At 41.5% G+C, this 129011-nt stretch overlaps 2 protein-coding genes, 1 long non-coding RNA gene, 2 other non-coding genes and 2 pseudogenes across 8 annotated transcripts; 2 read left to right on the forward strand and 5 right to left on the reverse strand.

Annotated features, from left to right (window-relative positions):
- Positions 1-5323: 5323 nt before the first annotated feature.
- LOC136397842 (large ribosomal subunit protein uL23 pseudogene) lies at positions 5324-5801 on the reverse strand (annotated as a pseudogene).
- Positions 5802-14392: 8591 nt separating this feature from the next.
- On the forward strand, positions 14393-14488 carry LOC136402032 (U6 spliceosomal RNA; annotated as a pseudogene).
- A 2620-nt stretch (positions 14489-17108) lies between these two features.
- CD8B (CD8 subunit beta) lies at positions 17109-34645 on the reverse strand. Its single transcript, XM_066372334.1, has 6 exons — positions 34551-34645; positions 31291-31650; positions 27553-27642; positions 21714-21803; positions 19968-20004; positions 17109-17906 (listed from the first exon to the last, which is right to left on the reverse strand). The coding sequence occupies exons 1-6, from the start codon at positions 34594-34596 to the stop codon at positions 17894-17896; spliced, it is 636 nt and encodes a 211-aa protein (XP_066228431.1). The 5' UTR covers positions 34597-34645; the 3' UTR covers positions 17109-17893.
- Positions 34646-34779: 134 nt separating this feature from the next.
- LOC136400681 (uncharacterized) lies at positions 34780-53175 on the forward strand. 2 transcript variants are annotated; one of them, XR_010750352.1, is made up of 4 exons: positions 34780-34817; positions 35855-36087; positions 51158-51365; positions 52471-53175. It is a non-coding gene; the product is annotated as an uncharacterized lncRNA (long non-coding RNA). The 2 variants fall into 2 exon arrangements; XR_010750353.1 differs by lacking the exons at positions 34780-34817; positions 35855-36087 and adding an exon at positions 42054-42207.
- Positions 35934-36095, reverse strand: LOC136401716 (U1 spliceosomal RNA). The gene has a single exon (XR_010750722.1). It is a non-coding gene; the product is annotated as a U1 spliceosomal RNA (small nuclear RNA).
- Positions 45364-116679, reverse strand: KDM3A (lysine demethylase 3A). Of its 3 annotated transcripts, none has more exons than XM_066377759.1 (26): positions 116555-116679; positions 115847-116062; positions 109453-109608; positions 106500-106610; positions 102746-102848; positions 101734-101858; positions 101410-101482; positions 101218-101306; positions 94416-94579; positions 92136-92653; positions 88573-88777; positions 83780-83994; positions 78966-79118; positions 78733-78828; positions 78279-78406; positions 76021-76216; positions 74616-74788; positions 74015-74251; positions 72668-72839; positions 70206-70293; positions 69430-69560; positions 50804-50923; positions 50586-50725; positions 47408-47584; positions 47190-47324; positions 45365-46497 (listed from the first exon to the last, which is right to left on the reverse strand). In XM_066377759.1, the coding sequence occupies exons 2-26, from the start codon at positions 116030-116032 to the stop codon at positions 46417-46419; spliced, it is 3972 nt and encodes a 1323-aa protein (XP_066233856.1). In that variant the 5' UTR covers positions 116033-116062; positions 116555-116679; the 3' UTR covers positions 45365-46416. The 3 variants fall into 3 exon arrangements, with proteins under 3 accessions (XP_066233859.1, XP_066233856.1, XP_066233858.1); XM_066377761.1 differs by lacking the exon at positions 116555-116679 and adding an exon at positions 116386-116548; XM_066377762.1 differs by lacking the exon at positions 47408-47584 and having other exon boundaries at positions 45364-46497.
- LOC136401747 (U1 spliceosomal RNA) lies at positions 84856-85019 on the reverse strand. Its single transcript, XR_010750748.1, has one exon. It is a non-coding gene; the product is annotated as a U1 spliceosomal RNA (small nuclear RNA).
- Positions 116680-129011: the final 12332 nt, after the last annotated feature.

Raw genomic sequence — 129011 nt, forward strand, 5'->3', positions numbered from 1 at the left:
CCATCTTGAAGGTTCTCTGAGGACAAGGACCAAGCCCGTGATCTGTTTTCATTTTAAATGTTATGTGTATTTGCTCATTTCTGTAATATTTTTTGTGCTAGCAGAAGACTAAGCAAGACCTAAGAAGCACGTGTGGATTCCGAGGCTGATGCTGTGGTGGGACAATGATAATGGGGAAAAGCACCAAGAAGAAAGGACAGAATGTGATAGGTGTGGTGACAGACAACTCGGTGGGGCCTTCTTGAAATTCTGAATGTTCATAGGATGAACTAGGGAGCGTTCCCTGAGGTGGGGACGGAGAAACCCTGCAGGTGTCCAGGCAGAGGGGCCCACTGAGTGGACGCACTGGTGGGAGTGTGGGGGGGAGTCTGTGTTAGGGGTCCATGGAGATGGCAGCCTGCGAGGAGAAGGGAGGGCCCTGGGCTTGGCCAAGGGCACAGCCTAGATGAAGAGCAAATGCCGGTAGCTTGTGCTGGGCTCCGAGGCCAGCACACTCTGCACCCACGTGACATCGTGGGTGCCCAGCCAACGGCCTCTCTGGTGTGTTCAGCCTCTGGTGCTCAGCAGGGAGGCGAGTGTTATTTCCAGATTGTAAGAGTGAAAACTGAGGCTTGGGGACGAGAAGCCAGCTGCCCAAGGTGGAGGAACAGTGAGTAAACAGGGACTGTGTGGTTGGAAGAAGGAGCAAACAAAAAGAGAAAAGGCCTAACCCCATCTCCCTGGCCATTCCCTCCCCGAGTCCTGGGGAAGGGGGTTTTCATTGCTCCACAGGCGGGAGAGGAGGGAGGGAGGCCTGTGGGTGGAGGAGGGTGGAGAGGGCAGGCCCCACCACAGCGGATGAAAAGAATTCTCATCTGTCCCCAGCGCAGAGAGTCTTCCGGTGCTTCTTTCCTGAAGCCTGGCCTGGACGTACTTACTGTAAGTGCAATGTCATGTCCCATTGTCGCTTAGTTATTTGCACACACATTCTCTGAGTCTCTTACAAACCCTTCATGATCACAGTTGTTTAACTTTGAATAACATCGACCAAGTAAATGGACCACATTTATTACAATTCCTTCTTATTATTGATCACTTAGGGTTTTTTTTTTGATATTTCTAAAACACATAAACAATGCCATTAAGTAATGCTAAGGATACTGAGAGTGCTATTTCCTGAGGGTTGGTTTTCAGACTGGGTTTCAAAGGTCTGAGCAGTTTCTCTGGGTGCCGTGGGTTCTGACCCTCCACAGGGCCTTCGACAGCTGTGGATGTGTTGAGGAGGCCAGGACCAAACCCCGATGACATTGCATCTGCTTTTCTAAATGAACATGTTCCTTTTGTCCCAAGCAGGTGGGTAGGGGTAGGAGGGTACTGCTGAAGGGGGAAGGGCTGCCCTACATAACAGCCTCACATAAAAGGGGCAGGTGCGCAGGTGGGACCGGGCTGGTGGCAGCTCTGCCTGACACCCTGAACTCATGGGGGCAATTACCTGCCTCAAGTGTCCCCCACCCTTCCTTGGGCCATTCCCTTAGTTAAGAAAACAGTCTTCCTATAGAAAAAAGTTCAGGGTGCAGGGATTCCCATACATTTTCATCCGACCCTGTTTGAAGTGTAGCCCCAGAGTCTGTAACTGTCACAGCAAACCCCAAGCACACAGAGACAGAAGCTTGTGGCTAGCTTTTGGTCGCTGTGATCTGGAATCAGAGAGCAGCTGCCTTGACACATGCCACCCTGCACATCCCAGGTGGGGAAGGCCTGACAATAGGTGGATGTTCTGAGGCTCTGAGAGAGATCCCAGCTCTGTGGGCTTGGGCTCCAGACAGTTCATCCTTCTATTGGCGGATTGATGCCCATGAGCCAGACTCCTCGGGGAAGAAACCAACAGAAAATGTATGCAGAAGCAACGAAAGAGAAGGAAAGCACTGTGATTGTTCTTGGCTGCCACCTCCAAGTCAGAATGGTCAGCAGACCATAGCCAGACGTGTGGGAGCTACCTAGAAAAGGCCATTTCCTTGCCACGCTCCTCTCCTCCTGCCACCACCCCTGCCTTTTATTGCCATTACCTGACTGTACCAGGTTGCATGACTCAGCATGTGGCTGTCAACCACTCCCAAAGACACACCGTGGATAGCAGCCACAGACCCAGTCCTCAAGAAGGTGACACGAGGCACATCAGTCAGGAGCCAGAACACATACCTGAATATGTGGATGTCGATGGCTGGAGCTCTTAGAGGAAAAGATCCGACGGCTCCCCCAAACTCTGATAAACTCGTACACCAAGCAGGCTGAGGCACTCATGTTTTTAGGTGGTTTTTAAGAAAGTCTCATTTATCTTATCAAGAGATGTGCCCTTGAAAACCTGGGAGGAAATGTGGTCTTGTGGGGAAGCGCTGTGCCGGCAACACAAGGGCCCGTGTTGTCTTCTTAGCTCTGCCACTTGTTGTCAGAGCTTTGCTTCTGGGCCACTGGAGTTAAGAGGAGGTCACACCTGCCCTCTCATTAGCCCAGGACACCTCTCCAGTTGTGTATCAGGGTGATGGAGTCCTAAAGCCAATGTGCTCCTCCCAATAAACCAAAACAAAGAGTAACTCTAAAAGGTGAGTTTCTTGCAAACAATGGAATATTCTGAGAATCTGTGACATGAGTTTGTAAATGAGTAAGAAACAAGAACCACTGATGAACTAACTCATAATGATACCGCTGAAAGCTAGAGTGGTTCTGGGCCAGGGGAGCACCAACACACTGTGCTGGAAGTAGGTTCATTGCCTGAGTCCTGTCATGTGGAAAGAACTCACCTTCTTAACCTTCTCTGTATGGGTCTCTGCTTGGGTATGAAATGTGGCAATTAAAAACACTTCTTTAATGAAGGGAGAGCGGGTTCAAGATTATTCCTATAAAATATAGCATCATTGTCTACCTTGAGTGAGCTAGAAAGTGTGGAGTGTCAGCTGGCACATTGGGAACTGGCTATAGAAATGGTCACATGGCCCTAGCCAGCTAGCTTAGTGGTAGAGCATGGCCTGGCGTGTATGTAGAAATACTGGGTTCAATTCCAAGTCAGGGCACACAGGAGAAGCACCCATCTGCTTCTCCACTCCTTCTCTCTCTCTCTCTCTCTCTCTCCCTCTCTTCTCCTTTCACAGCCATGTCTCTAATGGTTCCAGCAAGTTGGCCCCGGGCACTGAGGATGGCTCCATGGCCTCACCTCAGGCACTAACATAGCTTGCTTGGTTGCTGAGCAATGGAGCAGTGGCCCCAGATGGGCAGAACATCAGCCCCAGATGGGCTTGCCAGGCGGATTCCGGTCGGGGCGCATGCACGAGTCTGTCTTTCTGCCTCCCTGTCTCTCACAGGAAAGGAAAGGAAAGGAAAGGAAAGGAAAGGAAAGGAAAGGAAAGGAAAGGAAAGGAAAGGGAAGGAGGAAAGGAAAGGAAAGAAAGGAAAGGAAAGGAAAAGTCACACATGAACACCACTGTGAATTCTGTGGCATCATAAAGGTCATTTTGGTGATTTGAATCTGCAGGCAAGCATAAGTCATTGAATAGTCTTGCTTTTGTGGAGTTCTTGGAAGCTTGCATAGGCTTCCTCTGAGAAAAACACTTCCTGGTAGAACTAGTTAAATGTGAAGTGGGTTTCCCAGAGAATGTGAGTTCCATGTCACAGGAGGTGTTTAAATGCAGGGTGGACAAGCACGTGGCAGGGTTATCATAAAGACTATGCAAGTATTACTTTGGAAGCTGAATTAGATAGACTTTAAATTCCTTTCCCAATATTGATGCCTGTAACTCTAAAGGATCAGATTTTACTGGTCACAAAGAGTTTTGAATTTTAGTTTCAGTTTGCTGCTGCTTTAGCCATAAGTAGAGTAGAGAAAGAGCCCATAGGAATGGCTTATATGCAGGGATCATGAACTCTGGAACTTCATATAGTGACAAGATTAGGTAAAATTGTGCAAGACTTTAGATTAAATAGTTCCTGCTCTTGTCCCCGTGGGTCAGGGTAGAGGAATAGGACATCTCACTAGGCATCGTTGAGTGGTTGTATTTGGGTAAAAGGCTATCTTCACCATTTACTCTCTAGCCTGGTGACTTGCAACTTTACAACTGTGTGTAAAGTTGCAACTTTACAACTGTGTGTAAAGTTGCAAGAGTGCATACATGCATAAGGGGTTAGCTGAGAATACAGGTAAAACAGTATGGTACCAAGCACATCACAGGTGCTTAGTAAATATAGATGATGGCTGGGAAGTGAGAACGAATGTCAATAAATAGTGTGAAGATCAGATCATCTGGTCTTTTTAAACTTTTAGTGAGATTGCATGTGGTCAACTTTTCTTCGAAAACAAGTAGAAATGTGTGTTTCTGTGTATATGGGTGTGGTCAGACTGATGACAACTTTTAAAAAGAAATGTATAATGTAGATAATCTCATTTATATTTTGGAATTTAAAATTTTATTTTTATTGTTTGTTGCTTGATGATGATTATTTTTTCCTCTCCAGAGAGATTCGCAGCTACAGGAAGTGCTATAGCTGAACCCACTTTTGAAGGTAAGGTGACTTTTGAATGACCCTGGGCACAGAGAAGAGTGAAAAAAAACCTCAGGGCAGTGGTGAGTGTGATATTTGGAGCCAAAGTGTAAAAGTGAAGTTCTGTTTAAGTATGTTTTAAATAGTTACAGCCCTAAAAACATTATTTTTAAATCACAATTTTGCTTATTTTTAGAGAAATTCTAGGATAAGCAAGGCAAAAAGGAGAAAATATTCGTATAGTTCTATTCCCAAAGATAAAACTGGCAACCTCTGTTCTGCTACCTTCCAGATTCTTTTTTTTTTTTTTACTATTTATTTTTTACATTTTATTTATTCATTTTTTTAGAGAGAGGAGACACAGAGAGAGGAGATAGAAGGAACAGAGGGAGGAGCAGGAAGCATCAACTCCCATATGTGCCTTAACCAGGCAAGCCTGGGGTTTCGAACCAGCGACCTCAGTGTTCCAGGTCAATGCTTTTACCCACTGCACCACCACAGGTCAGGCTACCTTCCAGATTCTTTTACTCTTAAAAATGAGGTTGCTCTAATAATATTTTATATTTAATTTTTAAAATTTATTGACTGATATTTTAGAGAGAGAAGAAGAGAGAAAGAAAGAAACATTGATTTGTCGTTTCACTTATTAATGTTTTCATTGATTGACTCTTGCGTGTGTCCTGACCAAATGGAACCTGCAACCTTGTAGATTGGGTCAGTGCTCTAACCAACTGAGCTACCCGGCCAGGACCTAATAACATTATATATATGTATGCAAAACTATTATATTTATAATTAGCCAGCTGGACTCAGCTTAGACGATCCCAATTTTGTTGGCAACATACAAAGCATCATAGTCAGGAGCCAGTCGAACACATGCCTTCTTCTCTTCATCAGGTCAGAGCAGGGTGTTAACCTTGGCCACACCAATGTCATAGAGCATCTTCACAGCCTGTTTGATCTGGTGCTTGTTGATCTTGACATTCACAATGAACACAGGTGTACTCTTGTCTTTTGTCTTCATGGCTGACCCGGCAGTCAGAGGACCTTGATGGAACAGTGGTCAAGCCTGTTTCTCCTGGGGTGTTCTTCCGAGAATATTTAGTCTGCCTTCAAAGCCACAGTGTCTTCGTCTGTGAAAAGGTGGGTGATGTGCAGATCTTTTTTTTGTGGCTGTGGATGCCTTTCAGCACTGCTTTCTTTGCCTTCAAAGCCTTTGCTTTGGCTTTGGCTTTGGCTTTGGCTTTGGGAGGGGCAGGGGCTTCCTTCTTCGCTTTTGGCGCCATCTTCATGCAAAGACAATATTTTATGTTTTTAAACAATAACTTTTCTTGTCATTAAACATTTCCCCCATATACAGAGGTGGGAAAAAGTTAGCTTACAGATGTGAGTACATGAGACACAGAGTGTATTCTTTTTTACTGTAATCATAACCTGTATGACTTTCTCCATATGAACAACTATAAACCTACATTTGCCTACAGTCGTATATTTTTTCAAAATTGAACTTGCTTTATTGTTTTCCTGGCTATAAATGTAACACAGAGATAGAAATAGCATGATTAATATGAAGGTAAAAATTACCTGTGACCTGCCACCTCCCCCTACCCTTGATAATCAGAGTTAACATTTTGGTATATATCTTTCAGACTGTTTTTTCTAATGCATGTTTCTTACACACAGATAATTCCCCCTCCTCCAAGATTGAGTTCATATAACATCTGATGTTTTATAACCTGATTTTTAAACTTAAAAATACATTGTGATTATTTTTCCAGTTATGAAGCATCTTGCATGGCTTTATGTTAATGGCTCCCATTATAAATTATGGATGGATTATCATTTATTTCATTGGTGGCTTTTAGTTAATTCTCTGTGTGCTCACAATAATGTGATGCATGTCTTTGCTATTAATAATCCTGTGCATAAACATAATGACCTTTTCATGATAAGTTTGTAGAAGTGGAATTGCTGAATCAAAGAAATACACACAACTTTAAGGTTCTTAATACACATTACCAAATTGCTCTTGACAATGGTGGTACCAGTCTGCACTCCCAGCAATGGCATACAAATGGGCACTCTCATTACTGAATTTTACCAGAATATAATCTATCTGAAGTATTATATTCTGGTAAAATTCAGTAAAATGCATTACTTTTTTTTGTGTGTGTATTTTTCTGAAGCTGGAAATGGGGAGGCAGTCATACAGACTCCCGCATGCGCCTGACCGGGATCCACCCGGCACGCCCACCAGGGGGCGATGCTCTGCCCATCTTGGGCGTTGCTCTGTTGCGACCAGAGCCACTCTAGCGCATGAGGCAGAGGCCACGGAGCCATCCCCAGCGCCCGGGCCATCTTTGCTCCAATGGAGCCTTGGCTGCAGGAGGGGAAGAGAGAGACAGAGAGGAAGGAGAGGGGGCGGGGTGGAGAAGCAGATGGGCACTTCTCCTGTGTGCGCTGGCCGGGAATCGAACCCAGGACTTCTGCACGCCAGGCCGACGCTCTACCACTGAGCCAACCGGCCAGGGCTGTTTGTTGTTTAAACAGCTCAAATCTATACATATTAGATACAAGTTTATATTTAATTTAAAAAGTGTTTTTTTAATTACAATTTACACTCAATATTATTTTGTATTAGTTTCAGGTGTACAGCATAGCAGTTAGACAATCATATACTTTATAAAGTGTTCCTCTTAATATTTCTAGTCCCACCTAGCACAGTACATAGTTATTACAATATTTGTATTTACTTTCTTTTTTTTTTGACAGAGACAGAGAGAATCAGAGAGAGGGACAGATAGGGACAGACAGACAGGAAGGGAGAGAGATGAAAAGCATCAATTCTTTGTTGCTATACCTTAGATGTTCATTGATTATTTTCTCATATGTGCCTTGACTGGGGGACCACAGCAGAGTGAGTGACCCCTTGCTCAAACCAGTGACCTTGGGCTCAAGCCAGTGGCCATGGGGTTATGTCTATAATTCCACACTCAATCCAGTGACCCCGTGCTCAAGCTGGTGAGCCCCCGCTCAAGCCGGTGACCTTGCGGTTTTGAACCTGGGTCTTCCGTGTCCCAGTCCAATGCTCTATCAACTCTGCCACCTCCTGGTCAGGCTGTATTTACTTTTTATTAGAATTTATTATTTGTTAAATTACTGACCTTCTGGTTTCTCTCTTTCAGTATATTTTAAAAACATTTATTTATGTAAACCACTTGGAATTTCTTTTGATGTAAAATTGTAAGTGACTAAACCTTAATTTGTCTCTGCACCCTTTATTTATATAATCCATTCTTTCCCCATGGTGTGAATGCCGCTTGTATCGTGTAATCCATCTATGCTACTGGGGTCTATTTTATATCCCACTATTTTAAACATTGGAATCAGTCATTCTAAATTGACCAGTATGTATCCAGTAGCTGACAATCTCGTGGGAGGGAGAGGCTCTTGCTTTTGAGAAAGAAAACTTTCTTGATTCTAAAAAGATGGGTGAGACACATTCATTCATCTCAGCAATGTTTCTCTCACTGGGCCCTAAGGATGGAAAACAGAATGTCACGGCGGGGAAGCAGGAATCCAGAATGCAGAGCATGACCGACCAGTAATGATACTGGTGGGGAAAGCTTGAGGGAAAACCCCTCCTGCAGAGGTCCCCGCAGAAACTGAAGGTTTGCCTCAGGGACTCTGACACTGAGCAGTCACCCAAGTTCTGGGACCCTGATGAGAAATTGAAAGCAAAGAGATTGTGGGAGGTGAAGGTGGTATTTTTCTCAAGTTTTTAGAGAAAAAACAAAACCAAATCAAAAGATCCATAGAGTCACGCCTCAGTAAATCAGTAACTTCCATTGGATCTATGCTTAAAATGCCACCATTTTAAACGTAAATACTGTACTACTAATAAGTTGAGCTACTGTAATAGCAAGTTATACATTTATGAAACAAAAACATAAGTGGGTGGAAATGGTGTCCTCTGATCTAACTGTACCTCTGGACAACCTGGATATTCATTCACACCACGAACCTTCAGCCAGAGCGGCAGAGGATACTGGGGTGGTGAATTGTAAGTGCAGGCAGATATAGAGGAGGAGATAAATTACCTTGAGTGATGAAAAACTAAGAATAGAAAGTAAGAGGAGATATGTAAAATAAGATGAAAGGCACAGTAACACCATGTCATCCCAAATGAAGTGGCTCGAGTGGGAGGTGAATGTTGGACACTGATATGTGGTGTGCCATTACGACACCACCACCTCTTCCATGGTGTGTTTGCCCTTATTTAAAGTTCCCTTTGCGTGTAAGTTTGGTAAGCTACCCAGATCCCATTCAGAACTAGGCAGCGCAAGAATAAATAAATATATTGATTTAAATTTTTTAAAATTTATTTTTAATTACAGTATACATTCAATATTATTTGGTATAGTTTCAGGTGTACAACATACTTTACAAAGTGTTCCCCCAAATATTTCCAGTACCCACCTGGTACCATACATAGTTACTACAATATTATCAACTATATTCCCTAATTATATTGATTCTTAGGTGCTTTCTGATGTATTGTAAAATTGAGTTTTAACAATCAATCAGAATAAAAGGAGGAATACTTTTGTTTTGATCACTCCTTACTTAAGTGAAACTAATTTTTTTTCCCAGGAGAACTTCTACTTTTTAACATTCATGCCCAATGCTGGCAGTCAGGTGAGTGTTCTACTGTGGTATTTGCCTGTACGCTCAGCTATAGACATGTGTAGGATTTTCTGCCAGTGAAGATTTGCTTTACAAAAATAGAATCACATTTTAAATACCTTCTGGCATCCTACTCTTCCTCCCTAAACATTCCTGGCAATCTCACCACATCATTCCTTTTAGTCATTCTTTTGATGGCTGGTGATATGTTAGGGCAGTGGTTCTCAAAGTGTGTGCCGGGGTGCACTGGTGCACCCTAGAAGATTTCCAGCTCTGCCCTATGGTATTCCAGAGAAATGTGTGCCTGTTGGGGACCAAAAAACCAACAGGGTTTTTGGAGTTTAGATTTTTGGGGGACAGAGGTGTGGGGAATTGGCTGTAAGCTGACAGTCTGCCCAACCCCCCCACCTCACTTGTCTGATTAGGTTGCAAAAGGCTGTTAAGCTGTGGTGCTGGATTGTTTACACTACCTGCCATGTTCCCCAGAAAGACTGGAGGCAAGTTTCTTCTATCCTTCGTTTGGTGTAAAGTTAAAATGATATGTATGCTGGGGGTTTTCTGCACTCAATATGAATAAGAGTAAAAAGAGATGAATTCTTCAATGTATTGATGAAGAAATGAGAGTTTGCCTTTCAAATAGATGCCCAAACTTGAAGAAATCATTAGGACACATCAGGCTCATGTTTCTCATAAACACAAGAATGAAATACTTAACACACTCGCGCTGGGACCTGCCAAATTTACTAAATCTTACTAAGAATGTATCTATATATATTTATATATATATATATATATATATATATATATATATATATATATATAAATAACTTTTTTGTCTTTTTAAAATTTTTTAACCCCTCTTTTTTATGAATTCTAAAAAGCATAACTCAAAAAATGTAACATAAAAATATTTTTTAATGTCAGAATAAATTTAATTTGACATATTTATTTCATTTAATTACCATAAAAGAATGCTTGGACTTTATATTTTTTTCTTTAATATTTGACTTAATTATTATAACATATTTCTCAAAAATTTGATATAGTGTGCCTATAATTATTTGTAGGATTTTAAGTGTGCCTTGACTTCAAAAAGTTTGAGAACCACTGTGTTAGGGTGTTGATATGTTAGAGTGTTGATATGTTAGGCTGGGGGTTGTTTCTACTTTTTGTTTTGCCCAAATAATATGGAATTGAAATAGTCATCCTTTTTTATTTATTCTTATGTAACAATGCTTTTGCTTTCTAGGAGACAGTCTCCAGGAGTGCTAAGCTAGAATACGCAATATACTTTTGATGTTGCTAGAGGTTGCCAACTGCTTTCCAGAAGGTTGTCTCATAACATCGGCAGCAACCCCCATGGCTGCCCTTGTCCATATCCTCTTCAGTGGTGAAAAGGATCATTTCTTCACATTTTTCACCTACCCCGTGACATTTCTGTGTAAGTGAAATTTTTCCACTTTCTGGAAAATGTATTCTTAATCTTGACCAAGTCACAACGCATTCTATGAAGATGAAATTTTGGTGTAGAGACCATGGTTAAGACAGTGAGAACACGTGAATCAACCTTCTTCTCTACCATATGCAGACACACTCAAAGGTCTTAATTTAGTTTGCATACAAAAGAAGGGCAGGGAAAAGGGTGAATGATTTTGAATTAACATCAGCAGCGTCTAACCAGGTTCAACTAGGGTTAATGGACAAGCAGTCCATTCAAAGACCTTGTATGTCACAATAATCAGGAGTGGTTTACAAGGCAAACGTCCCAGCTCCCACCTGACATGGCACACACACAGGCGCACAGTCTGAAATGACATAGATAAAATCGCAATAGTACTATTTTTCATTCCACTGATAAGCTCCCTGTGTACTGGGAAGGCTGGCAGAGTCTTGAGAGCAGATGATGTGAGAAACCATTAATCAGAGCAAGGACTGGCTTCCATCTGAACCCCAGCACAACTTTCTTCTCACCTCCATCCCCCCACCCCCACCGCCCAACACACACATCACAGGGCTGGCTGCCAGAGATGTGATCCATTTCTGGGCAGGTGGGCTTGGAGTGAGACCCAGGAAAAGACCTCCACAGAAGACTGTTTCTCTTGTAGAATTCACTCTTCTTCCCCTTCCTGACACCAGAGCAGCCTCATGGCTGTAGGGAAGACGATGGGGCATGAGGGACAACTCAAAGTCCACCTTGTCCTGCCCTGCCCTGAAGCTTGGTGATCTCCAGCCAGTCCCGTGTTTTGTGCTGGCTGAGTCTGCCATTTCTCTTCGCTCCCCAGCCCCCCCACCCAGGCGTGGCTGAGGCCTGGAGTTGGGTGAGGATGGAGGGACAGGAGTCCTGGCCTCCCTTTTGCTTGGCCTGGCATTACCCAGCCAGCAAGTCTTGCCAAGCAGCCAGCTTTCGGCCCACAGGATGCTGAAGGGGCAGCGAGGAGGGGGGGCGTGTTGGGGAAGGTGGGCCTCCGTCTCCCCGCCAACACTTCAATCTTCCCCTCCTAACTTTGTGTCCACCCAACCACAGAGACCTCCACAGAATCTCCTGTGAGAGGCTGCAAACGCTTCTATCAGCAGAACACAACTTTTTTTGAGGAGGCAGCTCATGCCTTCAGATTGTGAAACATTATCTGGATATTCACTTATTCTTTTATTTATCATCTGTCTGTGACTGGCGGGCACCAGGGTGGGCAAGTGAGGTGCCGAGGGCACTCTCAGGGTCACACAAGTGCTAGTCTCATGTCTATGCCCTCCAAGGTGATGTAAACCCATGGGATTAGAGACAATGTCTGCATATGTTCACGTGTTAGTTCCAAGAACACAATATGTGCTCAATTAATAATATCTAATTGGTTGAGCTTGTGTTCTCCAAGGTATTTGTTGACTGTACTTGGCAGAATAAACATTCAAAAGTGTGGGGAATTCAAGTCCTCACAACCTGGAGGAGCCCGGAGAGGCTGGGTCAGGATGCCAGTGGGGAGGGCACTAAGAGGGGCACTGAGGAGGGTAGTACTCCCAGCTCGATGACAACGGGAGCCTGCAAACCTCCTAGAGGAACCTCCTGATCCCTTATTTATTCACTTATTTAGATTCTGGGAGTGCTGACCATTTGTACAGGTGGTAAGACAGCCCCCTCACCCCTGGCCCTTGGTCTCCCCAGGAGTTGAGAAACTGGCGAGTAAGGAGGGGAATGAAGCCTAGAAGCCTCTTTGCTAAGTGTGATGAGCAAGAAGTGAGCCCTGGAAGCTGCATCTACCCTGGCCAACCCAGTCCTGGCACAAGGTAGGCTGGGCACACAGAAGGTGCCCTAAATAATTATATTTCAACTGGTAGCAAGAAGCCCAAGGAATAGGAGCACTAACTGCAGAGGGAGGGGCAGGGTGGATTGTTCACTCATAAATGACAGAATGGGAGACTATCCGCAATGATAAATATATGAAAAAAGTGTAGGCCCTGGCTGGTTGGCTTAGTGGATAGAGCATCGGCCCAGTGTATGGACATCCCAGGTTCGATTCCTGGTCAGGGCACATAAGAGAAGTGACCATCTGCTTCTCTTCCCCTCCCTCTCTCACGTCTCTCCCTCTTTCCCTTCCCACAGCCAGTGGCTCCATTGGTTTAAGCCAGGGGTACCCAAACTACAGCCCTGGGGCTACATGCGGCCCCCTGAGGCCATTTATCCGGCCCCTGCCACACTTCCGGAAGGGGCACCTCTTTCATTGGTGGTTAATGAGAGGAGCACAGGATGCATCCTGGAGTACTGTATGTGGTGGCACTGCAAAGCGCAGCATCGCTCATGTACAGTACTACTTCCGGTGACGCGGGACGCATGCGTCACAGCTCCAGAAGTGCATCATATCACTTGTTACGGCTAGCAGTGACAAATATGGAACTGGACATTGACCATCTCATTAGCCAAAAGCAGGCCCATAGTTCCCATTGAAATACTGGTCAGTTTGTTGATTTAAATTTACTTGTTCTTTATTTTAAATATTGTATTTGTTCCCGTTTTGTTTTTTTACTTTAAAATAAGATATGTGCAGTGTGCATAGGGATTTGTTCATAGTTTTTTTATAGTCCGGCCCTCCAACGGTCTGAGGGACAGTGAACTGGCCCCCTGTGTAAAAAGTTTGGGGACCCCTGGTTAAAGCATTAGCCCCAGGCACTGAGGATAGCTCAGGTGATTCACGCATCGGCCCCAGACAGGTTGTTGGGTGGATCCCAGTGGGGCGCATGTGGGATTCTGCCTCACTATGTCCTCTCCTTTCACCTATAAAATAGAAAAGAAATGTGGGTGGTTTCCATTCAAGTTCAGAAGCTAAAGCCAAGCTCTAAAATGGGTACTTGCATGTAAAAGTCAGTAATTTAATAAAAAAACATTGAATCCTAGATAGCCGATGATACTGGGGCGGGATTACAAAAGTACCTTCTCAGCACGCCTGCGCTTACTGCCACTCATATTTCTGTCAATCCCCAACTGACATGGTATTGGGGAATGCAGTTTCCGTCTGTTTGAGTCAGTACACTGAGTTATGTAGCCAGGAGGAGCCAGTGACTCATGGTCACTGAAAAGTGACGCATCTGAGGAGGTTTCCCAAGAAGTGACAGAGGCAGTCTCTTTCACCTGGAAAGGCCTGTGAAGACGGGGCTCTTTCTCTCTTTCCCTTTGACTGGGTGGTAGATTCAGATCAGCTTTGCAGCCCACACAGGGCTAGGGTTCACTTTCTGAAAACAAATTGCCCACTTCCTACAGGTAGAGACACAAGCTGCTGGGGTGGGGTGGGGATGAGTAAGGATGAAAGGAAGGAGCCCCCTTCTTCCTTTGAAAGCTGCCCTGCTGGGCGCCACAGCTGCAGGCTGCTGCCCAGAATTCTCTACCCTTAGAGAGGAAGGGAGGGGAGAAGACCAGTCCTGCTGCCAGACCTTTCTATCTATAATCATTCAAGACCCACTGCAATACGGAGAGATGTTACTGGTACTCCTATTTCGGTGGGGAGAACCGAGACTCACGTGGGTTACTAGCTTGCCCAAGCTCAGACAGCTGTAGAGTTAGGTAGGCCCTGCTGTCTGGCCACGCCAGCATGCGCCACGATGATGCCCATGTCCATAAAGTTTAAATCTCATTGATGGATATTTAAGCTGATTCCAATTTTTTAGTAGTACAATGACCAGAGAGAGCCTCTTTAGAAGGAGGCTATTTCGTGCTCCCTCTGGCAACACATACTAAAATGGGAATGATAAAGAGAAGATTAGCATGGCCCCTGTGAGTTGCATATTTTAAAATAAAATAAAAAATAAAAGAGGCTATTTCTTTGAAAAAAAATTTTTTTTGTTTTTTTCTACAATTGCAAAACTAATACATGATGGTTGTAAAAAATTTATACAACACCAAAATGAACAGCTCAGAAATGAAAGTTCTCTAGAGTAACTGCCATTAACAACTCGGAGTATATTTTTTCTGACTTCCTTCTGCACATATACAAACAACTATGTCCACAGACCTTGATATATTTTTAGAAAAAGTTAAATTCACAGACCATATTATGATTCAATCTTTTATTATATATCTTATATATTATATATTATATATCATAAGATTGCAATTTTCTGTTTTAAAAAGTATATGCAGAAAAAATATGGACGAGCAAGAAACTCTTAAATACTGATTTTACATATTTCTGTACTGTTCTGTACTTGAATCTTATTTTATTGATTGATTTTAGGGAGAAGGAGGAAGGAATAGAGAGAAAGAGAGAGAAGCATTCATTTGTTGTTCCACTTGGTTGTGCATTCACTGGTTGCTTCCCCATGTGTGCCCTGACCTGGGATGGAACCTGCAACATTGGTGCTTTGGGACGAAGCTCTAACCGGCCAGGGCCTGTGCTTGAATTTTAAAATATCTTTATTAAAGTATAATCTATATCTATATTCATATCTATATTTGAAAGTCGACATATCATGAGTGTATAGCTCAATAACTTTTCAAAGGTGAATACATATATCCTATGACCAACTCCCAGATGGAGAAACAGAATGTGCCAACCCCCAAACCTTATAATGATCACCTACACCAAGGGTAACCATATCTTGATGTCTAAATATATATATATATATTACCCATTTTTATCTGTGCTTAAATTTTAAGCATGCATTCGGATTAAAATGAGAATAATCAATACAGGTGTTATTAGCATATATGCAGATACAGTGGCCATCATTGGCTGCCAGCATGAATGTCTGGCTCATTCCTTAACAGCTCACATGGACTCTTCTTATAAGGCCGTTATCACAATTAATCTGGCTCCTTCTGATGGACATTTACCAACTATAAGAAACAATCTCCTATATTTCTCTGTACATGTAACTTTGAGATGTGTGGGGGGTTTTATTGTTTGTTTTATTTTGTTTTAAAGATAAATGCTACAAGTGGAATTGATAGTCAAAAGACAGCTAGATTAAAAACAAATTTTTTTAAATATATTATATATATTTTGCCGTAATAGCTCTCCAGAAAGAAGTAACAGCTTAGTTTCTTCTTCAAAACAAAAGCCAGGTGCTGGATGCAGACCACCCCACCACAGCCCCTGTGGCGGGCAGCCAGCCAAGCCCTCTCCCTGGGCAGGCCTGCCTCCTCAGCAGGTGTCTGTGGCTCCGCAAACAGACCAAGGAGCATACCCCACCCTCTACCCCCACAATCTTGCTCAACCCGTCCGCAAACTTGCAAAGAACTAAACAAAATCCCAAAGGCAGCAGCAGCGAGACCCTGTTAGATAGCAGAGCCTGCAGTGAGATGAGGGCCCTTGTGGCCTATTCTTACTTCCGCTGTGGACTGTGTGTGAGCCCTCAGGGAAGGCAGTCTGCCCCTCTGGGCCTTAGTCTCTTACATTTAAATGGGACATCTCCTAGCAACATGAACCCTGGCAAAGTCTGGCCCTTTCCCCCTCTTCTCAGCCTTGAGAGGTAGCCTGTTCTTTTGCCCTTGAAAGTGACAGGCAGAAAGCATTACTTCTCTGAGCACCCTCATCATCCACACTCTGCTACCTCCAACCACCACACCTAGTTCTGCTGGACCCTCAACCCCATGGGCAGCAAGCATAGCAGATAACGATAGATGGCTACACCATCCCTTCCTCACATTCTGAGGCTGCCAGAAGCCTCTGAATAGAACCTGGTTTGCTAACGCCCTTCTTAAAATGTACCTCCTAGTCCAGAGTTGGGCTGGACAAGCTGGTGGGATTCTCTTCTCTTCTGACCTGGGCATCATGATTCTGTAAATGCAGACTAAAGCTGCTTGTTCTCTCTTTCTCTTTTTCTCTTTTTCTCTTTCTTTCTTTCTTTCTTTCTTTCTTTCTTTCTTTCTTTCTTTCTTTCTTTCTCTCTCTCTCTTTCTCTCTCTCTCTCTCTCTCTCTCCCCTCCCTCCCTCCCTCCTTCCCTTCTTTCTCTCTCTCTCTCTTTCTTTCTTTCTTTCTTTCTTTCTTTCTCTCTCTCTCTCTCTCTCTCTCTCTCTCTCTCTCTCCCCTCCCTCCCTCCCTCCCTCCTTCCCTTCTTTCTCTCTTTCTCTCTTTCTTTCTTTCTTTCTTTCTTTCTTTCTTTCTTTCTTTCTTTCTTTCTTTCTTTCTTTCTTTCTTTCTTTTCATCAAAGCTGTGAGATAGTAAAAAAAAAAACTAATGAGCATGTGATAGGGACCTTGATGCCTCACACCTTCTCTTTGGTGCAAGATCACTGGCCTTGAGTCCAGGGGTCCCTGGGGTTCTACCCTCCACAGAAATGAACAGATGCTAGTGAGGTCAGCTTGGGAGTGGGCTGGAGGACCTCGACCCCTGCGGCACCTGCTGCCTAGTGCTCTGTGCCCTGGTGCTTCCCAGCCTCTCAGGCCTTCTCTACACCTTCAACACAACAGCACACTGTGGGCACAAATGAGGACATACACACTTTATTCTTATTTCTTTTCAACTAAGAATCAACATCTTTGCCATACAGATGAGCTTCTGTGCCTTTATAGCATGTGAGCCACTGGCACTTTTTACTCAGGACTTTATTTTTACAACCAAGAAATTTTTTAAAAAAGAAAAGAAACTGAGAGAAGAAATATACAAGCCATTAGAAGGCAGAATTGAAAGCCATGAGTGGGAGAAGTGATCTCCTGCACCCAAAACCACAAGTTTTCAGCCCCAGAGGAGGCTGACGCGATGGTAGGAGCCAGGTCAACCCCTCCTGGAAGCTTTCTTTTCAAGCTGGGTCTGGTCTCTGAGGCTCTTTGTGAGGACAGCTAGCCACAGCCTGGGAAGAACCAGGGGACCATTCCAACACTATCCCATGACTCACAACTCAGTGTACTGCCCTATCAGGGCAAAACAACTTGCAGATGGTGGCTGGACAGCCAAAACCAAAGGTCCAGCCCAGCCTTGGGTGAGTCCAGGAGCAGACAGTGGCATTTCTTACTCAGTTCTCCTGTGTGTCCCCAAGTCGCAGGAGGTGCCCAGGGGCTCTGAAGCCTTCTTTCTAAGACTTCAGATGACCAACTAACCAGTTGCTCCCATGCAGGAGGCCCATAGAAAGAACTCACAGTAGTTAAAAGCAGGCAGCTTCAGCAGGTCATTGAAATTTCCATTCAACTTGTCCCTTCTCTCTCATTTTTCCAGATCTTGCTCATTATGGACCAATGTATTTTTATAGCAGGACACCAAAAGCGTCTTCTCTGCTCATTTATAAAACCTAAAAACAACAGCAGGTTGTGAAACCACTTATTTTCTGGCAAATGTTATTGAATATCCTGTAAGAGACTAATGGCAAATGAGGAGCAGGGCTCCACTCCAAGTTAGTAGCTTGGGGCCAGGAGTTTTTTGTTGTACATTTTTAGGGCTCATCTTAGTTATTAACAATTATTTTTAATACTAAAAATAAAATAAAATAAAATCAGGCAGCCCGAAAGACTCTAGCTTTGAATACTGTTACTTCCTGCAGTGCCTTCTAAGATAAGCTAGTCACAGAGGCACCAAGGGCCCAGCGGAAGCTGGCCTGCTATGGGATGGCTTTCAAAGGCTAGTGAGAGGCCGTGGAACACCTGCTCCAAGTCGCAGCTTGAGTTTGGAACAGCTTATTGTGAGGCCCATGGATGATTTTGTCCAAATCTGGATCATGAGAGCAAAGCCAGAGGTGCTTTTCAAACTTTTTTAGCCACAAACCCTTTTGTTCAAATGATGTCTCACAGTAAGTGTAATGACAGGCAACAGATGAGAGCAGAGCTGGGAGCAGAAGGTGAGGGGTGCTCAGGGCCCACCCGGGACCACCCTCAGCTCCTTCTCTGCCTCAGCTGACCTGCAAACCCTTGGGTATGCCAAAGCATGAGGCCCTGCATCCCACCCCCCACAGACTGGCGTCACATCCCCGGGGAGTTAAAGTGAAAGGGTGGGGAGGGGCAGAACCACAGGAGGTTTCCGAGGGGAGCTCATTCTCTGTAAAAGAACATTCTGGAGGTCTAGGTTTAGACAAACACACTCATGTTACTGTCTCTTAGGTAGCGAGTAGTTTCTAAATCTAATACGTTAGTTGAAAATTGCACACAATCAAAATTATCATTGAAAATAGCCCATAAAAAATAGCAAGCATGTTAAGTAACTATATATACAAATATGGTATATATGATAATATGGAGCACATCCATGCAGAGCTTATATGGAAATCATAATTTTAGAGTATTTAAAAATATATTTTGTTTCTTGGTTGTAAGGCTCACAGAGTAGCCTTTCCTAAGTGACATGAGCTAGCATTTGGACTCCATGGGACCAAGGGCGAGGATGTAAGTCCTCACAGTAGCCGTGAGGTTGGTGCTGTTATCCCATTTTGTAGTTGAGGAATTAGAGGTTCAGAGAGGTGAAGTGACTCACCTACAGTCATGTGGTTGATGAGTGACAGATGGGATTCAAATCCAGATCTGCCTCCTCCTGGAGCCAGAGCCTTTGAGCACAAGGCCCTGCTGGCTTCTTTAATCTAGAGGTATGGGCTTTCTCTTTTTTTGTGTTTTTTTCCCCCCAAACAATGCTGTGGAGAGGTTTGCAATTAATAAGATGGGTAGATGTGAGCCATTCTCTATCTTGAGGAAGAAAAATCAATCCAAGAACACTGCCCAAGGCCCAACTGGGGTCTGGAAGTCCTTGAGGCTGGGAGTACCCGACAGCCTCTGGCCTCTCAGTGTCGGCTTCTGCCAGTGCCCTCATAGCTCAGTGGGACCAGCGCCCAAGGTCTTTAGTCTCTGTGTCTCTGGGAGTTCGCTGGTGGTTTGCCAACTCCTGGGGCCCAGGTGGGGTCCAGGGCAGAAGATGGAACTCAGGCCACACAACACCCAACACCAGCAGGGAGGTCACTGGCCCTGAAAAGAACCCGCTGCTCCTGCTTTCAACTCAATTCTGCTCTTTACGATCCCTCATGTTTGAGCAAGTCTTTCAGCTGGTCTGTGAAAATAACCCTCCATGTCATGCAGTACCACGTCGAATAAAATAATGGGCAGAATTTGGGATCTCTGCCGTGTTCCATGCCTGCCAGAGCTGAAGCTTACCGTACTTGAAATACACTTAAATAACTAACTGGCACTTTTGTTTAAGTTATCTCTTTTTCTGAGCTCTATCACCCCATGGATTTACACAGTCTAATTTTCTGAAGGCGGCACCTGGCTTTGGCACCTTCAGCTGGAGACTGTGAGCAGCAGCAGGGGTTGAGGAAGCCAGGCCTACACCCAGGACCACGTCATGGGCACTTTTCAAGGTCGCAAGCACTTACTGTTTCATGAAGCGAAGCCGGGCTCTCCTCTGCAGGCCTAAAAGAAGAACCAGGAACACCAGTCAGTACAACTGGGGCCGTGACACCAAGCCCAGAGAGCAGGGATTATGATGAGAGGAACAGCCGTGATGAGAGGGAGGGCTAACGCCTTCACCCCTTCCACTGGGCCAAGTTCTGCTTCAGCTTTATATATTTTAGTTCCCTTAGTGCTCACAACACACCTGTGGTCAGAGGCGGATTGAACAGTGGGCGCACCAGGTGCGCACCCTGGGCCCTGACTTCTGAAGGGCCCCACAAAACCAAAACTGTACACTTTTTCTAATGACATCAAGTTTGGTTTCATTTGTGCAATTTTAACATTAATAGTACATACTATTTTTACTTATTTAAAAATATAGTAAACATGTATTTTTATTTTCCCTCTCTCTTTTTTAAGACACCCAATATTTTCTTCTATGCCCGGGGCCTCAACTGAACTTAACCCGCCTCTGCCTGTGGGCTGCATACCACTCTTTTCATCTCCAGTTTGCGTTTGAGGAAACTAAGGCACGAAGCAAGTGTGTCCCTGAGTAACCTGCCCAAAGTCACGCAGCTAGTAAGTGGTAAAACCCAGAATTCGAACTTAGTTCATCTACTCAGGCCTGCGTAGCCTTGAACATGCTGCCTCACCCGTCCCAGCAGGTCAGGAATGAGGGGTTGTACAGACCGGTGGTTTAGAACCAGAACACATGTATCTGGGACATGTGCAAGCTTTCCTTGTGGAATATGAGTGTGGTTATTTATGAGTTTATCTTACCTTTTATTACTTCTTATTTTTGAAGCACATTTAAAAACATACATAATATGTTAAATAAATAAATACAGCTCATTGAAGTTAGTGTTCATTATTTTTAAGTTTTTTACTAATGAGATCCTTGATGAAAAAGGTTTGCAGACCACTGAACTTTAATGGAGTTCTTAGAACGAGGTAAATGGATGCCTCTGTGGGTGGCAACTGTGTGCACAAATACGCCCGTAACTGTCATCACGTACATGTTCAGAGCAGTCTGTGACTTATAAAGAGCCACTAACCTAGTCTGTACCCTTGCAGGCCACCCTCTCCCATTTCATAGAAGCCCAGAAAGGGTGACTTGTTCTAGGCAGTACGAGTAAGCCTGGGGTTCTGGGGGGTCAGGCAGCTGTGCCAGCCTCCCCTGCAGCTGCGGGGAGGTGGCCCATAGGAGAAGATTCTGTGTCCGGAGTGGCCGAGAGCAGCAGCCATCTCTGAGTCTCCCTACAGCCAACGAGCGGGAGGATTTCTAGCTTCTGGGAACATAACCCAAACCCCACTTCAATCTCCTTGTACTGCTTCCATCCCAACCACCCACACAAGCCCCACTTACTAAGCGCCTACCCCATCTGAGCACCTGGGCAGCACTTTACAAACAGCAACCCTGGGAGGTAGGTAATAGTGCCCCTGCGTGCCCGTGGGAGGCCCAGAGAGACCAAGGCACGCATGCAAAGTCACTAAGTCAGGAAGTAGAGAGTTAGATTCAAACCCAGGTTTGTGACTCCAGAGACAAGAGTCTCGAACCCCTGCAGCGTGGCCTCAGGCCAACGATAACCTCTGGAACCACCTCGGGTTCCCAAGGGACAACATCCGCCACGCTGGCACCTGCCCTGTTCCCCTAGAGAAGGAAGGACCCTCGGGGATACCCCCAAATGCAAAAAGGGGTTGCCAGGACTGCCCCAAAGGGGAAAACTTACAGTATAGGTGAATGGCCACACCCAAAGACACCAGCAGAATCAGGACACCGGTTACCAGCAGGCCAAGGGTAAGGGGGCCACAAGGTGGACCTGAAGACACACATTGAACATGTAAGACACAGATAAATACAAAGAGGGAAAATCAACTGAAAGCTGACATCCCAGAGAATACCACCACGGGCACTTTTTCTTACAGTCTTTTTTTTCTAGGTACTTTAAACACATTGAGATGATTTTATATGTAAAATGTCATGCCCCACATCCAAATGAAAAAAAAAAATTAAACTAAGGACTATTTATATACAAAGGAAATAGACAATTTGAATAACTGATAATGGGATTTTCTACTTATTTTTAAAACTTTTAGTTTCCCAAGAAACATCCAAATATATTTTCACTGTAAGAGATCCAGGTATACGGTGCCCCTCGCCATCCTCGCTCCTTCACAGCAGTAAATGGCTCTGTTAACTTTTCTCTTTGCATTTTCACGTATGCAATTTACACAGACACAGTCTTTTTTTTTTAAAGAGTGGATTATATTGTATAATTGTTCTGCAATCATTTTTTTTTCTTTACTGAAACATTTTTTTTTCTAGCAGAGTAACATTTGAAGAATGGATATACCAAGGATTATTTTGCCAGCAGGGAGGCATTTTGTCTGTTTCCCATGTTTTATAAATAACTGCAGCGAACATCCTGGTATGTTTCTTCCTCTGCGGAGCTTGCCTGATGCAGATACTGAAAACGGGACCCAATAAACGATAGAGAATGTCCACTTTAAATTGTAATATATACTGTCAAACGCCTTCCAAACAGGCAACACTGATTTCCATTCCCAACCACCAATCGTGCACCCTCAGGACACTTGATATGATTGAAGGTTTTAGTTTTTGTCAGTCCAGTGGGTGAAAAATATTTTACTTCTATTCCCTGAATATTTGTCAGCCTCAATGATTGTCATACATTGGCCACTTCTTTTTCTTCTGTGAGTTGCGTGTTTGTTCCTTTGCCCATTTTGAATGCTATTTAAACAGTATGTAGCTCTGTCTGGGTAACTCAGTTGGTTAGAGTGTTGACCCAATAAGCCAAGGTTGTGGGTTTGATCCCCAGTCAGAGCACATCCAAGAATCAACCAATAAATGCATAAATAGATGGAACAACAAATCAGTGTATCTCTCTCTCTCTCTCTCTCTCTCTCTCTCTCTCTCTCTCTAAATCAATAAGCAAATAAACAACAGAGTGTATATTATCAATGCCCCAAATTTTTCTCTGACAGCCTTCATGCCCCTATGGTTGGTCCCTTGTGATTAGCAAGGGGCAGAACTGGGACTCATGGGTGAAAAGGGCAAGAGATTGCAGCTGAAAAATTAGAAATAGTTTTGTATTTCGGGGAAAGAAGAGAATTTTTATTGAATACTTTTAATGTGCCAAGTATAATACTAACAAACTACAACATTCTTATTTCTCACTTTAAAGTTCAGAAAAAACAAGATTCAGTTAAATTACATGCCCAAGGTCACCGAGCTACTGAAAGGCAGGGGCCAGAGTTTGAACCCAGGTCTTTCAAGTTCTAAAACCCCTGCTGTCCCACCAGGACAGCTGAGGGCAGGAGAGGTAGTGAGAGGATGGAGTGGGCCGCTCCCTGGAAGGTAGCCTGCCATCACCAAGGCTGGCGTGCGACGTGGAGGAGAGGTTCCTGTGCTGGCTGGAAGGCTGGGTAGAGGTCCTTGGAAGGTCTTTCCCACCTCTGAGATGCAGAGATTTCCATCTATCTATCCTCTCCTCACCTCCATGTTCCCCCAACCTGGATGAACCTCAAAAACAAGACGCTCAGTGAAAGAGGCCAGCATGAGGAGCACATACTGTATGATTCCATTTATATGAAATGTCCAGAAGAGGCAGATCTATAGAGACAGAAAATCTCAAGTGGATTAGTGGTTGCCGGGGCTGGGTGGGAACAGAAGCTAGCTGTAAACAAGTACAAAGGATCTTTTGGGGGCGATGGAAATTTCTAAAACTAGATTGTGGTGATGGTTGCATAACTTGGTAAACTTACTAAAAATCATTGAGATATATGCTTCCAATGGGTGAATTTTATAACATGAAAATTAAACCTCAGTAAAGTATTAACCTAAATTTTTTTCCATTGATTTGAGAGAGAGGGACAGAGAGTGAGAAAGAGTGAGAGGAGGAAGTAGAGAGAGAGAAGCATTAACTTGTTGTTTCACTTAGTTGTTCCATTTAGTTGTGTACTCTTTTCTTTTTTTTGAGAGAGAGAGAGAAAGAGAGACAGACAAGGACAGACAGGAAGGGAGAGAGATAAGAAATATCAACTTGTAATTGTGGCACTTTAGTTGTTCATTGATTACTTTCTCATACATGCCTTGACAGTGTGGGGGGGTGCTCTAGTTGAGCAAGTGACTCCTTGCTCAAGCCAGCGACCTTGGGCTCAAGGCAGCGACCACGAGGTCATGTCTATGATCCCATGCTCAAGTTGGTGACCCTGTGCTCAAACTGGTGAGCCAGTGCTCAGGCTGGAGACCTCAGGGTTTTGAACCTGGGTCTACAGCATCCCAGGTCAATGTTCTATCCACTGTGCTACCACCTGTCAGGCTAGTTGCACATATTGATTGCTTCTCCTATGTGCCCTTACTAGGGAGGGGTTGAACTGTGACCTCTGGCACGCCCGCTCGATGCTAAGCCAGCGAGCCAGGGCTAAAGTGGATCATTTAAAAAAACGTAGTAGAGGTGGGTGAAGGCTGCAGGGTCTTGAAAGGTCCCCTCTTTCTGGGCAGGGTGGTGGGTCAGGGAGGCTTCCTGAAGAGCGGTCATAACTGAACTGGAGGCCACCAGTGCAGCTACAGGTTCACAGTATAGCATGATCATATGCCCAAAATGTGACTCCAAGACAAGCTGTTGCTTCTAATGAAGGTGGTGAAAAGCTGACTGGCAGGGAGCCCCTGACCAGGGCTACATCAGTGACATGCAGCTCTGCTTCTTCACCTTACTGGGGTCTCCTGAGGTCTGAATCTCACTACACTTTTCCTGAGACAGCGGTTTAGAAAATGTCCCCCAGGACCTCCCAGTGTCTCTCAAAGGATAGCCCTAAGCCTTAGGAAGCAGTTCCTTCCCTATGGTGGCCATAAGGGTTTTATTCATGATCACAAGCTTTGAGCTCTGTGTGGTGCTCTGCTAAACTGAATGCCAGTGTATAGTATCTCATTTAATCCTTCCCTTTAGTCAGGTAAACATCCTCATTTTACAGATGAGGAAACTAAGGTTCAGAGAGGCTGAATTATTTGCCTAGATCAAACAGTACAATCAGTGGTAGAGAGGGATTCCAATTAAGGCCTGGTCGACTTACCACTAGGTTATACTGCCCTGTGGGCTTCACCCCAAATGCAGCCATCACCTACCACCCACCCTCCACTTCACTTGGCCACAAGTTTATTCTAAAGAACCTATGGCTTGATCAGGTGGTGGTGCAGTGGATAAAGTGTCAACCTGGGACACTGAGGTCCCAGGTTCAAAACCCCCAAGGTCGCTGGTTGAGCACAAGATCATCTGGCTTGAGTGTGGGATCATCAACATGATCCCATGGTTGCTAGCTTTGAGCCCACGGTTGCTGGCTTGAGCAAGGGGTCACTGACAAGGCTGGAGCCCCCTAGTCAAGGCACATATGAGAAAGCAATCAATGAACAACTAAAGTGACACAACTACAAGTTGATGCTTCTCATGTTTCTCCTTTCCTCTCTCTCTCTTAAAAACAGAAACAAAAACACCCCTACCCCAAAACCTACTATTGTTAGATTTGTATTTCACCCCAAGATTTTACTGAGGATTAATATTATTAGAAAGCATGAAAGAAATTTGAAGACCTTTCTACCATCGTTTATAAAAGTGTTACTGAACCCACTATTATTCAGCAGTCCTTACATAGGATGAACAGAGCAGATTTCTTCTAGAATTGAAGGCCGGATAAAGGCTTATCCTGGGCTGGTTTCCTTCCACCACCGGTGGGCATTGGTGGTGCCCTGGTGCTTGAAGTCTTCCCCTGTTTTAAGTGGGTTGGCTGACTCCTCCAGAGCCACAGCACAGACCTTGTATTGGTGTCCTCATCTTTAAAGCCCTATTGTATTTTATTTTGTGTTGTACCCTGAAACCCTTCTGCGAAGTTGTGAGGCATAAGCTTTATAAAATGAGGCCATTCTGTCTGCCCTTTGTGCTCCCTAGGACAGTGCCTCTGTACACGGACTCTGATGTTCTTTTTCCTGTGACCTAATGGGGTGGCTTCCCACTCCCACCCACCCCCCAGATTCCGCTCGATGCCTCTCCCTGGTACTTCATATATATTTAAGACAAAGCAACCCCAGCAGCATATGCCAGCCTGGTGTGGCTGCTTGTGGGTTGTTCTATGGGTTGGGGCAGAGGGCACTTTCTGTTTGTCACCAGTAACTTTTGGGGAACAGAGGTCAGTAGTTTTCAAGAAATACATTTGGCTTATGGGTTCAAGAAAAGTATGTGTGCATATGTGTGTGTGCAAGCATGCATGTGGGGGGAGGCGATATTCTAGCTGTGCTGTCTGCTGCTTATAGGACAGAGCGACTAACTTGTTCGCTCACTAACAAACACATATTAAGCTCATATTGTGTGTTAAGTCCTTTATTAGGCATAAAAGTGGGAAATTTTAAACTTCTGGTCCTTTAGGTTGGTTGGTTTTTTTGTTTTTGTTTTTTTTTAGAATTTCAATGTTTTTTATTTTTTTTTTATTTTTTATTTTTTTGAGACAGAGAGAGTCAGAAAGAGGGATAGACAGACAGGAACAGAGAAAGATGAGAAGCATCAATAATCAGTTTTTTGTTGCGACACCTTAGTTGCTCACTGATTGCTTTCTCATATGTGCCTTGACGATGGGCCTTCAGCAGACCAAGTAACCCCTTGCTCGAGCCAGCGACCTTGGGTCCAAGTTGGTGAGCTTTTTTGCTCAAACCAGATGAGCCCATGCTCAAGCTGGCGACCTTGGGATCTTGAACCTGGGTCCTCCGCATCCCAGTCCGACACTCTATCCACTGTGCTACCGCCTGGTCAGGCTGGTTGGTTTTTTTGTTAGTTAACACCTTTATTGAGATATCATTTACGTATTGTAAAGTTTGTTTGTTTTAAATGTATAATTAAATGTTTTCTGGTAAATTTTTTAAATGTGCACCATCACCACAATCTAGTTTCAGGATATTTTTATCCCTGCATAAAGGAATCCTGCACCTATTGGTAGTCTCTCCCCACTCCGCCCCGTCCCCCACAGGCAGCCTCCAATCTACTTTCTGTCTCACAGAATGCCATGTTCTGGACTTTCATATCAACGAGATCATATAACATAAGGTCTTTTGAAACTAGCTTCTTCCCCTGCATAATATTTTTTAAGATCCATCCATGTTGTATCATGAATTCAGTACTTAATCTTTGATTATGACCAAACAATATTCCGCTGTATGGTTAGTCCACATTTTGTTAATCCGTTCATCAGTTGGTGGACATTTGAGTGGTTTCTACTTTTGGGCTGTTACAGATAAGGTTGCCAGGAACATTTGTGTGCAAATTTTGAGTGAACATAGTTCTCATTAAATTTTGTTTCACGATCGTTGGCAAGTGTGTACCCCACTAGACTGTGAGTTACTGGAGGGCAACATGACATCCCTTCCCAACCCAGGTCAGGGCCAGAGAAAAGGCTTGAGAGTCTGCACTTGGGAAGAGCTTAAGGAAGGGAGGAAACGAGGAAGCAAGGGAGAAAGTGACAATGTCTTCTCTGTTTCTGAAAGTCCAAAGAGACCAAAGAACTCACCCTTCTGAGTCACCAGGCTTGGGAACCGGCACCTTCTCCTCTTAGTGGTGGTCCTCTTGGTGGGCTGAGCAGTGGTGGGAAAGACATCAGCTACAGAAAGGAAGGAAGACACATCTTAGCCAGGAAAACAGCAGGTGGACCCTGAGTAAACCAAACACTACATGTCCTTTTTTTTTTAAGTTTTCCATTGGTTTGAAAGGGGGAGGAAGGGATAAAGAGAGAGTGAAAGAGAGAGAGAGAGAGAGAAGCACCAACTCGCTGTTCCAGTTAGTTGTGCACTCAGTGATTGCTTCTTGTATGTGCCCTGACTGGGGATCCAACCTGCAACTTTAGTGCGTTGGGACAACGCTTTATCCACTGAGCCACCCAGCCAGGGCCAACACTGCATTTCGTATCTACAGGTACTAAAGTCCTTGTGACTATTCTCTAGGCTGCACCAGAGCTTGAAGGACACAGAACAATAAAATTTTTGAACTGCTTCCGAAACTCTCAGCTCTATGTATGGGCCTAGGGGCAGGGGTCAGCTTGTTGTCCCTAAGAGAGAGAGGCTCTGGAGACACACAGACCTGAACAGAGACCGGCATCCCTGACTAACCACTGTGTAACTTGGGGCAAGTCCTATCACTGTTCTGTGCCTCAGTTTTCCTATCTTCTGAAATAAAGATGGTTTCCACCTCCTTTTTGGAGTGTTGTGAGAATTAAAGGGGACAGTGTGCCCAGCAAAGTGTGCAATAGACATGGCTCCGCCTGCTGAAGCCATGGCGCTCTTGAACTGAAGCCAGAGTCGGGCCCTGCCAATCCCTAAGTGAGTGGAGGACGCTCACGCGAAGGAGGTGGGTGCCTTTTCCTGCATGTACGGGACCATGCAGGTTGTATATGTCAGGATTTTCTTTCTTTCTCGGGGATCTTTAAAATTCACATACTATCAAAGCCAGAGGGATCTTTGGTCTAGTCTCAACCTTTCATTTCAAAGCTGAATGCCAGCAAAATTAGGGGGAGGGCTGGCCTCCGACGCCATCTGTGGGAAGTGCTGGACAGGGACCCCAAGCCCCTCTCCTGACTCTGGGTGGGTCACTCCTCTGTTTTTGTTGTAATTCCATGTCACAAGCTGAAGTGCTGGTATAAAACACAGGGACACGGACACAGAGCAAAGGGAGACGCCTGAGGCACTGAGGTGCTGGGGAAGGTGAGCACCGGTGCCGTGGAGGGCTGAGGAAAGACATTTCACTGAAATGATTCTTTATAAAATCCTAGGAGAGGGAAGAGAGGAACACCATACACTTACTCTAGAATCAAGGGAACAAAGAGGGGCAACTAACAAATTGGTCACTTTGGGGCTGGCTTCTTCCATGTAAAACGTGGACACTTCGGAGCCTCACCGCCCTGTGCCTCCTCTGGAGAGGGGCAATAACGTGCTCTGCTCTGCCTGCTCCAGGAAGTTCTGAGAAAAGCCAACTGACTGGGATAAAGTTCGAGAGACAGTAAAAGTGGAGCCAGGATCTGAGTCAAAAGACTCTACTTCTAGGCTGTCACTGAGCAACGCTGCCTCGGGTGCAAATTTTTTTTTACAAAGAGTGAAGCACATCAAGTTGACCCAAACCCTGGTCCTCAGAGTGCTGGGGAACTAGAGAAAAAGAAGAACATCATCTGTCATGGCAATCCATGTGCATCTGTGGAACCTGGCCCTGGGTGAGGGGTATCACAGCACCCTGTTAGTGCCTTCGTCCTCGACGCCCTAGAAGTGTTCATCCCCCTCCTTAATGCGCGAGGAGGCACGAGGCCTCCCAGGGTCAGCAGGGAGCCTGCCCAGGAGCCAGCTCTGCAGGACCTCAGTGCTTTGGCTCGGCCCAGTACTCTGGGTCTGATGGGGGCTTGTGACAGTGTGTTCCATTCTAATTTCTTCTTGCTCAGAACCGCATTCCCTGGATTCCTCCTGATGCTCTCCACCCCAGTTCAATTCTTCCCCCTTCTCTCCTCTTTGAAAGGGACAGCCTTTCTGAACCTATGATGTGCTTGAGGGGCCTGAAAAGGCCCTGTCTTTCCCCAAATACTTTCTCTCTCATCTGGCTTCTTCCTTCAAACCACACTGACTTTCCGGGAAGAGTGTGGGCTCCAGCTCCGGACCCCAGGCCCTGGGGAGGGATGTGGCTTCAAGTACACATTTTGGGGAGGCATTGCCATTCTTGGGAGCTCGGCAGTGGGGGGGGGGGCTTTGGAAATGTCAAAACCAAGCCTGAGTGGGTGGAGGAGGGGCAGCTTCTGAAACCAGCTGCGCTGGTTCAGCGTCCTCCTTTCTCAGACTGAGTCTCCTCCGTGGGAAGATGTGGGACTTCCAGAGACAAAAACAACAAACCAAATCAAAACCCCAAACCCCCCAAACCCAGTTTTAAATACAAGAATCAGTTACCCAACCACCTCCAAGACATGCTCCGCTTCTTGCCCCGAGACGTCACCCCTGTCCCCCTCTACCTCCTGATTCAAGGCCAGAGGCTGGTGGAGATGTGACAGGGGCATCACTCTGTTTTTTGTCTTCTAATTATGACACTGTCCCCACCTGTCCCTGCACATCCACGCTTAATGGTCTAATTCCTGGAGGTCCCATGTCACTCTCAGTGCCCCCAGTGTGAGAAGAACCCAGGTGAGTGTGAAGCAAGACAGCTGGGGGCTCTCCAGGGGGTAGCCCTGGCCAGGGGCTAATCTGAGGAGGGGGCTAAAGTCAGACTGGGCCTTGGAGATTTTCTGCCCAATTCCCTTGCACCTTTGATAGCTTTGACCATCACTGTCCAATATGGCAGCCACAGGCCACGTGTGCTACTGAGCATGTGGAGCAAGGCCGCCTGAGCCGAGACGTGTTCTACATGTGAGACACACACAGAGCTCTTCGCATGAAAGGGGAATATGAATTATTTCGGTAACAATTTTATTTTTATTACATTTTGAAATAATATTGTTGATAAGTTGGGTTAAATAAAACATTTAAATTAATTCCATATGTTTCTTTTTACTTTTTTTAATGTGGCTATCAGAAAATTTTAAATTACATATGTGGCTCACAATATATTTCCATTGGATGTGCTGACTTAACCCATGTGGACCTGTAGTTTCTAAGAACTGGAGGATTCATGGAGGCCATCAGCAACCCCACGATACAGATGAGAAAACTGAGGCTCATCGAGGGGAATCACGTGCCCAAAGGCAAAGTGAATTTGCAGCTAGACTTGGGGTCCAGTCTCCTCATGCCCTGCAAACTCCAGGTGTGGGTTAGGGCCGTAGGCCCATATACAGAATGTGAGGGTGCCTGCCGTCCACTGGCCATGTGTGCACCCTTGCGGGGGATTTCTGAGATCATCTTTAGGCCCGTGGACTCAGTCCAGTCTAGACATAGCCTCAGGCAGGCCTGATGTGGCTGAAGGACAGTGCTGTTCTCACCCCAAAAGAAGCAGCAATGCTTCTAAGCATCCCATTTACAATGGAAATCATACTAGTACCTACCCCAGGATGGCTGGCAGCTTTAAGCAAATGTAAAACATTTGCATTGCTTGGTCCTGGGTAAGTCTCAGAATATATTTTCTGTTACTGTTAGCCACAGTGCTATTGCTCACGGCCATCATCCCTTCCTGTAGCACTGGGCTCACTGAGGGCAGTGCCCATGCTCACATGGGCAGCCCCCATGCCTGGCACATGCCTGGCATAGCGTAGGTGTTCAATGTTATCAACAACGTCGAGCCAGGGTCTTACCTACACTCAGCTGAGTTCCCTTCCCGAAGGTTAGCTCCGGGCTCCCGATGGTCATGCAGAAGTAAGCACCACTGTCCTCAGGCTTCACACTTTTGAGACTGAGAATGGATCGGGTTGTCTCCTGACGCACAGTTAGCTTCTCCCGCACTACGTGCTCACCATACACAGTGTTTTTTGTAGAATCCCCGACGACCAGGAACTCGTGGTGTCTGTCCTTGCCTGGGACCTTGAGTCGTCTCAGCCAGTAGATGCGGGTACTAGAGGAGAAGGTTTTAGCCTCACAGGTGAGATCCACCGTGGTGTTGGTCTGAGCCTTTACGTTCTCAGGACTCTGCTGCAGGGCAAAGCTGCTGTGGAGAGCTACAAGAAGCAGAAGGAGCAAAGATTATCAGCACATTTTCGTGGTCACAGTGGTGGGGTCTCAGAGTCACCCTGAATCAAGCATCAAAGGAAAAGCTGTGGAGGAACCTGCCCAGTTGCCAGGTCCGGCGGCTGCTGTAAATGCAGCTGGTGTTTCCTGGACTCCAGAGCATGAACACCCCACCTCACAGGAGACCAGCTGCATGGCAGGAGTTCACTCTGACCAGCTGTGCAAAGGGACAGAGACTGCCTGCTTATGGCTCTGCATAATTACCTCAATCAAGCCTCAAACTTGATTTGGAATTTTTATCTGCATTTCATAGATGAAGAAACTGAGTCATGAAGTTACTTGTTCAAACTCAAAGATTCAAAGTTTGAAGTCAAAGCCTTTCAGCTTGCCCTGCTGCAACTCAGTGCATAGACCTTCAACAGGATCCAGGCAGCCAAAGGAGACCCAGGGCAAGCGTGGCGAGGAGCTCGGAATCACAGGCAGAGCACAGGGCTGGGCTGGCCAGCCTAAAGACGGACAGCCACAGTTTCCGGACATGGATGTCAACCAGCAAGAGGCACCCACTGTCCCCTAGTAGGCACGATTAATGACCATCCCTCTCCAGCCCAGTGATTGATAGGTCACTTACTCCACTTCCTGAGTGGAAGGGCAAACACCCCAAAAGCAGGGCCAGGCGTTTATCTTAGTCCCAGACAGGAAGCACTGAAAGTGGGGATTGTTCACAGAAACTTGGGGCAGAATTCACAGAACTGGCCTTGAACCCGCCTGTGCCCCTCAGCAACTGTGGCACCTCAGGAAAGTCACGGTGCCTGTCTCTTCTCTTTAAAAAGAGGGAGGGTTAAGGCTGATGGCCTGACTGCCTCTGAGCATTAAAATGTCCAAGAAAGCAACTGCAAAGCACTGTAACACGGGTGCATCATTGTCCAGAGGACTCACATATCAAAGGGTGGCAGCATGAAATCTTAGGAGGATTAAAATGGGTTTTTTTGCAATGAAGTCCAACAAACTGAGTATCTGACTTAGCAGGCCTGTCATTTGAGCTGTCGGTGGAGGGAGAGGCTGCAGGCTGGGGCAGCGACCCAGGAGCAATGAGGGACAGAGCTGGGTAAGCAGAAGAGGCCGGAGACAGGTGCCTGTGTGCGTGTGCAGGAGCATGCGTGTGTATATACCCAAGAGGAGCTGGCTTGCATATTCAGTCTTACCCATACTTGTTCTCAGGCTCCATGGCCCCATAGCGGCCTTTTCTAATACTGAGGAAATAAACTTAAACGTTTTGACTCCACTCACAGAACGCTCTGAGCTTCCACTTGCGTCAAGAATGAAGTGGCACTTGGGCCTCTAGCTGCTGCTGGACATTCTCTATTCTCCCTAACACCATACTTAGCTTTTTCAGCAGAGTAGAGGTTATTCATTGCTTTGGGTCACTAAACTCTCGGGAGAGATAAGAATAAAAACTGCCAATATTGAACCGTGCCAGGCATAGTGCAGGCATTACCTCATGTAATCCTCACCAAATCCTGTTCCCATCCATTTTATACACAAGGAAACAAGGGCTCAGCAAGGTTAGAGGCATGCTCAAGGTCACCCAGCCTGTGTGTGGAGGACTCACATTCAAATCCAGATCCACAGCCCTGGAACCTAAGCTGTGAGGCACTCCCTGAACTGAGGCAACCTGTGGCTCCAGGCTTGTGGTCATGTGCTCATGGGCACATAGTGGGGCCACAAATACAGACTCTCAAAGACCTTCCAAGAAAGCCCGTCAGTGGCTCCTCAAGCGGTAAAGAGGTCGGAGGGGCATCAGGCTGTCCCCCTCTTGCATCCTGACATGAAGACTTCCTGGCTGAGACACACCCTGGTCTTTCTGGTGACTACTTGCTTTTTAGTCCCTGGGGACTGAACACCCAACCGTGGCTGAACCCATCTATGTGCCGGACTCCTAGCCAGGCCTTGTCACATGTGTGGTGTCATTTGACTAATTTCATCTTCTCAGCAATCCAGTGACTCCATTCTCAGAGCGGCCTGCTGTTTCTAAAATGATCAGCAATAACGTTAGTAGCTTTGAGTGGCCTGGATTAGCTTCTCCTTCCCATGTTGAGCTCACTGGCTCGGAGCTTGGGCTGGCAGACCTGTCAGCCCTGGCGGGATGTCCAGCTTTGGGCTCTCAGGCAAGGGTTAGATCCACCACAGTTTAGTGGGCAGTTTGGGATGTGGAAGGATTTCTTCTGAAAGATGGTCTGAGTGGGTAAGTAAGCGGGTCAGTCTAGACCCCTGCTCCATTCCACACCCAGCATTCCAACCCCAATACTGCTTGTTACTGGAGCACACTCCACACCAGTCCCAGGGAATGCTGCAGAAACAGGGGGCCCTGAGGGAGCATCCGGCCATACTTGCCTGAGAACTGGCAACAACCAGTATTTGGCAGAATGTACTACGAATACTTGCCCGGAAGTAATCAAAATGTGTCTCCAGATCCCTGGGCCAAGCATGGCACCCCAAAACTGGGCCTGGTCCTCTGGCACCTTCTTGGGAGCACATTCCTGCCTCCTCACTGGACAAGGGCAGTTTTCCTTCCTCTAGACCTCCACCCTCTTTTCTTCCTTTTGCCCCCCTTTCTCCTTCCCCTTCCCCCTCCCTCTTCCTGTCCCCCCTTCTCCTAGCTCCAGGCTTTTGGGCAGAGGTGGGCTCAGTCTTCGGGTTCCCCAGTCCGCTGGGATAATGAGCTCCTTGGAGGACTTTCCCTTCCACCCTCAGGGGCGGTGCCTGCGGCGCGGAGCGCCCCACAGCCAGGGCTCCTGACTCGGCACCTACCAGCACAGCCTTCCCACCGCCGGCTCTTCCCCGGTCCAGCGCAGACCACCCGGCCCGCCCGCTGCCAGTCTTCCCACCTTACCTGCCAGCTGAGAGGAGACGAAGAGCAGCCCGAGCCAAAGCCCCATCTTGGCACCCAGACACCTGGTCCCAGCGGGCTCAGCTGAGACCGACCTGGCGGGGGTGGGTGGGGATCGGGCGGGGCAGGGGGTGGGGGGCGGTCACAGGGAGGGGGCGGGGCCTGGTGAAAGTCTGGTGTGAGGATGGCAAGGTCTCCACCCTCATCCTCCTGCATTTCAAAGGTCTTAGCTCCGGTTCCAAAAAGCACACTAGGACCCCCTGCTTTCAGGTAAGGCTGTGACGGTGACACCACTGTTCTGTGCCACGCACTAGCAGGTGTGTGATTGCCTCCTGCCCTGGGAGATGGTCAGAACCGGGTCAGGACTCCATGTGACAGTTAAGGCAACTGAGGTTCAGAGATGACAGGATGTTCGAGGTCCCACAGGAGAGAGGGGGGGAGCTGGATTCTAACTCAGGTCACTTCTTTTCTGACATATTGCCAGCCTCCTGTGTGTCCCCAGTTCAGCAGGGACCGGAGTGACCAAGACCCAAGCCCTGCCCTCAAGGGCAGATACTTGTGAGGGACAAAGGCAAGTTGACTAACCATAACACAGTATGATGCTTGAGGATGGTAAACTGGGGTCCCGAAGGAGAGGGCCCCAACCCTGCCTGGGGGTGTGGAGGAGGAAACCAGACCTAGCCCTTCAGAGCCCGGAAATGCTGAGAAGATTCTGGGGTTTCCTTACCATCCTCACAGGTACAATTGCTGTTAAAATAACACTAAAATAGAAGATTAGCAGATGAACAGAGACGCCAACTTTGAAGCTGCGTGTGTGTTGTGTGTGAGTGTGTGTGTTTGTATGTGTGTGCGTGTGCCCTGCAGCTCTGTCTGCCGGTTTGTCATCAGCCCAGTCGGGGATACTTGTCACAGTATTCTTCTTGTTCAAATGGGGTTTCCAGAGGAAGGGGCTGGGGAGCTGGGGGAGGAGTGCTGGGCGTGCGAGGCTCTGCAGGGTGCGGGAGCCTGGGGATGCTGTGGGGGGAGGCCACAGTATCAACAGCACCTAGATGCGCAGGCCCTGTGGGTCACCTGGACAGCTTGGAGTTTATCTAAGAGGGGACCACATGTCACTGGAGGCCTACAGCAGGCAGTGTGGTAGGGACATTGTCAGCTTCAGTGTCCAACACCTTTCTGCTCCGTGCTGCCGGCTCCTTTGACCACTGCCGCTGACCGGCAGTGCTAAGCTGGGTGCAGAGAGTTCAGAGTCACTCAAGGGGAGGCCGGGTCAGAGGGCAGAGTCTCCCTCGACACCTCCCTTGTACCAGGAGCTGAGGCCTGAGCATGCACAGGGCAGACAGCCTGGGAGACCGCACACTAGAGAGCTTTCTTCCTTGATCTTCCTCTGGAGGAGAGCGTGAACGCGTTCCCTGCTACCACAAATCATGCAGTCGAGTTCCCCACATTTGGGGAAATCGCAGGGGTCAGCACATCCAGAGTGCAATGGATAAGCCTCACCCTGGGAAAACCACCTTCCTGACCATGGTATCTCCCCTGCCAGGTAAGGATGAGCTTTTTTCTTTTTAATTGATATTTGCATAACACAAAATTCACTATTTTTTTTCTTTTTTCTCTTCTATTGAATTATTGGGGTGACATTACTTAATAAAATTATGTAGGTTTCAGTTATGCAATTCTATAATACATTGTACAAAATTAACTATTTTAAAGTGTATCATCCAGTGGTATTTAGTACATTCACAATGTCATGCAACCAACTCTATCTAGTCCCGAAATATTTTCACCTTTCCAAAAGAAATTCTGGTACCCAGTAAGCAGTATCCCCTGTTGCCCCCAATATTCTCCTCTAATCTTGATCACTACTAATCTTCGTTTTGTTTCTATGGATTTACCTGTAGACATTTTATATAAATGGAATCATACAATATGTGGCCTTTTATGTCTGGATTCTTCCTCCCTCCCTCCTTCCCTCCCTCCCTTCCAACCTTTCTTTCTTCCTTCCTTAATGTTTGTCTCACCTAAAAAATTATTTTCACAGAACTTTTTGGCTTTTCTTTTAAGAGAGAGAGAGGAAGGGAGAGAGATGAGAAGCATCAACTCACGGTTGCGTACTTCAGTTGTTCTCTGATTGCTTCTCCTAGTGCTTTGGCCTGGGGCTGGGTTGGGGGGGCTCAAGCCGAGCCAGTGACACCTTGTTGAAGCCAGTGACCTTGGGCTCAAGTCAGCAGCCCTGGGCTTCAAGCCAGTGACCCTGGGATCATTTCAACGATCCTACGCTCAGACTGGATGAGCCCATGCTCAAGCTGGCAACCTTGGGGTTTTGAAACTGGGACCTCAGCATCCCAGGTTGATGCTCTATCCACTGAGCCATCACTGGTCAGGCTTGTATTAAATTATTTATAAACATCATCAGCCGGTTAGCTTAGTCAGTTAAAAGTGTCAATCTGAAACAACAAGGTTGTGGGTTTGATCGGCAGTCAGGGTACACATTGGGAAGCAACCAAAAAATGCACGACTGAATAGAACAACAAATGGTTCTCTTCCCCCTCCCCACTCTCTCCCTTCTTCTCTCTGTCTTTCTAAAAATCAATAACAAACCCAGGCTGGATATCTCAGTTGGTTGGAGCATTGTCCAGGAGCGCGGTGGTTGCTGGGTTTGATTCTCCAGTCAGGGCACACACAGGAGCAGCTCGATGTTTCTATCTCTCTCTCCCTGCCTCTCTCAAAACAAATAAATTAGAAACAAAAAACAAACATCATTAGCTTTAAATAAATGAGTATGCTTTGTAAGTTGGTTTATTTATGAAAAATATATAGTCTCTCCCTGTTTAAGTGAAACCATCATTTAAGCTCTTTTAGAGTTGGATTCTTTTATTAGTATAATGTTTTTAAAGTCATCCATGTTGCAGCATGTATCAGTATGTGGCTCCTTTCTGAATAATATTCTGTTGTTTGTATATTCAACATTTTGTTTATCCGTTTATTTATTAATGAACATTTGAGGTTTTTTTCTTCTTCAACTTTCTGAGGAACTGTCCCACTGTTTTCCCTAGTAACTGCACCATTTTACATTTTTACCAATAACATATGAGGGTTTCAATTTCCCCACATCTTCAATAACACTTGTTACACACACACACACACACACACACACACACATTCATTTTAGAAGCTATAAGAATATATCTCATTGTCATTTTGATTTGCATTTCCCTAATGACTAATGATGTAAACATCTTTTATTTCTCTTTTTGAAGATTTTATTTATTGATTTTTAGAGAGAGGAGAGAAGAGAGAGAGAGAGAGAGAGAAGCAGGAAGCATCAACTCTTAGTTACTTCTCATATGTGCCTTGACAGGGCAAGCCTTGGGTTTTGAGAACTGGTGACCACAGCGTTTCGGGTCAACACTTTATCCACTGTGCCACCTCAGGCTATGATGTAAATGTCCTTTCATGTGCTTGTTGGCTATTTGTATTTCTTCTTTGTCTATTCAAATCCTTTACCCATTTTAAAAATTGGATTGTCTTTTTATTGTTGAGTTATAAGAGCTCTTTTTAAAGTGTTCACTACTGGTGTACAGAAACACAACTGATTTTCTATGTTGATCTTGTACAAAAGTGGTTGTGGATCAGGACCCAAAGATCTTAGTTGGATCATTACCATTATTTGGCTCTTTCAGCCCCGGGGTCTTGATTTCCTTGTTTGATAAATGCAGATAAGATACCAACCAGCCTTGTCTATCTCAATGGATTTTCTTCAGGGACAAAGGAAACCAGGACTTGGTTTTAAAATGTTTGTTCAATTGAACTCTCAGAGACTAAGCCAGGCATTCTCAGGGGAGCAGGAGCCTCTGGGATGGATCATGGTTTGTAGATTTATGGGGTTCTCTTTTGATTGTCTCAGTGTTTGGGTGGGGAGAGGGAACTACTGGCATTTAATAGATGAGAACTAAGGATGCCAAATGTTCTACAACTGGGAGATGGCACCAAACAGAAAACCGTGAACTCCCACAACCTGCCAGACTCTCGGAGTCCTTCCAGACCGTGTCCTGGTGAGGGGCCTTATTCCTCATGACCCAGGTCCCAGAATGAGCTCCATTTCATACGTCAACAGAGCCTTCCTTACTTCTTTCATTCTTTTCATCTCATTTGTATTTCATTTCATTTTTATTTGTACTTATCTTTTAGTCATTGACTAGAACAATGACTGGAATTCAATGTCTTATCTAAATAAACAGGCAAATGCCTATTTTCCTATTGGGTTGTTTATATTTTCTTATTCATTGGTAGAAGCTTTTTGTCTGTTAGGGATATATAAATCAGAGCCAAGTCAGGAGACAAGTCATAACAGTAATTTAAACAGAGAAAATTAAGTTGAGCCTTGGCCAGGTAGGTCAGTTGGTTAGAGCATTGCCCTGATACACCAAGGTTGTGAGTTCAATCCCTGGCCAGGGCACATACAAGAATAAGCCAATGAATGCATAAATAAGTGGAACAACAAATGAATATTTCTCTCTCCCTTCCTCTCTCTCTAAAAATCAATAAATAGCCCTGGCCGGATAGCTCTGTTGGTTAGAACATCATCCTGATGCAGAAGTTGCCTGTTTAATCCCTGGTCAGGCATGCACAGGAACATATTGATGTTTCTGTCTCTTTCTCTCTTTTCCCCTCTCTCTAAAATCAATAAAGAAAATAAAAATCAATAAAGAAAATTAAATTTAAAGATTTTTTTAAACTAATAACAGGTGGTTAACTACTAAAATGGTACAAGAAGACTCTGAGGCAAGGATTAGCAAGCTTTTTTTGGTAAAGGACCAGGTAACAAATATTTTAGGCTTTGTGGAATACCAGGCATAATTAAAGATATATAGCAACACAGAAAACAAAATTTTAAACTTTTGTATTGATAAAATTAAAACTAACATAGTTGAGTACAAGCTTTGGAATAAAGTTCTTTAATAAACAGAAGGGGATCTATTTAACTGGGATAACATTTTGCTTAGTTGGAGTTTAAATGCAAAAACCATTTTTAGATGAAGGGCAGCACAAAAACAGGCAGAGCACTGGACTTGGCTGTAGGCTGCCATTGCTCACCCTTGATGTTTGATGGAAGGTGAACGTAATAAGGACAGAAACTTGGAAGAGAGGCTCCCCACATGACTGAGATTCAGACCTCTGCAGAGAGAATGTGGATGCCACAGGTAACACAGCCCACCAGTGACAAAGAAATCTGTCAGAGGGTATGGGCTACAGCTAGATCACACACACAGAGGCACAGACTTGCTGCCCCAGAAAACTGGCAACCCTGGAAAAAGAAAGTTCCTTCCTCCTGCTCACAGTTTTAATATGTTCCTCCAGCGCCCTCTCCTGCAGACTAACATCAAGCCAACTGGCAAAAGGAGACCCGTCTACAGCATCCCGTTTCACAAAGCTGCAAGAAGCTGCTTGGAGATAAGAGGCATCAGTTTAATAACTGGCACAGTGCTATTAATATAGAGTATACCAATATGTTGCTTGCCTTTAAAAATATTTACTTATTGAAAAGTTAATAGTCTCATCTGGCTGGGTAGTTCAGTTGGCAGAGCATCGATCTGATACACCAAGGTTGCTGGCTTGATCCCTGGTCAGGGCACATAACAAGAATCAATTAATGAATGCATAAATGAGTGTAACAAGCGTATGTTTCTCTCTTATTTGTCTCTAAAATCAGTATTTTTTTAAAAAGAAAGGTAATAGTCTCATATAATATAAAATTTAAAATAGAAATGTACACTTTAAAATGTTAGTCTACTTGTCAACCCTGCCGCCTACTCACTCAGCTACTAATCCCCGAGCTCAGAGTTATCGGTGTCTGTGCATCTTTCTGGAGCTGTTCTAGGCACATGTACAATGCTTGCCTTCTACTTTCTGTTTTGAAATACTACAACAAAATCATGTCATACACGGATTTAATATTTTTTCTTCTTTTATGGTCCCTGGTTAATGTGTATTGTTCAGGAAGGCCATTCATACTCCAAGATTAAAAACAATTTCCCTCTAATAGCTCTATATTTTAGTTTTTACATTTATGTCATTAATTATCTGGGTTTTATATTTGAAAAGAGCCTGAGTTTGGAATCTAAATTGTTTTCTTGGTGGCCTCCCTGCCATTAATCCAGCCTTTACAACGGGTTCAGATCATTTAATGTCAGAACAATACTGTTACTGATTTAATATCAGCAGCAACTGCTGAGGATAGCCTCATCCCACAGGTTCCCGGGCTGCGCGCTTCCTCTGCCAGGCGGCTGCTTCTCTCTGCGGGACTTGCTTCCCTCCTGGGCGGCGCCTTGGTCTCCGTCGCTCTTCCTCCTGCGCTCTCGTTTTCCTGCGCTTCCCGGCCCCACCCGCGCCTGTCGCCCATTCTCTTTGTGGGGACTCGCCGCGCTCGCGCGAGGCTCCCTCCGCCGCTCTGCGGGTTCCTCCTGGCCGCATCCGCCCTCTCTCCCTGGACCTTCTGCTGTGGCCTCTGTCTTGATCGCCCGCCTGACGCACGCAAGGCGGCTGGCAGCTTCTCGGTGCTGTGCTGCGTGGGGGCCAGTGGTCTTTCCTTGCACAGGTGGGCTTGCAGGACACGGGTTTTTGAAGAGATGGTCGTGCTTTTTCTGATAATGGTTTAGACTTTGCAGCCTGTCTGGAGCGATGAATTTTGGACCGTGGGGGTAACGGGCTTTGCACTGTTCTTCGCCTTTTGTAAGAACCGGAGGACTTCTGGGAGCTTTTGAAGGATAGTCTGTCTCTGCTCCAGCGTCGGAGGTCGGGATGCAGTGGGGCCCCTTTTTTCGGAAGTCTTCTGTCACCTTTCTAAAGCAAATCAGTTGTAATCCTCTGGCTCTCTGCTTTACAATGTAATCTTCAAGTTCATGTTGAAAAGTGTGGTAAGACAGCGTTTTCCATTTTATTGACTATGGATGAATCTTGTAAGATGAAGGAAATGTTTTGCTAAATGTTATTTAAATTATTTAAATAACATTTAAAATTTACATCGAATTACATTAATTTATTTTTATTTTTTATTAAATGAGAGGCTGGGAGACAGAGACAGACTCCCGCATGCATCCCAACCAGGATCCACCCGGCAAGCCCCGTCTGGAGCTGATGCTCTGCCCATCTGGCGCTAGGCTTGCAACTGAGCTATTTTTAGCACCTGAGGTGGAGGTTCCACAGAGTCATCCTCAGCGCCCAGGGTCCTTGTGCTAGAAACAATAGAGCCATGGCTGCGGGAGGGGAAGAGAAAGAGAGAGAGGAGGGGTTGGGGTGGAGAAGCCGCAGATTGCTTTTCCTGTGTGCCCTGACAGGGAATCGAACCCAGAACATCCACACACGCTGGCTCTACCACTGAGCCAACTGTCCAGGGCTCCCTTCTTTTACTTCTTAGAAAAATAGAATGTTGTAGAAGTCCCAGAACCACAAATGTTCTTCTCGAGCTAATCAGTTTCTGAATTCTTGGATTTTTTTTTTTTTAGTTTAATGTTCTACACTGGAAATATCTAGGCAAGTCTAATAGAAAATCTCATGTGACCCCATATTTTCCAAGACCAGTGAGAATCAGATGTGCCTCTGGGTAATGCAAATGAGGGAACTGATTATTACCCCGTGTATTCATCTCAAAATCAGAAAGAAGGTGAGTGAAAAGTTACACGGCTTGCTGCGTATTTTACCAGATTATCATTACTAATTTCTTGGGCAAAGTGGCAAAGTAGTGTAACTGCCACTGCTTGCCAAACACTAACACATCTATATGTTCAGTATAGAAATGACAGCATAAAAGTTTTTAAAACACTTTACTCTATAATAGTTATCTTGAAAAAAAAAAAAAAGATTTATAATAGTTATCTTGAATTTGAGACACTGTATGTAATTTTAAATCCCTCCCCAGCAATGCCAAATATATGTGTCAAGAGACTGTGTTTCAAAACTTCAGTGTTTAATTTAGCTGAATACCAAGTAATTGACTCAAATTACTTTGAGAGAAATAAATATATCTTTAAAAAAATTGAAAAACATTAACAACTCAGAAAATCTGTATTACAGTCACAAAGCAGTAAAAGTAAGACATTTCAGGAAAAGCCAATAAATTTTGTTTTCTTTAAGTATATTATTATAACCCTTTTCAGTTCACAATTTTCCTGATATATGTAGAAAGTTTTTTACCAATTCATGATAGTGTCTAATTATTAATATCATTGTTGTGAGAAATGTAACTATTCAATATAGTAAAATACCACTAATCACGGTAATAATATCCAAAGTTGTATCTAACACTGATTATATACTTAATACTAAGTTGCTAACTACTTTTATGGATCGTTTTATATTTACAACTCAACAACCTCATGAGATAGGAAAAGTAACTTACTGATTTCTATTGTAGTGCATGGCTGGGATTTTTATTAAGAACGGACTCTGGCCCTGGCCGGTTGGCTCAGTGGTAGAGCATCGACCTGGCGTATGGAAGTCCCGGGTTCGATTCCTGGCCAGGGCACACAGAAGCGCCCATCTGCTTCTCCACCCCTCCCCCTCTCCTTCCTCTCTGTCTCTCTTTTCCCCTCCTGCAGCCGAGGCTCCACTGGAGCAAAGATGGCCCGGGCGCTGGGGATGGCTCCTTGGCCAATGCTCCAGGCGCTAGAGTGGCTCTGGTCGCAACAGAGCGACGCCCCGGAGGGGCAGAGCATCGCCCCCTGGTGGGCGTGCTGGGTGGATCCCGGTCGGGCGCATGCGGGAGTCTGTCTCTCTCTCCCCGTTTCCGGCTTCAGAAAAATACAGGAAAATAAATACATAATTAAATAAAAAGAAAAATACAAAAAATAAAATAAAAAAAGAATGGACTCTGTGCCAGATGCCGTTCCTAGTGCTGTGCAAGTCTTAACTCATTCCTCACAAATTCCCACAAAACATGGGCTCTCATTATCTCACTACAGGGATGAGGAGATTGAAGTTCTGAAGTGACCTGCCTGATACCACATAGCTTTAAGTGACACAGCCAACACTCAAACTCGGGCAGTCTGGCTCAAACTCAGGGTCTTCCTGTCTTTGTGGAGCTGTTTTCCCATTTTTCAGATGAAAAAGAGAATGCACAGGACACTTGCTCAAGGCTCAAAACTTGGCCCTGTCCTCCTTCCAATCTCATTTTTTCCCCATTTTATCGCACAGGAAAAGTGGGTGTGGCTTAAAAGAGTGCACAGTGACTCTCAGGGAAAAGTACACCCTGTGAGAATGCAGTTAATCAGGTGCTAAGGTAGGAGACTCACTTCATATACACCTGAGACAGAGGAGGCGACGAGATGAGACCACACTCCTTCGTGAGCCTCCCTGCATCTTCAGAGTGCTGGCTTCTGAAACAGGGTAAAGGGGCTGCTCCCATCCGAAATCAGCCTCGAAGGCATCCATCAGTCTTGTGGCAACTTTGACTTTATGGGTTTGCCTGGGCTCGAAGCCAGGGTCAGAGTCTATCTTCATGGCTTCCGTTGCCAGCCGTTTCCTAGATTTTTGGGTTATTAGATTAGGTCATGGGTTTGGAAAGTCACAGGTCAGCAATGGAAACACAAGAGTAACTCCTTGCAGGGTGAAAACCATAAATTTCTATTTTCTTACTTTCTGACATGCATTCATAACCTGTCTTTAACAGAATTTGTCAATAGTGCCAGCCCAGCCACATGCAAAAGACAATTCCCCCATAAAGATGATTTATTTTCAACTTTGTACACGATTCTTTTTTAAATAAAAAAAAATTTATTATATAGATTTTAGAGAAAGGGAGAGGAGACAGGTACATCGACCTGGTCCTGTATGTGTCCTGACCATCAGCCTCAACCAGGGCTCACTGTGAATGTCACTCCATAGGATTACTGAGTGCACAGCCAGCCACATGCACTGCACTCAGAGCTCTGGGCTAGAGAATCTATTAACAGAAATTTACCATCCTTTGATTTTTACACCAGATTTATCCACAACCCTGTACCTTATTTCCAGCTTTTAACATTATCTTTTTTCCTCTGCTGTTGCAGAACCTGGACAAGCAATATCATACATCTACATAATGTGTGTAAGACAGAAAGTCAGTGATTGGCCTATTTTAAATAGGTTAAAATTAATTTTTTAAATTTAGAGTTCCTGAGAGATGTTCGATGTGGAACAAATTTGATTTGATCACAGCGTTGTTGATGCTGCTTATTTGAATTGTAAGAGCTGGAGTTTGTGGCTTTGATAGGTGGGCTTTGCCATTATAATTGTGAAATGGAGCTACAAAGGTCGTCATCAAATCCTAGAATTAGAAGAAAGTAATCTGATTCACCTTGCCGGTTTACTGAAGATACATTTTAATGGTCAAATGAAATATACCAGCACTCCATCACCTTTGCATCTGACCAGTAAATTTTGTTTGCTAATGTTTTTTTTTTTTTTTTTTGTATTTTTCTGAAGCTGGAAACGGGGACAGTCAGACAGACTCCCGCATGCGCCCGACCGGGATCCACCCGGCACGCCCACCAGGGGCGATGCTCTGCCCACCAGGGGGCGTCGCTCTGCCATGACCAGAGCCACTCTAGTGCCTGGGCAGAGGCCAAGGAGCCATCCCCAGCGCCCGGGCCATCTTTGCTCCAATGGAGCCTTGGCTGTGGGAGGGGAAGAGAGAGACAGAGAGGAAGGGGGGGGGGTGGAGAAGCAAATGGGCGCTTCTCCTATTTGCCCTGGCCGGGAATCGAACCCGGGTCCCCCGCACGCCAGGCCGACGCTCTACCGCTGAGCCAACCGGCCAGGGCCTGTTTGCTAATGTTTTAAATGCCCAGCAAATGTTCTTCTAATTGCAATTTTCTTTATTTTCTTTACTGGATTGGATTCTATAAACTGAACACAGAAGGTAACTGAATTTCTCATTTCTATACAGACACACACAGCCCAAATTCTCTACAATGCATGTTACATGGAATGATTTCTGACAAATGAAAAAACACAGTAACAGGTTTTTGTTGTTAACTCCCACTTCTAAATTTAGTTTGTTGGTGGTGTGTGTTTGTAAAATTGTGACAGGGTTTCCACCTAGCTAGGGAGAAACTCACTTCCATGTTAGAATTGTAACAATCACTAGGAAACTGCTATAGCATCTCATTTCTTTTTAGCGGAGTTCTGGAGCAATCTCTTATACCTGTAACATGTGGAGAAAGGTGTGTCGAGTCCACAACCAGACACTGATGCCAATAAACTGAGTCAAAATATTATATGAACACTTTAATGTAAAATGCTTAACACTTAAAATTAGCAAAGCTTCTTTTAAATTAAAACTTTATTTAACTAAAGATGGTTAATCCCAAGAATTATACAGTAGCTGATTTCTGCTCTATAATGCCAGTCCTAATGCACAACGGTAAGAATGGCCTGGGTAGCTGTCATTTCCTCCATTGCTCTTCTAAACCCTAAGGAGTGGGGAGGGGACACACAGACAGACACAGAACAAATACAACCCAAATAAACTGTGCAGTTATTCCTACTAGTTACAACCCATTTTGACTGAGCCATCCAACCAAACGGCTAGAGAAGAACTGCAGTGTTGTTCCAGAGCTGAGAAGAGGTTTTATTTTTACAGCTTGGTAGAAGTTTTGCACTAGGTGAGAAGTCACAGTTTAAGGGTTCATGTTCTGTAAATAGTTACTACATATACACATTTAGTGTCTGTAAACACTAGAAATATACATTAGACAGAGTACCCACACCAGGTACAGTTTAAAAAAGATGAGGTAACATGAATCTCAATGTCCACAGGAGTCCTGCCTGAAGAGTTTGAACAGCTGCCAGGATTCACTTCCAATATACAGGGGTTAAGGCGTCTCGGGGACCCTCAAGGTTTGCCAAAACTGGATTCACTGGCTTTCAGCATAGCAACTGCATCTTTGACGGCATGGTAGATAACATTCTTCACCTAAAGGAATGGGAGAAGATATGGTCAGTTTACTGTTAAATCTAAAATTATAAAAAACAAAAATTTCCCCTACCAATTTTAATACCATTCTCTCAGAAATTAAAACTCAATATTCAATATGGAATGTCACTACTTGAAAGGACCAATGCCCTATACCTTTCAAACCCATGCCCCCTTTGAAGAACGCAAAAGACCCCTTGCACAGGCTTCGATGCCACAGGGCCCTACCCCTGGTGAGTGCAAGGAGAGGCAAGTCCAAAGGTACCGTTTTATTTTTCAGAGTTTATATTTCTTCCCCAGTTTTCCAAACATGAAATTATATGTTACATAGTTGACTATTAAAAGCCTCTGGCACCCTCTCTGGGCCCCAGAGACTCAGTTCTGCTCTCCAGGGTTGAGAACACTGCGGCACTACAGGTCTGTGTTCAAAACCCATCTGGCAGCTGAGCCAGGACCAAAAGCCAGATCTATTCATTGTAATACTAAAGAGTCAGACATAGTCTCATACAGTCTCATGAATATCAAACCAAGGTGAGATTAGGCGTTTCAGACTCCTTTGCCTAAGCAGACAGTGAAGTTAGATATAAAGCCAGTTCAACTCACTGTACCACATGGGAGTTCACAGGACTCTTTATAAGTGATGGGCCACAAAGCCAGAGTCAGTGAATGTCAGGACTCAGTGCTAGTTTTACCTGTAATTTATCTTCATGATTGGTATGCGTCTGTGACAGGTAACGGAATTCCTGAGTAAGCCAGAAGCAGTGTTTAACATGCTCTGGAGAAACAAAATCTTCAGCCACTTTGATACAGCTATATAAGTTATGAACCTGAAAAACACCAAGACACATCAGTAACACACACAAAAGTTCGCAGTAAAATGAGAGTAAAGAACAAAAGCAATGTTTCTTGCCTGATGTGGAGCTCCTGCTGGGATAAACACCACATCCCCAAGAAACTGCACAATAGCCCAGCCTTGAACTCCATACTCTTGGTGAAGACGCTTTCTTAAAGATCGGTCTAAATACCAGCTCTGATCATGAATGGGATCGTGGTCTGCTGGGTTTTCTTGACCTTGCTCTTCTGAAACCTAGAATATATTAAAAATATGATGAAACTGAGCAACATGCTAAGGCCCAATGAAGACATCGCCTCCACCACTGAACAGTGACTGGGGCAGTCAGTAACTGCCAGGCTGCCTTCTTTTTCTTTTTCTTTTTTTTAAGTGAGAGTAGGAGAGATAGAGAGACAGACTCTCACATGCAACCTGACTAGGATCCACCTGGCAACCCCTCTCTGAGGCCAATGCTTGAATCAACTGAGCCATCCTCAGCACTCAGGGCTGACGCTCAAACCAATCAAGTCACTGGCCGCAAGAGAGAGAAGGGGGAGAGGATGGGGAAGACAGGCAGAAGTTGTGTGCCCTGACCTGGGATTGGACCTGAAGTCCACACGCCGGGCCAACACTCCGTCCACTGAGCCAACTGGCCAGGGCCTCCAGGCCTTCCTTATCGTGAGTGCCCCACTGGCAGCAAGAGGCAAGTAGTACTCAAAGACATTAACTGAACGAACTAAGAAAAGACCAAAAGACAATGTGGTTTCCCTTCTGTGATATGCTATAAACTGAGACTGGCAGTCTGTATATTTTTGTACATAGGTATTTGGTCTAGACTTTTAAATATAAGTTGGCTCAAGCTCCTTAGAAATAGACTTGCTATTATAAAGTTAATAAAAACTTGTATCCACTTAACAGTCTGAGTTACAAAATAGTTACGAAGATAGCTGTAGCTTAAATTTGTTTATTCTAGACACAGTATCAGGCAGCAAAGACTCAGTGACACCATCAGAAAACAACATGGTGACTAGGTTCTTGAAGACTCAAGTGATCCTTAGCCAGAAACACTGTGGTTCAAAAAAAATGCCAGTGAAGGGCTAGGAGTGCTCCCCTCCATTACTCATGAGCAGCTCAGGGATATCAACCACAAGTAGGTGAGCTGCAACCCGCAGCCTCATTAGCGAACAGGTTAAACCAGGGGTTGGGAACTTATGGCTTGCGAGCCAGATGTGGCTCTTTTGAGGGCTGCATCTGGCTCGCAGACAAATCTTTAATAAAAAAAATAACGTTAAAAATATAAAACATTCTCATGTATTACAATTCATTCATTTCCTACCGCTCATGTTCATGGTTGCAGGTGGCTGGAGCCAATCACAGCTGTCCTCCGGGACAACACCAAATTTTTATTGGATAATGCATAATATACATAGGTCGTTGTATGGCTCTCACGGAATTACATTTTAAAATGTGGCGTTCATGGCTCTCTCAGCCAAAAAGGTTCCTGACTCCTGGGTTAAACATTGAATATATCCTTCTTTTCAGCTGCCTAGAACTTCCACATGTAGCCCTTTGTGAATCACCTGCTGACCACAGGAGACTCTCGAAATCTTTAAAACCTTGGCATCTCCATGGCTCAATTGGAGCGAGTTGGCCCCAGGTGCTGAGAATGGTTCCATGACCTCCACCTCAGGTGCTAAGAATAATAATAGCTTGGTAGTTGAGCAAGAGAGCAATGCCCCGCATGGGCAGAGCACTGCCCCATAGGGGGCTTGCCAGGTGGGTCCCAGTCAGGAGAGCATGCGGGAGTCTGTCACTGCCTCCCCTACTCTCAATAAAAAACAAAAAACAAAAACCTAGGCATCTCTTCCTAATGACCCTACACAGGCTAACAGCCACAACAAGGGCTGGAGGCCTTTCTGACCCGGTTTAAGTCAGTGTAAAAACCAACGGCCTTTTATAAATGACTCAGAACAAGGTAACCAAGGGCCAAGGAGTAATACAAGAACTTAATGAAGATGCACTATAATGGCAAACAGATATAAGAAAAAAGACAAGGGCTCCTCTTTTCTAAGGTGTGAGCTTTCTGGTTTAGAACTGCTTGTTCCTGGCACCAAGCTTCAGCCTACCCAATGTGACACACACCGACTTTAATGCAGTGGTTCTCAAAGTGCACGCCAGGGTGCACTGGTGCACCCTAGAAGATTTCCAGCTCTGCCCTATGGTATTCCAGAGTAATATGTGCCTGTTGGGGATCAAAAAACCAACAGGGTTTTTGGAGTTTAGATTTTTGGGGGACAGAGATATGGGGAATTGGCTGTAAGCTGACAGTCTGCCCAACCCCCCACCTCACTAGCCTGATTAGGTTGCAAAAGGCTGTTAAGCTGTGGTGCTGGATTGTTTACACTACCCCCCATGTTCCCCGGAAAGACAGGAGGCAAGTTTCTTCTATCCTTCGTTTGGTGTAAAGTTAAGATGATATGTATGGTGGGGGTTTTGGATTGATGATTAAACATAAGAAATTGTCTCTTGAAGCCTTCTGGATTTCTATAAAAGAAGACTATGTGGCAATATCTAAAAAAGCTTTGAACATTTTACTACAACTTTCAACATCCTATTTATGTGAATTAGAATTTTCTACCCTCAACACAATTAAGAGTAAGGAGAGGAATTCTTCAATGTATTGACGAGGAAATGAGAGTTTGCCTTTCAAATATATGCCTAAACATTGAAGAAATCACTAGGACACATCAGGCTCATGTTTCTCATAAACACAAGAATGAAAAAACTTAACACATTCGTGCCAGGACCTGCTGAATTTACTAAATCTTACTAAGAATGTATCTATATATAGAAAAAGATAACTTTTTTGTCATTTATTTTTTAACCTCTCTTTTTTATGAATTCTAAGCATAACTCAAAAAATGTAATATAAAAATGTTTTCTAATGTCAGAATAAATTTAATTTTGTTGTATTTATTTTGTTTAATTACCATAAAAGCACACTTGGATTTTATATTTTTTCTTTAATATTTGACTTAATTATTATAACATATTTCTCAGAAATTTGTATATAGTGCGCCTACAATTATTTGTAGGATTTTAAATGCGCCCCAACTTCAAAAAAGTTTGAGAACCACTGCTTTAATGTTTGAGGTTGTGATAATACCCCAGTAACCCAGTCAGGTCTTGACGTGTAGTAATTTATGAACTGCTATTCTCCATGCCTCCTTTACATGCCAGAGGGTAAGGCGCACACCTTTTTAAGAAAGTCTCGTATCTTCTCCGTGTCCTTAGCAGCATATATGTGCCAGAGGGCCCCTGGTTTCTCTTTTCCTTCAATAAATCGCTTTATTGTTAGTTCATCAGAGTCTCCATCTTGAATAGTTCTAAGGACTTCTGGAGCAAGAGAAAGCAAACATCAGACGCTGGTCCCCAGCTTAGAGGGGAGCCCCACTTTTATGCTCAGCAGCCTACCTTCCTCCTGGTCACACTGTCCTTTGGGAATCCCCACATAGACCATGACATTAGCTGCATCAGACACATCTAAGTGGAGATTTGTTGTTCCGTACTTCCGATCTTCTGGAGTAATCAATCCTGCAGACAGAAAATGCCTTACATTCCCTGAGATGACAGGGGTGCCACATCTTTCCATCCCTGGGGGACACCTGACCACAAGCTGAAGGCTACTTCTCTGATCATGTAAAAGAGAGCAATACTTAACATTAAATTACTTTATCCTTTCAACTAGGAAGAAAATTATTTCTTATTACTTACATGTAAAAATAATGAACCAACTCCTAATACTAGGACTCTGGTTTCTGATGATAGGCAAAATCGGTCCCTCACAGACCCACCCTGAGAACTAAAAATCCTGGATCACAGAATTGGGAAAAAAAATTTATTTTTTTAAAAAAATAATCAATGTGCAAGCAAGAAAAGAAGAAATACACAGGAACTGAAAGTAGAAAGCAGGACTCAGGAGCGGGAAAGTGGACTACTGAAGCTGGGATTTGCCAAAGGGACACTTCTCAACCAGGTGAGCTCAAGCTTTGGTTGTCAGAGCCCAGGAGGTTCTGAAGCTATCCGAAAGCTCAGGGTCCACTCAGATGGGTAGTCTGAGAGAACCTCTCTCACATAGACATGAAGCTGAGACCTCAAATAGCTATCCTCAGGATAGAGGGAACACATGTTCCTCAGTTCTCTCAACTGTAAGAGGAGGGAACCAGAGCAGAAGGTCCCCGTCCATGCTCACGTCGGACACTATAACCTCTGACCCCAAGAAAAGGCTCACCTTGCTCAGCAGTCACTGAAGCTCGCAAGCCCTGCAGTCACCTTAAATGGCCCATTCTGACATAAGGACTCTGCTTACTAAACAGGCAGCAGAGGGAAGCATGGCTTACGGTGGGCAAGCAGGGGCCACTTTCTAACCCACCAGCGCCTGAAACAAGCCTGTCTGGTGTGGAGGAGCCAAACCTGAGACTGTGGCCCTCCACACCTGTCCTGCTGTCCTTTCTCTCCAGCGTGCTGAAATACCAGCCCTAAGAGTGGGTGAAGCACTGGGCATTAGGGGAAAATCACAGGATGCATGAGATGTGCTTTAAAATATAAAGAAAAAATAAAGGGAGGGGATAATGAAATAATTATGGCAAAAAATCAATAGCTGTAATAACTGGGTGAATATATCAGGATACACTGTACCTAATTCTCAAGTTTTGAATGTATTTGGAAAATATTTCTATAATAAAAGGTAAAACAGTAAAATTTAATTAGATAACACCAACTGCCACGATAGATAAAAAGTGAAGTTATACATGACAGCATGGATGAATATCCAAGTCTGTTTCTATTTCTATAAAGCTCAAAAAACAGGTTATAACTGAACAAATAGCCCAAAGTTACACAAATGCACACAGTGAGATCTGCGTGAGGGAACGGTAAACGCACACCACAGGAGGTTGGTGAACACTGAGGCAGGAGGGCGGACACGAACCCAGGAGGGCAAGGAAAGGCAGAGGTACCAAGGCCGGCCAGGGGCCGCCTGCTGTGCCAGAGGGAGCGGGGAAAAGGAGAGCTGTGCAAACAGAGGAAGGGAGGAACACTTATCCAGCCATCAGCTCAAAATCCATCCAATCCCATTACAGGTGACTGCACATTGATAAAACGAGGCTCTAAACCAAGGCAGAACGGAGGTTGTAAAAGCACAACGGTCCCAGGGAAAGGATTCCCAGGAAATAGAAAACCCTGGAAAGAACACCACAGACATCTATGGAAAGAAACATAAGCTGACGTGGTCAGGCTGCTGCACAACAGAGTCCTGGGGTTGGGGGAAGAGTAAGTAAGGGAGACTGGCTCTAGCCTGAAAATCAGGAGACCTGTCCCAGCCCCAGACTTGTCACTAGCTGCCTGTGTAAGATCCAGAGGAGGTCAATGTCCCTCCTAGAGTCTTGAGTACCGGGTCCCATTTGTAAACTGGCAGTGGCGGTGGTGCTGTTGGAACTGGAAAGCAGTTGACTATATGATTTCTCCAAAAAACGTTTCACTCTACTTTGAGGAATCACAGCTCGGACACCCAATCTTTGACAAATGACCACTCTTGAGGGATTAAGAAAAGAAAAGAAAAAAATGGCCGTAGACACAGATAGCATGTAGTGATTAGGGAATAAGGGGCGGGAGGTAGGAGAGGGTTAAGGGGGGACACGGAAGGAGACTCGACTTGGGAGTGGTGAACGCACAGTGCAGTGTACAGATGGTGTATCAGGGAATTAACTGTACTCCTGAAAGCTATGGAATTTTATTAACCAATGTCACTAAAATAAGTTCAATTAAATAAAAAGAAAAATGACCACTCTTCAATGATGTTGTGATAAGTGTTTGAAAGTAAACAGATTTTTATTATTTTGAATCCATAACTGCTTACTCTGGATGAAAACGAGTTTGTCAGAGGAAAGCTTTTATAGAATAACACTGCCTCCTACCTACTGGTATCTAGAGGGACAGGATCTGCTGCCAGGCTATTTAAAACAAGCAGAGAATTTATTCTGTAAACTTCTGAGATGACTGCTTCTACCCTATAAAACTTCATTTCAATAAAACATGGATAATCACATCATGCAACATTACACCGTTTACTTTAGTGGAAGAATGCTTTCATTTATATAAAATCCCTGTAAACTCCCACTGTGAGAGAGTGTGTCCCGAGATCCTGACCATCCAGCTACTTTGAAGGGCGTGAGGGAAGTGAACTCAGGGAGCGTGATACAGTCACACAGATACATTCAGGGCTCTCTAGTCTGAGACCTGAGAAGCAGAGGGAATAAATAAGCAAGGGCGTTTCTGCCTTTCGTGTCCTCTCCTACAGACCACTTCCCACCCTATGCTGGCAGAACTCTCCTGGGCATCTAGTCTATGGAAGTCTCCCCAACCCTGCTCCTGGTGATGCCCTATGCTGAGTCCACTATAACAGAATGGTGGCACTGAGGTCCAAGCACTTGCTCCCCACCTCCCCAGGTCTCTGAAGAACATGGCAAAGATGCCAAAGACTCCATCCTTTCTTCAGGAGGACTGCCATCCCATCCTCAAGCCTAAGAGTTTAGAGTTGGGAATAATTATGGGAAAAAGGAATAAAAAGTCAAAGTAATTTATAAAAGATTTTGAAAAATGGGGGCCAAGTAGTATAAAACAGTAAACTAAATTCACTGAATGATTCAAACACAACTGAAATATCATTTAACAATAAATTGATAAATAACCCTTTCAAAATAGCAACTATAATCCAGACCTGAACAAAGACTCTACATAAAACTGGTCAAAATCACAACAATAATGACAGAAGAAGCTTGTAATTGTGGAAACCAATCTCTATACTGAGTCATGTGCAAACAAAAACCCAATTCAAAGGGCACTTTAAATACCAACAATACTACCCCCATCAACACAGGACATTGCATTTAAGACAAGATGTTAAAATAGCTGGAATGTTTGCAGAATGACCTAAATGTCCAACAACACTGAAATGGTTAAGAAAATTCCATTAATTCTCTAATGTATCATGCGACTATTTAAAATTATCTTACTCAAGACTGTTAAGGACTAAAAAGATAGAATGAAGTTAGTTAGCATCATGGTGGAGTGAGAAGAGACTCCTTTGTTTCTCCCCTTAAATTTACAAGTAGTACGACTATAACTCAACAAAAGATCCCTCCGTTCAACACAGAAACACACCTGAAAGATAGACCCATTGAAACATCTGAAGGTAGGCAGATGGAAATGAGTAGGGGAGACAAAATGGGGGAAGGATAGGAAGGGTTGCCACAGACAAGAGTTGGGCACCAGCAAGCTCAGGAGCCCAAACTGGAGTAGGGAGGGGGTCAAGCCTTCACACTACAGCCTGGATTGTAAGGGGCAGATGCAGCAGTTCCCTGAGAAAAAGCATCTCGCTTCTCCCTTAAGCCCCACTACAGCAGACCCTGGTAGAAAAGGCTGGGAATCTTAAAACAACACAGCACTGCTGACAGCCATTACTGGAAGCAAGCAGAGCCACTAATGTTAAACTTGCCTTCATAGCCCCATCCGTCCAGGCAGGCCTGGTAAAGAGATGAGAAGCCCCAGACAGTGTGGCAATACCCACGGCTGATGTTGGCGGGGTAGGGGGAGAGGCATTGCCACAAGATATTAAAATCCCCCCTCCCCCACAGAGCCCAGCAGAGGCAGTGGAGACATTTCAAAAAAACACAGTGGGGTCAGTGATCGTTGGTTAAAAAAAAAAAAGTGGTGCTGGAACTTACAAATCCAGGTTTGTACCACCCACCGTATACCCCCACCACAGTGTAATGCCTCATAACCGAGGTGAGCCAGTCACAGTGGAGACACCCATATTCCAGTGGGTATGCAGCATTTTCTTTAATCAAAGCAATGCTGATTCACCACATTTCCAGAGGTGCAAATAGTTCAGGTAAGAGAAAAAACAAAACTGTACTATAACACCATCTAGTGGAAAATAAAAGAAAGTACCCTACTTATCCTAGCAATCTGCTACATTGTTGAGAATAAAACAACATCTAAACAACAAAAGAACTTGTGCCTCAAACACACAGGCAGGAAATAAATAATCCAACAAATATCATGAACAACCACGGTAATGTGGGAGCACAGAAAGAAAATGAAGTCTCCAGACACTAAATTCAAAGAAATGGGAGATGTGACTTAAGTGACAGAGAACTTAAGAGTGTAGTTATGAAGAAGCTCAATAAAATCTAAGAGAACTCAGAAAGGCAGTTCAATGAGCTCAGAAAGAAAATTAATGAACTCAAGTAGTTTACCAAAGAGATTTTAACTATAAAAAGAACCAAATAAATTCTGAAAATGAAAAAAAAAATGAGAAGACTTCATTAGAGAACACTGGAAACAAAGCAGACCAGATGGAAGAGAAAATTAGCAAGCTTGAAGATAGGAGCCTAGAAATGACCTAGGCCAGTGGTCGGCAAACTCATTAGTGAACAGAGCCAAATATCAACAGTACAAGCATTGAAATTTCTGTTGAGAGCCAAATTTTTTAAACTTAAACTATATAGGTAGGGGCATTTCTTATCGAGGTAGCGCCCGCATGTGGTATTTTGTGGAAGAGCCACACTCAAGGGGCCAAAGAGCTGCATGTGGCTCACGAGCCGCAGTTTGCCGACCAGGGACCTAGGGGAAGAATAGAACCAAAAGTTAAAAAAAAAAGAAAGAAGGAAAGGAAGAACTCTGATTCCATTAGAAAGGACATCAGGATAAAGAGTAAACCAGAAGGAAACACGGAGCCTTCACAAAGCAATGAGAAATTCCCAAGCCAATGAAAAAAACTGGACTTCAGAATAGAGGAAACTAACAGAATACCTAATTATATCAATGCAAAAACACCTTTAGCAGGACATTTTTTTTTTCCAAACTGTCAAAATTTAATGACAGAGAAAGAATTCTTAAGGCAGCCAGGGAAAGGACTATAACCTACAAAGAAAATCCCATTACATTATCATCAGACTCTTCAATAGCAACCTTACAAGCCAGGAAAGAGTGGAATGAAATATTCAAAATATTGAAAGAGAGAAACAACCAGCCAAGATCATACAAAACTTCAGAGAGAAGCAGAAAACTGCAATTCCATTTCAGAATAGTGTATTAAACACTTAACTGTAACAAATATTAAAGAAGAAAAAGCATACTAAAAAAAGATAACTTCTGTGATTAGAAACACTCAACATAAAAAGAAATGATTTGTAACTACAAGCATAAAAGCAGAGGAAAAGCAGAGGAAGAGCCCTGGCCGGCTAGCTCAGTGGTAGAGCATTGGCACAGCATGCAGAAGTCCCAGGTTCAATTCCCGCCCAGGGCACAAAGAAGCGCCCATCTGCTTTTCCATCTTTCCCCCTCTCCTTTCTCTCTCTCTGTCTGTCTCTCCCCCCTCCTGCAGCCAAGGCTCTACTGGAGCAAAGTTGGCCCAGGCACTGAGAATGGCTCCATGGCCTTTGCCTCAGGTGCTAGAATGGCTCTGGTGCAGCAGAGCATCACCTCCTGGTGGACATGCCGGGTGGATCCTGGTTGGGCGCATGCGGGAGTCTGTCTCTCTGCCTCCCTGCTTCTCACTTCAGAAAAGTTAAAAAAAAAAAAAAATGGCAGAGGAAGAAAAGAACTAAACTTGCAAAGGTGATGAAGTTAAGATGCAATCAGAAGAAAAAGGACTACAGTATGCAAAAAACTTTTTTTTTTTAACATATACCTAATAATGGTAACCCCAAAACAAAAATCTAGCACCAAGACAGGTAACATAAAAAAGAGGAAGTAGAAAAAAAATCACAGAACATCACTAAACTAATATAGCAGACAAAACAGAAGGGAAAAGAAACAGTGAAGATACAGAGCAAATAGAAGACAAACTGTAAAATGGTTATAGTAAGTCCTCATATATCAATAATCACCCTAAATGAAAATGGACTGAACTCACCCATCAAAACGCACAGAGTAGTGGGATGCATTAAAAAACAAGACCTGACTACATGTCACCTGCAGGAGACTCACCTTGGTTATAAACAAACACAGCTTCAAAACAAAGAGGTATAAAATGATTCTCCAAGCAAATGGCGCCCAGAGAAAAGTGAGTGTAGCTGTTTTCTCATCAGAAAAATAGATTTCAAGATATAAAAGGTATCAAGAGACAAAGATGTACATTTTATTTATTTTTATTTTAAAAATGGTTTTTACTTTTCAATTAAGTTGATATATAATATATTAGTTTCAGGTGTTCAACATAATTAAACATTTATATAACTTACAAAGTGATAACTTCAGTAAGTCTAGTACCCATCTTACACCATACAGTTATTACAGTATTACTGATTATGTTCTCCATGCTGTATTTTACATCCCCATGACTGTTTTTATAATTGTCAATTTGTACATCTTAATACCTACATATTTTTCACCCATTCCCCTAATGCCCTCCCACTGGGCAACCATCAAAATGTTTTCTGTATCTATGAGTTTGTTTCTTATTTTATAGATTTCACATATAAGTGAAGTCATATGGCAGTTTTCTTTCTCTGACTTATTTCACTTGGCATAGTACCTCTATGTCCAAAAGATGAAAATATTATAATGATAAAGGGACAAATCGTCAATAACATTTATCAGTATACACGCATCCAACCTGGGAGCACCAACATATATAAAGCAAATCCCAAGAGACTCCAAGGGAAAAAATTGAGAAAAACACAATTATAAGGGACCTCAACACCCACTGACAACAATTATTCAAACAGAAAGCCAACATGGTAATATTGGCCTTAAAAGACACATTAGACCAAATGGATAGGATCAATATTTATAAAACTTTCCACCCCTAAATGACAGAACATACATTTTTCTCAAGTGCAAATAGAACATTCTCAAAGACAGATTGTATACTGGGCACAAATATGCCTCAATAAATTTAAAAAGATTTAAATCCTACCAAGCATACCTCAATAAATTTAAAAAGATTTAAATCCTACCAAGCATATTTTCCAAATAAAACAGTATGAAACTAAAAATTAAATACAAAGTAAAGCTGGAAAAAAATCACAATTATGTAGAGATTAAACAATATGCTACTGAACAGCTGTTGAGTCAAAGAACTAAGAGATCAAAGATACATAAAGCCTGACCAGTGGTGGCTCAGTGGATAGAGCGTCGACCTGGGGTGCTGAGGTCCTGGGCTTGAAACCCCGAGGTTGCTGGCTTGAGCATGGGCTCATCTGCCTTGAGCACATGCTCACCAACTTGAGCATGGGATCATCCACATGATCCCAATGTCACTGGCTTAAGCCCAAAGGTCGCTGGTTTGACTGAAGTCCTCCAGTCAAGGCATATATGAGAAGCAACAAAGAAACTTTAGTTAAAGTGACATACTACGAGTCGATGCTTCTCATCTCTCTCCCTTCCTATCTCTCTCTCTCTCTCAAAAAATAAAAAACAAACAAACAGAGATACATAGAGATGAATGAAAATAAATATATGACAAACCCAAATTTGGGGGACCCAGCAAAAGCAGTCCTGAGAAGGAAGTTTTTGGCAGGATAGGCCTTCCTCAAGAAACAACTAAAGTCTCACTCTAACACAACAACTTATGTAACTAGAAAAAGAAGAAAAAACAAAAATTTTTTTTGTTTGTACTAAAAATTACAGCAGAAATAACTGAAACAGAAAACAAAAGACAATAGAAAAAATTAATGAAACAAAGAGCTGGTTCTTTGACAAGATAAATAAAATCGACAAATCGCTAGCTAGACTCATTAAGGAAAAAAGAGAAAAGTGTCAAGTAAGTAAAACCAGAGCTGAAAGAGAAGTTACAACAGACATCAGAGAAATCGGGAGTATACAAAAATACTAAGAAAGACTAGACGCCTTCAAATAATAATCTAGAAGAAATAGACAAATTCTTAAAAATATATATATAACCTTCCTAATTGAACCAGAAAGAGCTGGAAAACCTTAAAAGACTGATCATTAGTAAAGAAACTGAAATAGTAATCAAAAACCTCCCCTAAAACAAAATTCCAGGACCAGATGGCTTCACTGGTGAATTTTACCTAACACTCAAAAAATAATGAACATCTATCTTTTTCAAACTCTTCCAAAAATTTCAATAGGAAGGAGGCTCCCAAGATCATTTTATGAGGCCAGCATTAATTACCCTGATTCCCAGACAAAAATGTTACCAAAAAATAAAATTATAAAGATGCAAAAGTCCTCAATAACAACATTAGCAAACAATGTAGTAATTAAATTAAAAAAGATTATATAAGATGATCAAGTGGGATTTATTCCTGGGACGTGAGGTTGGTTCAATATTCACAAATCAATTAATGTGATACACCACATAAATAAAACAAAGGATAAAAATTATATGATCATATCAGATGCAGAAGCAGTATCTGACATAAACCAACATCCAATTATGTGATAAAAACCTCTCAGCAAAGTGGAAACAGAAGAAACATGTACCTCAACATAATAAACATCATCCATGAGAAACCCACAGCTAACAACATACTCAACAGTAAAAACCTAAAAGCACTTTCCTTAAGATCAAGAACAAGACAAGATGTCCACTTTCACCACTTATTCAAATTTGTATTGGAAATCCTAGCTACAGCAATCAGAAAAGAAAATTAAAAGTATCTAAATTGGAAAAAAAAAGTAAAACTATAATTATGTACAGATGGTATTATATAGAAATACCCTAAAGAGTCTATATATAGAAAACCCTAAAGCATCTATCAGTGAATTATTAGAACTGGTAAATGAATTCAGTAACATAGCACATTACAAAATAAATATTCAGAAGTTGGATACACTTTTATCCACCAATAATGAACTATAAGAGAAATGAACAAAATCCCATTTATAATGGCATCAAAAAAAATAAAATAAAATGATAGAGATAAATTTAAACAACGAGGTAAAAAGACCTGTACTCAGAAAATTAGAAGACATTGTTGAAAAAATTAAAGACATAAATAAATAGAAGTATACAGTGTGCTCTTGGATAGGAAGAATTAACATCATTAAAATATCCATATTACTCAAAGCAATTTACAGATTCAAGGCAATAACTATCAAAATATGAATGGCATTTTTCACAGAACTAAAAAATCCTAAAATTCATACAGAATCACAAAAGATGCCAATTAGCCAAAGCAATCTTGAGGAAAATACAACAAGTTGCAGGTACCATACTACTGGGTATCAAACTATAGTACAAGGCTGTAGTAATCAAAACAGCATGGTATTAGCATAAAACAGACACACAGATCATTGAAACAGAATAGGGAGCCCAAAAATAAGCCTATACAATGTATGACACCTATACAATGAGTCTAAAATCCATACCTATACAATGTATAACAAATGAGGCAAAAAAGTGGGGGGTAAAGACAGTCTCTGCAATTAACGGTGTCAGAAAAACTGAACACAAATGAAAAAATAAAAAGAAACTAGACCACCTTTTTATACCATATACAAGAACAAACAAAATATATTAATAACTTAAATGTAAGACTCAAAACCATAAAACTACTAGAAGAAAATATACGCCATAAATTCTTAGACATAACTTGTAGCGTATATAATCTTTTGTGTATGTCTCTTGGGCAAAGGAAACAAAAGAAAAAAAATAAACAAATGGGAATATATCAAATTAAGAAGTCTTTAGAGTGAAGGAAACTATGAACAAAACATAATAAATGGGAAAAGATATTTACTAATGATAAGAGCTTAATATCCAAATTCTACAGAGAACTCATATAACAACACCAAAAACAAAACGAAACAAAACAACAAAAACACAACAATCCAACTGAAAGATGGACAGAGGACTTGAACAGACACTTCTCCAAAGATGGCCAATAGACATAGGAAAAAATGCTCAATGTCACTAATTATCAGAGAAATGCAAGTTTAAACAACCATGAGATATCACCTCACATCTGTGAGAATGGCTATCGTCAATAAATCAACAAACAAGTGTTGACAAGGATATTAAGACAAGGTAACTGTTATCCACTGATGGTGGGATTGCAAATTAGTGCAGCTACTATGGCAAACAGTATGGAGGCTCCTCAAACACTTAAAAACAGCAATCATGTTTCTGGGGTATTTATCCAAAGAAATTCAACAGGCTAATTCAAAAAGATACAGGCACCATTATGTTCACTGCAGCATTATTTACAATAGCCAAGACATGAATGCAACCTAAGTGTCCATCAACAGATGACTGGATAGAGAAGATATAGTAAATATATACAATGGAATATTACTTGGCCATAAAAAAAAAGAAATCTTACCATTTGCTACAACATAGACAGACTTCCAGGGTACCGTATTTCCCCATGTATAAGATGCACATATTTCTGAAAAATTTCAGGTCTAAAAACTGGATGTGTCTTATTACAGTGGTTGTAGATTTTTACTTGCTTTTTCATGCTTGTTTTTGTGCTCATTGTTGTAGATGAATAAAACTTGAGTTCATTAACTTCATTTAATACATTTTTTTTCAAATTTCGGGCCCCAAAATTAAGGTGCGTCTTATACTGTACATGGGGAGAGTCTTATATGATACATGGGGAAATACTGTATTATGCTAAGTGAAAATAGAGAAAGACTAATATCATATAGTTTTACTTAAATGTAGAATCTAAAAAACAAAACAAAGACAAGCAACTTGAGGCACAACAGAGAGAAGAAGAAAGAGACTCAAAAATTAAAAAAAATGAGATAGCCCTACAAGAATTATCTGACTCCATCAAAAAGAATAACATAAGAATAATAGGTATATCAGAGGGAGAAGAGAGAGAAAATGGAATGGAGAACATACTCAAACAAATAATAAATGAGAACTTCCCAAGCCTGTGGAAAGAACTAAAGCCTCAAACTCATGAAGCAAACAGAACTCCGAGTTTTCTTAACCCCAACAAACCTACTCCAAGGCACATCATAATGAAATTGGCACAAACCAATGGCAAAAAAAAATTCTCAAGGCAGCCAGGGAAAAGAAGAATACAACATATAAAGGAAGGCCCATTAGATTATCATCAGATTTCTCAGCAGAAACTCTACAAGCTAGAAGAGAGTGGACCCCAATATTTAAAGTCCTGAAAGAGAGGAACTTTCAGCCACGAATTCTATACCCATCAAAGCTATCCTTCAAATATGAAGGTGAAATAAAAACATTCACAGATACAGAAAAGATGAGGGAATTTATCATCAGAAAATCCCCACTCCAGGAATTACTAAAGGGGGTTCTCCAATCAGATACAAAGAACAAAAAAACAACAACAAAGCCACAAGTAAAAGCTCCAAGCTGCAAGAAGAACACAATAAAACCAAATTTAAACTGTGACAACAACAAAAAGAAAGGGGGGATAGGATGGAGATTAACAGTAGAAAAGGACGATGGAGTGCAAAAGTACTCACAAAATAGTGCGCTACAATGAACAGGGTAGGAACCCTTTTCATTACTTAAAGGTAACCACCATTGAAAAAACCACCACAGAAGCACATGAGATAAAAAAGATAGCAACAGAGGAAAGATGTATGGAATACAACCAAATAAAAACAAAAGATAGAAAAACGAAAGAGAAGGATCAAACAAGACACAAAACTAACAGAAAGCAATATATAAAATGGCAATAGGGAACTCACAAGTGTCAATAATTACACTAAATGTAAACGGATTAAACTCACCAGTAAAAAGGCACAGAGTAGCAGAATGGATTAAAAAAGAAAATCCAACTGTATGCTGCCTACAGGAAACTCATCTAAGTAACAAGGATAAAAACAAATTCAAAGTGAAAGGCTGGAAAACAATACTCCAAGCAAATAACATCCAAAAAAAAGCAGGCGTAGCAATACTCATATCTGATAATGCTGACTACAAGACAACAAAAGTACTCAGAGACAAAAATGGCCATTTCATAATGGCTAAGGGGACACTGAATCAAGAAGACATAACAATTCTTAATATATATGCACCAAACCAAGGAGCACCAAAATATATAAGACAGCTACTTATTGACCTTAAAACAAAAACTGACAAAAATACAATCATACTTGGAGACCTCAATACACCGCTGACGGCTCTAGATCGGTCATCCAAACAGAGAATCAACAAAGATATAGTGGCCTTAAACAAAACACTAGAGCACCTGGATATGATAGACATCTACAGGACATTTCATCCCAAAGTGACTGAGTATACATTTTTCTCCAGTGTACATGGATTATTCTCAAGAATTGCCCTAGCCGGTTGGCTCAGCGGTAGAGCGTCGGCCTAGCATGCGGAGGACCCGGGTTCGATTCCCGGCCAGGGCACAAAGGAGAAGCGCCCATTTGCTTCTCCACCCCTCTGCCGCGCCTTCCTCTCTGTCTCTCTTCCCCTCCCGCAGCCAAGGCTCCACTGGAGCAAAGATGGCCCGGGCGCTGGGGATGGCTCCTTGGCCTCTGCCCAGGGCGCTAGAGTGGCTCTGGTTGCAACATGGCAACGCCCAGGATGGGCAGAGCGTTGCCTCCTGGTGGGCGTGCCGGGTGGATCCCGGTCGGGCGCATGCGGGAGTCTGTCTGACTGTCTCTCCCTGTTTCCAGCTTCAGAAAAATGCAAAAACAAACAAACAAACAAACAAAAAGAATTGACCATATGTTGGGCCACAAAAACAACATCAGCAAATTCAGAAAAACCGAAGTTGTACCAAGCATATTTTCTGATCATAAAGCCTTGAAACTAGAATTCAACTGCAAAGAGGAGGAAAAATATCCCACAAAAATGTGGAAACTAAACAACATACTTTTAAAAAATGAATGGGTCAAAGAAGAAATAAGTGCAGAGATCAAAAGATATATACAGACTAATGAAAATGACAATACGACATATCAGAATCTATGGGATGCAGCAAAAGCAGTGATAAGAGGGAAGTTCATATCACTTCAGGCATATATGAACAAACAAGAGAGAGCCCAAGTGAACCACTTAACTTCACACTTTAAGGAACTAGAAAAAGAAGAACAAAGACAACCCAAAACCAGCCAAAGAAAGGAGATAATAAAAATCAGAGCAGAAATAAATGAAATAGAGAACAGTAAAACTATAGAAAAAATTAATAGAACAAAGAGCTGGTTCTTTGAAAAGATCAACAAAATTGACAAACCCTTGGCAAGACTTATCAAGGAAAAAAGAGAAAGAACTCATATAAACAAAATCCAAAATGAAAGAGGAGAAATCACCACGGACACTGTAGATGTACAAAGAATTATTGTAGAATACTATGAAAAACTTTATGCCACTAAATTCAACAACCTAGAAGAAATGGATAAATTCCTAGAACAATACAACCTTCCTAGACTGAGTCAAGAAGAAGCAGAAAACCTAAACAGACCTATTAGTAGAGAAGAAATAGAAAAAACCATTAAAAACCTCCCCAAAAATAAAAGTCCAGGCCCTGACGGCTATACTAGCGAATTTTATCAAACATTCAAAGAAGACTTGGTTCCTATTCTACTCAAAGTCTTCCAAAAAATTGAAGAAGCAATACTTCCAAACACATTTTATGAGGCCAACATAACCCTCATACCAAAACCAGGCAAGGATGGCACAAAAAAAGAAAACTACAGACCAATATCTCTAATGAATACAGATGCTAAAATACTAAACAAAATACTAGCAAATCGAATACAACAACATATTAAAAAAATAATACATCATGATCAAGTGGGATTCATCCCAGAATCTCAAGGATGGTTCAACATACGTAAAACGGTTAACGTAATACACCATATCAACAAAACAAAGAACAAAAACCACATGATCTTATCAATAGACTCAGAAAAGGCTTTCAATAAAATACAACACAATTTTATGTTTAAGACTCTCAACAAAATGGGTATAGAAGGAAAATATCTCAATATGATAAAGGCCATATATGATAAACCATCAGCTAACATCATATTAAATGGCACTAAACTGAAGGCTTTCCCCCTTAAATCAGGAACAAGACAGGGTTGTCCACTCTCTCCACTCTTATTTAATGTGGTACTAGAGGTTCTAGCCAGAGCAATCAGACAAGACAAAGAAATAAAAGGCATCCATATCGGAAAAGAAGAAGTAAAGGTATCACTTTTTGCAGATGATATGATCCTATACATCAAAAACCCCAAAGAATCCACAAAAAGACTACTAGAAACTATAAGCCAATACAGTAAGGTCGCAGGATACAAAATTAACATACAGAAGTCAATAGCCTTTCTATATGCCAACAATGAAACAACTGAGAATGAACTCAAAAGAATAATCACCTTCACAATTGCAACAAAAAAAAATAAAATACTTAGGAATAAACATAACAAAGAATGTAAAGGACTTATATAATGAAAACTATAAATCATTGTTAAGAGAAATCGAGAAAGATATAATGAGATGGAAGAATATTCCTTGTTCTTGGTTAGGAAGAATAAATATAATCAAGATGGCTATATTACCCAAAGCAATATACAAATTTAATGTAATTCCCATCAAAATTCCAATGATAGTTTTTAAAGAAATAGAGCAAAAAATCATCAGATTTATATGAAACTATAAAAAACCCTGAATAGCCAAAGCAATCCTAAAAAAAAGAATGAAGCTGGGGGAATTACAATACCTGACTTCAAACTATATTATAGGGCCACGACAATCAAAACAGCATGGTATTGGCAGAAAAATAGACACTCAGACCAATGGAACAGAATAGAAATAAACCACATATATATAGTCAAATAATTTTTGATAAAGGGGCCAAGAACACACAATGGAGAAAAGAAAGCCTCTTCAATAAATGGTGCTGGGAAAACTGGAAAGCCACATGCAAAAGAATGAAACTGGACTACAGTTTGTCCCCCTGTACTAAAATTAACTCAAAATGGATCAAAGATCTAAACATAAGACCAGAAACAATAAAGTACATAGAAGAAGACATAGGTACTAAACTCATGGACCTGGGTTTTAAAGAGCATTTTATGAATTTGACTCCAATGGCAAGAGAAGTGAAGGCAAAAATTAATGAATGGGACTACATCAGACTAAGAAGATTTGCTCAGCAAGAGAAACTGATAACAAAATAAACAGAAGGCCAACTAAATGGGAAATGATATTTTCAAACAACAGCTCAGATAAGGGCCTAATATCCAAAATATACAAAGAACTCATAAAACTCAACAACAAACAAACAAATAATCCAATAAAAAAATGGGTAGAGGACATGAACAGACAATTCTCCCAGGAGGAAGTACAAATGGCCAACAGATATATGAAAAGATGCTCCTCATCTTTAGTTATTAGAGAAATGCAAATCAAAACTGCAATGAGATACCACCTCACACCTGTTAGATTAGCTATTATTAACAAGACAGGTAATAGCAAATGTTGGAGAGGCTGTGGAGAAAAAGGAACCCTCATACACTGTTGGTGGGAATGTAAAGTAGTACAACCATTATGGAAGAAAGTATGGTGGTTCCTCAAAAAACTGAAAATAGAACTACTTTATGACCCAGCAATCCCTCTACTGGGTATATACCCCAAAAACTCAGAAACATTGATATGTAAAGACACATGCAGCCCCATGTTCATTGCAGCATTGTTCACAGTGGCCAGGACATGGAAACAACCAAAAAGCCCGTCAATAGATGACTGGATTAAGAAGATGTGGCACATACACACTATGGAATACTACTCAGCCATAAGAAATGATGACATCGGATCATTTATAGCAAAATGGTGGGATCTTGATAACATTATACGCGAAGTGAAATAAGTCAATCAGAAAAAAACAGGAACTGCATTATTCTATACGTAGGTGGGACATAAAAGTGAAACTAAGAGACATTGATAAGAGTGTGGTGGTTATGGTGGGAGGGGGAAAAGGGAGAGGGAAAGGGGGAGGGGGAGGGGCACAAAGAAAACTAGATAGAAGGTGACAGAGGACAATCTGACTTTGGGTGATGGGTATGCAACATAATTGAAAGACAAGATAACGTGGACTTGTTGATCTTTGAATATATGTATCCTGATTTATTGATGTCGCCCCAATAAAAAAATAAAATTATAAAAAAAAAAAGAAATAACACCTGCTAAAAAAGGCACCAACAAATTGAGCAATTAATTTCTAGGGAAAGGCTATATGACAGTTGTACTTCATGCAGGGAATCTGTTTTCTCAGTTACACCCGATTCTCTTATTTAACAATCAAAATTAATTACTTCCTCAATTACTGGCAACTTTTGGTGCTATCCTGGTTTCTTGACTTATCACTGCTTTCTGAGAGTGGTTTTTCAACTCCCTACATTAATAGGGTTATTGGTATTTGCTGTCTCTCATGCAAATCTTAAGGCTGACATTCCCAACACTCAACAATACGAGAAGCATTCTTGCATCACCCATTCATATCAGGCAAACCTTTGATTCACCAATTCCTTGACAATCCATGCTTTGCCAAGTGATTGCTAACTCAGGCTCAAAACCGTGAGAATAATACCTTTTCAGTATCTACTTCTATAGCTATAAATATAGAATATATTAAATAATCAATATAATAAGTCTATATGTATTAATTATAACTTATTATACCTAACTTACATGTATGTATTTCTTAGTACTTAAAATAAAATGTCTTATAATTGTTTAACAAAGATTATAAACCGAAATAATCAGGGCTTGTACCTTTAAGAGCAATGTGAACTAATTTTTGCTAAAATGTGTAAAAGTCATAAAAATAAATAAATAAATAAATAAAAAATAAAAAACAAAACAAATGAACAAAGAAAACAGAAACAAGCTTGAAGACACAGAGTACAGACTGACGGTTGCCATACCATGCTTTAGGAAGCAAACACAAAATTTTTTTAATAAAGGAGAGGGAGGTTGGGGCTGCATAAAAAAGGTAAAGAGATTAAGAAGTACAAATTCATAGTTACAAAATAGAGGGATGTAAAGCACAGCATAGATAATATAGTCAGTAGTATATATGTATGTATGTGTCAGGTGAGTAGCAGACTTATCAAGAGGATTACTTCGTAAGTTATATAAATCCCTAACCACTATACTGTACATCTGAAACTAGTATAATATAGAATGTCAACTGAAATTGAAAGAAAAAAGTGCACTTGAAATTTGTTTTTAACCAATGTTACCCCAATAAATTAAAGAATTTTTAAATAGGACTACTAATAACATGTAAAGATTTTACAATATATTATTAGGTTTAGAAAAAGGAAATAGTGCAGCCCTAGCCAAGTGGCTCACAAGATAAAGCATTGTCCCAGCGCACGAGAGGTTGCAAGTTTGACACCCCAGTCAGGGCATGCACAAGAAATAATCAAGGAATGTACAACTATAGGAAATAACTAAGTCCAAAAAATGAATTGATGCTTTTCTCTCTCTCTCTCTCTTCTCCCATCCTCCCTATTCCTCTCTCTGTCAAATCAATGGAAAAAAAATTTTTTTAATTGCATATGCCCGACAACAACTATGAAAAGGAAACACACACACATGGCCAAGGAATAAAAGTAAATATGTAAAAATGAAGCCTACTCGACGTTTTGTTTTAGGTGAGCAGAGATAGTGAGGCATAATCCCACATGCACCCCAACAGAGATCCACCTGCAACTCTATCTGGGGCCGAAGCTTGAATAATGAGCTATTTTTAGCGCCTGAGGCTGATAACACTCCAACAGAGCTACCCTCAGTGCCTGGGGCCACATTCAAAACAATCGAGTCACTGGCTGTAGGAGGGGAAAAGGAAGAGAAGGGGGAGATGGTTGGGAGGGTGGAAGCAGATGATCACATCTCCTGTGTGCCCTGACCAGGAATCAAACCCAGGATGTCCATACGCCAGGCCGATGCTCTATCCACTGAGCCACCAGCCAGGGCTTAAGTCTATTGCTTTGTTACCTGTTTGGATTACAATGTTTTTCATCTCTCTCTCTCTCCTAGAATCAATTTTACAAACATTTTGATTTGCTTTATTTCCATTACAGTTTTTTCAAGTTAGTCATTTCCTCCTTACCATAAGCATTATACATCTTGGGACCGAGATCTGGCCTAACAAAGTAGTTTGGCAGCCTAGAGGCCAAGTTCAGTTTGCCATCTCTCCGTGTGTACTCAGGCAGTGGAATGTTGGCCATCAGATCATCAAACCTGGTACAAAACAAAGAATTTGAAAAATAAGCTTGTCTTTCTAATTCATTATTGTGTGATTAGTTTTGTTCCTTCTACACAAAAGGAACAAAAATATTTGTGCTCATGAAGATGGAGACAGTTTAACATTAAAAATATTTAAAATAAGAATTATACTAGTTATGAATAAGGACATCTTCTTCCTTCTTATAGCACAGAAATGTATCAAAATGATCTGGAATATTTCAGACAAAAATTTTGAGCCATGAATTCTGGACACTCAGGGATTTATTTATTCATTTGTTCTGAGGATCCTTCAAGGTTCAAGTTCAAATCAGGAAAACGAATCTACTAGTCTAGCTGTCATTTCTAATGCAAGACATGACTTTATCACACTGAACAATGGCAGTTCTGATCTACACACCTCCCACTCAGCATTTGCACATCTGAGCCGCCTCTTCCCTAGCAGAGCACTAAAAGTCTGTAACTTCCTTGCACTTAAACATACAATCTCCAAAGTTTATGGACTAGAAATGAAATATCAACCCCAGTAAAACTATGGGAACTTACATATTTCTCTGAAAATCATTTTCTCACTATCTCAAAAAAGAATTTATCCTACCAAGTCAAAGACTGAATCATCTACCCCCAAGACCATAACCATACCTGGAAGGCATCATATCTCTAAAATCCTCTCCTGGTGGCCAGTCCTTAAGTTTTAACACCATTGGTTCTTTGTCATTTTTCAATCGGTCTGGAAAATAATCAGATTAACTGAATTATTCCTATTGATATCTCAGAAACAGACCATAATTAATGGCAAATTAGCATTTTATGCTTAACAATGCAAATATAATTTAACTCTGCAAAATCTTCATAGCCTGATACATTTTGTATGTAAATGTCATTTTTCTTTAATAGTCCCCTCCATCAATTGCTAACCATTCTCTACAGTGCCAAGAAATCCATTTGTACCCAGGAGGCAGCAAGGAGGAGCAAACTAAAGATCCACCAATTCATTTCTATCAGAAGCCTGTCTTTTCTAGATGCTTATTAATCGCTACTCATTCTTTGAGATTTTAGACACTCTTTTTTATGCATTATATATAAGTGGTGTTCTGACAGCTACCCCTCTCTCTCAAATCCAGTCTCCTTCTTGCATCTAGAGTTCTGGAAGAAATGAGTAGCTCCCCAACTAATGAACAGTAATGTACTTTAACAATCAAAGACTATTCCAGTTTTCTGTGACTAGCGTGAAATAGAAATGACTTGTTTACTGAGAGAGACTGAATCTAACTGATGTTCTGTCCAGGGAGAAGGAGGGCCAACAGGACCCACTCTCTGACCCCGTCTTCTGGATGGTACACATAAGGCTTAATCAGAACTACTTTCTTGTAATAGAACTATTACCTGTTGCAGGTAATGCCAAGGAACCAAGAACCAAGGAGCTCTAATTGGAAAAGATATACTGATTATTATGCTTAACAGCAATGACAACTATTATTTCATTCCTTGCTGTGTTTCAGTCTCTGCTATGTGTTTTAAATGAATTAATTCTTACAATTAAACCCAATATCCCAGTAAGATTAAGCACTATTTAATATTCCCAATTTTAGATGAGGAAAGTGACAGACACCCAAGGTTATCCAGCAGAATTGGAACTGCAACCCAGACTTCAGAGCTTGTACTCTTGAGGACTAACATTTGTATAATAATATAATGTTTTTTCAGTCAACCAAGCACTGTTCTTCCATAACCTAGTTTAAATGTGTGCACCCTCCAGGGGGCAATAAAGACAGGAGATCATAGGGTGCAGTGTGCGTTCGGAACACCAGCAGCATTTCAGTGCGGGTGGCATGCTGGGGTGTGTGCAAACAGGATCATCAATATGGAAAAGGCAAACTGCTGTTGACTCTGGAGAGTTTGGGCCCCTGAAAAAATTAAATCACCACGTTTAAGACAGGAGTTGAACCCAGGCCTAACTGCATAGTACACTGTGGTTGCTGTGTTACAGGTCCCCTTAAAAGGACTCGCTGCCTCAGCGGGTCACTGCCGTTCTCAGGGCACCAGCATCTAGGCGGGGTAACAGCCCTGACATCGCCCACTTTAGCCCACTCTGAGACAGTGAGGGGCGCAGGGCAATGCTTGCTCCAGAACTCCCTGGCACACTGGTTGAGGCTTTGCTGAGTCTGCATTGCAGCGGACTCCTTTTCCTGCCCAGTCCTGCCCCCACCTCTGTCGTCATGTCACAGGTATTGATCCCTAGGTAAATGTCTTCTGTCTGACACTCCATCTTAGCATCCACCTACAGAAAAACCCCATCACGTCTTATGTAATAGTTATAATTTTATTACAAAGTTTGTTGAAATTATGGGCCATAATCTATCAATGTGGGTAATAGGGAATAAGGAAGGAGACTGAAAGGTGAAAGTATGTCTAAAAAGGATGAGAGTGATGAATGGGCATACTTGAATTACTCAATCTGAAGACTGCACTGGCCAAGCCTTCCACCAGCCGGGGTGGTGGCATGGTGACCCACTGCTGTACCGATGTGACCCACAGGGCCCAGTGTGCACTTAATATTATTGGAAACACTGAATGCCAATCCACAGAAAGGGCTAAAGCTCAGCACAGGCCATACAAGCCTTCTTATTGCCATAGTCCCCCTGATCCACATGAAGTAGACAGTGATCAAGAGACCCTGTATTAAAAGAATACACATTCCTTGGCACCTTCCGGTAAGTCTATTTACCTTGTTAAGCAATAAAAATAAAAAAGGCTATGTGAAGGTGAGATACACAATAAAACCACCAGCCTTGGGTCCCGAACCCTGGCTTTGTGCCCCTCCTGCTGGGCACAAGTGGAAGCACAGCACACCTGCCACAGGAGGGACATGGAGGCACCTGAAGAACAGATGACTAAAACCTCACCACTCTAAGAAACTACAAAATGAATTTGCCTCATTTCAAAAACTTAAACTTTATAAGAAGAAAAGGAAAGAGAAGACACTAGTTTTAAACTCCAAAATCTTGGAAAATGCTGTTGTTGCCACTGAAGTGTCTCAGGTTCCTGCTATTCCTGTGCCCCTCCTGTCACTTCAACACTTCTAAAAGGTCTTTAATACATACTTGGAACATCTTCAAATCCGTCCCAGAAGTCTCCTACTGTGGCTCCTGTGATGATTTCATTGGTCCGACAATTAACTAGGTCGACTTCCTGACTTCCAAACTCTTTCCTGAAGGATTCGGGTTTCCAAAGTTCAGTGTTCAGCTTGTGATGCACTCCTGACACCATCACTGGCTAAAGAAAAGAACAAAGACTTCAGTCTGAACTCCTCCTGCTCTGACCCCACACCTGGGCAGCTACTAGTTTGTTTCTGGGGTCATCTTGTCTCAGACCCCAAGTGCCAGCTTGGACCTCTGAGCTCCCACAGCATTTCCTGTCTCTGCCACCCATCTGTTACACATACCCCTGCTCAAAACCTATGTTAGTAAGGATAAACCTGAATCAGATTCCATTTTTCACAGAATACCAGTGCCAAGGCTCAGGGCCAGCCAGAAACTGTAGAAAGACATGCAGGAGAGTCACATCCAAACACAGTGCTGACACTGGCCTCCAATCTGCCGCTGCTAGGCAGGAATATGGACCCAAGATGGCCAAGTCCTTAGGTAAGGTGAGCCAAAAATCTTGAACTTTGTGAAATAGCTGACTAAAATATTGGCAATGAGTTCAATTTTTAAAAAACATTATGTTATCCATACTGGTGGTCTAAATTTAGTCTGTCACTATCATCATGAGCAAACTTTCTTAGAATCCAAGGGCTGAAAATATTTTTTAGAATTTTGTTTGTTTAACACATACATTTTTATTCTATATGGCAATTCCCAAAGTCCTAGCCTTGTCCAAGAGCAAAGTACTCCTTTAGTGAGAACTCCCCATTTAGCCCCAAAGAGAAGCCAAAGATTCAGAGAACAAAAACCAAAACAAGAAAGCAGAGGAGCAGGTGTAAAAGCCATTTCTCTCCTACCATCCAAAACTTAAGAGGGAACAATGCTACCCTGTAAAGCAGACCCCTTGGTGACCACACATCAATTACAAGATGAACCACTTGGCTCTGGCCCACCTAAAAATGACTTCAGCATAAGGTTTTAATTTATGGAAAAGGAACACATGATTATCATATTTTCTCTAATCTCCCAAATCCCATCAGCCTCCTAGTCACCACTTTTCCTGCTGAGGTTGATCACGTAAGAATAAGCTCCCATCAAAAATCCAATGACTAGTCAGAAGCAATTGAAACCGCAGAGCCACATTCTGCATTAATTATATTCACTCTAAAAATAATAAAGTACAAAAAACAGAAGATAAAGCATATAATTGGAGGGAGGCAGTGGGGTGGGGGCAATGTCAAAGTCTGCCAAAGGTATCAAGAAGGGGAATCTGACCTGGGCTGGGGGAGCAGAGGACCTGCTTACCTGCCCTTGTTTCCAGCACTCCCTAAACACATTCCAGTTGCTCCTGTTGTTGGGATCTTGCAGGCACAGCAAGCGATTGTCACACAGCCAGTAGTGAGGAGTGTCAAAGCCCAGAATGCTAGGCTTTATCGTCAGTCCTTGAGGCCTCTTAGATAAATCAGAGGAAGTCTTATTTTGCACCAAAGAGGCAAAGATGTCATCAAGGATTTTTGGTGTGTTCTTAAGTCCATTTTCTGTCTAAATTTGAGAAAGAACATAAGTCTTAAAGATGGTCATTCCTTACCATCAAAAACCCTATTCCTATAAGGTTAGGATAAGTACACATTACATATACGGAGAACAGAACAAGCCAGGACTCCGAATCAGAAAGTTAAGTCTTCTTCCTCTACCTGACATCACAACTCACAGAAGTGAGTACAGGAAAAAGTATAACAGAAGAAAATTGCCCATCCCAGTACTATAAGCTCACCTGCCAATGACACGGCCTTCTGTAAGCCATGAAGGAAAGCCTAGGATTCATTTCTACTTTGTGCTTCAGTTTCTCTGCTCTCATCTATTTCTCTTTACTACACGGAGAACAAACAATAAAAGAAATTCATACCTTTCCTGTAGAAGAATTCAAGAGGTTTCGGAGGAAACCAGAACTGTTGTTGCTTACAGGTGTCAGAATTGTGCTGTTAAAGGTATGGAGGACTGTGCTGGATTTGCTCAAAGGGGGGAGGGGTGGAAGGCATTTGATTTCATTCTTTAAAATTGGCATCATTGGCTGTTTTTCTAAAAATAAAACCAAAACATCCAGATGAAAAAGCATTATGAAGGCAAATTCCTACTGGTCTTCTATTAACAGATTACTTTGGAACCGGTTTTCATTTACTGGAACCAAGAAAATTAACACAATACTAATAACATTGATTTAGATAAAGATTTCCAACTGGTATTAAAATAGAAAATATCCAAGGTGACATTTGGTAAATGGTATTTTTTAAACTTCTGTTTTTTATATTTTCATTCCTGGTATACAAAATACAACTGATTTTGATAAATTAGTACTGTAACTAGCAATCAAGATAGATGTTTATTTAATACAGATTCTTTTAGGTATTTCGCATGTATAATTAGACCGTCTACAATTATCAACAGCTTTATGTCTTTCCAAGTCTAACATTATCTTGTTTGTTTGTTTGTCTTCATGCAATAGGCAGGACTTCCAGGACAATGTTTAATACAGTAGTAATATCAGGTATGCTTGTTTCTGCCCTGAACACAAAGGGAAACTAAAAAAAAACCCATTCAACCCATTTAAAAAATCTATTGCAATTTATGTTTGCTGTCGGTTTTATTGTATAACTCATTATGTTAATCATATTTCCTTCTGTTCCTAATTTAACATTTTTAAAAAAGCCATGACTAGGTATTGAACTCTACTACTCTTCTGTGTCCATCACATGCTTTGCTCCTAGTTTTCAATGTTAAACTGCATCACACTTCTGAAGCCCTTGTTCGCACCATCTAATTTCTTCATTTATAGTGAATTCTATCCATGGACATTTTGTTTAGGATCTCTGCATTAAAGAAATTAACCTACAATTTTTATTTCTTTTAATATAACCAGAAAGCAGAATCATGTAAATTCTAATCTGATTCCAAAGGCCATGTTCTTTATACTCTCATCAAGCACAATGAGAAAACAGCACAGATAAAAATAAAACTAAATCCAGATTACTACAATTTAAACAAAAAAGGAACTGTATGTAGAAAAAGAGTAGGGAAAGCAAAAACACCTCAATCCCAACCTTACTAGCGTTCTACCATCAGCAAAAGTTCTTGCTGGTGCTGCGTTCTGAAAACACTTGCATTTGTGTCAGGCCTCAGGGTGACTACAGAGAACCCCTTTCCACTCTACTCAACCTCTAATCACTCTGTTTTCATAGCAACTGAGGCTGCCAAGTCACTCCCCAAACGGACTAAAGTTTCCAGGAACCCATAGAAAAGCAGGAAACGCTCACCCTTGTTTTCCTTGTTGACATTCCCACTGGTCAGGTCTGCCAACCAGTTCAAAGGAGATGAGCTGGCAGGACAGGCTGGCTTCGCGCTGCAGGCCGGCTTGGAGGCAGCACTCCCACCCACGGCCACCGGCTCCAGCACCGAGGGGTTCTGCTGGAGCATGGTTCCGAGAGTCGGTTTTTCTCCAGCTAAGGGAGCCTGAGTATAAAAGGAGAATTTTACACAAACTGAAAAGTAACATTTCTCTTTTCTTACCTTCTCCCCTAATAACTCACCAGTGAAAGACAAAAAAGAAACCAACAATAACTAACAGCCCCAGACATCACCACAGCAGCAGGAATCTCGCAATAATAGAGCACAACTATAAGAAAAGAGAGGTTTTACTTTTTTAGCTTTTACATATTACTAGTGAAAACATAATATATGTTAAGAATTTAAATACAGCAAAATGTTCCCCTCATTCTTTTATCATCCCTCATACTTGCACATATTCTTATCACTCCATCTACCATGCTGCTTTAAAATGACAGTTTGTGCTTCTCTCTCCTGTGAACCCAGCCCAGGGTCCTGAACACTCAAAACAGGGTTGCTGAATGAACGAATAAGCAAGGCAGGGTAGAAAAGGTACAGCTCGGACTACAGAAGGAAATAGGGTGTAGAGAAATGAAAATGCCCTTGATTTAGCACAGGGGAATAGGCTTTAAATGTAATGAACATCTCTTAGAAGAAGTCAAACTGAAAGAAATTAGAGCACACCACTTATCTTTCTGCTACTTAAAACAATGCCTTGACAACTCAATCAGGGAAGTTACACATACATTACGAAGGAAAGGGACAGTGAAATTCCTGCTTGGTCCCGGCCCTGCCTTCACATGTGATGTAATTCTGAGATGCCCTACTATCAGTACATTTCATCATTCCTCAATTACTGACAAGGAAGCTGATGCACATATAAAGCAGGTAAGTTGAGCCAAAATTATGCAACTAGAAAAATGGGAGGAAAACCAACTCCAATTCGCCTGACCAGGCGGTGGCGCAGTGGAGAGAGTGTGGACTGGGATGTGGAGGACCCAGGTTCAAAACCCCAAGATCGCAGGCTTGAGCACTGGCTCATCCGACTCAAGCGTGGGATCATAGACATGACACCATGGTCGCTGGCTTGAGCCCAAGTTCACTGGCATGAGCAAGGGGTCACTCTCTCTGCTGGAGGCTCCCCCCATCCCCGCACCGGTCAAGCCACATATGAGAAAGCAACCAATAAACAACTAAGGAGCTGCAATGAAGAACTGATGTTTCTCATCTCTCCCCCTTCCTGTCTGTCCCTATCTGTCCCTCTTTCTGATTCTCTGTCTCTGTAAAAAAAAAATTCTGATTATTAAGCTCACTGTGGACTAATGATTACTGGAGAGGAGGGGAAACAGTGGGGGTAGCTGTGCTTCCAGGAAGAACATCAACACCAAGGAAATGGACATTTTTTTTATATTGAGTGATGAATACACAAAGATTCATTTCAATATTATTTTCTTCAACTCTGTATATATTATAGGTAAAATATACTTAAAAACTTAAAAATTTTAGAGTTTATCTGAATCATTTTAGCTCTGCAACATGAGAAATTTTAAAAAACCCATATAAATTACACAGCAACTTATTAAGTAGATTATAATAAAAGAGGTTTTTGCTTTTTCAAGAAACAAAAATTATAACCCACTAAAAGAGGCTCCATAGCAGTAATGTAAAAAGTGAAAATGGGTCTGGCCTTGGCCAGTTGGCTCAGTGGTAGAGCGTTGCCCAGCGTGTGGATGTCCTGGGTTCAATTCCCAGCCAGGGCACACAGGAGAAGCACCCATCTGCTTCTCCACTCTTCCCCCTCTCTTTTCTCTCTTCCCCTCCTGCTGCCAAGGCTCCATTGGAGCAAGGTTGGCCCAGGTGCTGAGGATGGCTCCATGGCCTCCGCCTCAGGCGCTAAATGGCTCCGGTTGCCACGCCCCAGATGGGCAGAGCATCGCCCCCTAGTATGCATGCCAGGTGGATCCTGGTCATGAGCATGTGAGTCTGTCTCTCTGCCTCCCAGCTTCTCACTTCAGAAAAAAAAAAAAAAAAAGTGAAAATGGGTCTATGAAGTGTCACATGAAACATGAATTCTCTTTCTACTGACAGCTGTCCCTATGTTACTTTCAAGTATACTATAGAAATCCTTCCGTTATTTGAAAGCAGACAACAATCATAAGGATGGTGAATGTAGCATAAACGGTAATACCTGTTTTATGTCTTCCTTTGAGGCTGGCTTGGAAAGGAGTTTGAATTGCCTGTTTGAGCAGGGACAATTTGCCTTTATTCCCCATTTTGCTCTTATAGAATGAACAATATCGCCGACATCATAGAGGGCTAAAAAAAAAAAGGGCACAGGCAAATATCTGAACAAGGCTACTAGGTATTTTCAACCTCAATGTTACAAAGCAGGAGTTGACGTTTCCAACAGGATTACTATTTTCTAGCAGTATGGTGCTTACACTCCCCCCTTTTTACCCTCCTAGTATGTCTCCTCCCCAATGCACCATTTTTTACAAGACTTTAACACATTTCTGCACAATTTTGGCACACACTATAATAAAGTTAGCACATAATTATACAAAGTTAAAATGAATTCATCAGCCCCTCTGAGCTAACCAAAACAAAGTGGAAAATAGAAGTCAATGCACCATGGGAAATACCTTTTCCAGGAATGATCTGTGTAGGCATCAGGTTCTCTGGTTCATGGATCTGACTCTTCACACATCTTATCCAAGAGAAAGTCTTGTAGGCAGTTCCTGCAAATAACTGATTTGTAGTAATTGTTCTTCATGGCCTTGAGCGCCAAATATTTTAGGAACCCATCACCACAAATCAATGAAAGGCTTAATTTAAGTGTATAAGAGATCTAAGGGAAAATCGAGAAAGTTCTCACCCTGTTGACAATTTTTCTTCTTCATCCGGTAGCAATCCACACACACTCCAAATCCACACCGAGGACACACCCAGTGCAGGTTGAATATAGTGGTATCACACACATCACACATTTCTCGAACACCTTTGACAGCTCGCTTCCAAGCAACCTGTCCTACAAAAATCAATAAAGCACTTAGTCTTGAGAGAAGAGGGCTTCTGAAAATGTGCAGGCGGAGGGAGTTGCTGTTATTCCTCCTCTAACTAGAGTTCCCATTAGATCTGTTCAACATTACGAGAGCCTCTCAAATCTAGCCCACTGAGGCCTCTTCACACCGTAAGCAGTCAAGTGCAGGTTTACCCCCTCTAGATGCTCAGGCTCCGCTCCCCCCACTGCTCCCACCCTCCAAGGAGCTTTCAATGGAGATAGCAGCCGTGGTTACACTGGAGTTCAGACTAAGGTGTCACACAGCAGCGGTTCTTCACTTCTGGAGTCATGAGCCCCTTTGAGAATCTGAAGGCAGCATGGACCATGCTTTGTCCAGAGAAAACAAACTGACTCGGAGATAAACAAACCCAATATCTGGTGTAGTCTCAGGTTATTCACAGCTACCCTGAATCCACTCAGACTGCCCACTGAAAACCTCAGGGCACTTAGGGAAGTGGGAGTGAGCAGCACATTAACATTAACTTAGTGGGGGCACAATAGTTCATAGTTGGTTTTTTCTAGGACAGAGTTAGAAACTTGATTTTATTACTGCCAGGAGTGATGCGAGCACTCAGGATTGACTCATACTAATCAAATAGCCAACAGATTAAAGCATCATCCACAATTCTACAAAGTAGCATTTTCTATTCTAGTGGATAAACCCTGACAACTGGGGGTGGGGGTGGGTTACAACACAGAACTGGGCAAGGCATGCGACACAAATGTCGGCTAAGATGACCAAATCAGGTATCAGAAAGCTTTAAGGAGTATGAGTAGAAGGAAAACATTTTCCTGGGTCACAGAAAAGCGCAGTGTCTGCTGATAAGAACACTCTTTTCTGTGTGTCTCTCCTGAACAAGACTGGGTCAATACTGCTACATTCTTGTTCTATGGAGAACATTTTTTCCCCCAATCCAGTTTGTGGTTAATTTATTCATTTTTCAGACTAACCACAAATCAAATGACCCACTTTATTTTGCACTGAATTAATCCAATTACTTAGTGACTTCTGCCTTCATTATGATGCAGTTGCTAACTGTACAACATGCAAAGCTTTAAGCATTTTGCAAATGGGATTTTAGGCACTTCACCTTGGTCACTTGGATTAGACTGTTTTATTAGAGAATATTCTTAGATCTCTGAGACACTATTTAATGATTTTTTTGTCATTGAAAAAACAAAGTAAAAGTATAAAGGTCGAAATCTGCTTCCTAATCTCAGGACGAGAGGGTAATTCCTTAGGGAACACTATGTGGTAGCATCTTTCAGTATCACTCAGAGTAAGTTTCTTTCTCTAACTGACCAGCTAGAGTAAGTAAAAAGGAAGAGAGTAATCAAAAAGGCAAAGAGGAAAGGTTAATCACATTTAAATCTTCAAGGACAGAGTTTCTTAATTATGCCAATTTCTATACGGGGAAAAAAAAAAAAAGCATTTTTCAGATGACTCACCTCTAGCAAAGGAAAATATTGGTTGCTTACAACACCCCTGCTGATCAGGAATGAAGCTACTAATGTATTCCAAAAAAAGTGTTTTTATATTCCAATCATTTATGTCACTTCTAGACCAGCTACTTAAAATCTTTCCTTTAAATTTACTACTTTACTTAAAAATCTTTAGAATAAAAAAACTGCATCTCTACTGAAAATAAATGCCAGTATCACTTGTCCTAAGTAGAAGATTACAGGGAAAACAACTATAGTAAGATTCTTGACTTATTAGAGTTTCTGCAACCCCAGCAGGCTGGAATGATTCTAATGGTGCTACTCTCCTCAGCATGACTTATGGCTGCCCCCAGAGCTCACTCTCCCATTCCCCCACCTAGCTCTGAATTCCTCTCCTGGGAATGCCCCATTTCTATTCCTTGGATTCTGAGATGTAATACTATCCATACCTGTCCGATAAATTATTTTTGTTCTTAAGCTAGCTTCAGTTAGTTTTGGCACCTACAATCAAAAATTTTAAGACTAGTGTGTGTCAATGCTTGTATTGAAACACTGCTTATGCAAAGTCTGGGAAACTACTAGACGAATGGAAAGGCTTCACTTATAAATTTCAATCATTTGGGAAAGAAAAAAATGATGGAATAAAATGTGAGACTTAAAAGATAAATGCCCCTTCATGCTTCTGGCTGGATATCTCACTCTTCCAGAGGGACGAATAGAGCTGTGCTATCGTCAGGACATCCTACCTTGAGATGTCATGGAGGAGGTCTGGCTCCAACGTGTCACCCATGCTGACTGATCCCTCTGGTTTGTTTCGCTGCCAGATCAGCCTGAGAGTGGACGACACCTGCACACACCCAGCTGCACCTTCTACCTATTTCCTTAAAAACTTGACTCAGAACCATTTTCATCTGAGCTCGCTTCCATTCTCATTCCTGGGATCCAGCTCCCATCCTGACCCAGACTGATATAATAGGCACAAGGTAGAGCCTATCCATTTTAACTTTCTTCGAAATGTATTTGTAATTAAGAATCTTTGTCAAAAAATAAACCATTCTGAGGCCACATCCTCTTTTGGTGAGCCCACACTGCTGGTAAAGCTGTGCAAATTCCACTACCTCACCATTATCTCTAACAGAAAAGGCTTTCCACTATTTGATAATTGTCCCAAAGTAAACCCCACAGAGAGGTGACTACCTACCTCTCTGATGAAACCAATAATAAAATCTGTTATTACCAAAGTCATCGAAAGCTTTGGTGTGAAAATGAAACCCCTGCAATTAGGGCTTAACACATTGTTGACTGCTCACGAGTTAACGCATGTTCGCACTTGCATTAGCTATTTCAAGTTTTGAAGCTCAGGGTAATATAGGATTATTGTATTTGTGACTCTTCATCCTGAGGTTCAAAGTTCAAAAAACAGCACACAGTTCTATATTCTCATGAGGACTCCTTTTCTTCCCACTCCTCCAGACATGAGACCACAAAAACAATCATAGTGTTGAGCTGTCTAAACCTGGACTATCTTCTAACATAGTGGTAGTCAACCTGGTCCCTACCAGCCGCTAGTGGGCGTTTCAACTGTCATGGTGGGCGGTAGCAGAGCAACCAAAGTATAAATAAAAAGATTTAACTACAGTAAGTTGTTTTATAAAGATTTATTCTGCCAAACTTAGCGAAAATCTGACATAAAGTACTTGGTAAGTAATTATTATTATATGCCTTAACTTGCTGTAACTCTGCTTTATAAATTTTATAAAGTAATTACTTCCCTACTTTATAAATCACCATTACTGTGGAACCGGTGGGCAGTTACAAAATTTTACTAACAGAGATACAAAAGTGGGCGGTAGGTATATAAAGGTTGACTACCCCTGTTCTAACTGCTTGCAGTTTGAACATATCTTTATTATATGCGGCTTAAGTGTCTGTCGCCGATAGCTTATTGCAGGGGTCCCCAAACTTTTTACACAGGGGGCCGGTTCACCGTCCCTCAGACCATTGGAGGGCCTGACTATAAAAAAAACTATGAACAAATCCCTATGCACACTGCACATATCTTATTTTAAAGTAAAAAAACAAAACGGAAACAAATACAATATTTAAAATAAAGAACAAGTAAATTTAAATCAACAAACTGACCAGTATTTCAATGGGAACAATGCTCCTCTCACTGACCACCAATGAAAGAGGTGCCCCTTCTGGAAGTGCAGCGGGGGCCGGATAAATGGCCTCAGGGTGCCGCATGCGGCCCACAGGCCGTAGTTTGGGGACCCCTGGCTTATTGGTTGCTTGCGTAACTGTACTAGCCAATGGGATGAAGTTGCCACGGCTGTACGCAAATTGAGTGAGTCAGGGGGAAGGTGAACATTTGTTTGCATTGGCAATCATCTGTTTTACATAAAAACTACGTCTTAACGTAATTTCTTTTAAGAATGCCTCCTAGAAAATACAGCACTGAAGAGGAGAGAAAAGGAGCTAAAGCGGCACAAAAACGGCTTTCTCGACAAAAAGAAACCACTGAGCAGAGAAAGACAAGGTTTGCTTCAGTCGCAGAGCAAATGCGTCTTTCTCGGCAAAATGAGACTGATGAGCATAGAGAAGGGGGAAACCCCGTGGGGCACTAAGCAAAGGGGCGTCCTCGCCGCCTGCCCTGGGTAATTCAGTTTGAATTAGCAGACACCTTTGCACACATCATTTTAATTACAATTTATAATATCTAGAACAGCGGTCATTTCGTATGACCGCTGGGCTTTCTAGTAATACATATAAGGATATTGTATAATCTTTCTTCATCATGTTTAATCCAACGAGGACATGTGAAGTGTGTTTCAAAAGGAAAGCACAGTGAAACCAGATATATTTGCAAAACATGTTGTATACCATTCCACATAGGTGATTGCTATACAGTATACCACACCAAAAAAAATTACTATAATATATAATATGTATAAAACATAATATGTAACAGATATGTACAAAGTTTCATTTAAATTCATTATGTATAAATAAAGTATACTGAAGTTTATTTAGATTGTTTCACTTTCATACTCATTTACGAAAAAATAGCCGGTGACATGAGATAACCTCTGTGTAAAAGTGCCGGTCAACAATGTGTTAAGTGTCATTCAGAAACAAAAATTAAGTCGGACTCTAAAATCCTACCCCCTAAGAGATGCTCTTACTGTGTGGCTCAATTGTTGACATAGCTTCTTTTTCAGAAATCACCATTTGACAGAAGTGGTCTCCAATATTGGCCAGAATATACTTTGCTGTGTCCAAATCAGTCCCCACAATGTTTTTGGTTAAAGGCAACCACAGGCCAATTGCTTCACTGTCATACTTATTTGGTGTTAAGAAGCCTTCTACACGTAACACACCATGTTTGTTGAACTGCAACCTAGAAGAAGTAGAGAAAAAAGTGCATTTCATACACACAGAAAAATATATACAACTTATAGTTACTATTTAAATCAACAAATTCCTTCCCAGTTTTCTATAATCTTCATGTCTATTAATAGCCACTTATTATGTGGCAATGTCAGTAGAAAGATGATAAAAAAATTTTCATGCCTGACCACATGGTGGTGCAGTGGCTAGGGCTTCAACCTAGGATGCAGAGGACTCAGGTGCAAAAACCCCATGGTTGCTGTCTTGAGTGCAGGCTCATACAGCTTGAACGTGGGCTCACCAGCTTGAGCACGGGCCGCGAGGTTGAGTGTGGAATCATAGACATGACCCAATGGTCGCTGGATTAAGCCCAAGAGGTCACTGGCTCAGCTGGAGCTCCCCAGTCAAGGCACATATGAGAAGAAATCAATGAACTAAAAGTGCCACAACCATAAGTTTATGCTTCCCTCACCCTTCCTTTCTCTTGCTAAAAAAAAAAAAAAAATGTCCTAAAGATGTGGTGGGAACACCTGCTAGACCTGAGAACAAGAACAATCACAGTCACCACAGGAGTAAAAGGATAAACAGAAGGTGGTAAATAATCTGATCAGATCTGAATACAAATACTGCTTCAAGAATAGTACCCAGCAAGGGAAGGCTAACCCTGACAGTCACTGAGCCATGAGCACATACATAGCACTCATATGAATCCTAGCTGCAAATTATGGTGTAAAAGCTTCTGAAATGAGAGGCAGCGGTGGAGTAAAAGGCAGAATACTTTCTTAGTATTGTCTTCCAATATTTTTGGCACTTGAATTTTTTTCTAAGTTATATGCTAGTTTTAAATTTATTTATTTACTTATTTATTTTTGAGGGAAGAGCATGAATGCAGTCCCCCATTACCACAAATAATGAGGTCAAGCTCCCCAAATTTGGGGAAATCACAGGAGTACACACATCCAGAGGGCAGTTGATAATCCTCACCCTGGGAAAACCACCTTTGTGACATAATACTTCCCCGGCAAGGTTACATATTTTAATTTATTATAAATACATTTATGTCAATCTAGTTGGAGATGCATAGAAGTAGACAAAAACCCACAGTGAAGCAGCATATGCTAGCTCTAACAACCATTCAATTTTATAGGAACCAGAGGAGGAAATGCTGACTCTAAGGTTTGTGGAGCTGACATAAAGATAGAAACAGTAATGAAGTCTGACCTCGCTGATGGGGGGGGGGGGTAAACACAAGGTAAGAAGGGATGGCAAGAAAACATATTTCAAACAAAAGCAAAAGAAAATGCAGGGACCTTTTTTCACTGGTCACAGGCTGTTACTAGAACTCTTAAGTCTATGAGGCACACATTAAGTTGTATTTTAGAAAAACCATTTGTTTAGAACAGCATAGAGGCCCTGGTCGGTTGGCTCAGCGGTAGAGCGTCAGCCTAGCGTGCGGAGGACCCGGGTTCGATTCCCGGCCGGGGCACAAAGGAGAAGCGCCCATTTGCTTCTCCACCCCTCCGCCGCGCTTTCCTCTCTGTCTCTCTCTTCCCCTCCCGCAGCCAAGGCTCCATTGGAGCAAAGATGGCCCGGGCGCTGGGCATGGCTCTGTGGCCTCTGCCTCAGGCGCTAGAGTGGCTCCGGTCGCAATATGGCGACGCCCAGGATGGGCAGAGCATCGCCCCCTGGGGGGCAGAGCACCGCCCCTGGTGGGCGTGCCGGGTGGATCCCGGTCGGGCGCATGCGGGAGTCTGTCTGACTGTCTCTCCCTGTTTCCAGCTTCAGAAAAATGAAAAATAAAATAAAATAAAAAAAGAACAGCATAGAATGAACTGGAAACACACTGAAAGTTGTGTAACAGATGCAAACTTCCTTTGATCAATCCAAAGGAGAAATGCAAGTTTCTGATAACTTGAATTAGAGACAGTCATAACACTAAAAATTGAACTTGAAAGCCATTTCAAAGGGGAGGAGATGGGAAACAGGGCTTTCTCACCGAGACCCCACCTTACCCCTCCTATTGTACCTGCAGAAGTTACTGAGAAACAGACTCGAGGCTAATAACAACCTCAATTTTTACTCTAAACACTGGGGGGGGGGGGGGGGGAGGCAGAGCTCTGTTTTTTAAATTATTGTATTCTTTTTAACCAAAGAAGTGAGTTTGTTCTAGTTTCTACTGCACTGGCTTCTACTATGCAACAGTAAGCAAAGACACTTTCCCCTTCAAAGAAGTCAAAAATGGGAAAACAGCTAAATCATAAAACCAATGATTTCTAGGCAGTTACAAAACAGTGGTTTAAAAAAACTCTCTAATAATATTGAAAGGAGGAAAATATTAACCCCTCCCTAAAATGTTTCTACAACTTAAACCAAATCCAAACATTCCCTCATGCAGTCCAGTTACACCCTTCACGGCAGAGGAGCATGACGACATGAAATCAAGTCTATCAACAAGAATACACAGATCTGTACAAATACCATTTTGTGCTTTTTTCAAAACAAGATGTAAGTACCCACAAATGCATATAACTTTAACAAACTTGTGGTAAAGAAAAAATAAAATCTCCAAAGGGGAAACAAAATATTATAGTTTACCTATACTGGGAACTTACTCTAGGACAGGCATTATTCAGATATATATATACTAATATATGTGTATGTTAACATGTTAGCAGTTATCACAGCTCTAAAGGCTACACATAAAATTTATCATTATGCTTTTGAAATTTACTCAGAAATGAATGAGGCAAACTAATATCTAAAAAACTCTAGTTTATGAACTAAGCCTGAATCTCAGGTTGCCAGCAAAAGTACAATTAATTATCTAAAATACCTATGCATTTAATACCATCCATCAGCAACCTTTGCTCTTGATGAAACTAAAGGGGAGAAGAAAATAGGAAGAAATTAAAGTCAACACTTCTATTTGTGATTAGGGCCAGTTGAACCTGAGAGTAGCTAGATTTCCGAGAAAGTAACCAGAACAAACTACTCACTTATACACATACAAAAACAAGATATGGCTGCTTTTCTTCACTAAGGATCAAACAGACAATTTATTTTAATAATTATAATATAAAAATGAAAGTTTTTGTCTATAAAATAGGAAAGGATTTTTAAAAACTATCTACTGGCAAAGCACAGATATAGAGACACAGATACACAGAGACACGAATGCTCAAACCCTGCCAGTGGGCACGGATACAGGTGCAACACTGCAGGGCAATATGGCAGAACATGTGTATCCAAACCTTAAAACATGCACACCTTCTGGTCCAGTGCTGCCACTTTCAGAAATCCTTCCAAAGTAAATAAATAGAGATCTGAACAAGGAAATGATCATTTCTACATTACTTCTAGTGGCAAAAAGTACAAAATAATCTTAATACCAATAAAGGAATGAGTTAAGTGAATTATCAAAAAATGCTGTTATGGGTTCTTATATAGTTATTCAAAAGGACTGTATTTGCGGAAAAAAGCTAACGTGATCAAGTGGTTCCTCCTATGAACTTGGAAAGTAAGATTTAATATCGTATACACACCTTGGAGATACTGTGCATTCCATTCCAGACCTCCACGATAAAGCAAGTATCACAATAAAGTCATACAAATTGTTTTTGTTTTCCAGTGTACTTTCTAGTGCCATCGACTAAGTGTGCGATAGCACTTTGCCTTAAAAAACAATGTAGAGACCCTGGCCGGCTGGCTCAGCAGTAGAGCATCAGCCCAGCATGTGGAAGTCCCAGATTTGATTCCCAGTCATGGCACACAGGAGAAGCGACCATCTGCTTCTCCACCCCTCCCCCTCTCCCTTCTCTCTTCCTCTCTCTCCCTCCCTCCTGCAGCCATGGCTCGAAATGATTTGAGCAAAGTGCTGAGGATGGCTCCATAGCCTCACCTCAGGTGCTGAAATAAATAGCTCAGTTGCTGAGAAATGAGAAGCAGCCCCAGATGGGCAGAGCATTGCCCTGTATGGGGCTTGCCAGGTGGATCTGGTGGGGATGCATGCAAGAGTCTGTCTCTCTGCCTGCCAGCCTCCCTGCTGCCTCTCACTTAATAAAACAAAACAAATAAACAAAAAGTATATATACCTACCTTAAAAAAATACTTTATTTCTAAAAAATGCTAACCATCATCTGAGCCTGTTGTAAAATAGCACCCACAGACTTGCTCAATTATGGGTTGCCACCAACCTTCCATTTTAAAAAAAAGCAGTATCTGTGGAGCACAATAAAATGAGGTATGCCTGTACAATACACCAAGTAGCATGCCTGAATATATTTTATGACCCTAAAAACACTAAAACATTGAAAAGTTAACAGTAGTTATTTGTAGTGGTTTTCCAGAACCTTCAGCATTTTTCTGTTTGTTACTTTTAGAAACAGAAGTTTGCATTTTAAGCTTCTTTACTTTAAAAAATTAAAAGGGAGAACTTGTGAAGAAAATAATAGATAATAAAGTCTAGATTTCCAAACCAGAGATTAAAAATAGTATCTCTACTCTTTTTAGTTCTAGATTTACGATTGTTAGAAAGGGGAGGGGCATGCTGTAGGCCCAGATTATCTGAGCTTTTCCCAAAATGTCTCACCTTCTAAAATGAAAGAAGCGACAAAACACAGGCGAATCTTTCTGTTGTTCCTTATCCTTGCGGAGGCTGTCCAAGCGACACTCCCGGCACTTGGGCAGCTGTGCAACAATGTTCACACAGGAGTCATCCTGCACAAAGGCCTCCCCACTCTGCTGCAGCTTCTTGAGTTTGGCTGGGTCTGTCAAAACCGACTTCCGGGATGGAGCTAGGAAAACAAAAGTTTAAGGGACTGGGGCCTCAAATTTTTTAAAAAATCACATCAATATGTTACTGAATTCTATTTAAAAAGGCAGTTTTCCAAGGGAGAACTTCTCAATAACTGGTTCAACTGTCATTTCTAAAAATGGCTTAAGAGAAGACAACTATCAGAACAATCAGAAAATTTTTACTCTCTTTATAAAATCTCATTTGGGGAACCCATTTGGAAACTTAAAACTCCATTTTCAACAACCAGACTCACAGTTCCAAGTAGAATACACTTCTATTCACAAACCCAGATGAGAGAAATATTTCAGGAAGATTTTTCCCAATGTTATACTTAATTCAAACTCATTGCAACATTAGCAAGCACAGAGACAGGTTTACTCACCAAACAGAGAACACTGTATGGAAGTGAATCCTGCCCCTTTCACACTCAGAAAAAGACTGGTTTAAGGTGTGTTTTTGGCAAAAGCTAACCATTCTAGTAAAAAATAAAAAACAAATAGCTCTCCTGCAGAGGTCCCTTGGTCTATTAAAATAAGAGCTATCTTCTAAATGCTTCCATAAAATGTTACCTGACCCTTGACATGTCTTCAATTTTCTTCACATATATGTTCCTTAAGGGTTAGGAGCATTGGCTAAAGACAGGATTATGATTCTCAGTAAATGTATGTTTGAAGCTTCAACTTGTAACAGGCAAGAGAACTGCACAGAAAATGTTAATATGGGTTCTAAAGAAAAGGAGAAAAATAGAGATGTAACAGGAAACAATCACTATGTCAGCCCAAATAACACAGAGAGGAATTCGTTTATAAGTCAAGAGGTTAAAGAATATTTCAAGTAGAACTGACAGAAAAGACCTTTTCTCAGGGTTCAAGGGAGCTGAGAAAAGAAGTAGATTCTTAGGCAAACAAATGAAAAACAGGAAACCTCACAACTCTTTCTGGTGAACCAGCCCAGAGATGGGTGAGTAGTCCTAAAGCAAACTGAAAGAAAGATCTCAAACCAAATAAGCTTTAAATAAATAAGCATCTTTAATAATTACTCTAAAAGCGATCTAATCTTACCTCTCGTTCAAAGCAGGACTAGAGCACAACACAATGAATGCTATCAGGCTTTGATTCCTTAAACATTACTCTTCAATTATAGTGAAAGAGACGGTTAAGTAAGAAAGGAGAGAAAGAGATCAGTAGTTCAAGAATGGAATTTTAATTACTCAGATACTGAAAATGCATTATCCTTTGAATTGGACCAGGTTGTCACAGAACATGGGCAAAGAGCCCAAAGGTTATTTTATCAGTTCTATCCTGGTTTAAAAGAAGATATATCTAGAAATAAGCAAGTTAAAACTATCTAAATCTAGCCCTTTATTGAGGAGAGCAATAGTTGATCCTAACAATGATTCTCAAGTCAAAGCAGAGCCAAGGAGAGGAAAAGCAATGCCTGCTTCTGAGGAGCCATACCTTACAGGGAAAAGTGTAGCTGTTCAACTCCAGCTCGCTTTTTAACTCCTAATCAGAGCAAAGGAGCAAAAGAGACGACCAGTTTCCAGTTGAGTCCTTCCCATACTTACAAGCAATACAAATGGAAACAACACAGAGGTCCTGGGTAGGCTACTGATCACACTCTCAAGGCTCAGCCAAAAGTCCCAGTAAATAGGATGTAGCACTATGTGACTAGGTTTTTCACTTCTCTTCAAATCACTTTAGATGGGGTACAATTGTACAATCTACTAAATGAGACCAAGCTGGACTCCTAATTCACTTATGTATTTAAAATGCGCTTACCAATGTAGAATTTTTACTGTTTTTTCACATAATATTAAAATACTTTGCCTCACAAACTAACTGAATGAATGTAAGGACTGATGATTCAAAAAGAATAAAAAAGTAGAACAGAGATATGGTAATAAATATGGACTTTCTTTTGGGAATTATACAACTCCCAAGAATAGTATACGCATATGCAATTAATTTTATGCAATTTAATAGCTGTATCAACTTTCACCTCAAGAATGAAGACACCGGGTTAGAAGAATCACTAAACACAAAAAATTCTTTTTCTACTTTTCCAACTCTATATCAAAAAGATCCACAGTTCAATCCACCCATCTTGCCCTCTAGTTTCAGAGGCCTGCAGTAAAAACTAGAGTGTGGATATATTAATTTCTTATGTATTCAAATGAAGTGTTTTTTAAAAGTTATCAAAACCCACACTGATTTTCCCACACAGCTAACAATTATCAAAAGGTATTTTTAAATTGTAATAGCTCTGAACCTTTGACACACTGAAGCCATTTAGTTCTCCTGATTCTAGTAAGAGAGCTTCTGATAACTACCATCACTGAAATGCATCCTCACACTTAATACATGTAAGTAAAAGAAATACAGTGTACCATTTTTTCTACAATAACAATCTTTAGTTTTAAATTGTGGGCGCAAGACATTGCTCTTAAGCAAACAGACTGTACAGGGTGTTTCAGCCTCGTTCTTAAAATTTTTAACCAAACATCCCTTTTCTAGAGGTGGTAATTAATGCATTCTCTATCTTTAAAAAAAAAACTTTGGATCTGAACTACCTATGTGAGTATACAGTATCAATCACCTCTTCCAATTCAACCTGGATACTACAGAAAAATGTTAGGCTGAAGATAAAGCAATTGTCAGATTACTTTAGATTTTGTTCCAAATTATTTTCTTACAACCAAATATTGGGAACCACCGAATTACTCAAGTGAAAGGAACCAGTTAAGTCAGTGGTCCCCAACCCCCGGACCGGTACTGGTCCGCAGAGAAAGAATAACTAACTTACATTATTTCCATTTTATTTATATTTAAGTCTGAACGATGTTTTATTTTTAAAAAATGACCAGATTCCCTCTGTTACATCCGTCTAAGACTCACTCTTGATGCTTGTCTCGGTCACGTGATACATTTATCCATCCCACCCTAAAGGCTCGTCCATGAAAATATTTTCTGACATTAAACCAGTCCATGGCCCAAAAAAGGTTGGGGACCACTGAGTTAAGTCATATGGCAAAAGCATATAATGAAATCCTTACAGCTTTTAAAAATGTTGATGAACACCTACACTAATCCACAGGGTAAAATTGTTGGTATGAACCCAAGTAGTAACAGTTTGTCTATACTTCTATATACATGGAACCAGGTCTACTAAAATATTAACAGTAATAATTTCTGAGAACATTTTGGAATTTTACTTTCTTCTTTGAACTTTTCTGATCGTATAAACTTTTTCTACAATCATTTTCATAGTTTTTCTTTATCAGGTAAGATAAAACTATGTATGTAACCACTACCATCTCTTATCTTCTACCAGTAAAGATTTGTAGAAACACTCACCATTCTGGAGTTTATTGTTGCTTCTTGTACAATAGCTGTCACTGTCTACTTTTACTGAAGATTCCTTTAAATTCTGTGACTGGCAGCCTAAAGTTGAAGGTTCTATCTTTTTTTCCACACAACTATTAGGGCTATCCCCACAGATACCTGCTTTCTCTTCTAGCTTATTTGAGAGGAAATCAGATGAGGAAGGTGCATGTTCTGGGTGCTTCTGCAGTTCAGGAGCACCGGCAGTCTCCATGTCTGCCACAGAAGAGGTTTTTGTAGGTAAGGGTGCCTTTGGAAGGCCAGTCGATGGTTGTGGAACAGATTCCAGTCTGTTTTCTGGATTGGTGTTGGTCTTCAGCTGGGCACAGCTATCTTTTGCTTCATTTAAGGTTTCCAAGTCTCCAATTCCAACCTGAGAGGACTCTGAAGAGAGCAGCCCTACTTTGCAGGCATCTGGCTTTGTTCTAAGTATTTCTGGCTTTGTATTTGGAGAGTAAGAAATTTCTTCTGGTGAACTCTGTTTATGACATCTGAAAAAGATATTATGGAAAACTAGCATCTTAGGCCTCACTAATCTCTCCCCTAACAAAAAACAATTGTTTGGTTCCCCAAGGCAATCAGAGTGAAAGAGAAAGCTACTTATATCAGAGAATATATGATAACCTTCTGTGGGCTAGAGTTAAAAGTAATCAGTCAATGTCTCTGCAAAAATATCTTAAACATTCAGAAAAATACAGCCTTAAATCCTTTGCATGTTCTCATGAATCCTGAACTACCATATCTCCCATGTATAAGACGCACCTTAATTTGGGGGCCCGAAATTTGAAAAAAATTGTATTACATAAAGTTATTGAATTCAAGTTTTATTCATCATAAAATTCATACAACTTCTCGTCACTGTTAAAACTCCCATCCATTAGCTTGTCCTCATCTGTGTCTGATGACGAATCACTGTCTTCAACAATGAGCATAAGAACAAGCGCAAAAAAGTGGGAAATGCAAGTAAAAAAAAATCTATAACCGCTGTGTAAGACGCACCCAGTTTTTAGACCCAAAATTTTTTGGAAAAAGGTGCATCTTATATATGGGGAAATATGGTATTTCAAGTTAGTTATCTTACAGCATAATAAACCTTAGCTTTCCCCAAAATGAACAGAGCATCATACGGAACCAAAACCATCAGCAACACAAAACCCCATCATCCTGCCGTGAACATTAACCAGCCCCATCACTGGATAATGCCACTGGTGTCTGATCAGTGTCATGACCCAAAGGAAATGGAAGAGCTGATTGATGACTGCATGTTCACAGAAAGATCTGATAATCTCCCAACCCCCCATCTGAATAAGAATACCTTAAAGAACTTTTTGTTTTTCTGAAATCCATCCTAAAATTCCTTTCCCAGTGAAACACAAAGTCCTTTTTCCTGTTATATTTTTCTTCCTTCCTCTAACAAAGGATTTCATCCTGAGTGAAAGGACTCATATTAGACATCTTTGCTTGGATACCACTGACCTTCTCTGTTCCCTCTTAATGTTTCTTTAGGAAAGGGAAGGCTGCTCCTCTCTCATCTCACTGCTACAGGGCATCCTCCAAGCTCTATCCTACGGAGCCCACTTTCTTTCCAGTGAATCAATGTGGCTACTCTCTCACCTTTCTGCAGGAGTCTCCCAGACCTACCTTTCCATACCAGTCTCTCTGACCTGTATCTTTAGTCTTTACCAACTGCCTCGACTACACCACCCTTCTTAAAACAGAGCCTTCCCTAAAACTCTTCTCTCTGTTAACCCGCCTCAACACCTCTCACCTACAGCTGGGGTCTGGGCGATGAGAACCATTCATTGTAACCATGTCTTCCTCTTTTCCACACTCCCAGAGACCCCCATTTTCCACGTACAACCAATCTGCTCCCTTTTCCTGGAAAGCAGGAAAAGTCTATAGTATTTCAGTTGACCATTCTCACCATATCAAGTCAAGAAAGCTGCTCCTTCTTCACATCCCCTTTCATTTCGTAGTGTTTTCTACGTTGTTCTGCACGCCTATTATACTTTTGACTTCTGAGGGTACCTGGTCAATTTGGAAACTCTAAAGAAAAACCTCCCTGGACAACATGAAATATAATGTATGGCAGATCATTTTGCCAAATTTCAGCCATACTAACTCTCTAAGAAGCACGGAATGTAGAAATCTTGCCACCTGAGCAATGTAAGCTCAGACAGGAAGAACCATGATTTAAAAGACTTTTTCTCTTTATTACAATTAAAAATCTTGTAAAAATAATGGATAACTCACCCTTTAGAAGTTTTTGTCCCAAGGTTAGGTGGAGGATTGGTAGCTTGGGGAATACTCTGCTGTCTCGGGTCCTTACTAGGAGGATTTGCTGCAGTACAGCCGAGCAGTTTATCCTTAAAAACTGTTGTGTGAACAGGCTGCACAGGTCCCATACTGGCAGAAGTCTAAAAGATACCAAACCAACAGCTATTAAAAAGAAAAGTCCCTAGTTGGAGAAATACGAAGTGCTAGCAAGATTCAAATTTATGTTTGGTTTAGTACTAAACAAGCATGATACCTTCACCAAATAAAAAGAACAGGACAGAAGAACAAGTGATAAATCACAAAATTAAGGACTTAGATCTGAAGGCTGTTAATTAAATCACTCTGGCTTTTCACAAAACTTGAACCTTCCTATAAAAAGTTACAGCAGATCTGTTTTCACAGACCTCTGAATCATTGTGCCAGGCCAATAAAGCACGTGGCAATTACTTTAATAATGCAATGCACAGAAGTGAGCTTTTAACAGTCTTCAAATGGTGGCAGCTTCACATGCATTCAGTTTAACATTACTTGAGTGCCCACCACGCACTTACTGTGTAGACTGGCAGGAGACCAGACCACATAGGACTCTTGTAGGCAGTGGTGCCTACTGGATACCAATATAAGCCTTTACAATGCAGTAAAGGTTGAGGACACGGTTCTTGTTCTTATGTGGCTCATCAAGTCACAAAGGTCATCCCATGCTGCAAAAAATATCAAGTCAGGGCTGTGGGACAAAGCTGGGACACCCGTCCCCTTCCCTTTTCGGGTAGTAGTTTTATCCCACTTCTGCCTAGTTTATACTATCCGCAAAAATAAATTCCCCACCATAGGAACAGGAAGAAGAGACTAAACTCAATTCCAGACTAGTCCATGGCTAAACCAGGTAAAACCTATTCACTGTCTTCACCAGCCTCAGGTCACATACCTTTCCCACCACAATGACATTTACGTTTGCCTTACCACCAAATCTAAACTTGAAGAATCATCAAAGTTTCTCCATCTTTTATTTTTAGTAACTTCTAATCTGACCTAGAACACTTTGCTTAGTAAGCTTTTAAAACCTCACAATCCTGAATATATTTATATACAGTCTACTCACGAATCTTTTTCTCATTTACTCTGTAGACCCTAGAAAGACTAATACATACATATCATAAATATCTAAAAAAATAATTTATTTAATCACTATCAAAATTTTGCATAGCTTCAAACTATTTTAAAGTACTAAATTATCTGATCATATATTTTAGTCAAGTCGATTTTGGTTGAGTATCAGTTTAGTGTTCTCTAGAAGGATTTCTGAGGAGATGTTTGGGTAAGAATATCCTGGGGGGGGGGGGGGGAAGAATATCCTGGGAATAGTCAACTTTGCCTCTTCAGGTCTCAGTTTCCTAATCCTTAAAATGAGAAAATTAACCCTTTGAATAGTGTTCTTCATGTTTGCTGAGCCCCGGGAGTGAGTTTTTTTCAAAAAATGAAATTAGTTCCAGTAAGTGTTTTATTAATTTAAAATCATGTTTGTTTGATAATCAATTTATGGAAACAAGAACAACATATATTTGCCTTTTTTAAATGTTGCCTTACACGTTTTGAAAATAAATTGATTGTACTCTGGATGGTCAGGAGGCATGAGAACGTACATGAACGTTCGTACTACTCAAAGGGTTAAATAAGTTTATTCCCAAAGTCCTTTTCAACTGTATTTTATAATTCTCTTATTAAAGATTAACTCCCCAGAGTTTAACTGCCAAGTCATTTCAAAATGCTTATTCAAGGGCTCACTTTTACTAAGCATCTATCCTCATATCACCTTTGTTATTCTGAATTGTTTAGAGTTGACACACTAATACTGTTTCTTAAATTACTCTCCTAAGCACCACATACATAAGGAATTTAGATAACAAACCTAGGCATAAATTTTTATCTTATATACTATTTCCTGAACTACTCAAGTCAAAAAACCCTCCATCTCATCTTCCCTATCCAATCAATGAACCTGTAAATGCTGCCTCTATTTCTAAACTATCTGCAGAATCTACTGACTCTTTTCTTTGCCACCACTATCATCATCTTTCCCCTAGATCATGTGTCTCCTCACTGGCCTGACTTCCATTTTTGCCTAAACTTTTCACCTAAAATTTATTCTACTAGATAGCAATCTTTATAAAACATGAACCAATCAGATTATGGTGCTCCAATGCCTCCAACAATTCTGTGTGGTCTGGTCTCCACTCACCTCTCCACTCATCCCATCCACGTGTCCACCCGGCTCCAACTACGCCACCTTACTTTCTAATTTCAAATGTTCTAGGTGCTTTCTTGCCTGTGCCTTTGTACTTGCTATGCCACCTGTCTGGATAGTGGTCACATGGCTGGCTGGTTCCATCCCTTCACCGACGTATTTGCTCAACTTTCACTTCCTCAGAATCTCTAGTCATTCTTTTTAAAGCAGTGCCTAACAAGCCACCCCTACTGCTTATCATTTTACTGTGTTCTGTGTCTCTCACTGCATCATCACACTGTGAAAACACCTTTACTTCAATTACTTTTTTTACTGTCAGGCTCCTTGCAATATAACATACACATCTAAGGGTACTGATTCTGCTTGTACCCACTGTTAGACCTCACACAGTCAGCTACAAGCCACACAGCAGAGGCTCAATAAATAAGACTGGCAGAATACATGAATGAATAAATGCTGTTAGCACTTAGTATTTCAAAATTGCTATAAACAATTCTTATTAGTTACCTCAAGAGCCAGGCAGTAACAATGACCAATGTTTAGCACACATTAAGTATTCAATGAATATTTTTTGGAAAGAGGGATGGAGGGGCAGAGGGAAGAAAGGAGGAATCTGTTTTTACAATGGTGACTCACCATACCAAGAAAAGATTTGCAGAGGAGTAGCAACAACAGTACAGTGGGAAAAAGTATTGGGTTTTGGTATTAGACCTTGGTTTGAATCCAGTTGCTGACACTTCCTGGCACATTATTTAACCTCTAAGTTTTGGTTTCCTCAATTGTAAAATGAGAGCAATGAAGCATACTTTATAGGGCTGTGCTTTGCCACACAGTCTGGTACAGAGATTAGCTGTCTCAAAGCAGAAAAACATCATAAAAATATTCTCAGTTCAGTCACCACGGGTTACAGTCAGCACAACATAGGATCTTTCCTTTAAGAAACTGAAGTATATCACCCTACAACTTTCCTAGGGGTTAGTTCAGCAGGGGTAGGGCTTCAATTCCAAGCCCCATGTTCATGTGCACACCACTGCAATGGTCTCTGATTTACAAGGGTCAAAGTTTCTTCTTACCTGAAGAGTTTTCCCTGAAGGTCTTCTAAACCAGTCATGGCAATAGTTCCTCCCTGCCAGCAGACGGAGATAATATAATTGAGTGTGTGATGATACTCTGAAAAGGACACTGCTGGCTCACAAGCCTTAGTAGACTCTTCCAATTAGCCAAGCTCTGAGGAACAGTCTGCTAGGCAGAGAAGACCTTCAAGGAGCCAGATACTACTGGCAACAAGTTTACCTTATCCAAAAGGATTCATCCAAACAATCAAGAGTATCCTCTACCTACTCCCAAACTCCTGTCATCCAAAGACCACTTTAAAAGTAACCTTTCTGCCATTCCACACATCTGGGAAGTGCAAACACCATGAGATGTGTGCCAGGTGTGTTTCTGTCCTCATCTTTCACTCACATTTAAATGAACTCTCTTCCCTCAATTCTTCTACTACCTGTTCAGCTCTCTTGAAATCTCAGCCAGGCCAGGGTTCCCAAAACTTGCCTGAGTACAAAAATTAGGATAAAAAAAGAGTATTTACTAAAAATCACAACATACTATAAAGGAATCAAGAAAGCTAAAAAGAGTTTGACTTTTAGTTTACAGGGGGGGAAAAACCCAAGAAGACAAGTATCCCAAAATGTAAATAGTGAGTCTCTGAGAAGTATGATCACAAGTGGTTTCTTTTCTTTATGCTTTTCCAAGTTAACCAAAGAAATTTTAAATGAGAATAACTTTTTTAATATAATAATCTTTGACAAATAAGTGCAGGGTAAAAGAGTCACTGTTAACATATATTTATATTTTTTAAATTTCTAAGAATGTTCATAGCCAGGTAAAAATCTACCATCTCCAAGTTCCTTGAGAATGAGAAGATGGAGATGTACAGGGCTTAACAACTGAAACAATTATTTTTAAAAATTTAGTTTCTCATTTTACATACATGAGTAAGGCTCAAATAGGTTAAAGGAGGACTTATCCCCCAGCCAAAGTTCAGGTTTAAAAAAAACACAAAAAAAAACACCCTAGCCCTAACCCAGTAGCTCTGTTGATTAGAGCGTTATCCAAGTATGCCAAGGTTGCAGGTTCGATCCCTGGTCAGGGCACAAACAAGAAATCAACCAATGAATACATGAATGCGTGGAACAACAAGCTGGTGTTTCTCCTTCTCTATAACATCAATAAAAATAAAATTCCCTTAAAAAAACAAAACAAAGCACGCTTCTCTGGTGGCCAACAATTAGTTTATAGCACACAAACCTACTGAGCCGAACAATACACTTAGATAAAAAAAGTCATGCTCCCTGACCTTAAGAATGTGAGTCAGGTACAGAGGATCATTTATGTATATATATGTATATATGACCACATTTCATAAGTACCTCCTTCAAGGTTATAAATTGATTTGCTCAATTACCTATCACTGATAAACCGGCACTTTGAAGAACTGGTACCTTCCCCTATAGGAGGGCCTCACTGGCCCCAGTCCTGCCTGTATCCCAGGTTGATTCCTCCATGATCCATCAGGATACCATTTCCTCTTCCTTGGCCCTCTCCCCACCACATCACATGGCTCTCCTTCTCATCACACCAACTCCTTAAACTGATGCATTCTCCATGAGAGGCAGCGCCCAATCAACTTCTTCAAACTGGCCTTTATTACCTCTACCCAAGACCACTAGCAATGTATCCAATGTCAAAACCTGACCAATTATTCCACACTGTTATTTTTTCAGCTTCTAATACTTGGTATTACTTGACAATATTTTCTGTGAGCTTAATTCTAAGATGCAATAATCACCTGCTTGACATCCTTTCTACAGTAGTTCCCTTTTATTGGCTGTTTCACTTCCATGGTTTCAGTTATCCACAGTCAACCACTGTCCAAAAATATTAAATGAAAAAAGTCCAGAAACAATTCATAAATGTTAAATTGCACACTGCTCTGGAAAGTGTTAATAAAATCTCACTCCATCCCACCAGGACATGAAGCATCCCTTTGTCTAGTGTACCCATATTGTACATGCTATATAAATGCTAGTCACTTAGAAGTGCAGTAGATTATCAGATCTACTGTCATTACATTGAAGTGTTTGTGTTCAAGTAACCCTATTTTCCTAACTAATAGCCCTAAAGTACAGGAGTGATGCTGGCAATTTAGATACACCAAAGAGCAGCCATAAACTTTACCATAAGTATGTCTGTACAGTAAAAAACATAGTATTTATAGAGTATGATACAATCTGTGGTTCCAGGAGTCCACTGGGGGTCTTGGAATGTATCCTCCAACAGATAAGGGGGAGACTATTGTACATTACTTCACCTTTGTAAACTTTAAGGCAAAAAATGAATAGTAATATTAATATTTTTTTCTTTTTTCTTCCTTTTAGGTTAGAAGAGGGAAGATAGTGAGGCAGACTCCTATATGCATCCCAATCAGGATCCACCTGGCAACCCCTATCTGGGGCCAATGCTTGAATACCAAGCTATTTTTAGCACCTGAGGCTGATGTGCACAGACCAACCGAGCTATCCTCAGCACCTGGGGCCACACTAGAACCAATGAGGAAGGGGAAGAAGGAGAGAAGAGGAAGAGGGAAGGGGAGAGAAGCAGATGGTTGCTTCTCCTATGTGTCCTGACTGGGAATCAAACCTGGGACATCCATACACTGGATTAATGCTCTATCCACTGAGCCACAGGCCAAGGCCAACTAATTTCCATAATTACCTCTTTATTTTTTCCTGAACAACCTCATCAGGCCTACATACTTGGAAGATAGTGGTATTAGATACCCTGATTTACAAACTTTTTGGTCAAGTATCAAAGTTCTTCTTGCCTATATAAAAGGCTTAAGATTCAGGAAAGCCAATCATTTCCAGATGCCCAGACTCTTGAAATATTTGAGAAACACAGGAATGTGTCCTAACTACTTCAGAAAAAAGTGAAATCCAACACTTATACTCAGACTGGCACTTATAGAAGTCTATATTTTTCTGGGCAGAAATTAGTAATAACAAACCAACCACTTCCTTCAAAATACAAGTATTCATATATTAGTTTACCCAATCATAAATGCCCAATCAAACCTTGTTATTACTGAGCAGGTGGAAGTCCTATTTCAACACCAGATCTACTCAGAATTCTAAGTTTCTTGCCCTCTTCTCATTCCAGGTGTTCTTCCAATTTGCAACACACAAGTCAATTTACCTTCAAAAACACCTCCACATTGTGAAATTGTCAAATCTACTGAGAATTTTCAGAAAACATCAAAACAAAAATAGTTTACAAAAATAAGTGAACCAGAAACTTATATTATCTCCATCTGCTTGAGTGTAGAAATTATGGCCAAGATCTGGAACTATCAAAGAACAGCAGATAAGACAGCACAGAAGAGCAGAGAAGACAGCTTTACAACCACTAAACAAACTGGCCATGCAATGCTGGAGTTAAGGAAAGCTCACGTTAAGTGATAAAATAAATCAAGGTTACCTCAGAGCAAGATTTTGCTTGTTTGGAAACCAGGTTTCCATTATTTTCAGAAGACTTGCGTTTTACAGCTCCTGTTCTTGTAGAATTGCCTAAAATATTTAAAAATAGTTAGTTGGCTTCCCTGTTTCCCTTAACATGAGGAGAATGGGGAAAGACAGAAAGAAAAGATTTTAATCAAATGATGTATCTTACCACATGTCATAAAGTTATCATGTACAACTTCAACATGAATCAGTGATGGATCAACAATTTTCAGTGCTGGAATCTTAAAAATAAATAAAACAAAGACACTGGAAAATTTTTAAATGCTCTGGAACATACCAGAAATTAGCTCTATTAACATGACAATAGGGGCTTGTTACAAATAATTTCTTTTAAAACAACTGTGGTATTTTCCTTTAGACTATAATATTTTCACATAATAAAGGTGGTTAGCTCTTATATATCAAAATTCCTTTGAATAAGTATCATCCCCCCCCCCCCCCCCGTCATATTACATGCAATTGTCATCTTTACCTCCTCACAGTTGACTTGAAGAGTTTTTGATGTTGGATTTCCATTTACAACGGTTGCAGAAAACCACTGAGTTGATGGATCCAAGCTATAAATTTTTACTTCAGAACCAACTAAGTTTTTGTCACCTTAAAAGAAAAAGAAACCCTTAGAGCAGCGGTTCTCAACCTGTGGGTCGCGACCCCGGCAGGGGTCGAACGACCAAAACACAGGGGTCGCCTAACGCCATCGGAAATACATATTGATGGCGTCAGGCGACCCCTGTGTTTTGGTCGTTCGATCCCCGCCGGGGTCGCGACCCACAGGTTGAGAACCGCTGCCTTAGAACAATTCGGATTATCTCTCAACAGCCCCATCATCCAGGATAATTTCTTCGTAAATCTTAAAATGTTACAAAAGTAAACATTAACAGGTATTTCTATGAACAAGACAGACATTTCCACAAAACTAAAAGAAAATTGAAACTTTTTGTTTTGAAGCTCCATTTTCCTATTGCTTTATCTTAAGAGTGGCAATATATTTATTGTAGCATTTGTAGCAGATTAAATAATATCAGAAAAGTCACTGAGACCTAACTCATGTCCTGGGAAGAGTTTTAGGAGATCCAAATTCAGGAACCCTAACAGAACCGCTAAGTCTGATAAAAGACGTAGATTGTGAAACTGACCAAGAAACTCACTTAACAGTAAATGGGAAGCTCAGAATAACCAAATTAATATTTTATCAATTTTATAAAGACTGAAATTCCAACCACATCAAATTCCATGTCCAAAGATAGCTGAACTTTTAAAATATCTACTTTACTTTTAGTTTTCACATAATCCCTGAACTGTCCAGATTTCAGAGGTTTTAGAATATATTATAGAATATATAAAGTCCTTCAATCATCTAGTTGCATGGGGAAAGCAGCAAAGAAATTTCTAAACAATTAGAAACTTCACTAAGAGAACAAGTGAGAAGGGCTCAAACACAGGTTCTTAGAAGCTAATCATTCGTAAACTCATTACCCACATACCTTGTAGAAGATGGCTTTCATCTAAATGTTTCACAATCAGAGCTTGAAATTCTTTACTGACTTCTTGGTTATCCATAAGGGAAAGTCGAAGGTTGTTTACATCCTGAGAAAGGGAAGATCATTACATTTGAAGATAAATAAGATGAGCTGTTGAAATTCCAGTGTATATTTCAATCAGTTTACTCAGAGGGGTTAAAGTGGTGTCAATTAGCCATTTGACGGCACCAATGAACTGGACAGGTCATAGTAGGAAACCATCTAATGATCACAGGTATAAGGCAGACTGAAGTAAAATTACCCCAAGATAAGAAGAGCATGACAAATACTAAGAGTAGCTCAAAGCATAATTTAAAATATGATATAACTTTGGCTATGGGAAACATAATAAGCAAACAAACTAGCACGTGAATCCATGTCCAAAACACTGTATCTCAAGCCCTAGGGATTAGGAACATCAGATCCAAATCAAGGGGCAAAACACAGAGAAACAGAGATCTCTGTCAACTCACTGATATTGCTGTTTTGAGCAAATCATTTCACACAGATTCATTTAACCTAACTAGAATTCCAAATGCATTCTTCTTTACAAACTGTAAAGGGGTCGAGGGTGGTGGTGACAAAACCTGAATGAACAGCCTAAATCTTCACCGAACCAGTTTTGAAATAGTTCTTGGCAGCAGCTCCATTTTGGGCACTTATTCCATAGTCTTCTGGTTTTGTGCATATACTCAGTTATGATAAATGTATACATAAACTGTCTATGGGAATAACCTGCCAAACCCAAACTATGTACCACAGAAGCCAGTCTAGTACCAGGCATTCATGCTTTTCTGCCACAGTGGCCAAAAATAATTTATCCATCTCTCCCATTAGAAAGAATAATATTTTAGAGGTCATTCTAAGAAAATGCAAGTAACATTAGACAACCTACAGTCTTCAAAGAGCTCAACATTAATTATCAGAATGGGTCATGTGTGGGGTTTTTCCCCTCATCCTACTGCAATTTCAAAAATTCTAAATGTGACCCTCCTATTACAACATAAAACAGCACAATGGGGAAAGCCAGAAAGGGCTCTTAACTAAGGTAAAATAATTCTACTCTGCCTAGGAGAATTTTAGGGTTCATCAAGTGCCAGTGAGGCCCTGGCCGGTTGGCTCGGTGGTAGAGCGTCGGCCTGGTGTGCAGAAGTCCCGGGTTCGATTCCCGGCCAGGGCACACAGGAGAAGCGCCCATTTGCTTCTCCACTCCTCCCCCTCTCCTTTCTCTCTCTCTCTTCCCCTCCCGCAGCCGAGGCTCCATTGGAGCAAAGATGGCCCAGGCGCTGGGGATGGCTCCTTGGCCTCTGCCCCAGGCACTAGAGTGGCTCTGGTCGCAACAGAGCGACGCCCTGGACGGGCAGAGCATTGCCCCCTGGTGGGCAGAGCATTGCCACTGGTGGGCGTGCCGGGTGGATCCCGGTCTGGCGCATGCGGGAGTCTGTCTCTCCCTGTTTCCAGCTTCAGAAAAATACAAAAAAAAAAAAAAGTGCCATTGAGTTGACCTGGATACTTTGTCTTTTTCCTTAACTACAGATAACTGAGCCAAATTAAGTCCAAAAGGCAGACCTTAAGTTTTCATTCTAACTGTTGCCTATAGCAAATGATTTTCAGGTTCTTTGTGCATTTTTTAGGGCAAGCATCCTCCTGGTAATCACATCCCCCACAGAGTTTCATACAGTAAAAGCCTGATGTGATCATTCATACCAACAAGGGAATGCCTTGAGGCACTAAACTTTAACCACTATTATCATCAACCAAAGTCAAGAGCATACATAATAGTCTCCTTAAATTAATAGTATATTAATAATATTCACACTGATAGGCCACAGTGCATCTCCCTGAGAATAAATAAAGTTACTGATCAAGAGTTTTCTTTATCAATTTCAATAAACCAAATTATGAGTCCTACTTTAATGGAAAACCTTGAACACATGGAAGATGTAAAACAGAACTGTCTAGCAGAAAATGATGCTAAGAAGTAAAAACTACTCTTATCACTTAGTAAAGCAAGATAGCCTCAGCCCCTGCTATATGTTCCTTGGTCCTTAAGAGCCTTAAGAGCAGGTTATTCCTTCTTTTAAGGCAGGAAAAATATCAAGATGTCTTATCTGACAAATAAAGGTAACTTGCATCTGAAATTAAGTAAAAGCATCTTTCTCTGTTCCAATTACTTAAATACTATAAAATAAGTATGAACTTTGTTTTCACTCACTTCCAGGACATGAAAATAAAAGTGAGACTTGAGTAGAGAAAAAAAGCCAGTGCTCTGGGTTTTCCAATAAGGGTCAACACTAGAAACATTTGCCCTCAAGCAAATAAACAGGTTTAATTGTTCTATAGGTCAGAGAATAGATGCAGGTAAAGGAGATTATTAAAGCTTTATAAATGACAACTAAAAGATGAATGTTACTATAAGATTAACATTATTCCCAAGGTAGTGGTTTGTGGAGATAAATTAATCTGTGTGTTCTTCCCCTTCCATCTCAACATTCTCATAATAAAGAAAATAATCACATATGAACAATACCCACGAACCTAAATGTTGTGTAGAAAATGGTGGGAGTTTTATAAGATAACTGGAAAGAATATACACACACTCACACGTGGTTCTCATTATTCATGGTAGTTACATTCTATTAAGTCACCACAAACAATGAATTAGTGAATATTAAACCACTGCTCCTAAGGGAAAGATTGAGTTAGGTTCCTTCAAGCCTTCCGTGACAACATTTTCATCAACCAATCAATATGTAACTTTGTTTTTTGTGTGATTTTGTTGAAATACACATCATTAAGTAAGTATATATTACTGCATTATTAACCTGGAAACCACGACCAACAGATTAACATGTGTTTTCTCCCCAAGACAAATCATAGCCTTCTTGTACTCTAGGAACACTAGATAACACTTTAGCACTACTTTTGAGGGTTTTTTTTTTTTTTTTTATTTATTCATTTTAGAGAGGAGAGACAGAGAGAGACAGAAAGGAGAGAGAGACAGAGGGGAGGAGCTAGAAGCATCAACTCCCATATGTGCCTTGACCAGGCAAGCCCAGGGTTTCCAACCAGCGACCTCAGCATTTCCAGGTCAACGCTTTATCCACTGCGCCACCACAGGTCAGGCCTTGAGGGCCATTTTAAACAATGAAATTATCAACAAAAAAGCCCTAAAATTCAGCCCTAAGCGGGTCTCAAAAATCGACTTTTTTACACTATGAGAGATGAAACAAGAAGGCAGAATGTCCTCTTATTTGACTGCAGCTGGGAACATGTGTCGGACAGCTCAAATTATGACACTTGTACATGTCTGTGAAAGCACCAAAATATAGATTTGGGTGTTACCAATATATTTTAGCAAGTAGGCAAATCTGCAAATATAAAATCCACAACTAATGAGGACTGACGTATATGTGTGTATATATATCTATAGATATATATATGTATACGTAGAGATGAATAGTCAATCACCTTTTAAAAGTTATTTTCGTACCACCCAGGTGTTGCCATACAAACATATCAGTAATTATAGTACCTTTGTTCTTCCGACTTCATAGGAGGACACCAACCGAAAGACTAACACTGAGGAATAATGTCTAACAACTAACTGTTGATAGGATGGCTTCTTTTCTGTTAGATACCTGAATTATTTTAGTTTTCATATCAAGGAGGATTTTCCCTCCTATTTTCAGGATTTAATATTGTTTCTGTGTTATACCTGTATAGGCTTCAGAAGGTCTTTAGAAATAAATATTCTTTGCTGATCTCCTAGAAAACGAATGGAAGTTATGGATCCCAAACCAGCTTTGTCCAACAGAGATTTGTATACCTGAAACAAAACAAAAGAAAGTATTTTGGCATCATAACTGCTGTCAGCATAATTCTGAAAATGGGAACTGGTAATATTCCACATACACAGGAAGAGATAAAGCTACTAAGTTTTCTATTCACAGCAAGTATATCATTAACAACTATTCATGCAACCACAGTAAGATCACATAATTTTTATACAATTAATAATTTAAACCAGATACACATTTGGGAGTCATTACCATGTATGTCTGAGCCCAGAGTTGCATGGCTTCCCCAAAATTCATGCAAAAATTTATGTGTATGTGTATTTTCCTAGAGAAGCTGGGCTATATTTTTAGTGAATTCTTAATAGATGGGAGAAAAAATATAAAGAGCAAAAGACAACTTTAACCAAAATCTTACCTCTCTCGAAAACCTGTAGAAGCTCTTCTCACCCACCCATGGGTAAAATCTTAAGTTAGCTAGCACAGCATACAAGGCCTTTCACAATCTAGTCAGCCTTTCAACCATCCTCCCAGCCTTCCCAACTATTCAAATCTGGCCCTTTTGCCTTCAGGCTCCAGCTCATGTCTCCTAAACTCTGAACAATGTAAAAATGGCACAATTATATCCCACTGTCAGTATCTCGAGAGTCACACAATGTTATGAGCCAGAGGGAAACTTAGAGAACAGGAGACCAAGACCGGAAACACTTCTAGGGCCAGGCAACAGCTATTATTCAGTTCTAGCTAATTGTTGTGATGAAGAATTGCCAAAGGGCTCCAGTTCTGCCATATCGTAGTTTTTTCAAGAGAAATTAGAAATCTAGAGTTTTAGATATACTCTGTACACATTCTTATAATTAGACGACTACTTTAAATTTTCTTAAAACACTTTGAGGGTCAAACCAAAAAGATCTGTATGTCTATATATGTCTGCTACTTTCTGACCTCTGCCTTAAACATTCCCCACATTGACTCCATCCCGTTTTCAAGTGAAGAAAGTGAGGCCCAAGACAGCGGTTCTCAACCTGTGGGTCACGACCCCATTGGGGGTCGAATGACCAAAACACAGGGGTTGCCTAAAGCCATCGGGAAAATACATATTTCCCGATGGCTTTAGCCGCTGAGAAGCCATGCTACCGTCTGCAGCAGTGCTATTCAGCTTGAACGCACACCGTTATGGACGTGCGTTCCAAATTGAATGCCTGCGGTCATGCGCAGACGTGATTGCATCATCCGTCCAGGGCCTAAGGGGCGGGGGAAGCAGGGGGAACGCTCCACAGTCCATAGCAGCGCATTACGTGTGTCCGGCGCTTGCTGACGTCATCAGTGGGCGGGTGCAGCAAGCGCTGGAGGACAGAAGCCTAGGAGGCAGAAAGGCAAGAGGCGGAGAGCCAAGAGAGCCTGCGAGATAGCCTGCTGGTGTAAAAAAGGTTAATAATGTAAAAACAGTACACACACCATACACACAATACTGTATAAGTGTAAGGTGCTTTGTGTGTAATCATTACACAGTACACAAAGCAGCTTACACTTACACAAAGCACTATACATTTACACAGTGTGAACTACATCGGTCTTATACTATAAGAGACCACTATAAGATGTAGTTCACACTGTTCCCCAATGTATAATTTATCTCCCATGTCTCCCACTATTTTCTCATATTCTGAATGAGGAAAACTGCTGAAATCAGCGGTTTCCGGCATTGAATCCGCCTCCTATTGATTTCATTGGGAGTAAGGTGGATTTTGTGGAAGAGAGCTCCCGAGAATCTCGAATCTCGGGTTACCACACAATCCTCCTCAGACTCCTTTTGATTTCAATAAGAGGCGGAGAAATGACAGTTTCCGACACATTTCTTCCTCTCCTATTCAAGTCAATGGGAGGCCGCAGCAGGTTCCGCTCAAATATAGAGCATGTTGCTTAATTTTTTCCATGCTAGAACTTCTCCTAGAGCAGAAAAATTCCAAAGGTAGAATCCGCCACCCCCAGTAGACTTCTATAGGAGGCAGATCTTTTACACTGCAGAATCCGTACAGCAGATTCCTCAGTGTGAGGCCTCTTTCAGTCTATTGGGGGTGGCAGATTCCACCTTTGGAATTTTTCTGCTCTAGGAGAAGTTCTAGCGTGGAAAAAATTAAGCAACATGCTCTATATTTGAGCGGAACCTGCTGCGGCCTCCCATTGACTTGAATAGGAGAGGAAGAAATGTGTCGGAACTGCATTTCTGCCGTACAGGGGATCTCTCTTCTGCGGAATCCACGGGTCTCCCATTGAAGTAAGTGAGATGTGGATTCCACCGCAGAAACCGCTGCTTTATAGTGTGAAGGAGCCCTGAAAGATACCATGCTGTGCAGAAACTGCAGTGTATCCTATGACGTAGTTCACACTGTTCTATATAGAAAACTTGCCACTAATCTGGAAAAAAAACAGATCCATTAGTTAAGCAGCTATTTACGGAATGGTAGCCCCAATACACTAGGTAAGGAGGTCCATTAGTAATAAATATTTCTCAATATATAATTAAATATTGTTTTTGTGATTAATCACTATGTTTAAATTATGTTTGATTTGTAGCAATGAGAATACATAATGCATATCAGGTATTTACATTCCGAATCATAACTGTAGCAAAATTATAGTTATGAAGTAGCCACCAAAATTATTTTTTGGTTTGGGGTCACCGCAACATGAGGAACTGTATTGTGGGGTCACGGCATTAGAAAGGTTGAGAACCACTGCCCAAGAAGGTAAGGGTCCAGGATCTCCTAGCAGGGCTGAAGCAGATCCAGGGTGCCCTTCTGACTCATCTACACTGACATGGATAAAATACTCTCTTCTCACTGAGTTTGACAAGCTCGAGTTTTTACTCACTATTGCAGGCCACTGTACAATTCCTTCAGAAGTTTCAGGACACTTTCGTTCGGCCAAAACCAAGTTATGCTCTACTAAAAATGCTCTCGTTAGAAGGCCATAGACTTCTATCCATCGTCTCTTCCTCCAAGATTCTCCATCAAACTCCACACACACCTAGACAAACAGAATGGGAAAAAGTAGTTTTAATTAACAAAAATAACCAGAAAAAAATACCCAAGTTAAATTATACCCCTATTATTCTACTGAAATATCTGAATATGCTATTCCCTTTTCCTGCTCCCTTACTTCTCCTCACACAATAAACTAAACAGACATGGATCAAGCTTTTGCTCCCAAACCACTCTGGGAAGCAGAAGTCAAGGACTTTGAGGGTTAGACTTTACCCCCAAAGTCACCTCTCAGAAGCCCACCAAGCACAGAACATCCATGTAGGTGTTTAGATATGTTAGACAATGGAGTTTAGGGAACTGAAAGACATAGTTTAAAAGAAATACTAACTGCATGGCATTGTAAATTTATGTTGACACTGTGCGTGGTGGGCTTAAGATGACTCCCCATGACCACAATCCATCATTTGCTTTTGAATTCCCTTAGTTCAGGACGAGGCCACATAAATGGCACATCCTCAGAAATCCCTTTTAATGGAATAACCTGGGAAATTTATCTCAGAATCTAGGACTACTTTGCTAAATAGAAAAACAAGTAATTGGATAAATAACCCCAGAGTTTTCCAAAACTAACTCTAGCTTCTTATATGAAAATTAAACTACCTTTGAAATATTTTCCAAGTAATTGTCAAGTTTTCTGCTTTTAAAATGCAAAATACATTTTAACTCTAAAGCTAAAATCCTCACAATTTGTATAAATATTTTAAGACATAAAAAAATAATTCAGTTCAAAGTGGGTCACTGCCCCAGAAGAGAATTCATTTACAAAACCTTAAAGGTCATATAATGTTTCAAAACACCCTAGCTTGCTTAACCCATTATGAACACACTACCTATTAATTTGTTCTAAACCTTAAAAAAACAAACCTTTTTTGTATTTTAAATATACAATAAACTTCCTCAATATTTGATGTAATTATCACTATTTCTATTTGATTTAAAATCCTCTTAACTAGAAGCTTCTCATTTTTAGTTTCAAAGAATTAGTTAATAAAGCTATCAATACTGCTCATACTTTCACAGACAATATCTCCCTTTTCAATTTTTGATGGAAAAAAAGTTTAGTTAACTTCCATTATCTGTCAGAACCAAATTCAAAAATCCTTTCCCCAAAGAAGTCTTCCCTCACCAAGGAGTCCCTCATTCTCCCCAAAGAGGTCCCCTTGCTAACTGTACTCAAACCCTGTGCTTTTTCTTACCATCACTTAGCCACAGTTTGAATTATTTACTTGTGGTTACCTAATTGACATATTATAAATCCTAATTGGTCAAAGCCAGTGTCTGCTTTTACTCACACCACTGTGTTTCACTGGTATCCAGTCCTAAGTCAGTACTCAAATACTTGTTGAATGAATTTCTCTCTGAATTAGGCTCTTACACTACCTTCCCCCCACAATAACAAAATGTACATCACTAAATTCCCAAGCAACTTCCCCCAAGAAGCTGCATATCTTTTTGGTATGGTAGGTTTTTAACCTTACAGTTATTAGAGAATAAGTGCAAATATGTGAACACCTACTATGTAATAAGACTCCACGTACTCTCTCTTTGGTGCTGTATGTATTCTATCCATCACTACTGTATAACCAGCCAAATGGTCCTTCACAAAAGTGTTCAAAGACTGAAACTGTCCATCCTCCTTTGCTTCTATTTCCAGAGCCACAGGTCCTCAGTCATCTCTTCTGCCCTACATCACACACATCAACCAACTTCAAACCCAAGCTAGCTTTGGATGACAGTATTCCCATCAGAGTGGTGTAAAAAGAGTGAGTATATACAAATTTCAGAATTAGAGAAATCTGGGTTTGACTTCCAGCTATGCTGAAGTTTTCTTAGAACGAATTTAGATATATGTATGAAATAAAATACATAGAATTACAAAGGAAACCAATTAAACTACACCCCAGGTTAAGAACTCTTGTTTAAATCTAATTTCTCTGACTCATGTTTTGCTAGCTTCAAAATACAAATACTAATACCCACCCTCACTGAATTATTAGGTAAATTTTAAAGACAATGTATATAAACTATCTGGCAAAGAGACTAGGTAGTTTTAAGACCTCTGTGGTAATTCAAATGCTAAGTTGTCAGGGTTTAACTCCTTCAGTTAGGAATGAGGGAGAGAGGATCATCAATATGATTACCTAACACAGAGGTCAGGAACCTTTTTGGCTGAGAGAGCCATGAACGCCACATGTTTTAAAATGTAATTCCATGAGAGCCATACAACACCCCGTGTACATTAAGCATTATCCAATAAAAATTTGGTGTTGTCCCAGAGGACAGCTGTGATTGGCTTCAGCCACCCGCAACCATGAACATGAGCAGTAGGAAATGAATGGATTGTAATGCATGAGAATGTTTTATATTTTTAACATTATTTTTTTATTAAAGATTTGCCTGTGTGCCAGATGGAGCCATCAAAAGAGCCACATCTGGCTTGCGAGCCATAGGTTCCCGACCCCTGACCTAACATCTATTCAGCAAAAAAAGCAAAGAATTAACATCTTAAAGGGTTTCACAAAACTTCAGCAACACCACAATTCTTACCAGATTGCTATCTATAAAACTTATAATCAGCCCTAAACCAAAATTTAAACAGGATCTCTCTTTTATACTCCAATTTTTGAGTGATATGAAAATTCAGTTTAGCTTCTTAAAAATAATTTAGTTTATGACTTTGGAGTATTAGGTTGCACTGGTCAAAAATTACATTTAAGTTTAGTTTGAAAAAATATGACAAAATATAATTAAAACCAACAGGTTGTGAGCTTTCTTACATATCCTTTCAAGTTTCCTATAAACATCACCTATGTTTCCTTTTTTTGTCTGAGGTTTGACATTCTCTAGGATACCACCCCTACCCCCAAAAAGCTCTTCTGCAGAAATTTCTATAAAATGACATACCAATAAGAATTTAAATCCAGGGGGAACTAAAGTAACTTGATCAAGCTCCTGCAAGCTGACAAATGTAACTAGTTCTCATTTCAAAATGTGTTCTTTCTCCCTAATCTCTTGCTCTACTACAAAAATGTTATTTATGCTGTCTGACTCCAAAGCTCAAAAAGAGGCTATTAATTATGATTCACTACCCATTTTGCTATTTCTGATAAAGAGAATGCCCCTGCTACATCATTAAATTATTCCTCTAAACTGCTTTTCCATGCATAGACAATAATGATACAATTCCTTCATTTTTTCATTCAAATATTTTGACAAACACTACAGGCCAAACAGTGTTCTAGGTGCTAAGGATATAGAGGCCAATAAAATAAAGTGTTCTAACTTCACTCTACCTGAATATTAAAACCTAGTGTTTAAGGTCTAGAGGCAAACTTAGGCAAGTTAACTTCTTTTTTTTTTTTAAGATTCTTAAAAATTTATTCATTTTAGAGAGGGAAGAGAGAAAGAGAGAGAGAGAGAGAGAGAGGAAGAAAGAGAAAGAAAGAGAGAAAGGGGAAGGAGCAGGAAGCATCAACTTCCATATGTGTCTTGACCAAGCAAGCCCAGGGTTTCAAACCCGAGACCTCAGCATTCCAGGTCAATGCTTTATTTACTGCTCTACCACAGGTCAGGCAAGTTAACTTCTTTAAGAATCAATTTCTAACACTAAAAAATGTGGTTTATCATCTAAGATACTTTTGAGGATTGAAGAAAGAAAGTAGTATTTGCCACATAATAAGCATTTAATGTTATGTCTTCACCTGAACTTCTCTGTGTCTCGATATATTGTATCTGAGTAAGTGATGTTGTTACAAAGTCTCTCTCAACATAAAACAATGTTAATAAACCTTGGCCTCAATATCATCCTCAACTAACTAAGCCAATCAGACTGTTCTTCTAATATTAAAATGTTGCATGGTGCTTGAATTTTTTTCATTCATATTCATCTCAGTCCCCAGTCCTACCTCACTCCCCAAAACTCAAGATCCCTAAATCCACGTGTAATTAAGGATTGTCTTAGTTACCTAGTTCCTGCCTTCATTTCACCAAGCCCAATTTGGTTCTACCATTTTAAAATTCTATTTTTTATCAATAAAACATGCCTCTAAAATTAAGCCAATTACTTCACCTTCTATTCAACTAAGGAAGGTAGCAATAAGTAATGATTAGAAAGATTTATACCTATGTGAGACTGAGTTGTAAAGTCTGCAAGTAAAGCAAAAATCCAATACAAGTAAAAATTGTTCTTAAATTAAAATCCCCCATCATCTCCAGGTCAGGCACTTTAGTTCAATGCAAAAGACACATAACGAAACCTAAACTCAAATCCTCCTTCCATCACTTAGTAACTCATTATGCAAGTCTAAACAAGACTCCTTTTCCTAATTCTATTTCCTCATCCTGAAAATGAAGATATTACCACCACCTCGAAGGTTGGGGGTTAGGGAGATGTGGAAATAAAAAGTATACACATAAAGGACCTCTTGCTTTCCTAACCCAACCGGACCTTAATCACTGTTGGGAAAGAGAACACCTAGTCTCTGCGAAAGAACTAAAGACTGTAAAGTTAAAATCAAATCTTGTTTCCATTCAAATCAGGTAAAAACAAATGAACAAGAGAAAAGTTTATTTGGCAGTTGAAATGAACCACAACAGCTATAACTGAAATTTAGCACATAAAGCCCATTTATTAGCCTAAGGAAATAGGTTGACCATCATCTCTGCTCCACACTATACTGTTTCTGTAACACCAATACCTGGTTTGCTAGGAGGGGTGCAATGAAGGGAGAAAAACCAAACTTCACAGTGTATGACAAGAGTCCTTTAAGCCATAAAGGCACAGTCCTTGATTAGGGAGTATGAGAATTAAGAGGGTGGGCTCAGAAGGCAAAACTTCCTGGGTTAGAACACAGGCTATGCCAATTCCTAGGTATGTGACCTTAGGCAAGATACTTAATCTTCCCCAGCCCCAGGATTTTTGTCTGTAAAATGGAGCAATATTAGTACCTAGTACCCCCACCCCCAAAGAACTGCTGTAAGAATAAAATAAAAACATGGCTGTGAAGTGCTCAGCATGATTTCTGGCACATGGTCACTACTCCTTTTCAACATAAGACAAGGCACACTATGTAAGCTTCAAAAATATAGAACCACACATCCTTTTCCCACATCCTTTGCAGACCAATACAGGTTTGAGCATGCATGGTCACCTCGTAAGTATTTCAAAGGAACTGTTTGAGAAATCAACACATATTCAGCTGCCGATGCTAAAACTTGCTTTCCTTATTTGAGCAGAGTTTTCAAGAACAAACAAAGATGATGACCAAGATACTGAAACACCTATTACCAGGGTTAGAAGAGTCTGTTCTGACAAGCTTCCTTCCTGTTATCATCACTTCAGAGTCTGTTAGGGACCTTTTCTCAGTTATTTTTGCACAACGGAGTCTTTGTTGGCACAATAGCTTCCTCACTGGTTGTTCCCAGACAATCCTTTCAAACCAATACTTTTAGGGAGTACAACCAGAATTCATCTCTTTTATAAAAGATCTAACTGAAAATGGTTCTGAGTGTCGTTCCAATTAAAAATCCCTGGCCACACTTGCTCTCATTTCTCTCCCACCCCCTAAACACGGAGGTGGAATATTTTAAAGCCATTCCTCCAACACACCATATAAGGGACAGCTAACTCCACCCCATTCTTCCATATATGGTCCTACCCTACACCCTCCCACAGACTAATCATGCACAACCAGGAACCCACTCCTGCCCTGATGCACCATATATGGACAAATACCCACCCTAATATGCATAACAGAACCAAGCTCCTCCCCTACACGCACACTTCATTTCTAATAGGACTAAAAGTTTATAAAGTTGGGTTAAGAAATTAAGAAGAAGAAACAAACAGACACCTGAAAACACTTCCAAACACTAGCCCTAAACTCTTAATAAATCCAAACGTCACCCAGCAGCCCAACTTAACGTTAATAACACCACTCCCCCTCCAGAGAAATAATCACAGTCCTAATGGGGCACAGCGCCGGCAAGACCGAAGCATGTCTAAACAACCCTAAAGCCCATTTTTAGACACAAGCAGCTCTAGGCCAAATATACCTCGGCTCTACACAACCATTTCAAAAACTTTTAAGGTCTAGTTTTCTGCACCTTTAGATCAGATGCCAACTTTCTGATCGCCCTTCTCACAAAAGGAGAGGAGGGTGCTAGCTGTCTCGGGACCAAGGTAACCACTAAACGTCCGACGACCGAGGCCCGGTTTTTACCTTCAGATCCTTCTTGGTCACGTCGGTGTGGGAGACGGCTCGAATGGTCCCGGACAGCCAGGGCCACTCGGCGACGCGCTCCACGTCCCAGCCGTCGTGGCCGCCGTCGCTGCGGTCGGCGGCGGCCAGGCTGAGGAATCTCTTCCCCACCAGCACTGGCCAACTTTCTCGGAGCGTGAGCACCATGGTTTCCACGCCTGCAGGAAGAGCTCCTCCCTGCAAAAACAGAAAAACAAAATGCAATGGGGGCGGCAGGTGGTAGGGGGCCGGTGGGAGATGGGCGGGGGCGGAGGGGGCAGAGAGAGGGGAGGACGAGACCCCAGACCGCGGCGGGGACCAAGGGAGGACACTTCACCCGATCGCTCCAACCGCACCCTCTCCGCCCCCCGATCCCTCCCCCACAGCAAACACGGGCCCGAGCGCCGCGTGACCCTCGCTCTCCCAAGTTTCGCTTTTCCAAACCCTTCAACCTAAACACAGAGAGAGTAAGGGGAGAATTATCTGCGACTTAAGTGGATTTTAAAGTGTTCGCCCCTCACCCCAGAAAGGAAAAGGCCCCGATGCAGAGCCTGTCCCAGGCGGCCGAGTCCCCCACGGTTTCGCACTTGCCCCGCCCCGACACCCCGCTTCCCGGACCCCGATCTCCAGACGCCCCTCGCCCCACCCTGAGGCGCAGGGGCGTCGGGGACGCGGACTCGGCTTCTTCACCTTTCTTCCTCTCCCCGCAACCGAGGCCGCGGCGCTTTTACCCCGCCTCCCTGAGTCACCCGCAGCGACCGCTGTCTCCAACCACCCAGCCGACTCAGGTTCTGACTTGGTTCAAGAGCTCTCACAAGACACGCACTGCCTCCCCGGCCCGCCCCCTCGGAGCCGCTTACGCCGCTCATTGGCTCAGACCGGGGAGAAGAGAGAGACTCGTGGGGACACAACCCCTTGCTATTGGTCAGTCTGGCCAGGGCGGGGCGAAAGGAAAAAACAATTCCTTGGCTGCCTCCTCCCTCTGCCCTCCCCCTTCCGACTCCCCAACGACCCCCATTAGGTTAAACTACCACACAACGTAAGCGAAAGATCCCTCCGCCACAGCCATTCTTCTCATTTGTTGCCTCACGGAACGCAAAAAAGTCCAGCGAAATCGGTTATCAACTTTAAGGGCCCTGAAGAAAATTGCTGTGGTGCACAGATAAGACTGAACGGCGGACCCCAGGGCTGTAAGCGACCATTGGATTTGCTTCCCAAGTGCACAAGCTCTCGACCAAAGATAAGCTTTCTGCTTGGCGGAAGAATCACAGGAAAGGGGTGCAGAGTCCGAGGGGGAGGAAAGAGATGGGAACGTGCGGTTTCAGGCGTACTCAACTAGAGGGTGGAGCGACAGTGCTTGGGAAGCTCGTGCGTGCGCAGGCGCTTCGCAGAGCAGAGTCTAGCTTGGGCTGCTGGGTGAAATGGCCGCGGGAGGCGCAGGCGCACGTGGTGCTGCTGATCATGGAAAGTCTAAAGCCCGCCATTTTGAAAGGAAAATGAAGAAAGGCTTGGAGTCACTGGGAAATGACATTCATTAAAGCTGGAGCAAAGGAAGCCATTCAGTACGTTGCAGAATAGAATTTTTTTTTTTAATGTAAAGAAAAGATGAGAAGATATTCTGCGACAAATTGAAAGACTCGAGGAAGGCCATAATGATGCAAGAGATATGAAAAGGTTGGGACGTTGAAGAACAAAGAAGGTAAAAGGTGATTGTGTGATTTGGACCTGAAGTTTCTGGGTTGTATGAAGAAGAAATGGAATGAAGGAATTGAAGACCTCTTCTTTTATAAAGGATGATACTTGACATCTTATTTAATTTTTCAGCTAATGAGTGATGAATTTAGCTCCAAATTCTACAACTGTGAAAACTGAGAATCCAGAAAACTTTAGACATGTATTCAAGGGATTATAGATGCAAGTTAATTCAGATATTGCTTTCAAACATGTATGTTCTGAAGAGTTGACATTAATTTTTTAATGAAGAATAAACACTGAAGAACTAAATTGGACTTATAATTTGTAGACCATTCAAAAGGGGGAAATGGAGCAAAGATAACCTATTCAGTCCAACAAAGGTAAAACATGGAAAAAGGAAAAATAGACAGAAGTATGGTAAATAGAAAAAATAAAATTAGAGGAGTAAGTTCAACCACTATTTACAATAAATATAAATTAGTTAATTTTACTCATAAGTTAAAAAGACACAATGGATTAAAAACAAAATCCAGCTACAAATTAACTGCAAGCAAACTTCAATAATAGCACAGAAAACTCAAAAATATTGGATTGAAAGTTACCCTAATCAGAGGGTAATGGAGGAAAAGCAATATAGTGATACTAACATAATTAAAAGCAAAAGCATCAGAAGAGAAAAGGATTTTTTGTTGATAAAGGATAATGTCCAGCCTGACCTGGTGGTAGTGCAGTGGTTGAAGCATCAAACTGGGACCCAGAGGACCCAGGTTCGAGATCCCGGAGTTGCTGGCTTGAGTGCAGGCTCATTGGCTTGTACATGAGGTCACTGGCTTGAGTGTGGGATCATAGACATGACCTCATGGTCGATGGCTTGAAGCCAGAAGTCACTGACTTGAGCCCAAGATCGTTGGCTTGAGCAAGGGTCTCTACTCGCTCTGCTGTAGCCCCCCTCCCCCAGTCAAGGCAAATATGAGAAAGCAATCGATGAAAGGCTAGGGAGCAGCAATGAAGAATTAATGCTTCTCGTCTTTCTCCCTTCCTGTCTGTCTTTATTTGTTCCTCTATCTCTCTCACTGTCTCTGTTGCAAAGGAAAAAAAAGGATAATGTCCGTGAAGATAATATAAATATTTGTACTGTTATGACTATGAAAACATAGCCTAACCTAGTGGTCGGCAAACCACGGCTGGTGAGCCACATACAGCTCTTTGGCCCCTTGAGTGTGGCTCTTCCACAAAATACCATGTGAGAGCGCTATCTCGAAAAGGAATGTACCTACCTATATAGTTTGTTTTAAAAAATTGGCTCTCAAAGAAAATTTCAATCGTTGTACTATTGATATTTGGCTCTATTGACTAATGAGTCTGCTGACTACTGGCCTAACCTAAGACTAAACTATTAGAACTACGAGAAAATTTTGACAATTTGTGGTCAGAATAGGAAATATAAATATATCTATTACAGAATTAGGCACCTCAAATAGATTTTAAAATAAGTGAACATATGGAAGTCTTAGATTACATAATAACCATTATTTTGAAAAACAGTTGCTAGGGACAAATTTTTTTAAATTGATTCATGGTATTTTCCCATTTATAAGACACACCTTAATTTTGGGGTTCGAAATTTGAAAAAAATGTGTGACACAAAGTTATTGAACTCAAGTTTTATTCATCATAAAATTCATACAACTCATTGCTGTCAAAACTTGCAGGAAATGCATGTTAAAAAAATCTGCAGCCACTATATAAGACATACCCAGTTTTTAGACCCCATATTTTTTGAAAAAGCATACATCTTGTACATGGGGAAATACAGTAAATGAGAGAGGAAAGGAGAGAAAGAGAAACATCAATCTGTTCCTGAATGTGCCCTGACGGGATTAAACCAGTAACCTCAGCACTTCAGGAAGATGTTCTAACCAACTGAACTATCTGGCCGAAGCAGAGATAGACTACCAAACTTTGCTGAACATATAACTTCTAGTTTATATTCATGGTACCAGAACTTAGAAAAGATATAAAGAGATCCAGTGCATTTTATAAAACTTACAAAACTCTGTTACCAAATCTGAACCAGGAGAATACAAGAAAGGACAACTATAGTTCAATCACTCTTATGAGTTCTGATAGAAAATACTCATATAAAATATCAGCAAGTTAGGTCCAGTGGAATATTTTTAAATAATGGCCATGATTAATTAGGGCTATTGTATGAATACAGGGATTCTTCAAGATTAGAAAATTACTATAGTTTACCACAGCAGCTTAAAAGAGAAAAGTAAGTTTATTTTCATAGAGGCTAAAAAGAGCATGTAGTCACTGAACATTGAACTATCTAGAAAACTAGAGCACACATGCACTGCTCACAAAAATTAGGGGATATTTCAAAATGAATATGAAATGATAAAAAAGCATTTTATTTTATTTTTTTATTAATTTTAATAGGGTGACATTAATAAATTAGGGTACATATGTTTAAAGAAAACATCTCCAGGTTATCTTGTCATTCAATTATGTTGCATACCCATCACCCAAAGTCAAATTGTCCTCCGTCACCTTCTATCTGGTTTTCTTTGTGCCCCACCCTTCCCCTCTCTCCCTCCCTCTCCCCCCCCCCGCAACCACCACACTCTTGTCCATGTCTCTTAGTCTTGTTTTTATGTCCCACCTAAGTATGGAATCATGCAGTTCTTAGTTTTTTCTGATTTACTTATTTCACTCCATAGAATGTTATCAAGATCCATCCATTTTGTTGTAAATGATCCACTGTCATCATTTCTTGTGACTGAGTCGTATTCCATAGTATATATGTACCACATCTTCTTTATCCAGTCATCTATTGGAGGGCTTTTTGGTTGTTTCCATGTCTTGACCACTGTGAACAATGCTGCAATGAACATGGGGCTGCATGTGTCTTTATTAAACAAGAACATCAGAAAAGCAAACGACAAGTCAAAGAAAGTGTTCAATTATGCAAATGAGATGCAAAATCAACTTTTATTTCATTGGTGAAAATGCACTACTCAAAAGGCTGAAAGTACAGTACTGGAATATCTGCACATTACCTGATCCCCTAATGTTTGTGAGCAGTATATGTTCAGTACCTGGTCATGATTTTAAAAAATAATTTAAGACTTTTAGAAACCTAGGAATATAAGAAATCTACCCTAGAAAAACACCCACATACATGAATAAGAAATATTAATAAGGCTGTTCATTTCAGCTTTGTTGTAAAAATTTAGAAAAAAATCTAAATGTACTTCAGTTGAAGAGTGGATAAATAAAATGAATAAATAGAATAGAATACATGTGAAAAGAAATGAAATAGATTTAGGGGTACCAATAAGGGTAGATTAATAAAACACATTGTGAATGAAAAAGAAAGTTGTGTTTGGTACTATTTTAAATACACATACAAAAACATCACATACTTGATATATATGGTGTTTTATAACCATATATATTTATAACCATATAAATTTATGATGATGGTTACTGGTACTGAGGGTTTGCACTACAATTGCGGGTATTGGTCAAAAGTGATTTAGCATTATTTATAATTCTCTCATTTTTAGAAGACAGGTGTATTCATATGTTACTTTTGAAATTTAAAGTTAATATTACAATCCTGTGAATAGAATAGACTAACACCCAAGGGCATCCATGGCAATTTATTAGAACTAAGACAAGAGTCAAGAAGGTGGTACAGTAAAAGATCAATAAAAATCTGAAGGATTTTATTTTATTCCATAACAAAATCAACTAGAGTATGTAATGGAAAAAAGAAACCATTTATGATCAGAAAAACTAAAGACTACCTAAGGAAAAACAAAACTTGAAATTAACAAAATATATGAAGAAAATTATAAGACTTTACTGACATGCGTAAAAGATTTTAAAAATTCCATCTCCTTATAAAAACTGTCATTTCTCCTCAAATTAGTCTACAAATTCAATGAGTGAATCAAAATAGAAATATATAAATAGTTAAGAGAATACAGAAACAGACCCATGTATATATAAAAATTAGTCTATAATTAACATCATTTAAAAATGAATGTAGCCTGCCTAGGTGGTGGTGCAGTGGATAGAGCATTGAACTGGGACACGGAGGACCCAGGTTCGAAACCCTGAGATCGCCGGCTTGAGCACGGGCTCACCAGCTTGAGCACAGGGTCACTGGCTTGGGCATGGGATCATAGACATGAATCCATGGTCACTGGCTGGAGCCCAAAGGTTGCTGTCTTGAAGACCAAGGTCGCTGGCTTGAGCCCAAGGTCACTGGCTTGAGCACGGGGTCACTCACTCTGCTGTAGCCCCCCCCCCTTAGGCACATGTGAAGCAGTAATCAATAAACAACTAAGGAGACTAAGGAGCCACAGCGAAGAATTGATGCTTCTTATCTCTTTCCCTCTGGTCTGTCTGTCCCTGTCTGTCTCTTTCTCTGTCACACACACAGAAAAATGAATGTAAATAATAAACTATTCAATATATGCTATAAGATCTATCGCTTACCCATTAAAGAAAAAATAATAGTCAGATCCCTACATCAACATTCACAATAATAAGTTCCAGGTGGATTAAAGAGCAAAATATAAAAAGTCTAGTAAAATTTTAAGATTTCTTCCCCCTTTCCTTTCTCCTTCTCTTTCTCTTCCTCTTTTTGAACATTTTAGTCCTAAAGCCATTAGAAGTGCAGAACACAGTAGGTTTTCATAAGGAGAGACTGCCTGGCATAGAATGTTTGAGCTCAAAAAAGTAAGGAGTAGTAGCCTGACATGGAGATTCAGAGTCCAAGTGGGGTGAGGAGGGTAGACACACAGAAGGTCACCCAGCACGGGATATCTAGAGTGAAGTAAAGAGGGCATCTATGAAAGAGGGCTGCCTACTTCTGTTTGACTATGACCAGAGTGAAGACACTGCTCACATGAAGGACTTGGGGAGGAAGCCTGGCAGGGGGATCTGAGCATAAGGACAGTATTCATGCAAGGATGAGCAAAGGACATTGAAAAGACCAAGATAGATCCTAGAAGCAGGAGAAGCAGGAGAGAGGTGCATCCTAGAAACAAAGCAGGAAAAAATTTCAATTTGGAAAACGATTCAGAGAGGTCCAAGGATATGCTGAGATCAAGGCGGATAGAGGACTGCTGAGCAGCAGGATAGTGACATTTCCAACAAATATATTTTAGCCTTGTGGTACCAAAACTCGTTTCTACTAGTTAGTGAAAACTATTGTCCAAGCTCCAGCATATACATTCCAGTCAAAATCTTGCTATTCCCTAGCTGAATTTACTTTTACCCCGAGGACCTCAGAAGTTTCCAAAGTCTTTAAGAAAGTTAGCAATTAGAGATTTGGAATCATTTTGGACCTTGATTTTGCAACTGCAAAATAATTAGAATGCAATATATTCTTCTAAATCTGCTTCCCTTAAATAGCAGAAAAATGGTGTTTGGTGTGAAAATTTAAATGTCTTACACTATTTCTGGTAATGCTGTGCACCTGTGACAATTAATGAAGCAAGCAGAGCATCAGCTTTTTGCTTGTTTTTCTTTGTACACTTTTCTTTTGCAGAGTAATTAACATGCATAGAAATGCACAACTTTTAAGTGAACAGTTTCATCAGTTTTATAAGCATGTAGATCCATATAACTCACACTGCTATCAAGATATAGAAGAGGGGTTAGCCAACTACAGGCCAGATCTAGTCCAGTACTTAATGTTCTACTCCCTGTGAAGAATTATTTTTACATTTTTTTAATGTTTAAAGGAAACCAAGAAGAATTATATTTTGTGACCATAAAAATTATACAAAATTCAAATTTCAGCATATAAAAATAAAATTGTAACCCAGCCACACCCATTTGTTTATGTTTTATCTCTGGCTAATTTCATAATACAATAAATAAAGTTGAGAAATTACTACAGGGACTGTATGAACCTCAGTCTAAAATATTTGCTCTCCGTCCTCTTACAAAAAAAGGTTTGCCAGGCCCTAATAGAGAACTTTCATTATCCCTGAATGGTTTTAACTGCTTTTTTCTAGTCAATATCCTTTCCCACAGTAATCTTTCTTTCCATTTCTGTTACCATAAATTAGCTTTGACTGTTCTTGAATTTTATTTAAATGACATAATACAGGTAATACTCTTTTGTGTCTTGCTTTCTTTACTCAGCATGTATTCAAGATTGATCCATGTAATTACATCTGTAAGATGTTTATTCCCTTTCATAGCTAGGTATTCCACTGTCTAAATATGTCATGGTTTGTATATCCATGTGCTTCATGAATACCTCAACTATTTTTCAGTTCTTGGCTGTTATGAATAATATAATTATGAATATATTTGAGTTTAGGTCTGCTGTCTTAGTGTGTGATTTCTTTGTCTTATCTGCTCTGCTAGTCTTAATTTCTCCCATATTTCTATATAGTATAATTTTTCTTCAGCCTATTGAACTTTTAAAAATGGACTAACAATATATTAAGTAATTAGGTAACATAAGCCCCAACAAAAGGAATAATCTGATAATGCTCAATGTGCAGTTTTGCCCATTGATAACACTAAGCCAAGATTTTAATATTTGTATTAACAGTTGTAATACAAATAAATAACCTAATAATTAATAAATAAATAATACAAGAATAAACTCTGTGTTTTGTGTACTCACAACTATAAATCTGCTTTTGTCCACCCCCTGTCTATTTCACTCAATTGCATTATGCGTTTCCATATGGGTGATTTGATCAACAAGAAAAATGCATAGAGAAGACAAGATGGCGATGGAGTAGGTGGATGTAACAACTTCCACCTCCCAGAACCAAAGTGGATTACAAACTAATTTTAAGAACCATCATCTGGAAAAAACAACTTTAGACTAAACTAAGAGGACTCTTCAACCAAGGAACACTGAAGAAGCCACACCGAGACTGGTAGAAAAAGCAGAAATGCAGAGAGGGCTGCCCAGATCCCTGGAGTGAATGGTAGCCAGGAGAGACTTGTGTGGCGGGAAGTGAGTTTAGCAGAAAGGGGAGGGTCCTGAGCCCCAGGAACAAAACCCCAGCCTGCAGCCCCAGAGTCTAGAAGAGGCGTATGGACAGTATTTAGCTGGAAACGAGTCAGGATACTGTTTGTGATTTCTCAAACTCAGGATTCTTCTAAAAGGGACTGGGCAGAACACCTCTCTCACAACCACTCACCCAGGGCTCTGGGGGACAGGGAGAGAGGAGAGGACTGGAGTGGCAGGAAGAGAGTATAATCTAGGAAGCACAGGGAGAATCATTTGCAGAGACAGCCACCCTAACCCCTGGGACAAGTCACTACCCAAATCTGAAGTGAATATTTCCCCTGGAAACAGCAATTCCAGCAAAGGGAAGCAGGACACCAGCCAAACAAGCTCTCCCACGGCACTCAGAGCAGAGTCGCTTAGAAGGAGAGAGCTTTCGGGTCTACAGTAGTGAGTGTTACGGTCTGAGCTGCAGCGCCCCCACCCACACAGCTGAGGGCTCACCTGAGGGCGGGCGGCGGTGGGACGTGGAAGTGCGGTCCTGTCAGCAAGGATGGAAGCCGGCTGGCCACCACTGAGGCCCAAATGTGAGCTCAGTCTTGTTCGGCTGGGGAGGAGGGGACCTGCAAAAATGGTCAAGCCCAGCTGCAAGCTACCTGCAATCCAGCCTGCCAGGGAAGGGCAGGAGCCCCAGAAGGGGCGGAGACCTGTCCTTGAGCAAGGACGCAGGAGAACAGCCTTGCCCCGCCCACGGAACTGAGGCTTGTGGCCTGACTTGGGAGCCGGCTCCTCTGGCGGGGTGGAGCCAAAAGCCCAGAACAGGCGGAGTCCCACTACTGAGCATGGGCACTCATTCCTGCCCAGCCTGTGGAGCCAAAGCTTGGAGCAGGCTCTTCCTTCAGGGGTGGGGCAAAAGCCCAGAATCAGGCAAAGACCAGCGGCTGAGCAAAGGTGCTCATCCCTGCCTTCAGGGCGGAGCATAATGCCACCCGTGGGGGTGGGGCAAAGGCCGAGGTCACCAAGGCTTGTACAACCGAGCACGGGATCACAACCACTCCCATGAAAAAGAGGCAGAAACCACAGCAAGAGCCCCAGAGGGCAGGCACCGGCAACACCCACACCTGAACACCCTAGGTAGCAACAGCAGAGGGGAGGGGGGCCTGCACACAGACCACACCTAGGGAACACAGAGGCCACACTCAATGGACTCCAGTGGCCAAAACTTTCCTTTAAACAGACAAAATGAGAAGTCAGAGAAATGCAACACAAATGAATCAAGAGAAATCCCCAGAAAAAGACCTAAATGAGTCAGATATAACCAAATTACCAGATGCAGAGTTTAAAATAACGATTGTTAGGATGCTCAAAGATATTAGAAAAACAATAAATGGTCATTACGAACACCTAAATAAAGAGATAGCAAATATAAAAAAGACATTGAAATAATAAAAAAGAATCAGTCAGAAATGACAAATACAATATCAGAAATCAAGAACACAATGGAAGGAATTAAAAGCAGGATGGGTGAAGCTGAGAATCGAATCAGCAAGTTAGAGAACAAGATAAATGAAAGCACGGAAGCAGAGCAGAATAAAGAAAAGAGACTCAAAAAGTCTGAGGAAACTCTAAGAGAGCTCTGTAACAACATGAAGAGAAAGAACATCCGCATCATAGGGGTTCCTGAAGAAGAAGAGAAAGAACAAGGGATAGAGACTTTGTTCAAATATATCATATCTGAAAACTTCCCTCAATTAAGGCAGGAAAACATCTCACAAGTTCAAGAAGCACAGAGAACTCCATTAAAGAGAAACCCAAAGAAATCTACACAAAGACACATCATAATTAAAATACCAAGGCTAAGTGATAAAGAGAAAATATTAAAAGCTGCTAAAGAAAAAAAAGACTATCATCTACAAAGGAGCCCCCATAAGAATGACTTCCATTCTCAACAGAAACACTTGAGGCTAGAAGGGGATGTCAAGAAATATTCAAAGTAATGTGGAACAAGAGCCTACAACCAAGACTACTTTATCCAGCAAGGCTATAATTTAAAATTGAAGGAGAAATAAAAAGCTTTCCAGACAAAAAAAACCCAAAAAACCAAAAAAACTCAAGGAATTTACTACAACCAAACCAAGGCTGCAAAAAATGCTAAGGGGCCTGTTGTAAACAGATCAAAGGAGAAAAAAGAATATAGCAAAAAGGACCCGGGTTCGATTCCCGGCCAGGGCACACAGGTTAAGCGCCTATTTGCTTCTCCACCCCTCCACCGCGCTTTCCTCTCTGTCTCTCTCTTCCCCTCCCGCAGCCAAGGCTCCATTGGAGCAAAGATGGCCCGGGCGCTGGGGATGGCTCCTTGGCCTCTGCCTCAGGCACTAGAGTGGCTCTGGTCACAACATGGCGACGCCCAGGATGGGCAGAGCATCGCCCCCTGGTGGGCAGAGCGTCGCCTCTGGTGGGCGTGCTGGGTGGATCCCAGTCGGGCGCATGCGGGAGTCTGTCTGACTGTCTCTCCCTGTTTCCAGCTTCAGAAAAATGAAAAAAAAAAAAAAAAAAAAGAATATAGCAAAAGAGGAATACAGTTTTAAAGAATAAAATGGCAATAAACAACTACAAATCAATAATAACCTTAAATGTAAATGGATTAAATGATTTGATCAAAAGACATAGGGTAGCTGCATGAATAAGAAAACAGGACCAATACATATGCTGTCTACAAAAGACCCACCTTAAAACAAAAGATGCACATAGACTAAAGGTAAAAGGATGGAAAAAAATATTTCACGCAAATGGAAATGAAAAAAAAGCTGGGGTAGCAATACTTATATCCGACAAAATGGACTTCAAAAAAGGAAGACATAACTGTTATAAATATCTACACACCTAAGCCCTGGCCAGTTGATTCAGTGGTAGAGCGTCGGCCTGGCGTGCAGGAGTCCCGGGTTCAATTCCCGGCCAGAGCACACAGGAGAAGTACCCATCTGCTTCTCCAACCCTTCCCCTCTTTTTCCTCTCTGTCTCTCTCTTCCCCTCTCGCAGCCGAGGCTCCATTGGAGCACAGTTGGCCTAGGTGCTGAGGATGGCTCCATGGCCTCTGCCTCAGGTGCTAGAATGGCTCTGGTCACAGCAATGCCCCAGAGGGGCAGAGCATCACCCCCTGGTGGGCATGTCGGGTGGATCCCAGTCAGGGGTATGCGGGAGTCTGTCTGACTGCCTCCCCGTTTCCAACTTCAGAAAAATACAAAAAAAAATCTACGCACCTAATATAGAAGCACCTAAATATATAAAGCAGCCTTTGATGGATTTAAAGGGTGAGATTAACAGCAATACTATAATAGTAGGGGATTTCAATACCCCACTAACATCACTAGATAGATCCTCAAGAAAGAAAATTAACAAAGAAACAGCAGACTTAAAGGACATACTAGATCAACTCGATTTAATAGATATCTTCAAAACCTTTCACCCTAAAGCAGCAGGATATACATTCTTTTCAAGTGTTTCATGGTACATTCTCTAGGCTAGACCACATATTAGGGCACAAAACCAGCCTCAACAAATTTAAGAAGATTGAAATCATATCAAGCACTTTCTCTGATCACAATGGCATGAAACTAGAAATCAACCACAACAGAAAAACTGAAAAATACTCAAACACTTGGTAACTAAATAGCATGTTATTAAATAATGAATGGGTTAACAATGAGATCAAAGAAGAAATTTAAAAATTCCTAGAAATGAATGAAAATGAACATACAACAACTCAAAATTTATGGGACTCAGCAAAAGCAGTCCTGAGAGGGAAGTGCAGAGCATTATAGGCATACCTCAAGAAGCTAGAAAAAGCTCAAATAAACAACTTGACCCTGCATCTAAAAGAACTAGAAAAAGAACAGCAAGTAAAGCCCAGAGCTAGTAGAAGGAAGGAAATAATAAAGATCAGAGAGGAAAAAATGACATAGAGGCTAAAGAAACAATACAGAGGATCAATGAAACCAGGAGTTGGTTCTTTGAAAAGGTAAACAAGATCAATGAACCTTTAACCAGACTCACCAAGAAAAAAAGAGAGAGGACTCAAATAAATAAAATTAGAAATGATAGTGGAGAAATAACAACTGACACAACAGAAATACAAAATATTGTAAGAAAATACAATGAAGAACTCTATGCCAAAAAACTAGACAACCTAGATGAAATGGACAAATTCCTTGAAACATATAATCCTCCAAAAATTAATCTGGAAGAATCAGAAAACCTAAACAGACCAATTACAATAAATGAGATTGAAATAGTTATCAAAAAACTCCCAAAAAAAAAAGTCCTGGGCCTGATGGCTTCACATGTGAATTCTAACAAATATTCAAAAAGAACTAACTTCTACACTTCTCAAGCTATTTCAAAAAATTTAAGAGGAAGGAAAACTTCCAAGCTCCTTTTATGAAGCGAGTA

The sequence above is a fragment of the Saccopteryx leptura genome, chromosome 3 (genome assembly GCF_036850995.1).
Source record: "Saccopteryx leptura isolate mSacLep1 chromosome 3, mSacLep1_pri_phased_curated, whole genome shotgun sequence".
In the NCBI taxonomy this organism is placed as follows: domain Eukaryota; kingdom Metazoa; phylum Chordata; class Mammalia; order Chiroptera; family Emballonuridae; genus Saccopteryx; species Saccopteryx leptura.

Excerpts from the sequence above, each read along its gene's own strand:
- CD8B (XM_066372334.1), bottom strand. The coding sequence starts at position 34,596 with ATGGGGCTTTGGCTCGGGCTGCTCTTCGTCTCCTCTCAGCTGGCAG. Across the intron at positions 21,804-27,552 it reads AAGCCTGGTGACTCAGAAGG|GTCCACCTTGTGGCCCCCTT; the intron begins GTGAGTTCTTTG and ends GTGTGTCTTCAG. Across the intron at positions 20,005-21,713 it reads TGTGGCCATTCACCTATACT|GCCTGCAGAGGAGAGCCCGG; the intron begins GTAAGTTTTCCC and ends TTCTTCTTTTAG.
- KDM3A (XM_066377759.1), bottom strand. The coding sequence starts at position 116,032 with ATGGTGCTCACGCTCCGAGAAAGTTGGCCAGTGCTGGTGGGGAAGAGA. Across the intron at positions 74,789-76,020 it reads TGTCAACAAGGAAAACAAGG|AAAAACAGCCAATGATGCCA; the intron begins GTGAGCGTTTCC and ends TTTTATTTTTAG. Across the intron at positions 47,325-47,407 it reads CAGCAGGAGCTCCACATCAG|GTTCATAACTTATATAGCTG; the intron begins GCAAGAAACATT and ends GGTGTTTTTCAG.